We start from the raw sequence: 103,797 nt of genomic DNA, 5'->3' as shown, positions 1-103,797 counted from the left end.
TGATTTTGGGGCAAATTGAACTTTGGAAAATGGTTGAGAAGCCTAATTGACTCTTTGCAATAAGTATATTACTTTTTTTTTTTCCTGAACCCATTCCATTAAATCACTACGTGCTTTTGTGAATCATCTGTGGTTACTTGTTTTCTACTTCTAACAAAATTTGCATTTAGCTTAGTTCTAAAGAATTTTAACTAATTTTATATTCTAGATAATCAGTGAGAAAAAGAATAGTTTCCTATAAAAAGCAAAAAGCAAAAAGCAAATTTTTTATCATGGAGGGCATCATATAAAAATTGCATATGAATGACAACTTTAAGTTAAGCTTTAAATCCATATTATCAAATACAAAAAATATAATGTTGATGACTGATAGAAATAAAAATGGTTAAGTCATTCTCAATCGATATATTTTAACGGTGAATACTAATGGATACTTCTTAATAGTGAAATATATTTTTTGTCATAATTTTTAATTATAATTTCTTTTTATCTAAAAAAATACATATTAAATCGCAAATAGTGAAATGGTATAATATTTTTTTTATTCTTATTCCTAATTATATTCTATAAGCCAAAAAAGTATAAAAAGCTAAGGAGAAGTTGTTTTATTTGTTTTGTTTTTCTCCTTTAGGAAAAAGTAAGGGAAGTTTCTTTTGATTACTCAACTTCTGGAATTTCATGGAGGTAACTTGCAAAAGAGGGTTTGTAAGTGGATATTTTCCAAGAGAAAGTTAAAGAAATGATTCTTAAATACATATAATTAATATATTTAGTAGATTTAAAAATAATTAAATATTAAAAATATTAACTTATTATTTTATGAAGAGTGAATATTTCAAAATAGTATAAAATTAATCTATTTAAAGTAAATTGTATATATAGACTTAAATTTATAAATTATTATATGAAACAGGAAATTTATTATAAAAATATAAATTGGATACATAGTTTTTTATTCAATAAGTAATTGACATAAAAAATTCATATTCTAAAATGATTTCATGATGATTACATTTCTTTCTTAATAGATAATATAAAATTCTCACTTTAGTTTTTTATATTTGACAAGATTTAAAATATCAAATTTACACCAATTATAAGCATTAAAAACAATAAAACACTATGTATAATTAAAATTTATTTTATTTATATATAATTTTTATTTATTTTATGTTTTAAATGATAATTTTAAAATTTATTTGAAATAAAATAAATAGTGTTTAAAATAAATTACAATCTATTTATATATGAAAGTAAGGTGTTTAACTTGTTTTCTCTCTCTTCTTTCCAAATTTTCTATGAATTTTAAGATATCTTCTTGCATTTTGGTGAATTAACCTATTACAAAAGGCATTTAAAATAAGTTAATAGATATCATAAAATATAGTTATTTTTTTAATTACATATTCAATGATTTAAATCATATCATTAAGTTACAAATTCTTCTATAATAATCATTTAATACTTATAACTATCAATTATTAAATATTTTCTATGTCTTAAATAGATATCAAATTGATTTAAAAATTACTATTAAATTCTTCTTGGAAACTTTTTTAATTAGGGCCTATCTTAAAATTAAATTAAGTATTTTATTTATAAATTCAAAATAAAATTGGTAGTAACTAATTTGAACTTCCAGATTTGTTTCCCTTATTTCTTTTTAAGATGAAAAGTATGGTAAGGTTACAAGATATTTTAAGAAGAAGAAAAATGAATTTGAAAATATAACTTCAATTGATTGAGAGAAAATGAAGAAAAACTCTTAAGATTTTGTATATATTTAACTAATATAAAGTATATAAATATCTCAATAAAAGTTAATGGCTTTTTAAATATTGATTTATTTATACAAATTTTATAAAAATTATATTTTGAAAACCTTTTAATTTTTATAAAGTCTTTTAAGGTTATTGTTATTCAATATATTCTAACTTTTTAATTTCATTAGAATTTTTAATTCTTCTAATATAATACATCCTTTTTAGTATTTTTTTAATATTTATATAATATAAAATTATTCATATTTAATTTTAGTAATTTCTCTCTCCTGATTTTTATTAACCTATGATTTTTCTTTTTTACATTTTCTTTAAAATGTTATAGATTAACTTCTTAGAATTAAATTCTCTCTTATTTTTTTCAATATTCTTCTTCTTCTTCTCTTATTCTCCTTCTTCTATTTCTAATTTTTTACTAAACTAAATGCTAATAAGTTTATTTAAACTATTTAACCTTTCAATCTCATCTATTAATTATATTAATAAATAATTTTTATATTATTAAACTAAAAATTCCTAAATTTCATGTATATTTAATTAAAAATAAATTAGTAGCCTCTCTTGATAATTGAATAGTCACTAATTATTATTTATTTTCTTTAATTATATATAATTATTACAATTGTTATACTTGCAGATAGAAATAGAACCAACATGACCAATTTTGTCAAAAAAGTTTATGTTATAGAATCAAGGAAAGAATTAATAAGGGACATGGCCAGAGTCATTTGATATTTCTCTATTAGGACATTTCTCTTGTTTTTTTTTTTATAGTATTATTCAATTTTATTTTTGACCTTATAGCTAATTTTATTAATAATTTAATCAAATATTTTTATTTTTGAAATATGGAATGTATTATTATATGAAACGACATGTTAAAAGAATTAAAGCAAAAAGACATGTTGTCGTTCATTTTCTACTAGTTTTGAACTTCTAAACTCTGTTGTCGGACGTATTATGAACTATATAAATTGTTTTTCCATATTTCATTTTATTTATTAACTTTTAAAGAATTGCAATTGTTTCACTTGATTTTTAATTTTATTAATTACATATATAAGAGCTTTTCATGAATCTTTTTCAAAGATGAGAGTGGACACAATGTATATTATTTCTAACCTTACAATCCTTCCTTGAAACATATATTATTTTTCTCAAATGGATAGAAATAATCTTTTTAATTATAAATTTCGTGATAGAGTTTTTAATAACTTTTATAAATGTCATTTAAAATTGACATTTTAGAAGTATTATTATGCAATTGAGATTTTATATATCTTTATAAGTATGATTATTTTAAAAAATATATATTAAAATATTAATTTTTTCAAATAATAATATATTAATATACTAACCTGTGCTATGTGCTGGCATCAAAACTAGTTACAAATAGAAGACATGGTAGAAAAATGAGAGATAAAATTAGATAAAATGGTAATGTTAAAAGTCATATTTTAATATTACGATACTTATTAGCTTATTAATGTGGAAATTATTTAAAAAATTTATATATTTTTTTAAAAATCTAATTTAGTTATATAATAATTTTCATTAATTTAATGAATTAGAATTTTATACCTTTATTTCAACTAAACATATAAATTTTAACTATGTAAATAAGTTTAAGAAAAATGACATGTCAATTATTATCAATTTTTTTATATATTTTCTCTAATATTTAATAATATATAATTTTTTAAATTTTTTATTAATTATTTAATGAATAAAATTATTAATTATCTAATGAGAGATGAAGTTGGCTTTCTAGGAATTTATTAATTAACTCTTAAAAGAATAAATTAATTAATTAATAATAAATTTATTATTTATCCATATCAAAGAAGTAAATTTTCTTAATTAACTATTCATCTAACCTTTCAACTTCTATTATGGATTAGTAAGATGATGCTTCAATTTAGATCTAATCAGTAAATGTTTCAATTTTCTTAAGAAAATAATTCAAATCCCGTTTTTATGCTACAAAACTTTTCTGGGTGAATTGCCTCATTAATATCAGACATTTAGATTTAAACATTGGTACTAATATTTTAAATTTATGTTTTTATATCCATACTTTCTTTTTTCTATTTCAATTTATGACATTTAATACTTTTTTTAATCTATTTTTACTGACGTGATTATTAAAAATAAAATATTTTTAATTTATTTATTAAATAAATAATATTAATTTACTAATAACTTACTTTACTAAATAGATAATTTTTACTTCAATTTTTTTTTATAATACACACATTTAAAAATAGACCAATTTTGAGTGAAATAAGTTGTCGTTGATATTTATATCAAAAAAATAAATTATGAAAGTTTTAAATATTTTAAATTAAATAAAAATTAAAATACTAATACTAATTAAATAGTAGGTAAAAAATTGGTCCCAATGACACTATTTATCCAAATTGCCTATATATTAAGAAATGGAACAACTATTTCATAAAATCCTGAGATTTTCATTAATTAGAAAAGTGCAAAAATCGAGTTGATTTTTATAATATTCTAACATTTTAGTATATTTTTAATGGAACATTTTTTTTATATTGAAAGAGTAGAATTCTAATAATGTCGGATTTTTCAAATATAACATTAACTAAATAAAAAACAATGAATAAGTTTTTTTAAATATTTTTTAAAACTTCTGAAATACACTTTAGAACACATTAATTTTCTAATATATATATACACATTAATTTTCTAATATATATATATATATATATATATATATATATTAGAAAATTAATCCATAAAATTATGAGAATGCATCACCCTTATTATATTGAGTGTTGAAAAATTAATAAAATGTGCAAATTCAATTTAAATCCAGGAATTTCTTTTGTTTTTCAATTTTCTGTTAAGTCTTTTATTTTAGGCATAAGGTAAAAAAAAAACCCTTGAACTAATTGGGGATGTATAATTAAACCCCTATTTTTTAAAATGACTCAATGTCACCCTTTAATTTATTAAAAGAAATATGCCTAAATCAATAATATAGTTAACTTCTCTGTTAGTAGTAGAGCCCAATAAAATTTAAAGCCAGTACCATACAAATAAAAGATATACCCAATAGTTACTAATACCATTACATTGCTGCCTCCACCACCATCTTGCCTCCATCACCACTTGGTCAAACCTAAAGCCACCTTTACCACCACTGCTGCCTCCACCATCGCCCTTCCACTACCACCTTACCTCCATCGCCTCCTAGTCGAACTTAAAACTCACCTTGACTATTATTGTTGCATTTATCGAATCTATCAAACCTCTAACCTCTATTAAACCAATATTCATCATCACTGCCACCATAACCTCCATCTTCCCTCTTAAAAATAATAGCCTCTACTAAATTAGATTAGACCCACCAAAAGGAAAAAAAAAGGAAGATTAAATAATTATGGCATTCAACACAAATCACTTTTCTTCATTTGTCTGACGTTCGTCGCCTCCAGCCATGGTCAGTAGGTGTATGATGGAGAAGATGATAGAGTGATTGGATAAATATATGTGGTAATTTCAGTTTTAGAAAGAAGAAATGAAAATGAAACATAAATTATTTGGTTTTTTATAGTTAGTTTGAATGAATAACGATGAAAAGAAAAACTATATGTGTTATAGTTGGTGGTTATGTATTTTGACAATAATATTAGTGGAGGAAATGTTAATGGTGGTGATGATTGGTTTTAAACCGGGGCGATGATGATTGGATACAAATTTTTTTCTTAAAGTAGAAAATAAAAGGTTTAGATTTTAATTAATTTAATTTAATATTTATTTTAATTTTATTTAAAAAACTAAAAAGGAGTCTCATTTATAATATGATTGATTTATGTTTTAAGTGGTCCCATCTTTAACAAAAGAGTTAATTCTGTTATGGATTTGGATTTATTTGTACTTTTAAAAAAGTTAAAGGGTGATATTGAATCATTTTGAAAAACAGGGGTTTAATTGTACATCCACAATCAGTTCAAGGGTTTTTTTTACCTTATGCCTTTATTTTATTTTATCATTTTCATAAGAATGGAATTCAGATATACTTAGCTAAGAAGTTTTATGACTTTAACTTTCAATGGAAGTACCCAAAAGAAGTTTTTCCCCCCAAAATCTTATATCTCCTAAAGAAAAACTCAATTTACTTATTTCCCAACATTCCTAATAATTTAGTATAAAGAGCATATTTCCCTCCTCCTCCTCTTCTCTCTCCCAAAGCCAAACACTAATCAGTTCATACAATTAGTGTGTTACTGGAAACTTTAAAAGCTAAAATAAAACGCACATTACCCAGTCATATAGGTACTTTCATCTCTCTCTTTATCTCTTTACTGTCTTTCAATTATCATCCTTTGGTCTTCTTTGGAAGTTTTTAGTGCTAAAGTTTTGAACTTTGCATGTGGGTTCTTCTCAATTCTTGAAATCTCTCTTGGAAAGGTCATTTTGAGATTAGATAGATGTTGTTTTCTTTTGGGTTTTGAAATCTATTCAGTTTCTGTTTTTTGAAATCTCAATTTGTGATCTTTGTCCATTCCATTTTTATTTGCCTCATTGCTTCTCTTTAGCTTGAACAGTTTGCTACTTTCTGTTACGTACCAAGAGAGATATACAGGAATGGTTTGTTATACATTGAAAGGAAAAGGTTCTGGAGATGAAAAGTTGGCTTCTTGTCTTGTTAATTAGTGACCTTGGCATTTTTCTTTTGGTTGTTGAAATTGGTGTTGTTTCTTGTTCTATAGTGTTTGAAATAATTTAATTTAATTTCTTAATCCATTCCTTTTTTATTTCATTTTACATTGATTAGCTAAAATAAGCTTCTTACTTTTGTTTTTTCTTTTCATGGCGATTAAATTTGGTTAATTTTAATTTTTGGATCTCTCACTCTAATAAGTGCTATAGCTCAACGTGTTTGAATTTGGTATTATAATTATGGACACAGGTTTGTTTCAATTTTTTAATATGAAATATATCACTATAACACCCATATGATGAAATTTAAGAACCTAAGGAAGTTTTCAATAGAGAACTAGTATCAGGAGAATAAGTAAAATAAACTAGTAGGACGAATTACAATGGATTTTGTAATTCATCATATTGGAATTATGTTTCATATGTTTTAAGTAATTTCATTGAAGAGTGGCATATTAGTATAGATGAATATTATCAATATTGTGGTCTTGTTCTCATGGTCATAGATTCAGTTTGAACTAGTATAACACGCTCATGTGTTGCTGCCCAAGTTTAGGCACGCATTACAACTTCTAATCTTTAAATGTTTACCTCTGCTATTAAGTAATCTGCATCTATACAAATATAAGGATAGATCATGTTCTATGGAGTGAAGGTTATGTGTTGCACTATCATCATATCATTTTTTAAATTATAATCATCCATTTCCCTTAATGACTTATGAATATAATCGAGTTGGATTTGACTCTCAGTCTATCCAGATGATAGGTTAGCATTTTGCTCAATCTTGAATTTATTTACAAGCACGCAGCGAGGTAGCTGATGGAAGCCAGAGGATGCGCAGTAGCCACTGCGAGAAAGACAAATCTTACGCCTAAAGCTATTATATATAAAAAATTTGGTAACAGAGCATGCTATAAAGTAGAGGAAGTGCAGGAGTCTATTCAAAATGGATGTCCAGGATTGGCAATCCCACAGAAGGGCCCCTCTCTTTATCGCTGCAGCTTAGAACTTCCTGAAATTTTTGTTGTGTCAGGCACCTTTAAAAAGAAGAAAGACGCTGAGCAGTGCGCTGCTGAGATGGCTTTAGAAAAGGTAGGCTTTAGCTTTCTTTCCTTAGATTATTGCCAGCTGCTGCTTGCATCTGCTGCCTTATGTTTGAGATGTTAACATATCTATCAATGTCAATATTAAATATCAGATACAAATTTGACATAATAACATGTCCATCACTGAAGTTTATCATTTTAATATTCTTTCTCTTGTATTCAGTAATGAGGGAAGTCACACACTCACTTCTAGACACCATTTACATGTGTTTGAAATTAATTTTGTTAGAACCATCTAAACTTCTATTGTATTTGCTTTGCTTTTTTTTTTTTAATATAATTTTTTAATTTATTCTGAAATCAAGTTTCAATTCTTAATGTGGCAAGCTCATGTGTATTGGGAGGCCCAATCACAGAATTCCAAATCCTAATTTAGCCATTCAACTTCAGCTTTACTCTTGTAGTTCTTCGGAGTGGTCAATATACACTTTCTTTTTTCCTTCTTCTTTCTGATTCCAGGATATATGAAATATTTATTTATTAATTTGAGTCCTTTTTTTTTTTCCTTTTTTTCTTGGTTGTGCAGAAGTTTAAGTGATTTACCTAAAGAAAGATGTGGATTGTTTTTCCTTCATCTCTATTTTTTTCATTTTATTTATTTGTTTTTGGTGCAGCTAGGCATCAATCCTGCAGCTGATAATCCAACTGAGAAGGAACCATGGGATGCTTTAATTGAACGTATGACATATCTTTTCTCCGATGAGGTAGGTATCTGGTATGGACATGAATTATGAACAACTTGTTTTCTTCCATTCATGAAAGCGATTTTCTTTTTCTTTTTCCTTAAAAAACTTATAACCAAGAAACAAAAATATATACCTTACTTAAAAGATGTACAAGTCTCAATTGCCACTTTCTTCTAGCTATATATTATTTCTTCTAACATAGACTGTTCAAATTATGTACACATATTTTGTAATTTATTTGGATACTTGGGTTTTGCATGGCAGCATTCTCTTTTCTGTTATATGAGTACTTTATGTCAATCTGACCTCGTCCTTTGTTTTCTGCAATTTGTAAAGTTCCTCCAGTCTCTTCACCCCCTGAGTGGCCACCTTAGAGCAGCTTTGCGGAGAGATGATGACCTCTGTGGTTTTATACCAGCATCTGTTGTAGCTGTCTGTGATGCAAAACTAAGTAATCTATGTAAATTACTTAACCCTAAGGCGGAAGCAAATCCTTTCTTGGCTGTGTCATTTGTCATGACGGCAGCTACAAGATTGGCTGGGTCTGTTGTTACCACCAAGGGGCAGCTTTCAATTCAGAAACAACATTCATACTCTCCAGAGATCATAGAGGCATTAGATATCATAAACTCTGACAATCCAGATACCATAAGTGTTGAAGCTGTATATATTCCATCATCTCTAGATAAGCTTGTTCAGCCAGTGAGTCTTACTGTATCATCAGCTGGGTATTACCTGGATGCTATAGCACAAAAACTTGGTGTGGCAGATGCCAATAAGGTGCTGCTTTCCAGGTAGGGGCATGTTGTAATATGGACTGCTGTAAGAAGTATTATTCATTTACAGTAGACTCTTACTGTCTTCTGTTTTTTGAACTATTTTACATATATTCTTTAACAGGACTATTGGTAAAGCTTCTTCTGACACTCGAGTATACTTTGTTGCTCCTGAATCATCTGGTTTAAGTCTGTCAGAAAATCTTGTAAATTTGGAATGTCAATTTGAAGGATCTCTTAACCCAAGGGCAAGTTACATCTGCAGTCAAGTTATATATGGTGATGCAATTATGGCATCGATCGGCTACACATGGAGATCTAAAGATCTTTTCCATGAAGATTTATCCATGCCATCATATTACAGGTCTCTTCTGATGTCATCTATTTTAAGTACCTTGGTTTGCCATCATTTTTTCATTTATATTCTCTCTATGGTGCTGCTTGGACCTTAGGATTGATTCAGGTCTTTAGTGTCTTGCTTTAGGATATTGGTCGGTTCATGTTTTATTGTTGGAGTCGAAGAATAACTATTTGGAAAGAGTAATTCTGTTTAGCTCATGTAAATTCATTGTCATATATTTTGTTATTTTGTTTTGGTAAAAACTGTTTTTCATGCTTTTCCGAAGCCTGCTTAATTTCTCTTGGAAGGTTTAATACATTGATTTGCTATTGAATTTGTTATGATGTGGTCTATTGTTTAAGATTTAGATGATTTGGAGGTCTGTTGATTTTGAGACCTCTTGAGAGGTTTGGAGAGTGTATGTGCATGTGCATGTGCATGTTAAGGGTGTAATCGAGCTGAGTCGAGTCAAAACGATGCCAAGCTTGAGGCTGATTCAGTCCAAAAACTTGAAGCTTGAAACTCGACTAGAACTTGATCGGTCTCATCTTTTGAGCTCGAGCTTCACTTGATGATATACGCTGTAGACTTGAGCTCAACTTGATTACACAAAAAGAAGCTTTTTACAATCTCAAATTTAAGTAACTTAGGATACTAATTACATATGTTAACTATATAAAGGGTAAAATAGTAAAACAATAAAAACTCGATTAAGCTTGTGAGTTTGTTGAGGCAAGTATTATGGAGTTCTAGCTCGACTTGATAAACATCGAGTTAATCTCGAGTATTTTCTTACTCGATACCAAGTAGCTTACAAGTTGGCTCGACTCAGTACTACACGCCCCCCTGCTAGTGCGCTTCCCCTAGTGTGTGTATTTTCACTCTCTCAAAAGATCTTTGGAGACTGCTGTGATGGCATGTAAGTTTGGTGTCTGGAACTATTTTTTTATTAAGCTTGTCAAAGGATCATTTCACCCCAAATATTAAATTGTTAGGTGAAGTCTGAGAATAGTTTTATATCTCTAACCAAATCCCCGCACCCAAATGTCCATTGACCACATTTTGTAGAAATATTTAATTAATAACATGAGGGTACCCAAGGATCAAACTTTAGACCTCTCGATATAGACGTTTTGATACCATGTTAAAGAACCATTTCACCCAAAAGTTTAAGTTGTTAGGTGAGCCTCTTAGAATAGTCTTATATCTCTAACAAAGCTCAATTGCACATGTTCACATCATTAAAGTTCTCTCTTGAGGCTGCATCTCTTGTGTGATGCTGTCGCAAGTTGTATGATGTATTTCATCATAGTGAATCTGTAATCTTCCATAATCATATTTTGCTGGGCTTATATAGGATGTTTATAAGCAAGATGCCAAGTGGTAATTACAAGTTGTCCAGAGAAGCAATACTTACTGCAGAATTGCCTTCAGTATTTACCACAAAATCAAACTGGAGAGGTTCCTTCCCTAGGGAAATATTATGCTCGTTCTGCCGGCAGCACCGACTATCTGAACCTGTTTTCTCCTCTGTAAGTCTACCTTTAAAAGCATCAAGTTCGTCAAGACCACAAAAGCCGGTGAATGTTGCAGAGCCTGTTGAACAGAAGCAAGCGTATTCAAATGGAACAGGCACTGCTACTGATGATTTAGAGTCACTGGAATCTAGAAGTGTTTTTAGATGCAAAGTAAAAATTACTTCCAAATGTCGGGATTTGATCATCGAATGTTCACCTAAGGAAATATATAAGAAGCAGAATGATTCAGTCCATAATGCTTCTTTGAAAATTCTCTCATGGTTGAATGGATATTTTAAGGACCCTGGAATGCCCGTGGAAAAGCTAAACCATTCCGCAAGTGTTTTGGACATCCAATTTTGTCCTGAAAATTTCTTTAAGGAGTTTTCATTATGTCCATCTGTTCATACTCTTCAGCATGAGGGGAAACAAGAAGGCACATTGCCAGAAGCAATAAGTGTGAATGTGCCGTATGCTTCCCTAGGACAAAATGTTTTCTCTTTCAACATAGAGGGCTCAGATTCTGGAGTCTGTCCATCAAATGGATCTTTATTATGCATAAGTTACTTTGTATCTTTGGTGTCAGAAGGCAAACACACGAAAGAACTTCTTGAGAGCAATGCTGAGTTTGAGTTTGAGATGGGGACTGGGGCTGTGATTTCTCCTCTTGAAACAGTTCTGGCACAGATGTCAGTTGGTCAGTCTGCTTTTTTCAGTATGGACTTGCCCCCTCATGAATTTATCTTAGCTGCAGCTAATGACCACGAGAAGATTGTTTCATCATTATCATCAAGTAAGTTGTGCCATCTTTATGTCGATTATTTGTTTATGTTGGAAGATAGATAAACTGTTTTATTGGATGTCTGGAACAATGATTTAAAATAATACTCAGTGTTAGTTAATGGAGATTGATGGGTTGGTTTTGCTAAACATTTTGATAAATTAATAAGAAAGATGCTCACTTAAATATCTATTAGGTATCTCAGATATGGAGAGTCAGAGTGTTGCTTGCTACTTTTTGTGTGGGATTAGAGGCTCTTTTATCTTCTTTTTTTCCCTTTCAATAAGTTGCAGGTATTTTCCTTTGTGTATGATAACGAACATATTACTAGGAATTATAAAATGGATGATTAGCTCTTCATAGTTAAATGACCAGTTACATCCCCAACGACTCACCCTAGTGGATAAAGGCTTATTACCCTTACTTTGTAGTTTGTTTATGATTTGACATTCTGATGACCAAAAAGAAAAGGACCAGTGGCACATGGAGACAAGATTTTATGGATTGCTGCTGTAAAAACTTATATTGGCTGTTATGTAATGTTAGTGGTCATAACAGGCATTCCATTACATTTTACACATTCAGCTAGTAGGTTAAGCATCATTATTTTGTTCTTTTAAGGGTCTTTGAAGTATTTTCATAGCATTTAACTCAAAACCTCATTTTCAATATTTATTATTTGGATTGATGTAGCTTTGCGAACTGAAAAGACCTGATGCTTGAATTAAGCTTTTTAGTACTTTGCTAATCTGGAGTAAAATTCACAATTCTTCCCTACCCTTAATATCATCAAACTCATTAATAGAATAGTTTCTATACCTGTCCTATTTTTTTGGCAAAACGCATATTTTGGTCCTTCTACTTTTAGTATTTATTTCAGTTAGTCCCCATCCATCAATTGCGTCTTAAGAGGTCCCTGTACTTTTATTTTTGTACCTACTCAGTCCTTGTGTTAACAGTTAGACAAAATTGTTAATGGTATTTTCTACATAATATAATCTGAAAACCTAAATTCCTACTTAGCATCCAACTGGACAACAATCCTGCTCTTTCCCTTCTCTTCACTCTCTTTCTAAATATACTTTTTCAGAGAAATTGAAAAGAGCAACGCTGCGCTTTTCCACCATTTATAAACATGACAATTCAAACAAAACCCACCACTCTTATCCCACCATACAACAAGGGCACTGCTTCTATTCTCTGGAATTTTCTGTTGTGGTTCAACTTTAGATGACCTTCTAGAAGATTAAAATGCTTCATTCATTACATCATATATTTATTTAGTCTCTTGGTTCTTAGATCTAACAAACAGATCATTGTATTTTGGCAGAAGCTTGCTGCTTGGAATACTCCACAACCTTGTTGAGTGTAACAGAACCCCCAGAAGAAAGAATGGAGCAGGCTCTTTTTAGCCCCCCTCTTTCCAAGCAACGGGTAGAATATGCCCTGCAGCATATAAAAAAATCTTGTGCTACTACTTTGGTGTGCATCTGACATTTGACATCTTCTACTTACATGTGTTAATATTAGAAATTAAGTTTCTAATTTTGATCTCCTTTCTTCTTCTACTCTTTCTGCTTTGCCATCTTTCTTTCCTCTCTCTCTTCTGTCTGTTTGTTCTTTCTCCAGGTCGACTTTGGGTGTGGCTCTGGAAGTTTATTGGATTCTTTATTAGATTACTCAACTTCTTTGGAAAAAGTTGTCGGTGTAGACATATCACAGAAGAGTTTAAGCCGTGCTGCGAAGGTCTGAATCGTTACCAGGTTTCATACTTGGACAATTTGGTTACTATTAATTAGAATATCATTACTTCTGTTGTAATCACTTCTAAAAGAACCATTTGGTGTACCCAGAACCTGGCATGCTATGTTAGTGTAATAATTTTTAGTTGACTCTATTGGGACACGGTTTCTTGTTATAGAAACCTTTCCTGTATGCTATGCTGGAAGATTTGTGCATCAGATGTCAATAAGTTCATTTCAACATCTTATTGGTTTGATATTGAACTGTGTAGATGTAGTATATGTTGAGGGTGTCTGCCAGAAAGGAAAGTTCTTTCTTCCTTGGCCATGAAAATGATACATAATAGGGATTTCATTTATATGTTTTTCTCTTGTAGCTTTTCATTTTGGAGGGTATAAACTGTTTTTCATGTAAACACATCAAGATATAGATTTACTGTTTTCTCCTCTAAAATGTTTCGGTGCTGTACACTCAAGTTATAAGCCATTGATACACTGTTATTTATGCAGATACTTCATACAAAACTAAGCAGCACGAATTCAGATTCAGGCATCAAATCTGCTGTTCTTTATGGCGGTTCCATCATAGATTTTGACTCTCGATTATGTGGATTTGATATAGGCACTTGCCTAGAGGTATTGTATTTATCTTTCATTTCTGTTATATGATTATAAATTATAATTGGCCAATGCTTTTATCAACTTTCATATTACCGAGCGTTGCCGTTTAATCTCTCTTTTGTAACCATGAAACTTGAATCCATTATCCAAAATCATTTGTATTTCATTGACATTGATGCATATTTTAGAATCATGATTTTGTGCTAGTGAATAATCAAGACAGACAAGTGTGTTGGCATGATAACTCGGTGTAGAATAAGCATGCATGAGTTTGTTTTGCATAAATAGGGCACATGCTTTTGTTTTTCCACAACAGATGTGGATGTGATAGTTGCCAAATAATGTAATACTCGACTAAGAAAGGAAAATTATAAAATGGAAGTGCCTCTGAAGCATGAGTAGAGAAGACCTTGAATCATTAAAGACATGACAATAGAAGGCCAGAATTGATGATCCTCTGCAGGGGCATGCTTCAAACTTGGCAAAGTAATTGTTTAACAGAAAAGAAAAGGTGTCGATGGGTTGCATATGCACTTAGTTCCATGATATGAAGATAATGCAAGGGCTTTTGGTTTATATTTGTTGCTCTTCCAGTTTTGCATTCTTGGTGTGCACTGATTGCTGTCTCTGGAAAATTGACTGACTTCCTGAAGATTTTGAGACTTCCATCTTTAACCAATGGTCAATCCAAATCCAGCGACCTTGCTAAATGTTCTACATAGTGTTTGCTCTAATCATAGTGGCACTATTTTTGAATTATTTGAAGAATTTATAATCAGCCATGACAGTCTTGTATATTGCACTTTAGTATCTATGGATAATAAAAACTGGTTTTCTTTTCCTCTTAGTTGCTCATTTCTGCTTTTGATGCTTTTGAAAATTATAGGTAATTGAGCATATGGAGGAGGAGCAAGCCTGTCTGTTTGGCAATGTTGCACTTGGTTATTTTCATCCCAAGATTCTTATCGTCTCTACTCCGAACTACGAATATAATGTGATTCTCCAAAGATCTAGTCTCACAAACCAAGAAGAAGATCCAGATGAGAAGACGGAGTCGCAATCTTGTAAATTTCGCAACCATGATCACAGATTTGAGTGGACTAGAGAGCAGTTCAATAGCTGGGCAACTGAATTAGCCAGACAACACAATTATAATGTTGAGTTCAGTGGAGTTGGTGGTTCTGCAGATGTGGAACCAGGGTTTGCCTCTCAGATTGCCGTCTTTACGAGGGAGATCCTACCTCAAGAAGATGATCTTTCAGAGAATAATAAGTCTGAAAATAATTGCAAAGTTGTATGGGAGTGGAACAGATTTGATACATCAGATCCTCCTTGATAAATAGTCAACACTTGAGCTTTTTGTGAGGCACAATTGCTACATTTGTACTATAGTTTATTGCAGCAATAGGCTAGACTGATACTTGCACAAAATTTTGAGATAGGAAAACAATTTTGGAGAATGAAAATGGCTAAGTGCCAATTTGCCCCCTGAATTTGGAGTCAATTGGTAATTAGTTTAAATTTTAATTTTCTAGTTAATTTTTGCTAAAAATTAGGTAATTAGTTCAAATTTTAATTTTCTAGTAAATTTTTCAGCAACTCGTCAAAAATAGTCAATTCAGTCTAATCCCACAATATAATCAATAGTCAATTCAGTCTAATCTCACAATATAATCAATACAAGTTTAATTTGATTCTTGAACTTCATATTAAATGTTCTATATCAAACTGATATCAAATGAATTAGAATAAAATTATTTAATTTTAATCTAATTTATTATAATTATTTAATAAAATAATTAATAATTTTAAATTTTAAATTAAATAATATTACTAAATTTTTTCATGTATGATTATGTTTTATTAGAGTGCAGTTTTTTTTAACAATGCAGTCTATCTTTTATATTAAATTATTGATAAATTAATACTTCTATTAATTAATAAAATTTTAAGAAATTAACTCTGTTCAACATGTAATTAATAATAATTTTTCAATAATTAATAAAATTTTATTTTTTTGTAAGTATTAATTATTAGAAAGAAAATTTGAAATAAAAAAACCAATCATTTATATATCTTTTTTTTATTACATTATATTTGGTCAAAGTGATTTCATAAAATTCTATATAATTTATTTACAAATCAAAATTTTATGTGTCTAATTGAAATTGAAAGAAAATTAATTTAGAATTCTAATTCATTAAATCGATAGACATTATTATAATTAAAGTAAATTTTAGTAAAATAGATAAAATTTCTAAATAATTTTTTATTGATAAGCCAATAAAACTCATAAAATTAAAATGTAATTTATAATCTTTCTATAATTTTTTTCTAACTGTAATTTATTTTAAATATAATATTTATTTCATTTGAAGTAATTCTATAGTTATTACTTAACACATAAAATATAGAAAGTTATTTACAAATAAAATAAATTTATTAATAAATTTCAACCAAAAATATTTTTAATCCTTACAATTGATAGTAAATTTGAAATTTTAGAAGCTATCAAAAAAGAAAATAAAAGTAAAAAATATATTATCTATTAAAAATAAAGTATAATCATCTTGAAATTGGTTTACAACATGATTTTTTTATGGCAGCCACTTGTTCTCTTATATTTTTATAATAAATTTTGAATTTTATATAAAACCTATTGATTTTATGCTTATATATGTGATTTAGTTTGAAGGCGTTAGTCTTATACTATATTTTAGTTTTTAGTCTTCATGAACTTAATAAGTAGTTTATGATATTTAATAATATTTTAATCTATCAAATATATTAATTATAAGAGAAATTACTATAAATAATCTGAGTTTGTAATAAAAATAATAATTTAATAATTTCAATTTCATACTCAATCTGAATCTTAATATAATGAGGATACTAGTATAATATGTCAAAACTTATTTCAAATGTTTTTATTATAATATTATTTAATTTTGATCATCTTAATTAATTCTTATAAATATATTACAACAATTAATATTAAATCAAAACATGTTAATATTTTTTAAAACAGAGTTGTATATAACATGAAATTTATAAAATCTTAATTATTTTTATGAGACATTAAAATTAAATTATGTAAAATTGAATAATTATGCTCCAACTCAGTTTTTTAAAACATAATATGAAGTTGAAGAAGCAATTGATTTCTTTTTTATGGATTAAATCTTTCATTAGGTAGAATAGGCCATTAAAATTTATACTAATTACCTATTGAGTCCAAATCTAGGAGAAAAATTGACATTCTAGTCCAATGAATATATTTCTCCTGGTTCATTTTAGGATGTTGACCAGAGGATTCCAGCTTGGCCAATGAGACTGATTCAAAATCTTGATCCATAATTTATGGAATTGTTTTCAAAAAGGCACACCTTTAAAAGAAATGGTCCAAAATTTGGAAAGTTAAGATTATATTTACTATTCAAACTTTTGCTTCGTGTTTCTGAAAATCCCCGTCTGCTCTGATATTATGGTAATAAATTAATTGTATATGTATTTGCTATATTTATTTTTTAATTTGGAAAATATAGGAGAGAGATATTAGGATTTTTTTATTTATTTTTCATTTATTTCACTCTCTCTTACCGAATAATAATTAGGATTTTATTTTTATTTCTCTACAAGAAAACAGATTATTAATTTTTTTTATATATTACTATTTATTATCAATTAATTAGTAAAATAATAAAAATATTAGGTTGAAATTAAAATCATTTAAGATAAATATCTAATCGTTATAATCTCTGCTATTTCATTCGTAAATTATATTTTTTGATTTAGTAATTTAGAGCAATATAAAATATCCTGAGATCTTTTTTTATAAATTACAAAATTATAGTTTTATATTTTTTTATTTGAAAATTTCTTTTTATATAATAATTATAGTAACTAAGTAATGAATGGATCATTTTGAATAATTAATTAATAAACTCACAAAATATTTATACACGAGTTAATCAAAATACTTATAATTTTCGTAAGGAAGAGTATAAACAAAAAAACAAAAATTGGCGGCAACGGCACGTGCGAATAAGAAGATACACGCGCGTGTGTAAAAGGCCCAACGGCTAGTAATTATAAAACGGCTACTTCTTCTTGTTTCACTTTCTTTCTTTCAACCTTTGTATTTGCTCCCTAATCATCACATCTCTGTCTTCTCATTTCACTCTTTCAATTCTTTTATAACTTTCTTGAAAAACCTGAGTTAAAGGGTTTTCTTTAAATATTATCAAAACTAATACTAATACTAATAATATCAATAATGTTGTCGAACCACGATAAGAATAATTTCCCGGCAAGGCTCTTTTCAACGCCACCGGCATCATGGAAGTCGCAGAATTCTCCTGCGGCGGTGGAGATGCCGATGTCGGAGAGGAAGAGTAATTGCAGACGTGATCTTTTCCATGTCGTTCATAAAGTGCCTTCTGGCGATTCTCCTTATGTCAGGGCTAAACATGTTCAGGTTATTGGGTTTCTTTTCTTTTTCTTTGATTGTTTTGGGCTCTTCTTTTTTCTCGATCTTCGTTTCTCTTGGTGTGTTTAGGGGTTGGTTTTATTTTTAAAGTTCTGGTTCTAGATTAGTATTATATTGATTTATGGGTTCTAAGTCTATTGCTTCTCAGTAGTTTAAGATAGTATAATGTGATTTTTCTTACGAAGATTGATGCTGTTTTAGATGGATTACATGCTATAGTTTAATCGGTTGTTCTTGGTTTGTCAATCTGATCCCACACTTTGATGATCGGGCTCCTTAGGACTTTCAGGTTCTTGAATTCTATTAATTAGTATCTGTTTTAATTTCTAGATATTTGATGATATTTGCAAGGGTTTGGTTTCACTATATTTCCTGGTCAGTTAATGTCTCAAATATCCTTCTGGGTTGTTCAAGATAATCTGATCTCTTACAGACTCCATGGCCTATTAGGTTCTTGGCCTTTAAAGCTGATTTTATTTGATTAATTAGGCACTTGACGTGTATTAAACCTTACATGGAGAGGAAAAATTAGTTTATATAAGAATTGCACCCAATCAAGTTAAGGGAGGAATTGAATGAAAACAAAAAGAAAAAGAGAGATGGACTCTAGAGTTTATGATTTGAACATTGGGATTTGGCAAATAACTGAAAACATTGAAGATAAAATGCAACTAACTTAGGTCTCTGATAGCCCCTCATACTAAGTCCACAGTAATTTTCTTGGGAAACAAAAATTCATAGTTAACTTGCTATTCTGGTTTCTAATGGTTAAAGATCTTTTTAGTTAACAGAATTTCTTGAAATTAACTAGGACTATCATTTTTCTGCTTATTTTGGATTGGGACTTTACTGTTTCTGTTATTTAGATGTTTGAATCTTTAATCACAGTTAATAGACAAGGATCCAAGCAAGGCAATTTCCTTGTTCTGGGCTGCTATAAATGCTGGTGATCGGGTTGATAGTGCTTTGAAAGACATGGCGGTGGTGATGAAACAGTTGGATCGATCTGACGAGGCAATTGAAGCAATAAAATCTTTTCGCCATCTCTGCGCTTATGATTCTCAGGAATCTCTAGACAATGTGCTTGTTGAACTCTACAAGGTAAAGTTGCCATTTTCTTTATGTGCTTAAATTTTTAGTAGCTACTAGCATCTTTTAAGGTCTTGACTTCATTGTATTAGTAGTCTCTGAAAAATTGAAACTTTGGTATTTCCTTAAAGAGTCAGCAGATATTTATCATGTTCTACTATGCTACTGGTAAGGACTTCAGGTTTTTTAATAGGATTAGAACTTTGAGAATGGAACTCAATATGTTAGCCAATTCATGAGTCTCCAGCAGTTAGGTTAAGGATTTATTTGGCGTTGTACGCATCAGTTTATTATATGCAGAAGGAGATGTAAAAGAAGCATTCTTGGGGTTCAGTTGATTTGTAATGTTTATTTTTTCTGCCAATATTTTCTGTTTTCCCAGAGGTCTGGAAGGGTTGAAGAAGAAATTGATATGCTGCATCGCAAACTAAAGAACATAGATGATGGTTTAGCTTTTGGTGGAAAGAGGACAAAGACTGCAAGATCGCAAGGGAAAAAGGTTCAAATAACAGTCGAACAAGAAAGATCAAGGTGAACATTCTTCTTATGTCTTCTTTATACAATAGGTTTCTGGACGCTGTTCTAGTGTTGTACCTTAATTGATGCAGGATACTGGGGAACTTGGCCTGGGCTTACTTGCAGCATCATGATTATGGTTTGGCAGAACAGCATTACAGGTAAGCATTGGTCTGCATTCAGAAATAGACGCACTTCTGAAGGTAAAGATGTTCATTATCTCAATAAAAATCATTATTTTGCAGGAAAGCTCTGTCTGTGGAGCCAGATTATAACAAGCAGTGCAACTTGGCACTTTGCTTGATGCATATGAACAAAATTCCTGAAGCAAAATCTCTGCTTCAGGCTGTAAGTGATTCATGTGGAAGCACAGAGATGGATGAATCTTATGCTAAATCCTTCGAGCGTGCTGTTGAAATGCTGAATGATTTAGAGTCAGTGTCATTGTTAAAACCAGTTGAAGAGGACAGAGAAAACCAAAGATCTTTGGCATCACCTGCCATCACTGGATCCATGGACTCCAGAAGGTGGGAAAATGGAGAGAATACCACAGGATCTCATTGTGAAACCGGTTCTGAGAGCCAGAGAAATTTCTTTGAAAGCAATGAAAGTGGTCCAAAATGCATATCATCTGGACTAACAGGCAGTTCACGGTCTTCTCAACGTTCTGGAGTTGATAATGGCTGGAGGAGGAGAGATCGTTATTTTGAAAGCCCAGGTGAAAGGTCTGATTATTCTAGCAAAATGAAGGAAAATTGGACAGGTTCTGCTGGGAAAGAACTAGGTCCTGCATGCAAGAAAATGCTTACTTCTCCTGCAGCCGTGCTATACACACAACCAAGAAGAGGTTCTTGGCGATTCAGTGAAGGAGGTCAGAGAAAGGTTAGATGGGAAGAGGATACAGTTCAGAGACCGTCTGAAAATGTGTTAGCTCATACTATCCGGAATCTAGATGGAGAACTACAAGAATCAACTGATTATAAATCAGAAGCTGCATTATTAAAATCCCGATCCAGTTTGGTTTCTCCTGCTGAGAGAAATTGGAGAAGAAGGCCAGAGACTGAAGTTGCTCAAGTGAAGAGCACAGGAGTAGCAGCACTAAATCAGATTCCTCAACCTAAGATAGAAGGGCACAGGTTAAGGTGTTGTAGTGAATATGATGGTTATGCCCATAACGTGTTAAAACATGACTTGCAGCAAGCAAGCTGGAGAAGGCATGCCAAGGGAATCAGTGACCCGATAATATCTGAAACAGAAGATCAAATAATGTTGGTTGATGAGCCAAGAGAATTTGAAACTTCCATTTGCAGAGCGGAACAAGCTTCTGCGGTGAATGTTTCTGGGAAGGTGAAATCAACAGATTCTGTTGCACATAGTTGTCTTGAAAAGAACAGCTCAGTAAAATCTGCTAGTAAGAGCTGGGCAGATATGGCTGAAGAAGAAGACGACCTGAGCCCTTATTTTGATAGTTGGAATTATGAAGAATGTACTGATGAAAATCTGAATTCAAACATAGTTCATCAAAGTCTTTGTCCAAAGAGTCCTACAGTAACTATAAGCCAAAAGCTGGAAGCATTTGATCTCAGAGATGGCTCAGTTGTTTCTCCAAGGAATCCAACAGTGCGGCGTTCTTTATGTTTCGATGCCAAGAAGGGTCCTCTAATGAGGAAAAATAACAGATTGCAAGTTTTCCGGGACATAACTCCAACTCCAGATAGCCCATAGAGCTTGAATCTTGAACTCGTTCAGAAACTATATCCTTAGAGCATGAAGCACCACTTTGATCTTAAAGATTGCTAAACAGATTCAGGATGTTGTTACTCCAAGCAAATATGCCAAGAAGGATTTTCATACCAGGAAAACAAGGGTCTGCTGGTTTTTAAAACAACAATTCACTCCAGATAGCCCATAAACTTGAATCTTCAAGAAATACTGTGTATAGAAGTAATGTATTTGTGAATACGAGTGCTTGAACTGCAGTGGTCCTTTTTTTGAGCCTGTTTAATAGAAGGTCTTATTTTCTTCTACCTTATTTTGCTACATGGAGAGAGTTCCTGTAGAACCAACCCTTTTATATATATTACCTCCATCATTCATCATTTTACTACACTGTAAAGTAAAAGGTCGTTATTGAGACATGATTGTGTTCCATTAAGACATGATTGTGTTCCATTATTTAGTGGTGGTTGCTTTTCAACCCATTTATGCTATCTATTGATACACAGGTAGGAAACAAAACAAATTATGTAATAGATTGCAGAAGGTTCACTATTAAAACTTTTTTCTTCATATCATAAAATCCATCTACACTCTGGAGGAAATACAAGTAAAAACAAGATTATCAGGTAGTTGCTCAAGGTTTTCAGAGCACCAACTAATCACCCAAAAGTCACAACTATGCATGATATATCATCCATGCTTCCCCTGACTAACGCCTCTGCTATCAGCTTCTCTGCTGCTTCTTGGGCATCTTCCAAGTCTCTAATGCAATCATAAGCCTCTTGATTCGACATCACCTGCATATATAGATCTGTCAGCACTGTCCAAGCATTCGGAAAACCATCCACAGAGTTCCAAGAATGACTTAAAACATCTCTAGCAACTTTGCCAAAGTAAAACTTGTCTACCTTCCACAAGCCATCACTTGCCAGAATAAGGAACTCAACACCCTTGTCGATGATTTTAGCTATCAAATTAGGTTCAGATGTAATATGGTCTTTAAGCCTCCCATCTCCAAATGCCCTTGTCATGGCCAACTGTCCATCCACACGAGGCACACTTCCTAAAAAGTCATGTAATTAGTACTCCATAATTTCTATAACCTCCGAGAAGGAGGAAATCATTAAGGTAGATACCTGGCTTTTTGGACACAAATCCTCCTCTGCTCTCGACAAGTTCTCTCTCCTTTTGGGGCTCATGATCAACCGATAACTGCTTTGCCACTCCATTTCTACACAACACTGCCCGGGAATCGCCAACATTGGCAATAATTAGCTTTTCCTGGTCTATCAGTATTGCAGTAACTGCTGTTGAGCCGCCTCTTGAGCCAACTATTCCATCCAAAATCTCATCATCTGTGTTCTTATATGCTTTCCTGATTGCACCTTTTGGGTTCTTCCAGAAATTAGGCTGCAGTAAGATTAGCAAGAAAACATAAACTTCCAGTTAGAAAGATTCCTGAATATACGAAAGACCAGTAATATCACTGGAACTTATAGTTTTGTTCCCACCTCGTTCAAAATGTTATCAAACAGATGTGATTGCAAGTACTTAGCAACATCACGACCAGAGTGACCATCAAAAATCGCGTAGAGGCCCAAGTTATGGCCATTGATTTTTCTCTTTTCTGCTACTACGTAATCTTCCATTCCATGATCCATTTTCCCTCTAACCATATGATAACCGTGCCTAGTATGTTTACTTGAAGGCTCTTCTTCTTCTTCTTCTTCTTCTTCTTCTACTGCATCATTTTCTTCTTCAATGGAAGAGTCATCTCCAGTTTCCTCAAAAGAAATTATGCAACATAAACTATCAGGAATGGTCTAGAACTGTAAATTTCAGGTCCATCTGTAAAAGTCGATTCTAGTTGCCCGATAAAAACAACCATTAACATTGCAAAGAGAGATGAAATACTTTGAAATCTTCCGGAACTTCTCTAGATAATTCTTCTAGTGGCGTGTACCTTGTTTTCTGCAGCGGGATAATGCTCTCACACATACGATATTTGGTAAAATCATAGTTAAAAGCTTACTTCTCGTGGTGGCCATGAACATATATATATAAACAGATAACAATAACATGAACATGTACATATACCTTTGGTAAAATGGAAATCCCATCATCACTCAAGATTGATGTTTCTCTCTGCAGGTACATATATATAGATATGACACATATAGAATGGAAGACTAATTGTTGTCTGATACATGCAGATTTCAGCAAGTCATATTGATTTGAGGATTAGATCTAATATGTATATAATGGACCATTAACATGAACATATAATATTGTTACCTTCATGCTGAGAAAATTGGCCTTTTGGGTAAATATTAATACACTGTAGCTGAGAAAATTCAAGCGTATATCAATGGCTAAAGACTGGTTGCTACTTTTATATATGGTGCAGGAACTTGAAGGACACAGAAGAAGGGCAGTATACAGGTGTCTTAGATACAACAATGGAAGAGGTTGAAGACACACGTGGTGAAGGGGTGATATTTAGTAATAGAATGGCATATACATATACGTGCATGTCACCGCTTTTCTGAACTTTGCCGAGTGTCCAGAAAGCCGTCTTCTCCAACCTCTAAACTCTTCCTTTCTTCTTCTATTTTTTTTCTTTTCTTTTTCATAAAGCATTATCGTATGAAAGCTCGAAAAATACTACAAATTTCACGATTATTTATCCTAACTCTTATTCGCAATAATATATAATAATTTTATTAAATTGATTTTTAGTGTTAAAAATATTATAAATACATAAGGAATGGTCAGATAATTAATAGTAAAATATTTTTTTCAAGTTTTTGTAATGGATTGTAGAAATCTTTTTGCAAATTGAATATAAAAAAAGTTGAAAATAAAAGAATTATTTTATTGCCTAAGAGTATTGTTAATTTTCCATTCCAATGGATAGAAGATTCATCTTTTGCTTTTTCTGTCCTAATAAGTACTTCACACACACAAATTAAAGTTAAGGATAACCCTCTCCTTGAATAAATGAATCATATACTCCACCCTTATGAGGATTTTCCCTTTGTTCATGTAATTAAAAATTTAAATTTTTGATCCTATTGGTTAATGAATAAAATAAGTAACAGGAAAAAAATGGTTAATCCAGTTGGAACAATTAAGATAAATAGTAAGATAAATTAGAGCAAGGCTGTAAAATGAAAAGGGTAATTTGGTAGCTTACATCAAATATAAAGAAATGCATTACATTTACTTAGGTATAAAAGAATCATTACATCAATTCACTCAAACATATTCAAGAAGAAACAAAAACAAAAAAAAAAAGAAAGAAAGAAGGGAAATTTCAAACAATACAATTGAATTTTTTTAACTGCTCAGACATACACATGAAACACAGAAGAAGTCACACCATCATAAATTTTATGTTGTTGCCCTAGAATTTTGCTTGCAGGTAATTAACCACTTTAGTATCCAACTGAAAGGCCTTTGCAAGAATGTCATTAGAGATAGCAGGTGTAGAACCAAAAACCGCATTGGCAATGGTAATGACACCAGGATTTTGGCTGCTCAGAGCTGCGAGAGCAACAGCGTTACCACGGCCCACATTTCTCTGAAAGTGAATGAGATTGACAGGGAACACGAACACATCTCCCTTGTTTAAAACCTTTGTGATGAGTTTGTTTTCAGGGTTAGATGTTATGAATCCGACTTCAAGACTGCCTTCGACAACCGTCAGGATTTCGGAGGCACGAGGGTGCGTATGTGGTGGGTTCATGCCCCATGGTGCGTAGTCAATACGAGCTAGAGAGATGCCGAGAGTGTTAAGCCCTGGTATTTGAACAACGTTAACTGGTGTTACCCTAGACCCAACTGGATTTGATGTATTGCCTGCCAAGTGCAGTCCACTGAAGAAGAAATCATTGGCTTGGGCCATCTTGGCATCCTTGCAAGCTAAACCATTAACCAATACTGCCATAAAAAACATTACAGCAATCTACCATTTTTAGTATTTCAATCACAATAGACATGCTATATCTAGATAGAACTCTTAGAATCCAATAGACATTGGCAATATTGGTAAAATAAGCTATCAGTTAGCACTTAACAAGCTATATCAAATAATTCTTAATAAGTTTCTCTAAGTATATAAAAGATACCTGCGGCATTAGCATCCGCCACGCAGAAATCTTGAAGTGGCTTCGGATCAGAAGCAAGAACAAAGGAGACCGACACTGCCAGAAAGCCAAATAAGAAAATAACGCGAGCAGCCATTTTGATATCTGTATATATATATATATATCTCAATGAATAAGTAAAAATAAATAGCCAAAGCTCTGAAAAAGAAGTTCTTTCTTTAGGTTGAGCTGTGAAGAAATCATGCACATAATGCTTCCTATATATATATGTGTGTAGGATATGCATATATGGATGCCGACTTGCCCCTGGAAATAATTAATTACAGTATCATGTTGCTCAAAGCCGTGTTAGGACTAAGTAGCAGTGATGCAAATAATTGCTTACACTAACATATGATCAGAATATATGTCAGGCCGGCAGCGATTTGTGAAGGAATTAAGGTGGAAGGACGGACAGCAATCTTATCAAATAATTGAATGCTTAAGGATCAATTATGATCATGCATACATTAATTCCGAATAATTTTTATGTGGCAATTATATACTCAAGAATCAATTTAATTAGGGAGAGCCAGCAGCGACCCCTCCTCCTCCCCATAATTATATACATATGTGAGTTAATTTAAGAGAATTAAAATTGTGAGTAAAGTATATGAAAAGTTTTAAAATACTTTTTATTATACAAATCATATTCCTTTAGAATAAAAAGAATTGAGCGGAAATCTAGTAAAAAATACGACTACTATATTTATCAAAGATTTATATTTTATATTTTATTTTTAATTTTTTTAAAATACTTTTTATTATACAAATTATATTCTTTAGAATAAAAAGAATCGTTACATATACATTTGATAAATTCTTTTGACAATTAAAATCCAGTAAAGGAGAAATAATATATACTTCCTTCATCCTAAAAGGATGATATTCTTTTTCTTTTTTTTGTCAATCCCAGATATAGTTAATATAGTAAGCAATTGTTAAAAAAAAAAATTAATTAATATATATGTGATAGCATACAATTTAATTTTACATTTTTTTCTTATTTTGAGATTATAGTTTTTATGAAAAATTTAAAGTCTGTTTGGTACAGCCGAGCAATATAATAACCAATAACTAGTAACGAGTAACTAGTTGCTAGCTTATTTATAAATATTTTGATAAATATTTATAAGTTATTATTATTAGTATATTAAATATCTAAACCCTGTATAATTTATATAACTTTTCATTATCCGATAAATGAAAAACTTCATGTATTTCACTAAAAATACAATGCCATAAATAATTTCTTAAACTCTTAAATTAGAACATTATAAAAGATGGCAATATGTAATAAGTTGTCACTTTTACTAATTTTTAAAAATTTAAATAGAAGTACAGTTACAAATATGAAATTGCACAATTTTTTTTTAAATCTCTAATGTTATTTTGAGATAAAAATAACAAAATTATCAAACAAAATGTGATTATTAGTTAGCCAAAAGCTCTAAAGAGGAACTGATCTTATCAGCGTACCTCAACAATTAATTGGCCATGCTTTTTTAAAAGTGTTGCTAATATTGCCGAAATACTGATGCTTTTTTACCTAAGTGACGTTGTCGTAGCAAAATTAATGATGCAGTTAGCAAAGTAGCAATCTGAGTGGTAGTATCAATTGGTTTGTTTGTGGTTCATTCATGGTATTAGATATTTTCTAAGACCAAGCTCTTATTTTACCGTTAATTAAATTAAGAAATAAAATGAAAGGATATTTTTATCTAGATTTGGTGTATACATTCTAACTAATAGGAGAGTGACACGTATGGATGAGTATTTTTATATTTTGATATTGGATGATTGACACATGTTCTATTATTTAAAACTAATAAATATGTGACAATTATCTATCGGTTTGGTATATAAGTAGGGACATACACGCCAAGGCTACACAAAAATTTTTCCAAGGGTCTTTTATAATTTAAAATTTTAAAAGAGTATTTACTATGTGTAAGGATCATGTCCGACACGCTCTAAATTACTTAATCAAATTAGAAAAAATGAATATCATTTATCTCCTAAACTAGCAACACCAAATAAAGTGTAGTATTACATGACAGAGAAAATCACATAACCTAAAATTGAAAATGTCAACTTCTGCAGGGGTCCAGGTTTATGGTCATAATTAAACATTTTATATAAAATTCAGTCGTGTGACAAGATTGCTACCAATCCTTTCATTTTAATTAGTGTTCTTGATTTCATTAGCCAAATCTTAGGATAACATCAAGAATGAGTATACAAATTCCCTGCCGGCCTGACATATATTTCATAAGACATAACATCTAATATATATAGAGAGAGAGGAGAATTACTTAGTCCTAACACGGCTTTGAGCAACATGAGAATGTAATTAATTATTTCAAGAGGCAAGTCGGCATCCATATATGCATATCCTACACACACATATATATAGGAAGCATTATGTGCATGATTTCTTCACAGCTCAAGCTCAGGAAATAACTTCTTCTTTTTCCAGAGCTTCGGCTACTTAATTTTACTTATTCATTGAGATATTTAGATATCCAAATGGCTGCTCGCATTCTTTTCTTATTCGCCTCTCTAGCAGCGTCTGTCTCCTTTGCCCTTGCTTCTGATTCGAAGGCACTTCAAGATTTCTGCGTGGCGGATGCTAATGCCGCAGGTACTTTTTATATACTTAGAGAAACTTATTAAGAATTATTTGATATAGCTTGTCAAGATACGAATATTACCAATGTATATTGGATTCTAAAAGCTCTATCTAGATATAGTATGTCTATTGTGATTGAAATACTAAAAATGGTAGATTGCTGTAATGTTTTTTATGGCAGTACTGGTTAATGGTTTAGCTTGCAAGGATGCCAAGATGGCCCAAGCCAATGATTTCTCCTTCAGTGGACTGCACTTGGCAGGCAATACATCAAATCCAGTTGGGTCTAGGGTAACACCAGTTAACGTTGCTCAAATACCAGGGCTTAACACTCTCGGCATCTCCCTAGCTCGTATTGACTACGCACCATGGGGCATCAATCCACCACATACGCACCCTCGTGCCTCCGAAATCCTGACGGTTGTCGAAGGCCGTCTTGAAGTCGGATTCATAACATCTAACCCTGAAAACAAACTCATCACAAAGGTTTTAAACAAGGGAGATGTGTTTGTGTTCCCTGTCAATCTCATTCACTTTCAGAGAAATGTGGGCCGTGGTAACGCTGTTGCTCTCGCAGCTCTGAGCAGCCAAAATCCTGGTGTCATTACCATTGCCAATGCGGTTTTTGGTTCTACACCTGCTATCTCTAATGACATTCTTGCAAAGGCCTTTCAGTTGGATACTAAAGTGGTTAATTACCTGCAAGCAAAATTCTAGGGCAACAACATAAAATTTATGATGGTGCGACTTCTTTTGTGTTTCATGTGTATGTCTGAGCAGTTAAAAATTTCAATTGTATTGTTTGAAATTTCCCTTCTTCTTTTTTTTTTTCTTTGTTTCTTCTTGAATATGTTTGAGAGTGAATTGATGTAATGATTCTTTTACACCTAAGTAAATGTAATGCATTTCTTTATATTTTATATAAGCTACAAAATTACCCTTCTCAATAGCAGCCTTGATAGTCATTTGTTTAATTATTCCAGCTATATTACAAAATATTTTCCTGTTACTTCTATTAATTATATCGGACGTGCTAAAAATTTATAATTTCATTGATTACAATATTAAGAGTGATTTTTTTCTAATTTAAAGTTTTTAATATATATATATAACTCTAATAGATAAGATTTTAAGTCTATCTTTATCTCCATCAAATACTATCTCATAAATAACTTTTAATATAAATCATAATAATTATACAAAATAACTAAATTGTCCACTTGGGCTATATAATCTTTGGTCAGGCCTTACAAATAGCAGTCTATATATTTTAATCTTGGGTCTTAACACGAACATGTCCAATTAAGCTTCTTTTCGAGTATTTAGCTCCATATTTTTCTCTTTTGGCTATTACTATCTGAAATAGACAATTAAGGTTAAGTGAGGTAAAAACATATAATTTTACCATATTATATATAAAAATATATGATTAAAACTCTAAAATACCCTTACATATTTATATATAATTTGGACAAGTCATTTATACAAAAACAAAAAAAAAAACAAAAAAAAGAGAGCGGTGCTAATACTAGAATAGTAACTTTTGGAAGCCATAACTGAAAACTATCTACTACTTTAGGAAAAGATTGTATCATTGGATTAATAAAAATAGACTGAATTGGTAGTTTTTACCATATATCATGTACCTTAAATAATTCTGGTCCTCGTTATGGTGAATTGCTTACTATTCAAGATGAGCTTATTCTTGCTAATTAAAGAATGTGGGATTAGAGGTTTGATAGTGGAAAATAATTGGGTTGATGATGTTAATTTGATTCATAATCATGATTCATTATTGGAGGATGCATTGTTCGTTGAGAATATTAGAAGGTTGGAGTTTTGAGCTTTAATGTTGTTGGTAGAAAAGCTAATTTAGTGGCTTATGATGAATTAACTCAACTTATCACTACAATTTCCATTGCTAGAGAATTCATTGAGAATAATTGTCTTTTTTGGCCCCCTAAATTTTTTTTGGTTTAGATTTGAGAACTCATTAAACTTATTTTTTGTTTGTACATTGTTTTTGCTTTATGATATTTTATCCCATTAAAGTAAGCTTGAATAAAGAATTGTATTTGATCTTTTATGATAAAATTCTCTGTTTTTTTTTTAAAGGGTTTAAGCCGACCATACCATCTTTACTGTGGAGGAACCTACATATGAAAGAAGAACCGATCATATGTGGAAAGCCTTCCCAAGGCTTGCTGCCTATGCTCATCACTCCGAAGGCTAGGTTCAAGGACTGGTCGAGTGGCTACACTCCTCTGGCACGCCCTAACCGAGCGGTCCTCGCCTGCACAAGCAGGTTTGGAATCCTTATTCTCTTCAAAGCTTTAATGCATCCTTATTCTCTTCAAAGCTTTAATGCTTATTAAACTGTCAAGAATCTTAACATAATTCTAATAGAGCCATTCCTATATAGCATAACTAAATTATATTCACTCCCATTCACCAATATAAAAAAAAAAAAGCATATAATTAATGTATTTTATTCTAAAAATACAAAACTACTCATGTATAATTGTAACATGAATGTCATGTCGAACTATTAGTTTGAACATTTGATTTGTCTTGCCTTGTGGAAGTGAGATATACCATGTCTCTCTCATTAACTTGTTTGTTAGCTTTCTTTTTTATTTATTATTTAAATAAATAATAATTAGTTAAATTACTAAAATTCTTATGCAACACATCCGGACAAAATACTAATATATTTGTGTATATCTATTAATGAAAATAAAATAAACTACATAATAGTTAGTGGACACCTATAAATGCGTAAATGGATCAATTATTTTCTAGTTTTGATCATTGAAACAAGAATAAAAAAATATATGTTTATTGTATTTACTTATAAATTTTCTAATTTTTAATATGGATAATCTTATTCATATCAGAAAGGTATATTCAAGAGAATGAGAATTCGTAGTTAGCTTTACACTACAAATGTACCCAAATCTTCCAGCTCGAGGAACAATGATATATAGAAATTGTGAAAATTTGTGAGGTCGCAGTTTATATACACAGTTTTCATGCCAGAATTAGAAATAATTAATAATAGACAAATTCATTCGTTGCAAAAATGAGCAACTCAGCCACTGATTCTCAAGGGAATACATAACGGAAACAACCCAAACTTTTACACTCTGAGAAACACATAAAAAGGAAAAAAAGTTTTGAAGATCAATTGATCCTTACATAGGTGCAAACACATAATTAAATTAATGATTGTCTAAAAGAATCAGAACTTGGCTTGCATTTGATAAATTACATTCCTGTCCACTTGGAAAGCCTTTCCAAGAATATCACTAGAAATGTCAGGATCTGATCCAAACACTGCATTGGCAATAGTAATCACACCAGGGTTTTGGCTACTGAGAGCAGCAACGGCTACAGCATTACCATTTCCAACATTTCTCTGGAAGTGGACAAGACCGACAGGGAATACAAACAAATCACCTTTGTTAAGCACTTTTGTAATAAGCCTGTTTTCTGGGTTAGAAGTCACAAACCCTACTTCAAGACAACCTTCCATAACAGTCAAGATTTCAGTAGCCCTTGGATGTGTGTGTGGTGGGTTAATACCCCATGGTGCAAAATCTATACGAGCCATAGATATCCCAAGTGTGTTTAGTCCTGGCAATTGGGCTGCTGTAACTGGAGTCACCTTTGAACCTACAGGGTTCGTTGTGTTGCCTGTTATGTGAAGACCACTGAAGGAGAAATCACTTGCTTGAACCTGCTTTGGGTCCTTGCATGCCAAGCCATTCACTACTACTGCCAAGTAAGAAACATAACTATGATTAGATTTAAAGCTTTGATGTATCATATAATAAGCTGATAAGAGTCGTGCATTCAGTACGTACCTGGCTTGCTGGGGTCAGCCACACAGAAATCTTGAAGAGGACTGTGATCGGCCAATGCAAGAGAGCAAGTTAAGGCAGCAACAAGCCCTAACAGGATAAATTTAGAAGCCATTTAAAAAGTACCCAACTGAAAGCTTTAACTTGTCAAGTATAATAGCAGTGGATAATTTGAATGTTTCTGCAAAATGTGATGATTTGCTTTTATAGAGAGAGTGAGAGAGAGAGAAAGGCGAGACAGCCGTCCACCGCGTTGAAGGATTCATAATCTTCTTGTCGTGTCCTAAAGTGTGTATGACAACTTGACAAGTGCAAGTGCCGATTCTCTTACAAATTTGTTTAATGAAATATTGCTTTCAAAGATTGAAGATTACGTACATTTAAGAGTGTGATTATTTAATTAAAGTACTGCAAAAATATATATGATTGAATTGGTCTATTTGATAATTATTTATGATATTTTCTTGACGGACACTAATTAAACAGGAATCATTGTTGTCACCATCTAATCTTTAGGGATATTCTAGGAAAGAAATCAAAGAAAGCAAAACTTTGCAGTCTTATGTAGCTAATGGATTTTATGGAGAAGAGTAATGATACCCTTTTTGCTTTGAAAAAGACTGATGGATTTTAGATTTCGATTCAGAAGGATTTGGACCTTCTCAATTCAGTCCTAATTTTAATTTTTAATCCTTCATCTCACAAAAATTGGTATTAGTGGATGAATTTTGAAGAACAGACTCCAGCTTCCTGTAAGTAAATGTTGCACTAGATTGTGCAGGGCCACTATGGCACTAATCAGGTTGATACTGCGTTTGGGAACTGATTTTGATTTTTAACTTTTTCAGCTAAAATATAGTATGTTATTTTATTTTATTTTTTTACTAGTGAAACGGAAGTTTGACAATCAATAATAGCGACTCTTACTAATATAATTATATGAATTTTTTTTATGTGGAATGTTCAAATGGTCATAACTAGTTTAAAATGAAATTTAAACTCGTCACTGCAGCACCAATCTTAAAACTAAATTAAAAAAAAAGAAAATCAACCATGATTTGTGGGTCTTATAATAGGCATAATGCTTCAATAAATTGTTCTTCTAGAATTCTAACTAGATACTTATAGTTTAATGAAAGCACTTCAATTAATAAGCTTCCATTTTAAATGGTAAAAAAATAAAATATCTTTAAATATTTTTTTTTCAAAACAATTATTTAATAAATTACATATTTTAATTGTATTATTTTTAAAATAATTATTTAATAAATGACATATTTTAAATGTTTTATATTTATATCTTTTAAGAAAATGAAATTCTAAATAAACATTTTAGCTTAATATATATATTTAAATTATTTTATTGATATACTTAGGTCTAGTTCAAGTGTCAAGACCGTAAGAGGTAATACTCTTATATTGTATAGTTCACAGTCTATTGGCTCTTTTTTTAGAGTATCATTTCTTGGTATTAAAAGAAAACATATTTGTTATATATGATAATTTTAATGGTTATATCATAAAATTAACCTAATCCACTAATAAAATAATTTTATTTCATACTATTAGTAAATACAGAAATATATTAGATTAATAGATTTTCTCTATTAATGTAAACTTAATTATAAAATATATTTTTTAAAAACTTTTTAATCTAAATAAGGAAGTAGTTTTTTTTCTGCTCTAATCCAAGAGGATGGGAAGAAATTTAAGAGCGTGTAGATGAGATGGTAATGGTTTCTTCTATCTTAACTAAGGTCTCGAATTCAAACTTTGAGTATATAGCTGTATTAAAATTTTTAAAGAAGTATTTTGTCACCCGTAAAAATCTTGTCCAGTATGCTTTGGATTAAATCTAGATATTCAGAGATGAAAGAAGAGAATGGGAAGGAAACAAAGATTGTTTAAATTTCAAAGTTAGTTATGAGCCCAAGACATTCCAGCTTGAGAAACAATGATCTGCATACACATTTGTTATGTCCAAAATGAGAGATAGATAAGAAATAATAATAGACAAATTCATTACAAATCATCAACTGATTCTCAAGTGAATACACATGAAACAAACCAGACTATTACACTCTGAAAAGCACATTGAAAAATTCTGAAGATCAATGATCCTTTGACATAGGTGCGCCAACCCGATTAATGATTGACTAAAAGGATTAGAACTTAGCTTGGATCTTATAGATCACGTTCTTGTCAACTTGGAAAGCCTTTCCAAGAATATCACTAGCAATCTGAGGATTGGATCCAAAAACTGCATTGGCAATAGTAATAACACCAGGGTTTTGGCTACTGAGAGCAGCAATGGCTACAGCATTACCGTTTTCAACATTTCTCTGGTAGTGGACAAGACCGACAGGGAACACAAACGCATCACCTTTTTTAAGCACTTTCGTAATAAGCCTGTTTTCTGGGTTAGAAGTCACAAACCCTACTTCGAGACTACCTTCCACAACAGTCAATATTTCAGTAGCCCTTGGATGTGTGTGTGGAGGGTTAATACCCCATGGTGCAAAATCTACACGAGCCATGGATATCCCAAGTGTGTTTAGTCCTGGCAATTGGACTGCTGTAACTGGAGTCACCTTTGAACCTACAGGGTTCGTTGTGTTGCCTGTTATGTGAAGACCGCTAAAGGAAAAATCACTTGCTTGAACCTGCTTTGGGTCCTTGCACGCCAAAGCATTCACTAGAACTGCCAGTGAGAAATTAACATATCCACAACAATCATTATTAGATTAAACCTTTCAGGTATTATATAATAAATTGTAACATTCATGCATTTCACTACGTACCTGACTTGCTGGGGTCAGCCACACAGAAATCTTGAAGAGGACTGAGATCAGCCAGGGCAAGAGAGCAAGTTAAGGCAGCAATAAGCCCTGACAGGATAGTTTCAAGAGCCATTTCAAAGTGTACCCAAGTGAAAGCTTCAACTTGTCAAGAAAAGGGTTTAACAGTAGTGGACAATTAGAATCTTTCTGGAAAATGTGATGATCTGCCTTTTATAGAGAGTGTGAGAGAGAGGCAGCCGTCCACTGCGTTGCAGGATTCATAACCTTTTTCTTGTCTTGTGCAGATGAGAAGAAAGTGTATTGCCTGTATATTCTTTTACAAATTTGTCTAATTAATTGCTTTCAAGACTGAAGATTACGTTTACAAGTGAAGTTTCTTCATCAGAAAAACTATGAAATATGATTGACTCGGTCTAGTTTGATGATTCTTTAATTTGTTGGTGGACACTAGTTAATAAGGAATCTTTGTTGTCACCTTGCAATCTTGAAGGAAAAAAGAAAAAGAAAACACAAATGGAAAAGAACAGAGAAAGCTTGTGGATTTAATGGTACCTTGATGGTGACTTGGGCATAATTGGGGTATTAGTGATTCAGAAGTATTTTCCAGATCCCTTAATTGAGTTCTATTTTCAAAATTTCATGCATTGAATTTTATGGATGGAAATTTGCAGAAATTTTTTTCTGGAAAAAGAGCATGTGATGTTAAGTAAATGTTGCATTCGTTTGCGCAGGGCCACTAACCCGTTTGGCATTGCATTTCCTAAAGTAAAGCATCTCCACATATGCTTTTCTCCAAACCAAGCCTCCTGAAAAAAATTTCTGATTGGGTTGCAACTAGAGGCAAATGTCATCAAGGCTAAGAATATATCTCATCATCAGTGGTGGAGTTGGATTAAATTTAAGAAGCAAAATCGAATTTTAAAATATATAAATACATATTAATAACCTTCTTATAAAATTTATTCCACTTAGTGGAAACCATGGCCACCTTCGGTCCTTCTAACTTCGCCGGTGGATAAATGGCATCAATTACTTTGATCTTGGCATCAATATCATTATAGTGAAAGTGAAACAGGAAGCAGTATTTTAACCAAGAAACAAAATGCCAACATTATTTAGCCAGATTGTTACCTTTAAGATATTGAAAAAAGCTACAAAGAAAATTCTGGACAAAATTAACATTTCAATTCGTTTTTATTTACTAGATACAAACATACATCACTGCAATTAAAAACAAAAACAGTCACAAAAAGACCCATCTTTGGTACACCCCATACACATCAACATGTCAATCTCCTTTGACCCTTGAGACATCAATCAATATACATATATAATCACTCACAACAAAGAGCCAACAAGATACAGACTTCAGAAGAACTGAAAAAACGAAAAGGAAAAAAAAAGACAGATGTCATATTTCCTCCCCTTCTTCCTCCTCGTACTCCTCATCATCAGCGGTTGCATCCTGATACTGCTGGTACTCGGCCACCAGATCATTCATGTTGCTCTCAGCCTCAGTAAATTCCATTTCATCCATACCCTCACCAGTGTACCAGTGCAAGAAAGCCTTGCGCCTGAACATTGCTGTGAATTGCTCGCTGACACGCCTGAACATTTCCTGGATGGATGTCGAATTCCCAATAAAAGTAGATGCCATCTTGAGACCCTTTGGTGGGATGTCACAGACGCTAGACTTGACGTTGTTGGGGATCCACTCAACAAAGTATGAAGAGTTCTTGTTCTGGACATTTATCATTTGCTCATCAACTTCTTTAGTGCTCATTTTACCGCGGAACATTGCTGAAGCAGTTAGATAGCGGCCATGTCGTGGGTCAGCGGCACACATCATGTTCTTGGCATCCCACATCTGCTGGGTCAGTTCTGGCACAGTCAGAGCCCTGTACTGTTGTGATCCTCTGGAAGTCAAGGGTGCAAACCCAACCATGAAGAAGTGGAGGCGAGGGAATGGGATAAGGTTAACTGCAAGCTTGCGAAGATCAGAGTTTAGCTGTCCAGGGAACCGGAGGCAGCAGGTAACACCACTCATGGTAGCAGATATAAGGTGGTTAAGATCACCAACTGGGACATGGAAAAACCAAAATAACGAAATGATCAGATCATGTTTCTTCTGAAACTCTGCGTCATATATACTTCCATGGGCATTAGTTAACACGTCTTGTCATATGCAAATAGATAATATGAATGTATATGCCAGGTGTGCATCTGATTTAAAATTGGACGAGATATTTACTAAAAGCAGCTGCAGAATACAATCAATGCTGTATCTATTTGTGGGACATAAAGGAGTCTAGATATATAAGTGTAGGAGTGTGTATGTCTGTGCTATAGAGACAGAGAAAGAGCAAACCATATGAAAGTTAATCACCAATAAGGAACAAGACTACAGACAACACATCCACTTTTAACCATCACTGAAAAAACTCAGAACCTACAGTAGCCACAACCACACATCTTAGCTATCTATGCATACAGGATACCAAACAGGTAGGTACACCATCTTATCCTGCTTTGATTAATTTTCAATTTCAACCTTCAAGAGGAAGACAAATTTGTAAATAACTAAATCCACAAACCAAGTAGATCATAACTCAAAGATATTCTGAATGAGTAAGGTTTATGATTTAACTTACAAGTTGGAGTAGCGAGCTTGAGAGTGCGGAAGCAGATGTCATATAATGCCTCATTGTCCAAGACCATACATTCATCAGCATTTTCCACAAGCTGATGAACAGAAAGAGTGGCATTGTACGGCTCAACAACTGTGTCAGACACCTTTGGAGAAGGAAAGACAGAAAATGTCAACATCATGCGATCAGGATACTCCTCCCTGATCTTAGAAATAAGAAGAGTTCCCATGCCAGAACCAGTGCCTCCACCCAGTGAGTGACAAACCTGAAATCCTGTTTTAAAATATAATCAATAATACTTGAAACAGAGAGGAAAAAATAAAACTACAGCAATGATTGGCTGAAAAGTAAATCTAGAGAAATAAAACTGTCAAAATCTACTGCTACATGATTGTTTGAGATGACACTTTTGGATTACCATGCAACAATGATGGTCAAATTGAATGGCTTAGAATATTGCACCAAATGAATTCAATTATAATAGCAACATAAGAACCAGAATTATGAAAAGATAAAGAATACCAATTTCACCACAAAACATTAGATTATAGTTTAAGACTCAGTGTTATTCCAGATAACTTAAGCCCCAGCTTCCTCCACATTTATCATCAATGCAAAATCCAAGAGTCAAACATAGCATCACAAGAACTTTAAACCTTGCATCACAGCTAAATGTGTGGAATCTCACGTAGAATCTACATTTAAGACTTGTGTATATATTTAACTTTCATGCGCTGAAGAGTGAATTTGTACTTCAGAACAGCTAGCGAATATTTGTAAACACCATATACAAATTATTAAACAATAAAAATTAAGATTACCTGCTTTTGGGAACTCCTGAAATAGCCATTAGAAATTGAAACAAAGAGAAAATACAGCAAAAACTCCAAACCAATCTAGAGGTAAAAGTTATTATGCATAAAGAACCATTTTCCAAAAGGATAGTTACCAGACAATGAATCAAATGAGAAGCAAAATTCAAAAAGGAAAAACAGAGCAAATAACGTGAATCCTAATCATATTGATATATAAGAGTATCATAACACCAGTTCAATACCCATTTATCTACATAAACATTTCTTTTCCCTAAGTAAAAAAATGAAGAAATTCTAACATTTCATTAAAACCTCAAAATCAAATCAAATCAAACAAAAGAAACGAATATCTAACACCACAATAAATCCAGGCAGGAACAAAATCCATAAATTGTATCAAAAGGGTATCATTTAAGATTTATTAAAAAATTAATCCCAAATATGAACAAAATTCAGAAAAGAGGAAGCCATATAAGAAAACACAAACCCAACGCGAGAACAAATCAATAATAACAGTCCGAAAGAAACAACTCACATCAAGAACACTAAAAACCCATAAATAAAAAGCTAAAGTTTATTCAATTACCCTGCAAGCAATCACAATTCTCAGCTTCTTTCCTGACAACATCGAGAACAGAATCAATCAATTCAGCTCCTTCAGTGTAATGTCCTTTAGCCCAATTATTACCAGCACCAGATTGACCAAAAACAAAATTATCAGGTCTAAAGATCTGACCAAAAGGACCAGATCTAACTGAGTCCATAGTGCCAGGTTCCAAATCCATAAGAACGGCACGGGGCACATATCTACCACCACTTGCCTCATTATAATACACATTAATTCTTTCAAGTTGGAGATCTGAATCTCCACTGTACTTTCCCGTATGGTCAATTCCATGCTCGTCGCATATCACTTCCCAGAATTTAGCTCCGATTTGGTTCCCGCATTGCCCACCTTGGATGTGAAGAATTTCTCTCATATTGTATTTTTCTTTTCTTGGGAAGTCTGTTCTTTTTTCTTTCTTTCTCCTAGAAAAGCGAGGGGAATGTTTCTATTGGAGGGATCTAAAGGAAATTGAAGGGAAAATGGAAATGGGCGAAGTAGGGAAAGAGATGATTTGTGGGTCTGTGAATATTAAAATAAAAACGTAGGTTTTTTTGTTGGTTTCTAATTTTGATGGGTGTGTTTGTGATTCTTAATATTTTCTATGGATTGAATTGTAAATTGAAGGATTCCTAAAGGACGCAGAAGTAAAGTGGACCAAATTGTTTAAAGTTAGTTTTGATGGTTTTGTGGATAGGGATTTGTAATAATAGGGATCTCAAAAGGACAATAATGTTTGGATTAATTTTTGTAGTTCTATGATGAGTTTTTTATTTTTTATTTTATTAATAAATTTTTATTCGTTATTTGGTTAAATTTAATAAATTTAATAACTCAAAATATTCAGTATCATATAATCCTTAATCAACGGTCAATTATTTATGTGTTATTTTTTTTAATAAAAATATTTTATTACTAAAAATGCTAAAATATTTTAAAAATATTTATTTAAGTTTAGTATATATATTAAAATTAATAAGAATAATACATATATACGAGTGTTTTATATTTTAATATCAAATAATTCACACATATTTTATTACTTATTAATATCTATTAGTTTGGCAACAAGCAAATTGGCAAGAGGATATGAATCAATGGAGAGACTTTCAATCAAGGGACTGGCCCAGAACAATACAATCAAGAATCAATCAAAACATCTGTAGGTGCACCAAGCAACGAGTGAATATTACCATATTTGACTCTAAAAGCAACTCATGCATAATGCATTTAGTAGATGCTTTGTCCCTACTAAATTTTTAAATTTAATATTCAATAACATACTTAACAATCTTTTTATTTATTTTCTTGGATATCTTGAAAATGGATTTCTTTAGTTGATTCGTTATATTAGCAATTGTCAACTTACAAATAACTTATCCTACTAAATAAATAAGAGGAATTTATTTTTAAATTTTTTTTCAAATTATATACTTAAAAATAAAAACCCATATGCTTAAAATTAAAAATTTTTATTATTAATTTGACGAACCAATTAAAAATATCTTATTTTTAATGTCACATTAACAATAATAAAATTAAAAAGTACTAAACATTTCAAATTGAAATAGAAAATAAAAATACTGGTATCAAAAATAATAATTAAGATATTAGTACAAATTGAATACTAAGTTCAAAGATGTGATACCAATATCCGCATTATTAAGACAGTTGTAGGGTCCACCAAAGAAACAAGCCCTGGAACTCCCTTACTGAGCTTTCCTTCATGATCACAGACCAGTATAATTGTAGCACCTCGGCTTTCTTGCTTATCAAAAGCACCGTCAAAAGTCACATTTATGGAGGCTGCCATTGCTTGCTAGGATGTCGGCCTTGGTGTTAATTAAGTTGATCACGTTTTGGTTCATGGGACTGCTAAAGTAACATTGAAATCTTTATGGTATGGGGCTGCCTACCCGTTCAACTATATGCTCACAAGACCAGCTATCGTGCTATAAAAGATGAAGCATTTGGGTCCCCATCAAATTTTTATTTATTTTTTATTTGAAATATTAAGTTTTAATTGTATTTCTTTAGTATCTAAATTTCGATTATAATATTATTGAGATATAAATTTAGAAAATTTATTATCTATATGAAAATATGAAAACTATACGACACCCGTTTAATAATATCTTACTCAACTAAATCATAAATGTCACTAATTCTATTCGTTTCGTACTTAAAATATTGATCACCTTTTGGACAATTAACTACATTTCGAGTTTTTCAGATAGCCCGAACTCTTGAAGAAGGTGCTGCCAGCAATGGAGAAAGGAATTCCCTTGCAAGGTATGCATGGACAAATTTAAATTCGACAAGAACCATAAACATACCAGTTGACAGGGCAAGAACAAGTGGGGAAGTAGTTTCGACACCACCGCATCTTTTACAAACGCCATCTCCATGGATAGTCCTCCAAACAAAGCTTCACCCACCGCCGGCAACCCTTCCCGGAGAAGTCTCCAAAAGAAAATTATTAATTTTGGGTGGTACTCCTCTAGTATTCCAGGCCATTTTTTGCCAAGAGAATCGAGTGTCCGAGAAAGAATTTTCTTCAACCTCCAATTGACCGTCACTTGAATATTTTTTAGCAATAAAGTAGCTGGTCTTGACCCAGTTTCGAGAAATGCCCCACAGTGCTCTCAGGCTCCAGTGTGCCAATAATTCTCACATCTGTAGGAGTAAAAATAAAAATAGTATACACCGAGTCTCTTTTCCAAGTGACTGCTAGCTTGGTTTCAGTCTAACACAGATTGTTTACACCAAAACTCTTCTCTAATTCCGGTGCAATTCTTATAATATGCACCTCGGATCACTTTAGCAGGTTATACGTGCGGGGACATCAGTCTCCGCTTTTTTTTTCTTATAATTACGATAAAATAAATTACAGCACTAATATTATATTAAAAACTTTATATTTATAAAAATTAGACTTTTACTCGGACGTTTATACGATTGTCATAAATTATTTTTATTTTAAATAATAATTTAAATTGAATTTATAAATAAAATCAAATATATTTTTTTATTATTTATAATATTTTTAAAAATAATAATAAATTAAATATTATTTGATGTCATTTGTAAATATATATTCTTATATTATATTTTTTTTGAGACAAATATCTGATGTGTATTTATTTTAATACATGAAATTTTTATTTTTTAAATTATGATAAATTAAATTTTAAAATTAAATTTTAAAATTAAATATTATATTAAAAATAATATATCGAATGAATTTTTATTTGTTAACGAGAATCAGTTATTTATCTGTCATTATCGACCGTAATTATTTTGATTATAAATAATAATATAAATTAAATTTATATATAAAATTAAATATAATTTTTATATTTTATAATTATTTAAAATATTTCAAAATAATAATAAATTAAATATTTCTAATGTCTTTGTTATTTGTTTTGTATTTTGAGATTATATCAATACAATAATATAAAAATTATCAATAGATTAATAAAAATATTACAAAATTATACATAAACTACAATTTTATGTGTGAATAATAAGTATACTTGTCAAAATAAAAATTATATATATCATCATATAGTAACACATGTCAAAAAGTTTCTATTAGACCAAATACAGATTAATTTCTTTTGTTCATTTACATGCAGTAAAAATGTTCATTTTCAATATGTATAATATTCATTAGATGTAATATTCTATAATAATTAATTTTATTTATATTTAAATATTTATTATTTGTGAACTTAATATTTATTACTGTTAATGTTCATGTTTGTTTTGTTTCATATACTATTCATTACTGTTAATATTAATATTTATTATCTAATACTACAATTTCTATTGTCTGTATATATAATGTTTATCAATATTTTCAAATAAGAATACTGATTATTTATAAAAGAAATTTATTATTTTTGTGATGCATATTGAAAAAATTTATTATTGATATGAACATTCATCATTTATAAGGATAATATTCATTAGTTTATTAATGAATATTTGTCATTAATAAAAATTATATTCAAAGCAATAGATAATTGATATATATTCATTAATATTAAACAATGGAGTATGTATTAATCATTTAATATTAAAATATAAAACATTCATATATCTATATTAATTTTATATATTGTAATGTAAATGGGAATCAAGCATCTTCAGTATAATTCTGCATATCAAATTACAGGATTTTTATAAAGTAATTCGAGCCAAATTGGAACAACATTAGATCCTAACTTCAATTCTGCACCAAGTTCTAAAATTTAGAACTTAAATGATGATAATCCAGCTTTAATTTTATAATTTAAATTAAAACTTAATAAATTACTTGAAACATCTCAATTTGGCTTAATCACTTTTATAAATATTGAACTTGAATAATAAAAACATTAAATATAACATAAATTTACTAGCCATATGTATTACACTAGTCATTTGCCCCTGTTACTGCATGGCTGTTATTAATTTTATAACATAAATTTTTTAGCTTAGTATTTAATATTTTTTATAATTAAATCACATGAAGATAATTTTTTGTTCCTTAATTTTATAAATTATCTAGTTTATCTAATATTAATCTTTTATTGAAAATAAATTTTACAATATGTGTCGATAGTTAATACTTGCAAAATTTATCATATATCTTTTCTGGATTAATTTTCTATCATATGCTTATATAAATAATATGAAATATGAAATTATCTATTAATATTTTTTATTTATTCTATTAGACGGTTAAGTTTTTTATATCTCTTGAATTTATTTTAAGTAAAAATGTTCTAAATTTGTAGATTTTTAGTTCTACTTAATATCTTTTTAACTTTCATATGTGGATTTTTCTTTTTAGTTAATATCTTTTTAATTTTTAGTTAATTCTTCATTAATCAAGAATTTAATAATACATCAAACAAGAGTATATCCAAGCCACCTTACCCAAAGAATGAGCGACTCCATTATTGACTTTCACTTTCACATATGGATTTAATTACTTTTTTACTACTTACTTCATCAATCTAATAAGTCTTTCTACATGTCATGGATTTCTTTTATATAATTGTATTCATATGTAAATTATTAGAGTTTCTGCTATTTTATCTTATTTTTTCACATGTATATATGTTTAAAATATATATTTTTTAGAAGCGAGCAAAGCCGAAATTGACCGGTTCAATTATATTTATATTTTATTCGAATCATTTTAATAAAGAATAAATAGAATAATATTTTAGTTCAACTCGATTTTTGCTAGAAAAGATTTAGCTATAATGATTGTAACTGAACCGATCTAAATTTCTATAAACATCTAAATTTACAATTTATTTATTTATATAAGTTATTATTTAGCTTTCAAATATATTTATTTGTATATTTAAATATTTTATTATCATTGTTGGTTTTGAATAAATATTTTTATATAAATATTTTATAGTTCAAATTATTAAAAAAGTTTAGAAGTCCAAAACGGTAAATTGAATCAAATTGAATTTTCAATTTGATAATAAATATTGGCTTGGTTTAGTTAATAAAATTAAATTTTGATTATTTGGGTTTTAGTCAAAACCAAAAAACTGAAGGAATTGTAATTCATCCCTTTTTTCTTGAGGAGAAACTATAATAATTTTATGATTACATAATAACTAAAATAAGTATTAATTCTTATCATAATAATTTTTATATAAATATTATTTAAAATAAATCATTTATTTTCATCATATCTGCTAATAATTTATTATTGCATAAAATATTAAAAATATAATTTAAGATGTTATGTTTTAGATTAAAATTATTGTCTAATTATAAAAATAATTTATTAGTTAATATAATATTAAAATATAATTAATATAATATTTTTAAAATATAATTAAAAGTAAGGTAAACAAATAAATATATGTATTAAAATAAAAAATTTATGCGTCAAAAATTAAATATATATATTAAAAAATCTAAGTTTTAAAAGAAAATATATATATAAAGAGATATATATATATATATATATTTTTTATTTTACAATTTATAGTGTGATTAGCGCGTGGATATTAAATCTAATTATTTGTTCTATTTTTATTTTTAAAATAAGATCAAATTATTCATAGTTTTGAAACTAAATTTAAAAATGTTAGAAAAAAGGAAACTGAGACAATATATTTGATTGTCGGTAATACATAGACAGCCTCAAAATAAGGTAAAAAAAAATTGGTTAAAAGTTAAAACTTAAAAAAAAAAAAAAAAGAAAATTAACTGCAGTTAAAAGTTCACTTGATGGGTTAAAATTTCACAGGGATTCAAACATAAAAGTTGTTCAAAAGAATTGGACACGGGAGTGTATTTGGTTGATTGCAGATTGCACGCATCATGTGAGTGGTAATGATTTGGACATGTGACTTTCTATTGTCAAGACTGTACGAGGTATTTATCCTTTGACTAATGCCCTTTCGTTTTAGTAGCCTAATCATTTTCTAAACTATTATTTTGTTCTTTTTTTTTATATATATATTTTTTGTTTATATCAAATTAAAGAAGGAATAATACTTTAAGAATTTCTTTTTCATTTTTTTTTATATTTTTCAGTGTTATTTTGATTTTTGAAAGGGTCGATGGATCGCAGATTATATAATAAAAAATAAATATTTTTGATACTCCAGCTATGAATTAAATATTTTTTAATAAATTTTATAATAGTATTGTCAATTAATTCTAATTTAAATAATAAAAATAATATATTAATAGATGAAGAGACTATAATAAAATTCTTAAATATATAAAATGATTTAATTATTTTTAATATATTGCATCAAATTTTACACCTACTTAATAAATATATTAAATTTTATAACTATTTTATATATTACACAAATTAGTTAGAAAATTTTATGGACTGAATATTCATATTTATAATCATCTAAGTTCATCAATTTTTATAATTAATGAATAATAAAAATCAAGACACTAAAAGTTACCAAAAGGGGGAATCATTTGAAAAAGAAAAAGAAAGAATAAACTTTAGACAAGTATGAGAAAGAGTAGCATTTTTACTGTGGGATGCTTTCATCTCAAAAGGTAAAAAAAGATAAAAAAAAAAAAAAAAAAAAGAAATATGCAACATAAATTGGGTCAAGCATCATGAGTGCCACGTGCTTCTCAATTTCAATGTTTAATTCATTTTAACTTCAACTTCACATTACCTCTATTCTTTTTTTATTAATTTTTTTTTTCTCTTCAAAACAGTAATTTATAGCAAAAAAAAAAAAAGCAAATATTTTTTGTTCAGAAATTAGCTGTTAAATAGTGGAATTATCACTAAAGAAAGTATAATACAGAGGTGAATTTATAGTCCAAAATTAGTAAAAAAAGCTAAAATAAATAAATATTAAGACATATTTATCCAGTCTTGAAGTCAGTTCTTCTCCAGCTGTGTATTCTATTTTCATTCCTTTTTAACCATATTTTACCCATTTCTTATTTAAAAACAACAGAAAAAGAAAAAAAAAAGAAAAAGCTATAAATAAATAAGTAAAAAAGAAAATAACAATGAGATAACTAATACTATTTAATTAATTACTATTAATAAATATTAGATTATTCGGCTATTTATTTAATTATAAAAAAGGGACATACTTATAAATTAAAATATTTTTTAAAACATCTTCATTAAACTAATAACCAAAAAAAACAAATCATAAGAAAGAAAAAAGGGAAAAAAAGAAAAGAAGAAGAAGAGAAGATCTCTTTCTTGCAATTTCCAAATTGTTTCCTGCTTTCAAGTTTCAACAACCTCCTACCAGCTCAACACGCGCCTTGCAGTTATAATCATTATTATTTTTTCGTGTTCTTTTTATTAGGGTTCTTTAATTGGATCACACATCTCCTCTCCTTTTCTTTTAACTTCGCTAGCGATTTTAAAACTTTTTTGCCTCAATTGAGTTCTTGATTGTACAGTGGATTCTTGGTTTTTTTTCTTTTTTCTTTTTTGTTCAAATTCTTGAATCCAAGAATCAAGAATGCCATTACCATGGAAAAAATCCAGAGTTTCAAGAATTTCTCGTATTGTTGCGGATCTTCAGCCACCAAAACCAGGGAACTCCTCGCTTGTTGTTGAAACAGGTTTCCCTACTTCTCTTGTTGATCTCTTTGTCAAGAATCGTGAACGTTTAAAGAATCCCATCAAGAAAAGAAAGAAGCACCAGCAGCAGCAGCAGCAGCGGTTTGTTGATGAACTTGTCATCTCTGATCCAATACCATTGTCTAGTTCCAGAGATTTGCTAGTTCAGCATGATGTTTATATGGAGAACAAGCCTCACAGCCCAGAGAATTTGGAGGGTACGACTGAAACTTCAAATAATAATAATAATAATAATAATAATAATAATAATAATAATAATAGTGATAGTAACAATAATAATATTACAAGTGAAGATCGAAATCCTGATTGTAATAATCAGAAGGTTATGAAAGGATGTGATGGCGTTGAGGGTAATGCTGGTAATAAGAAGGGGACATGTGTGTTAATTGCAGTTCTGAAGATGTTTGTTGTGGTTGTTTTGGCTTTCAGTACGAAAAGACTTGCTCTTGGGATAACACTGTCTGCTTCTCTGCTTATTTTTCTTGAGTACATTGGGAAGCATCTTTTCTGTTTCCTGAAGCCATCATGTTTAAGTGCAAGAATGGCATTTCAATCTTTAATCCAGAGGGTCCTTCTGTTCTTTCAAAGAAGATGGTCTTCTTTGAAAGGAGAAGGAAAGAAAGGACCTAATTATGATGATGATAGTTGCGGTGGCTTGATTCAGGATACTGGGTCAATCTCTTTTATTGAGGAAATTCAAGTTGAAGAAGCCAGACTTGATATAGTTTCTCGGCTTGAAGATAATAAGGGAGTGCAACATGAAACAATGAGGGACCTATTGAGGTGGGATAAGAGATGGGGGAATTTCGATGAAGATGAAGAAGAAGATGATGGTGGACCTATGATTTGTGAAAAGCAACATAGCCAAAGTTGTAAAATCAGAAGGAAAATCATCAAGAAACTAATGCCTAAGAAGTTGCGCAACATGAAGAAAGGGAGAAAGGGGAAGGAGAAGGGATTGAAGGAAGCTGATTCGGTGAGTGAAGCATCTAGTTGTTGCGGAGAGGACCAACTATGTAGAAATGAAGACACAGAAGAGCAAGATAATTTTGAGACACGAGGCAAAGTAAAACTGCAGCAATTGATGGAAGAAGAAGGAGGAAATTTTACAAGTGATGGAAAAGAAGCAGAAAGGGGAAAATATGGGAATGAAGAATTTGAGCAAAGAGTTCCTACTTCTAATACTGGGCTGCATTCTAAGTCAGAAAAGATAGTTGTTGAGGGAAATGTTGATATTGTAAAAGGGGGCAGCTCAGGTTATCTGATTCTGTTTCTTATTGTTCTTGCGGGACTTGTAGGGGGTCGAGCTCTAGCCCTTCTGATTACTGTAACGTCCTGCTCCATGTTAAAATTGGTGCGGAGACGAAGTAAATTGTGTAAATGAGTGCAAACTGGTCTTCTGCTGCATCAGGCTAAGATCTTTATTGGTGTCTTGTCCAGGAAGGATATTTATTTGTTCTTTTGGAGTGATGTTGTAGCGTTTGCTTTTCGTGGGGTGTTCTTCAATGTCACAATTGTAATCTAGAGGTTCAGTCTTGACTGGCAATTCCAACCTTTTTGTTGGCATTCCAACTTGAGGTGTTGTACGTGAAATGTAAATTTTACAAACACAGATTCAGAAATTATAAATACTTCATTGCTCGAGTTAGCAAATCAATTGCTGCATTTTGGTATGTGTATGGTATTCTACAAATATCAGTTAGTTTCTGTTTTAAATAGAGATGCGTAACTACTGAGCTCAGATGAAATGCATGACGATTTGTTCAATGTTTCTCTTGGTCAGAGCTAATTTTAGCCAAATCTGGTGCAAGGGTTTTTGAGGGGTCTCGGCAATTTCCATGTTTGACTGCAGATATATAAAATTTTGAACGCTTCTAAACTGAAAAGATATTCTACTCAGCTGCCACTAGAACGAAAATCAATATGCCAACCTGAATACCAGAGCTTTGAAGTAAAATCCTTTCTATAAAATTGACAGGAGAAATTTGATGCTCGTTTAGTTGTGGCTTCAATACAAAAGTTCTACAGAAGTATTGTGCCTATCCTAGAATAGTGGATTTGATGCCCATTCCTCCTCTGTTTGCTTCTCATGATAGGTCAAATTTTTCCTACCATCTAATATTGGCTGTTCTGTTTTACCCATTAGTCACAGAATATGCAATAATGCAAGTACTATTCGGTTCATAATTTTGGCTCCCCAGAACTAATTCCAGGCTCCTTTCTTGTATTTAACCTTTTCATAGTTCTCCTTGTCTTTGCAACTCTTTCCCATTGACCTGCCAGAGCATAGAAGTTGGATAAAAGAATATGCATTTCACAGCTTTGAGGACTCAACTCTGCCATTTCTAATGCAGCCTTTTCTCCAACATCAAATTCTAAGTACTTGATGCAAGCACTTAGTACAATCTTATACGCTGCGAGTCTTTCCTCAGGCCTCAACAGCTTAACAAACTCGTATGCCTGAGCTAGGAGTCCTGCTCTACTTAACACATCAATTAGGCAGCCAAAGTGTTCAAACCTTGGTTGGAGTTTGTAGACCTCTACCATCTTTCTGAACATTTGGCAGCCTTCCTTAACTAACCCTGAATGTCTGCAGCTTGTTAACGCAGAAACAAACGTTGCTTCGTTTGGCTGAATTCCTTGTTCTTCCATTTGCTTAAACAAATTCAAAGCCACATTCCCATATCCATTGTTTGCAAGCCCTTCAATTACTGCTGTCCAAGTAAAAACATCTTTATATTCCATCTTATAGAAAGTAACTAGTGCCTCCTCAGGACTCCCACACTTGAAGTACATATCAATTAGAGCTGTTTTGACAAAAATATCTTGTTTTATATCGTTTCTGTTAATAAACATATGAACTACCCTACCATATTGCAAATCCGATAAACTAGCACAAGCAGCAAGAATGCCAACCATTGTATTTTCATCAGGAATCAGGCCCTCATTGTCCATCTTCTTGAAAAGTTCCAAGGCATCTATTGGACGCTTTGCCTTGATATAACCGTGCAACATCACATTCCACAAGACAAGATCCTTGTCAAAAATCTGATAAAAGATATCGCTAGCCAAATCTATTAAGCCTTTCTCAACATAGCCATTGATCAAAATCGCATGCGAAACTACATCTTTCTTAGAACCCATTTCATCAAACACTCTTGATGCTGCATCCATCTGTCTGTACTTAGTATACATATTCAATAGTGCATTGCTCACATTCAACATAGAAACTAATCCCATTTTTATAGCACAAGAATGAACTGCAGTTCCATATTCTAATGACTCGTCACATTGAGCTTGTGCAAAAGCTGAGAATAGAATCACCAAAGTAATCTTATCAGCTCCAACACCTTCAGAAATCAACCTTTTAAACAAATCCATAAGGTCAATAACCGAATTAGAACTTGCATAAGAAGCACCCATGAAAGTATTCCAGCTTGTGATGTCTCTCTCATACATTTTATCAAACAGTAAGCGTGCATAATTCAATTGTTTAATAGAGCCATAAAAATGAAGAAGAGCATTTTGCACATAAATGTCACAATCTAAGCCAATCTTTATCAAATGGGTGTGCACTAATTGCCCCATAGAAGCAAAAGATAAACGGGAACAAGCATTGAGTAGAAGTGGGTAGGTGTAGCGATCAGGATAGAATGAGCCAAGTTCAATGAAGTAGTTGGAGACAAGAATGGACTTAATGGGAGTGTGGGTTTTAGAGTAAGCTCTTATAAGACAGTTCCATGTGGAGGTGGGATGGGTAACAAGACAAGTAGTGATAATGGTTTGGGTTAGGATTTGATCAAGAAATTGGAGATAATAATGGGCTCCAACTCTTACTCTGCCTTGGTTAAGGAAAAGAAGAATTTTATGCAAGTAGTGCCTATCAGGCATCATTAACTTTTTTGGTTGTTGTTGTTGCTGTTGGACATTTGCTTGAAAATTGCAATGTTGAAATGCAATGCAGAATTATCCCATCAGCCAACATAATTTGGGGAAAGTGCCTCCCATTCTGAATGTCACTGTGCATGCATTATTTCTCATCTACCCTCAATTTCCTTTTTTTTTTTTTTTTTTTTAATTAAATCATATTATTCTGTAAATATATTTTTTTTACTTTTGAGATCCCGAATTCGAGTCGTTTTTTCTATCTTAAATGAACTTTTACTTTTACAATGAACGTAAATAGATGATTATTTTATTGTATAATGTATGATTCGTTAGGCCTCCTATGAGAAGATCATTAAATGTTTTTCTTTTCATACCATATCCTTGAAAACAAATTCTACTACTGTTTTTCCTTTTTTTAGGTAGTGGGTTGTCAATTTAAAGTCTGTTATGGGTAAATAGTTCATAGTTAGAGAATTGGCTGCTATTAGTTGGAGGTCTAAATGCTAGAATTAATAAATTTAATGGCCGTATCAATTGGAATTTTTTAAAGACGGTATCTATTAATTTATGAAAAGGAAACATTATAAGAACTAGTTTTCGCGCCCTCTCATGGAACTGATTATTATATAACGACTTATATAAAAATTAATTATTATATTTTATATTTAATTAAATTTATTATTGTAATTAAAAATGATTGTCAATTAAGAAAATATGAAAATATAGTAGAATAGAGAATTGAAAAATGGTAAGGTTACAAAACATACAAATGGCAGCAATTTTATCTTGCTTTGGTGCATATGAACTATTATTAATTTTAATTGTAAATAATATATATAAAAAATTAAATTTAAAATAACATAAAAAAAATAAGAAATCAGTCTTAAAATAACTAAATATTTAATAATGAGATTATTTAACTATATAACTAATTAATTTCTATGATACATAAAAGATATTCATATTGATAGATGAATTTATAAATTAAAATTTTAATATAATCAAGCAAAAAAATAAAAAATACTAACCTGAATAGTAATCATGACACTTCTTGACGAATTAAAATAATTTTTTTAAGCATATCTTTTGAGAGTTTTTAAAAATAAAGTTACAGATTATTGTAATGCTATTCCAAAAGTTATATTTCTTGTATTCTCGTTAATCTTATTTGAAGATGAAGATAAAGATAAAATATAAAATATATGAATGACAAAATAGTAATTTATATTAGAATGGTTGTGGTGATAAATAATGACTTTTCAATTATTAAAAAGGGGATTATGAGACACAAAATTAGCACAATATGAAAATTAAGAGTTGTTAATAACATATATAATTAATAGAGAAGATAAATATAGTTGTATTAATGTTAATTGGCAATTAATATAGTTTTAAAGATGAAAGAAAAAAATAAAAATAGTTCTTTCATAAAAATTAAAATAAAAAACTCATTGCAATCCAAAGAAATGCCTTAAAAATTATAAAATATCTCAAGTAAGGAAAGAGAAAGCCTTGCTTTTATATATATAGATATAGATTTTTTGTATTCTCTTTTATCACTTACTCTTTGATTTTATTTGAAAGATAGAGATAAAAATAAAATTGGAAATAAAGATGGAGATGGAAACTAAAAAAATTATATCATAATAGTTGTGATGATAAATGATGACTTTTCAATTATCAAAGTAGAGATTATCAGACACAAAATTAGCCCAAGGAAGATCATAAGAAACAAAATTAGCATAATATAAAAATTATGGATTGTTAATAACATTATATAATTAATAGAGGAGATAAGAACAGTTATATTAATATTAATTAGCAATTAATATAGTTTTAAAGATAAAAAAAAAAAGATAAAAATTTGTTCTTTCACAAAAGTTAAAACTAATAACTTACTACAATCCAAAGAAATGTCTTAAAATTCATAAAACTTTAAAGTGAGAAGACAAAAGGCAAAAGATAAAATATTACTTTTATATATACATATATATATATATAAATAAGAAATGATTGAGAATGAAATAAAACAAATTACTTTTCCAGCAGGAAAAAAAGTTTAGGACTCGTATATTATCTTCACGCAGCATTGCTCCGGTTAGAAAATAAAAGGTTGCACTATTGTCATTTACCAATAATTAAAAAATAAAAGATTGAAACTGAGTATAAAAAAGACAAATTTTTGAACTAATCTTTACATCTACTTACTACACTAGTAATTGAATTTGTTTAAATTGTTATCCAATGACTTAATTTTCAAAGTGAAAATAAATAGTTCTTTACTAATAACTTAAACAAATATAAAAGAAAAGAAAACAATTAAGACAAAGTGAGAAAAAGCAGTACAAAATATATAAAAATTTAAGAGGAGAGAGCAATCACATAATTTTTTTTGAAAGGAATAAAAACTTCCACTCACATAAAGAAATTTTATCTATTTAAAAAGCAGCACTTGAGTTGACGAGTTGTTCTTTTTTTGCCAAAAATTATGGCACGTTAAGATATTAATAAAAAGTCATTAGAATTATAATTGATTGTTTGTATAATGAAGGATCTTGTAACTGACTCCTAGGGAAGAGTTAAGGTCTATATTAATACTTTATGTCAACCAATATATATGTGCCAAATATGACATTTATAAATACTCTCTTAAAAATAGATAGATGTATTATTTAAGAATTAAAAACATATATTTAAAAATTATATAACTTGCCCTATCGAATATGGAAAGTAATGTTAGAGAATGTTTCTTACGAGAATTAATGGTAAATATTAACTTGATTTTAATAGCTTAAATTTATTATATTAATGGTAAACATTAACTTGATTTTAATAGCTTAAATTTATTATAATAAATAAGAGGTTATACTTTAAATGTAATTTAATTATTTAATAAACTTATTAGTGCATGTAATGCTCTTTAATACTCCAAAAGGATCAATTATTATGTTTTGCACTTAATTAAATGTATTATTGTAATTAGAGATGGTTGTCAATTAAGGAAATAAAAAAAAATTAAAAGTATAGTAAAATAGAGAATTGGAAAATGGTAGGGTTACAATACATATAAAATGGCAACAATTTTTATCTTACTCCAGTGCATATGAACTATTATTAATTTATTATTAATTTTAATTATAGACATTACATATGTAAAGAATTAAATTTAAAATAATATAGAAATAATAGATCGGTTCTAAAATAGTATAAAAAATAAGAGATCAGTCCTAAAATAATTAAATATTTTAAACTGAGATTGTTTAACCATACAACTATTTAATTTCTATAATACACAAAAGATATTCATATTGATATATGAATTTATAAATTAAATTTTTAATATAATCAAGCAAAAAAAATATTAATCTGAATAACACGTAATCATGAAACTTCTTAACGAATTAAAATAATTTTCTTAAATATATCTTTTGAGAGTTTTTAAAAATAAGGTTACAAATTATGTAATGCTATTTTAAAAGTTATTTTTTGTTGCATTCTCGTTAATCTTATTTGAAGATAAAAATAAAGATAAAATTAAAAATGAAAATAGAGATGTAAAATATAGAATATATAAATGAAAATATGGTGATTTATATTAGAATGGTTGTGATGATAAATAATGACTTTTCAATTATAAAAAAAAAAGATCATAAGACATAAAATTAACATAGTATGAAAACTAAGAGTTGTTAATAGCATATATAATTAATAGAGGAGATGAGTATAGTCATATTAATGTTAATTGATAATTAATATAGTTTTAGAGATGAAAGAAAATAAATAAAAATAGTTCTTTCATAAAAGCTAAAACTAAAAAACTCACTGCAATCTAAAGAAATGCCTTAAAAATCATAAAAGATCTCAAATGAGGAAAGAGAAAGCCTTACTTTCATATAAATAGATATAGATTTCTTGCATTCTCCTCTATCAATTACTCTTCAATTTTATTTGAAGATAGAGGTAAAAATAAATTTGGAAATGAAGATGAAGATGAAAACTATAAAATTTATATTAGAATGGTTGTGGTGATAAATGATGACTTTTCAATTATCTTAAGAGAGATTATCAGACACAAAATTAGCCCAAAAAAGATCATGCGACACAAAATTAGCCCAAAGAAGATCATACGACACAAAATTAGCATAATATGAAAATTAAGGGTTGTTAATAATATATATAATTAATAAAAAAAATGAAAATAGTTATATTAATATTAATTGGAAATTAATATGGTTTTAAAGATAAAAATAAAAATAAAAATTGTTCTTTCATAAAAGTTAAAACTAAGAATTTACTACAATCCAAAGAAATACCTTAAAATTCATAAAAGAATTTAAGTAAGGAGAAAAAAATATGTAAAAGATACAATATTGCTTTCATATATACATAGATATAAAAAATAAATAAACGAAATGATTGAGAATGAAAGAAAAAAATTGCTTCTTCTCCAGAAAAAAAGCTCAAGACCCATATACTATCTTTACGCAGCATTATTCCGGTTAGAAAATAAAAAGTTGCACTATTGTCATATATCAATAATTGAAGAAGATTGAACTGAGTATAGAAAAGTCAAATTTTTGAACTAACCTTCACATCCGCATATTACACTAGTAATTGAATTTGTTTATAAGTTATTATTCAATGACTTCATTTTCAAAGTGAGAATAAATAGTTCTTTACTAATAACTTAGTAAAAGGAAAAAGAAAAGAAAACAATCAATACGAAGTGAGAACAAGTGGCATAAAATGTATAGAAATTTAAGAGAAGAGAGCAGTCACATGAAAATTTTTTAAAAGAAAAAAATTAGCACTCATAAAAAATTCTATTTAAAAAATTCTATTTAAAAAATGACGAGTTATTGTTTTTTAGCAAAAAATATGGCATGTTATGGTATTATCAAAAAGTCATTAAAATCATAATTGGTTGTTTGTATAATGAAAGATTTTGTATTTGACTCATAAGGAAGAGCTAAGATTTATACCAATAGTTTATGTCAAGTGACATATATGTGCGAAATTGGACATCTACAACAATGGATGTCTAATACAATACTCTCTGAAAAATATATAAATATACTATTTAAGAATTAAAAATATATATTTGGAAATTATATAACTTGCGCTGTAGAATATGAAAAGTAATATGAGAGAATGTTTCTTATGAGAATTAATGGTAAATATTAACTTGATTTTAATAGCTTAAATTTTTTATAATAAATAAGAGGTTATACTTTAAATGTAATTTAATAATTTAATCAATATATATATATATATATATATATATGTCCAATAACAGACTTGTCAACCAAGAAAGCCTTGGCAAGGATATCACTAGCAGAAAAAATCTGCATTAGCAATGGTAACCCGGCCAGATGAGGATCGGCCAAAACTCATCGATTCAGTCACAATTCTTTTAAAAAAATTAATTAACACAATGTATTTTTGTTAACTAAGTAGTATCATTTTGGAAAAACATATAAACACTAAAAAAATCTTATCATATCTTGTATTAGGTTTTTCTTTGCTCAATTTCCAGATTTTACATTTCAAAAAAAATTCATTATGTTCTCTTCAATCAATTTATGCATTGAGAAATATTGGCCAAAATTTTAAGTCGAAAAAAATAAATTTTAAAAATTTAGTCAAAGCTAGAACTATTGATATACAATTCATGCAAAGACTAAAGAAGTTTGTGATCATTTTGAGTATTTTTAGGGATAAGAACAAAAAAAGTATCATGTGTTTTCATTATTGACAACTTTCATTACGTAATTTCTTTTTTAGATAAAAATAGATATGTGGTTATAATAGTGACAAAAAGAAGTATTTCACAGTTAAGAAGTATCAATTGGCAAAAAGTTAGCTATCTTCACTTCGATCAGCTATCGTCGTCATATTTCTCATGTTTAATAATATAGATTTTGAGCTTAACAATTTAAAATATTATTAGTAAACCGTTACATTGATTTCATAAGATCGATATCTTTTTAAATCGAGATTTTTAATAATAAAATTAAGTTTCAAACTCATGTTATCAAATATGGGCAATAAGATAATGATGGTCGGTTGGAGTGAAGATGGTTGAATCTTACAAATTGAGACTTTTTAATAGTAAGATTGTTTCCTAATCCCCTAACAATACCCTTCCATTCAACAATACTTGAACCTAAATGAGGACAATGTCATGCGACTCTCGTTTTTCTTCTTCATCAAATCAATTATATCGTCCACAAGGAAGTCGCTCCGCATGAAAAATGAATCATAGTCATACAAATTGCGTTGCTTTGTAGGTAAACCCGAATATGATAATGAGAGGCCATAGAAGATATGTGATTGTGAATTAAAGGCAGTTAGATGGGACACACAATTTCGTCCAGTTTCAAATTGATTCAAGTCAACAACATTTTCACCAAAAAACTTCATGCACCTATATTTATAGCAACATCAAAGCAACAATTCCTTGAAAGGCTTGTCATGGTGATCCATTGTAGATATCCGTGATGGTTGGCATAGCAGCAAGACCACCATAACTCAAATTTCTTCCTTGTCTTGCCATGGTGACCCATTGTATCCTTAATGGTTGGACTAAAACCAATATTACTAACAGCGCCAAGGCAGAAAGAAAATGGCTTTCCCTTTGCAAATCCCAATATATTTTTATCGTAGCCAGCCTTGTAGGAACTGGAGCCACACTGAAAATACCAGAATATGCAGTCTTCCAGGGTCAGAAAACATGCAGAAATGCCTGAAAGGGAAATGCACATTTCCATTTTCCTCTGCATATGATTGTTAATTGTGAATAAGAGGAAGAAAATAACAAAGAAGCAGAAGAAAAGATCGGAAAGAGTCGTGCTTAATTAGCTCATGCAAAGAAGCAATAATAGTTGGGTTTATGAGCCTGTTTGCAGGGTTAGATATTACAAAACCAACAAAGAGGCTGCCTTCCGTCACTGTAAAACAGTGAGATTCCAAGTGGGTTTCTGACTTTAGAAAAAGAATCAAAATGGGTTGGATTGAAATGGTAAAACCATGTGAAATGCTTCTGGATATATTTCCATCAGAAAAATCTTTTTCTTCCATAATGTATGTTAGGACTTGGAAATTCTTTTTCTTTTGTTTTCTATTAATTGGGATTAGGTTAGAGTTAGAATACATAATAGTGATTTTTAACTATAAATCCTGCATTCTAGGTTGCAAGAAACTCCTGCTTTTTCCCTTTTATTTATTGTTTTTATATTTTTATTCTAATTAAATGTATAACTTTTATATTGTAATTAAATTTTATATAAATACTAAATATTTTATTTTATTTTTATTTATTATATTTAAATTATGTATTTATTTATTTATTCTAATTGAGTTGTATTTTAACTAATTAAATATTGAAATCTGAAAATCAATTCTTTTACAATTAAAAAGTCGTAATAAAGTTATAAAAAGTGTTAAAATTGATGATTTCTCTTATAATTCTTTTACAATTAGGTAAATGGTTGAGTTCTTAACCTTTACGTCCATATAAAATAACTCGACTATTTCGGTGTCACGAATGTGTTTTGAATTATAAAGATTATGTTTAATATTATCAAAATTAAAAAATAATATCATTCTTTTTCTTCTTACGATTAACCCTTTAAATTACAAGAAGTTGGGCAGCATATTAGTTTTACAATCTTAATAGCTTCCCCAAAACAAATGTAAACCAAAATCTAATTCTGAAAAGTTAAAACTTAAAAGGCATTATCTTTGCATATGAGCTATAACTAGAAAATTTTAATTATCTATCACTTTTATATATCCTCCCGATGGAGTTTTCTATCACTCGACTCAAATAGGTTGCAATGTTCAACCCAAGTAGTTTGCAGATATGAGTTCTCCTCAACAACTAACAACTTGTGTGGCAGGATTCCACGATGTTTGGGAAACTTTAGTTCTTTGTCAATGTAGAACTTAGAAAACAATTCTTTCTGTGGCACCTTCCTGGAAGATGGGCAAGCCTAAGCAAATTAAGGGTGATCAGATTGGGTGAAAACAAGCTCTATGGAAGAATTCCTAGATCATTGGCCAAATGAACGATGATTGAGAGTCTTGATCTGGAAACAATCAGCTCAATAATATCTAATTCCACATTTGCTAATATGGACTATTTACCATACATGCAAGCACACATCACCATGGAAATAGGTAGCCGGAAGTTACCCGTGCTCAATGGAAACAGACAAAGGTGTGCTGACGCAATATCAAAGGATCACTGAAATATTGACGGTTATCGACCTGTTAAGCAACAGATTTGGAGGAGAGATTCTGGAGGTTATTGTAAAACTAAAAGGGGCTCCAAATGATTTACCTTTCCAACAACATTCTTTTTGGTCACATCTTCTCGTCCATCAGCAACCCAACACAGCTTAAGTCATTGGACCTTTCTCAAAAACGAGCAGTCAGGAGTGATCCCAGAAGAACTAGCACAACTTACTTTCCTTGAGAAGTTTAGTTCATATGATGGTAATTCAGGTCTATGTGGAGATCCATTAATGAAGATTCAGGGGTTCCCTGTTGGATTTGGGTGGAAGATAGTTGTGATGAAGTATGGCTGTAGGTTACTTGTTGGAGTTGTTGTGGGACATTTCATGACCAGGAGAGAAGACTATTGGTTCATGAAAACTTTTCAAAGACTGCGAAATAGACGCAGATGAATGTCAGTTTACCACAATTTAGTTTGCAAGTACTTTTTAGATTTGAACTTTTCAAAATCTGATTTCAGGTGGAACCATGAGAAAATATCAGATATCTTTAATTTTTTCCAGCTTTGTATTTTCATTCTACAACCATGTCAGAGCAGATTCTAGATGTATTTGCATATCTATAAAGAATTGATATGTTCTCTACGTTACTTTAGATTAATCTTAGTCTTCCATAAACATTATGTATGCTTATTGGTGCTTTTGTGTTTCTGAAACTCTGATTAAAGGGTTTTTATCTTTAGCAAGCTTTCAAGTGAACGTGAACCACCCTTGAACCCTATATTTTAAATGGATGCTAGTACAATTCTGGAACATTTACAGAGTAGAGAGAGTACTGATTCTTGATTCAAGCCAACAAAATTTTCACCAAAAAATTTCATGCACCTAGATTTATAGCAACATCAAAACAAAAATTCCTTGAAAGGCCTGTCATGGTGATCCATTGCAGATATCCTTGATGGTTGGCATAGCAGCAAGACCACCATAACTCAAGTTTCTTGCCTGTCTTGCCATGGTGACCCATTAATGGTTGGACTAAAAACAACATTACTAACAGTGCCAAGGCAGAAAGAAAATGGCTTTCCCTTTGAAAATCCCAATATATGTTTGTCGTAGCCAGCCTTGTGGGAACTGGAGCCACACTGAAAATACCAGAATCTGCAGTCTTCCAGGGTCAGAAAACATGCAGAAATGCCTGAAAGGGAAATGCACATTTCCATTTTCCTCTGCACCTTGTTGCATTCTGTGACTGTTAATTGTGAATGAAAAGGAAGAAAATAACAAAGAAGCAGAAGAAAATGTCTGAAAGAGCCATGCTTAATTAGCTCGTGCAAAGAAGCAATAATAGTTGGGAATTGGGTAACAGATTTTGCTCTGAATTTGTGGCTATGGGTTGCAGGATTAATCAGGTAGGTACTTATATATGCCCAAGCCTTTAATAAGTTCTTAGCCGGCCATGATAAAGCAGATTACATGAGAAATAGCCGGCTGTATATATATATATAAATATATATAACATTGAACTCCACGTTATCCATCTACACTATCTGCTCCTCTATTTATATGTTCTTGGCCTGCTTTTAGTTGGATACTTAGAGTGTTTATCACTAAATTCAATTCTTTTAAGCTTATGGATCCATTTCCTGTCTTTTAAAGAATCGTATTTGGGTTTTTATTTTTGAGAGAGACATTTTTGGGCATTTGATTTGCTTCTAAAATGGAATAAAAATAATACATATTCATAATTACAGAATTTAAAATTATAAATCTCCTTAGAATAATTTTTATAAATATTTTCAATAATTAAAGATATAATTGAATTACATAAAATTAATTATAGTAATTATTACTTTTTATTATAAAATAGATTTTCAATAATTATTTGACATTAATAAAATTTTATTATATACTTACAAAAGTATTTTTATTTTAATATATATATATATATATATATATCAGGCACCTCTGTTTGGGTGACATACTCTTAGAAAGAAGAGATCAACTAGCTTGATTTTTGTCACTGGTAAGGCTTCTTCATCTCTTAAAATTTGGTCAGTTACGGACATTACATGCTTCATTTTGTGTTTTTGTTTAGATTAATTTTGCATTCTCTGTCTTTCATTTTTCCGTTTGGTTCTCAAGAAAATTAATGATAGAAAATTGTTACGCGTGAGTTTTGGAGCATCCCGGTCAGTTTCTCTTATCATTATCATCATCAAAAAGATTGATGGATATGTTACTGGTGCGACAGCTCTTGCTGCCCTGACAACTCTTCACGTGCATGGAAACCCGTGCCATTTCGATATGGCGTTTTTTCTCCTCTGCATTCCGCCTATGCTCTTCGGATTTCTCTATATATATATATTATATAACTTCCATATAAATTATTATTAAAATTATAATATAATTTTATTTAATAAATTATATATAATATAATATTAAATAGTAAATAGTTTTATTAATAAAATATTATTATTAATAATAACAAATATATAAATTAATGTATCAATAAAATAAAAATTAAAAGTACTATATATTTTTTTATGATCTATCGCTTTTAATTTTTATAAAAATTTATATTAAATTATTTAAATTTCATCGTAAGTATATACATATAATTATTTTAATTTCTTACAGATTTAAGAATGTACAGAAAAATATTATAAAATTAAAAAAATATATACGTAAATAAATAAATTAATAAAATTAAATTAAAAATATCATACTTTTCTTTATTTATTATTTTTAATTTTTATAAAAATTTGTAGCGAGTTATTTAAATTGCACCATATGTATAAATATAGCATGATATATTCACCAATTTTTTATAGAATTAGAAATGTATATAAGATTATGATAAAATTAAAATTTAATTAGATTAATCATTAATTATTTCTATTCAAAAAATAAATCATTAATTAATTTTATTAAAATTAAAAGATTAAATCATAAATATAATTAGAATATGAAATATATATAGTAGAAGCGTTTGATAATTATATATTATATAAAAATAATTTTTATATAGTTATAAAAAATAATAGTCTCAATATTTACAAATAAAAATAAATTTCATCTTATAATAATTAATTATTGTTAAATTCCATCTTGAGAAATTTATTTCCAAATAATAATTATTTGTAAATTTCAAAAAAAGTGTTATGTTACATTAAAGTCTAAGATAAAATAAGTTATTCATATAAAGTGATTCGGTATAATAATTTATCAAGGTTGTCAGCACATGTATGCAATAACTTATTAGTGGTATATTATCATTAAATTTGCAATATCTTAGATTGTATATGTTTTTTTCTTAAATCAAAGTAATAGTTTTTTTTTAAATAAAGTGTATACTTTATTGTTTAATTATATTAAAGAAATATATTTTAGTTTTATATTAAAATAATTAAATTAAAATAAAAAATAATTTATCATACTTCTATTAGATTATAAAAATCTTACAATAATAAAATCATTATAATCCTAAAGCCATGTTTGGTTTGTTGTAATGGCTCATATAATGGAATGGTTATTTCAGTGCCATTCATTTGTTTGGTAAAGTAATATAATGACAATTACTTGACTAATTATCTTTACTTATCTCGTATTAGCTAATGCATGAACTAGTAAATGATATCTCATTACATTATTTTTTTTTTATTTTCTTTTCTATTTTTCCATTTTTATTTTCAATTCTACTTTTATCACGACCTGATCTGTGGGCACGTGACCGGTATTAGTGAATGGATAGGCTTAAGACCATCAAATCTCGTAATAAACCTTACTAATCGATAATCCAATAAAATACTTAAAACAATGTAATATTAATTATGTCTAACATGATATACACAAATCTAACTGGTTTTTGATAATATTTCACGTTCATCATAGATCAGAATAATCATAACAAATCAAAATATATTGCTACGAAAGTTCTAGAATATAAAATAACTAAAAATATGAAAGTATAGATTATTTATAATAAGCCTGATGAAGGAGGAAGTTGTGTTGTCAAAATGCACACGGCGAGAACTCTAACAATCACCTTAAAGACTTATGGGACGAGTGACTCAGTAGAACCCTAATCCAAAACGCTATGAGCCTTTCAGCTCTCGTATTACAATTATGTCTGACGCCCAAAAAGCGAAGCTCAACCAGATTCCTTACATCTAGCCTAGACCTTATTCCCTAATTAAACCAACGGCCAGAGAACATTGTTCGACCAAGAACCTTTCTCCGGTAGTCAAACTTTCACAGCCCAGAGAGTTATACTCGACCGGGACAAAATCTAAAAATAACCTTTGATACATTTCTCTAATTATTATCAGTGTGCCCGCGGTCCTGATGCAACTTATCAAGTGGCATGCTCTACAGTCACCTTATCCCAAAGTCACAATCATAATATATATAAAAAGAAATCATAAATAGGCTATTCATAGCCAACATAATTTATTCGATTACATCAGATAAAGAAAATATGTAAAATATCTGTAGAGATAATAATAATAGTATTAAAATAACATTATTTAAAATATCGTAAATAACGAGATAAATTAACTAATAATAATATTAATATTATTTATGATGATTATTAATTAAATAAAGTTTACTTATAATAATAATAATGATAATCATACATAAAAATTAATCATTTAAATATTGCATGAAATCTAGACATACCAATGTACATCGATTATATAACTTTAACTCACAGTTTTGTCACGCTTCGTAGTCTGCTCTTATGCCTCGGGTGGAGCTGGCGGGATGTACAGATTATCTATTCACGAAAACACTCAGTTAATAGACATTCTTAAATTTCTCTAGGCCTAGACCCCTAGATTATACTGTCTAAAATTATTTTAGACTCGAGAATTCTGTCAAAAATTCAGAATCTCCCATAAAGACATTTACCTCCCGTACAACGAGTCTAGAACCTGCTAGAAACACTTCAAATGTTCTTTGATTAAATAACGGGAGTCGGGCCACTAAAATTGTATTATTTTTTTCGACTTCACAACACACCACAATCACAATTAATTAAATCTAATTAATTTTAAATTATCTATAATTGATAATTAATAGCAACAATATTTTTCTAAAATTACAACATAATTTTTAGGGTCTAAATAAAATTATACCGAGTTGAAATTTTAATATTTCGCGTGTTTAGAAAACACTTGGATCCGAAAGCCGATCCTGCCAACGGTGTCGGAATTCAAATCCGGAAGCGCCTATGTGAAGCTCGACTTGCAGGGAGTCCGTAAACACAATAGTTTTGGCCGGAAACTCGCCTGAAGACACCAGATCGGGGCCAGAAAGGGGCTGCTCCGGTAAAGCTTGACCGAGGCTGCCGGCGAGGATTTCACGACAGGGGAGCTCAGCCTAGAGGTTTCCGGTGGTGGAGAGCAAGAATGTGGCGTCGGATGGCCAAAAGGAGGGCGACAGGCGGTTGAAACAGCAACGGCAACCCCTTTCTCCATGCGGACGTCGGCAGCGAGGGAGGGAGGAAGATGAAGGTGGCGCGATGGCGAGGAGGGGAAGGAGGAAGAGCTGGGCGGCGGCATTGGCTGCATTGTGGCCGGAGAAATCATAAATCGGGGAGGGAGAGGGAGCTAGGATCGGGGAGAAAGAGGAAGGAAGGAAAAGGAAAAGGAGAGGGGGAAAAAGGAAAGAAAAATGAGGAAATAGATTTTTTTTATATATTATTATTATTTTATTATTATTTATTATTATTATGTTTTTTTGGGTATTACAACCTCTTTCTAAAAAACTTTTAAATTAAAAATCAAATTCTCTTTTATAGAACGATTTCTTCCCAAATCTCTCTTTGTCACTCTATTTTTTTCCTTTATTCTGATTCCTAGGCTAAATTCTCAAAAGTCTTGATTTTTCTTCATTTCATCATTATCTCGACCATTGTGGTAACAAATGGCATCAACAACAAGTTAGAGTCCACTAGATCGTCCCCTCAAGCATAGACTCTTTTTAGTGCTTCTTTTGATTCTCATGCTCCTAGCGAGGTAAATAATACTTGCTTCTTTTGTTGCTTCCTTTTCATACTTGCTCTTTTTCTTTTTCTTTTTTTACTGTAAGAATGTTATGGCTTATGATAGATTTGTAAGTGATTAAATGAATTGATTGAACTAAAAATACATTTGATTCTATTATAAGGAGTTCTATTATAGGCATGGATTGAGGAGGAATTTGGGTTCAAGACTGGCTAAGCTAGTTAGTTTTTGTATAAATTTAAGGTGAGCTAGTATATGAGAAAGTAAAATATTGAAGCACTTGCTAATATTTTGGAAGAGTCAGAGAATGAAACACCAATAGTAAATGATATTAATGAGAATGTAAAACCAATCAAAGTGAAAGTTCTAACTTTTTCTTTTAGGCAAATGAAAAGAGCACTAAGTCCAAGAAGAGTAAAAGTGAAAATATTGCAAATTTGTCTAAAGTGACTAAGGAGTCTATAACTATCTTGGTGTGGAAATTGGAAAGGCAACTAGCTTAGTCAAGCATTAGAAGATAGTGATGCTAAGAAGAAAAAGTTGATGATTAATAATGAATTAATAAAATTATATGGTCTTATTGTGTTTGAGCGATAGAAAATAACTAAAAAAATTAATTTTAACTGTGAAATTATTGATATATTCTTCACTATTTCTGATGATAATAATAAGAATATTTGAATTTTATAGGATATTTATATGGGATAGACGTTTAGTTTCTATGATTTGCTTATTCCACATTTGTGTCTAGAGAATTTTTTTTTTTTTTTTCCTGTTTATTATAATAGTAAGAATTAAAGTTGAAACTTAGTATTGAAAAGTTTGATTATGAAGAACAAAGAATTTGTAAGGCTAAGTTGTATCTTTCAAGTGATAATTTTTTTTTTTTACTATTATAGAATTTATATATTACTAGTATTTATGTTATGTTCAACTCAAGACATGTTAAATGCTTATATTTCTCATAAATTGTTTATAATATTGATTAAATATATATTTTATTATATAAATAAAATTTGCCACGTGAATGTGAGAAAAAAAAAAGGAAAAAGAAAAAAAAAAAAAGGATAAAGCTAAAGATGTGGTGCTTTATCAGGAAACGGATCTCGGCTAACCTACAGCCTCCAACTGTTAGCTTTGATTGCATCTGGCATCGGAAAGGTGCTTGTGGGTCCCTTCTTGAGCGGTGAGTGCGGCAGCTAACAGTGACCCCTATGTTAAATATTGTGGAAGATAATAATAATAAAAAAAATATTAATATTCGGATTGTAGATATCAATAAAAATAATAAAATATTAAAGATAAAAGGTGTGAATAATTTTTTAAATTTTTTGCTAAATTATAATTAAATTATTAAGTTTTAAGTTAAAACAGTTAACAGCGCTCTTAAAATATCAAACTTTTCTTATACCATTTCATAATATGGTTAACTAGTTTAGCAAAAGGTACATAGATCCTCTAAATTTCAGTCAAATTCCAATTAAATTTTTAAAATTTAAGTTAAAATGGTTAACATCTTTAAACTAAATAATATTCAATAACTAAACTCCTTTATTCATATACTTTTTGTCAAAATAGGTATCGATAATAACTTAATTATATTGTGTTATTTAATTTAAATGCTTAATTATTTTAATATAAAATTTAAAGACTTAATTGAAATTTGACCAAAAGTATAAAGAGTTACCAAGATTAAAATAGTAAACCATTTAATGAATTATTATGCTGCAATTTAAATATTTAGTATTCACAAATTATTGGTAATTTCTAAAATTTAATAATTTTATTTTAATTTTATCTTTTCAAATGAAATACAAATGAAATCAATATAAATATAAAAGTTCAAAATTTATATCATTAAAAGAAAAGAAGAAAATTAAATAAAAAAAACTTATAAATTTTAGTTATTTAGTCAGTTTAACATTTAAATTTTCAACGTAGCTTAATAAATATATAAATCTATTCTTTTGTGATATTTTAACAGTTTTTAACATATTTATATTTAATATGTCTACATGTATCATAGGAATATGTGTTATTACTATTAAAAAATAAAATTTAAATATATATTAAATTAAATTAAAAGTTAAAATTTAAATAATTAAAATAAAAAAATTTAAGTGTTTATAATATTAAATTAAAAATTAAAATATTAATCTGACTACCTAATATAAATTAAAAAATATTATTAATATTTATGAAAAAAGAATAATAGTGCAATTGAAAGAGAGCGAGTGAGAGGACATTCTTGTGCAATAATAATGATAATGAGAATAGTGGAACTATGAGAATGTCGAGAGAAAGATAAGTGAATTATTAAAAAAAAGAAAGGAAATTGAAAGGAGAAATGAAATGCACAGAAAGAGAAGAAATTAAAAAGTTTGGATGACCGATGACTTTTGTAATTAAATCATTAATAAAAGAAAAGTAATATATTAAACCTCCTCAATAGAAAAATAGCGTTACAAAAATAGAAATAATATCATGTAATGAAAATACATGATGATAAATTTTAAGATAAATATTAAAATAAATAATAATATTTTAGGAAATAAAAAAATTTCATATAAAAAGATATATTTAAAACACTGAATAAAAATATGACAGATATAAAAATGACGAAGGAATTGAGTTGAAAAAGATGATAACCACTTGTAAATAAATAAAATAAATAGTAAAAAGATAAAAATAAATAATTAAAATATAAGAATTAGATTTTTTTAGAATAGGAATTTAAAAGTTAAGAAAATGAAATAATTATATGTGTAAAAAGAAAAACAATGAAATAAAGAAGGATAGGAAGTATGGATAAAAAATTAATAGAAATAAAAAAATAAAATTTTTGAATAAAATAACTAAATTTTATAATCACTTGATTTTAATAAAATTGTAAATTTTATAGAAAGATAAATAATCTATTAGAATAATATATCTAAATTAAGAGAAATAATTGAAAAATATATAATAGTTATATAAGAAAAAAATTAATTAGGACATTAATTGTTATCTATCTTAATAGTTTTATTTATACATGAAACTAAATTGATTATTAACTTTAGAAATTAAATAAGTAACAATCATTGAAGCCAATCTAAAGTACTTATATATATATATATATAGCTTATTTGTTTCTTTTTTTTATCCTTTGTTTTAAAAGAAAAATTAAGACTAAATGTGTTTAATTTTTATTTATTTAATTAGTTCGAAGTTATAATTTAATTGAGTTACGAATTTAAATTCAACATTATTTTTATGATTATAAAATTTTAAAAAATTAAATCAAATATATATCTACATACATGATATAATATTAACTAAATGAAAAGGATAAATTAAGGCTACAACAAAATAAAAGCACAAATCTAATAAAGAAAGAATTTAGCCTCCTATATTTTGTTCACAAACGTTAATTGTTTCAATTTTTCACAATACCTGTTTAAACATCTAAATTTTAATAATTTATTAATTTTATTATTTTAAATTTATCTAGTAAATTTTTATTTTTATAATTTTTTAATATCTTTATTTTTTACTTTAACTTAACAAATATTTAAACTCTATCAAATAATAATATTAAAATACTTATATATATTTTACACACATAATATAGAGTGAGCCCACATGTAAAAGAATAAAAAAAATATAATTGAAGTGTTTATTAAATTAAATTAAAAATTAAATATTTAAATAATTAAATGATCAAAATTGAAGTGTTTAAATATATATTCAGTCTTTCAGTTTTAACTTTTTTCAAACAAATTATTTATCTCTTTTATTGTTACTTTTTATTTTATTTCTAATTTAAATATAAACCAGATTTATTTTAGTATTCTCGCACTCAATTGATGATTTTTATTAATATATTTTATAAATAATATGTAGAGAGTGATTTATTAATATTTTTATTTTTATATTCTGACAAAGTCTTGAGTATTTTATCTTCATTAATATTAATATTATATAATCTCATGAATAAATATAAAATTAAATTATTCTTTTTATAATTATAGTAAATTCAATAATTTTTTTAATTTATAGAAAATTGAATAGGTCATCAGCTACATTATTAAAAGCTTTTTATATTTATTATAAAAATAAAAAAATTATATATAATATCTCTAGAATAAATATTTTTACCATTTAAGTTTGTATCCAATATAAATTAAATTATTATTTTTCCTATAATTTATCACAACTTCTTTTTTTACAATTTTTTTTATTACTTATTTAAGCCCATTATTTAATTAGACACCAAAACAAGACATGGCCAATCTTTGCCAATTTGAAAGTTGCAAAGCTGGATGCATAAAGTGCCAGGGTGGCAGCCGTTAGAATCCAACGAGAGAATAATATGTGATCCTTTTTCTAAAATTAAATTAACGGTTGAGATTTCAGTATCCCCATCCCAGCTATTTATACCCAAAAAAATCCACCATCCCCGACCATATATAAAAAAAGTCTGATAATTTTCGCTTTCCACCTTCTTCATCGGCAAAAACCAGCAGCAAAAACAACAAAAACACCGCAACGCAGCTGTGGTTGTGGTCGTTTTTGTGTTTTCTTTTGATAAATAAAATTAAAATAAAAAGAATCTTCTCGCAGTTGGATCCTTCTCGCATTTTCTCTGGGTTAGTCATTTTTGGTTTTGTTTTAGATTTTCAAGATCTGGGTTTTTCTTTTTGTTGGGAACTGTATATGGGTTTTGATTTTTGCATTCTGGGTTCGTTTCTTTGTTTTAAATCTTGTGGATTTGTTGTTCTGAGCTGGTTCTGTTTGCTACATTGCATCGTTTGATTGCTTTTTGTGTTGAGAATTTCGTGTTTGTTTTGCTTTGATAATATGGGAGATGGAAATGTGGTGTTGTATTTAGATTTGATTCAATTTTGTATTGGCTTAAATATAATTGATTTTTTTCATTGAAAAAGGAAAAGAAATTCTCAAGCACATTGAATTGTTATAAAGTGTCTCAATTTGCATTGAGAGATTTTGATGGCCCCACGTAAAGTTTTGGTAATGTTTTCATATATGGATTTGAAATTTAAAAGCTTTTCTTGAGAAGGTATTCTTTTACTTATTTTAATTAACGTATTTATGTTTTGATATCTTGAGAACCTGAATTCTTGAATGTAAGGCTTCTTGTTGTGTTGGGTCGAATAATATTTTCTTTGAATATTTTCTCTTCCTTTAGACTGGAATTCATTGTCATGTGGGACCGGTGATTTAATTATATGATTATTCCTCCTAGTGGCGATGCTAATCACAAGTCCACACGCATAGTGATTGGATGCTTAACCTATAAGCATTACTACATTATATCCATTATCTTCCAATGCTGAAAGAATAATTTCCTCTGCATTATAAAGAGATTTTAATTAGAAAAGAAAGATTAACATTGTGAGTTTCTGGTTGAAATTGACAAGTATAGAGTAAACTACCTAAAATCTCTTTTATGACTTATAGCACAAGGATACCAAATTAAGTTGAATCTTCATGCATGTAGAATAAAAGAGATGGTATTTTTACTTCATTGATCACTTCAAACTCTGGGATATTGTCATATTTTAATCTTTTCTTTTTGGTTCCGTCTGAGAAAAGATAGTTATGATTAAGTTTAAAGTAAAATACTTTAACTTTTTTTTAGCCAAAAGCTGAACTATTGCTTACATTTAATTTGCTTGCTAAAATACTGTTGATTTGATTATGTATTCTATTCTCATATTTGGCTTTGTGTACCTGCAGCTACATAGTAAAGTGCCAGCATGGTTGCGCAGGGCTTCACTGTTGATCTCAACAAGCCTCTTGTCTTCCAGGTAAAATTGCACTGCCTCTTTATTTTTATTTGTTTGATTAAATTTGTAAGCAATTCATATAATTAAAATTTGCAGGAATGAATGTTTGAGTTATTCTGTTTTCAATTTCTTTCCTTTGATCACCTCTTTTATCATATTCACTTCTGGTGTTTAAGATAATCATTTACATTGGATATGCCATTAAATTTAACTTGTTTTTCAGGATTCTTATTATGACTTTGGATGGGGAATTAATTAAAATTTTAAAGGTCTATTAGTTGATTCTACTTGCTAGCTTATTTTCATGGATTTCTTGTTATTTCAGTTTGTTCTGCTTATATCAATTTGGCTCCCTCCATTTTCTGACCTTTCATTCTTTTGAACTTTAAAACTGCTCCCTCTTAGTTAATTATTTATATTTGGCATCTTTTGTTTGGACTTCAAAATTCTTGTTGCAATTCATTTTCTCATCTTTCTATTAAATTGACATGTTATTTTTCTAGTAACCTTTTTTTTCAGGAAGTATTGTGAAATTTGCTCATTTATCAAATAGTTACTTTGAATCCCATTGGTGATTCTAATTTCTTGAGATTTGTTCACAGGTTGGCCATCTTGGAGAGGCTTATGAGGAATGGGTTCACCAGCCAATTGTAAGCAGGGAAGGCCCTCGATTTTTTGAGAGTGATTTTTGGGAGGTATAACCTTTAAACTTTATGTACATACATGGAAATTTCTACCAGCCTTGCAATCACAGATCACCTACGCATGCATGTACATCTAGAAATTTCTCATAATTTGATACTTTGACTGAGGTTTCTAAATATATCACTGAGAATTTTTTCTCTGTTCTTTGAACAGTTCTTGACTCTCACAGTTTGGTGGGCAGTACCAGTTATTTGGCTGCCAGTTGTATGTTGGTTGGTCTCTCTATCTGTACGAATGGGGCATACACCTTCCGAGAATGCGACAATGGTGGTCTCTGGCGTTTTCATCTGGACATTGGTGGAATACACAATGCATCGATTCCTTTTCCACATCAAAACAAGTAGTTATTGGTTAGTAGTATCTCCGCATGAATGCTTACATACACCTGCACACTTGCACAAATTCTATTGGACTGCTTTTATCATGTGTTTTAGGATGATAACATAACATGATATATTTGGACTTGCTGTAGGGGGAACACCATACACTACCTTCTTCATGGATGCCATCATAAGCACCCTATGGATGGTTTGCGTCTTGTCTTTCCTCCAGCTGCAACAGCTGTCCTATGTGTGCCGGTTTGTACATTCTATCCATGCATTTACTTTGTCATTATAAAAGAATTACTTCTGTGAAGTGTAATGTTCCTTATGCAACTGCATATGTGCTATTGGGAAGCATACAGGTTTCTTAGGCTTTATTTACTTAGATCATCTGGCCATTGAATTGTATTCTCTGTGCATATGAATAACTCAACTCAACTAAGCCTTATGGTTCAGAATCTTTGCTGGTGTACCATCAAAATTTTTATGATAAGAAAAGGGGAGAAGGATTTAGTACAGCCTTTGTGGTTAAAGTTATCTATTTACTTTTCATCTACAAGATTGTATATATATGAGAAAAGTTTGAGGTAAAGTCAGTCACAGATGTAGTATCAGGTACTTGATTGCTGACTTAATTTGAGTACTGCAGGCGGGGTTTGTCGGAAAATTATGAAATACACTTCATATAAGCAGAATGATAGATGATTCATTTGTGAAACTCCATTTAAGATATTGTGGACATTTCAGTAAAAAAAAGATCATGTGCTCATGCTGTGGCTAGTTATTAATTTATTTGAGTAGGTGTAAGCTAACACTAGTAGAGCAGTGAGCCATTCTTTAACTATAACGAAGGACATTTCTCATTGAATGTACATATCGCAGGTTTGGAGTCTCTAGCAATTGATATTAGCAAGAGTCAGTTGACTGTCTTAAAACCTTGTTATTTTGTCCAATAAAATGCTTCATGATCTTCTCTTTTGTACTTTTTCTATCACTCTTAAATGCAAACTTTTTGTTCTTGCAGTTCTGGAACTTAATTAAGCTTTTTGCCACCCCCTCAACTGCTCCTGCTTTGTTTGGAGGTGGTTTATTAGGTTATGTGATGTATGATTGCACTCATTACTACTTGCATCATGGTCAGCCCTCTCTTGGAGTACCTAAAGATCTCAAGGTAAGCGGATACCTCATTTGCTCTGGTTTCCTGATGTGATAATATCGTCTGCATTTTTCTTGTGTGGTGAGCTTATCTATCCACTTAGGCAATTTTGAACCTGACGTTTCTGCATTGTGGACACTGTATTTTTTTTAACCATAGCTATCTGTTATGTTTTGTTTGTGCCAAATAAAAAGATGTGTTTGCTTATTGTTACTTGTGTTCTGCAGAAATATCACATGAATCATCACTTCAGGCTCCAAACAATGGGCTTTGGAATTACATCGTCGTTATGGGACAGGGTTTTCGGAACGCTTCCACCACCAAAAGTGGTTGCAAAGAGCAGATAAATTTTAAATGGAGGTGCCACAGTACAACTAGTGAGGATCAGGGTTGGTTTGAAGTTTTAATGTCTTTTATTCCTTTCTTCTTCTCCCAATCAATTGATTTATAGTATTGTTAAATCTAAATGATCTCTACCAGGTTGGGGTTTTAGCACATCAGTGGATATTCTGAATTTTGTGGTGTCCATTTCTATGAGATAATTCTGTGTAAATTAGCTTAAAATTTACTGTTTGCTTGTGAAGAGAAAACTCCATGCCTCTGTCTATCTTGCCTTCAGGCTTTAGTCGATTTCCATGGATCCCCCAATATCAGGGCAATGCGTTGAACAAAAACAACATATTCAAAAGTGCTACCTGGAATGGCATTTAAGTTCATGTCAGGAGAGGAAATAGCAGTAAGAGGGAAAAACAGGGTTAACTCATAAGGTTTAAGAAAGATTCATCTGCCAAGTCCTTTAAACACGTTTTTTGTGTTTGATGCGTCTCAAAAAGTTTCCGAGATACGAAGATCGCTAGTGAGCAAATAATAATTAAAAAGAAAAGGTTTCTGCAAGCATAAAAATGTAAAATAATTTCTTCCCGTTGATGGAATGCCTAAATGATAAGATACAATTTTGTGATTGTCAATGTATAAATCAGCTCACTAAATCAATATACACTTACTTCTTCCTGTCCATAATTAAGCTCCCCATTTCAGTTTGGCACTCCAATCTTGTATCTATTAACGCCTGTGGAAAGCAGCTACAGAAATCAAGGTTTATCCTTAATTTCTGTAGTTGCTTTCAAAATTTAAGGGTAAAAAGGACAGTGAAGGAAAACTTTAAAATATACTACAACCTCTATAAATTAATATTCGATAAGTTAATAATCTCGACTAAATAATAATTTTTTCCGATCCCAACTCGGGTCAATGAGATAAAATAATAATTTTGCTAAATTTATAAAATAATAATTTTTAACCCATTGAAAATATTAAAATAATAATTTATTAAATATATATAAAAATTACATATATTATGTAAATTTATAAAATAAAGCACTTTCTAGATAACTTTTATTTTTAAATTTTATTCTTTCCTAAAATATGTATTTATAGTCAATTGTTTCTTCTCTGCAAGTGAATTAAATTCAATTTCATCTTAACCTTTTGCAAAGCATAGACCATATTTGGTATATTTTTCTCATATTGAAGCAAGTAATTTTTCAAGGTCTCCATCGCAAGAAAAGTCTCTTTTGGAGAAATATGTGGTAAAATATTACTATCATCTGGATCTTGATCGTCATTAGCTGACACACCCATTACTCATTCAATAATTTCTTCGTCTATTAGTGATTCCATTAAAGCTTCATTTTCACTAGGATAATTCAAAATCTGCTCAATATTCATGGCATTTCTATAATGCAGATTAGAAATAACTTCTTCAAGTCTATGAATCCCTTCAATGTCACCAATTTATTGTTCTAGAGGCATAGCTTCCTCGGATCGAATTTTGCAATGTTTGAAATAATTTGCAATAGTTGTCTTCACATTAATACTTCAAGCAGCATTAATAAAATTAATAGCATCTAGCACATTAATTTTTTTAGGATTTATTGCTCCCATCTTATAGCCTTCCAAAATGTTAGAATAAAAACAACGCCGATAATAAATCTTAAGTGTTCGAATAATTTCAGCATCACATGGTTGAAATTTTTGACATTGTATTTGGAGGAAAAAGAATAATTCAACATTTCTCAAGCCTTCGATAAACCTTGAGATGAGCTGGGCAATTGTCTACGATAAACAACATCTTTCTACTGATCATTCTATCGTCAAATAAAAGAACAAATTCTTGAAAAAGTAATCCAGTAATCCATGCTTTCTTGTTGGCTCGATAATAATAATTAAAATTACTAATATTCATATTTTTAAAGCATCTGGGATTAGCAAACTTACCAATAATCCATAGAGGTATTTTATTTGAACTATCTCTATTGCAATAAACAGCAACAGTAAGTCTTTCCTTGTCTTTTTTTCATCCTTCTAATTGCTTTGTAGCTAGTGAATGATCAGCTTGCAAACGATAAAATAATTCTGTTTCATCCATATTATAAATATTCTTCCAATAAAACTTGTCCAATTTAGCTTGAATTTCAGGTAAAACATTTTTAATATTCTCCATGACAACTGAACCACTTTCACCGAACTTTCTATAAGACTTAATCTCATATCTCGCTTTGAACCGCTCTAGCCAACCACTTGAGAAGTTAAAATCTGAATCTGCATCACCATATATTTTCTGTAGAAACTCTTTTGCTTTAGTTTGAATCATTTCTCCGGTCATATTCACTTTCTCTTGATATTGGAGAAACCACTCATATAATACTTTTTCTAATTCGGAATATTTGGCTGATTTGTGTCTTTTAACATTGCTATTTGTTATCTTTTTTGACAAATATTCTGCTGACCTTTTGAGAGTATTTGATATTGTTCCTTGGCTGATGGAGAAACCAAACTTTTGTTGAACCCATTGTTGTAAATCTTTTTGACTTGAAGAGGGATACTCATTTTTGTACTCACATAATGATTTTAGCATCTCATATGTTAGTGTAGATTTTTTTACACCTTTCAATGAGAAGCCATGAAGGAGAAGATATATATAAAATTTTATATTTTGATATATGAAATTAAAGTACATATTTCTATTTATAAATATTTTATTGTGCACTTGAAACACTTTATATTCTAATGCACGTAAATGCATGCATTGCATTTTAAACCACATCATTCATAAAATTAGCTATGATACAATGCACTATCGTCCATCATGCATCTGGAATATCAAAGATCATTTATAAATTCTTTAATTCCTTCATTAATTGTATATGAATTTATTAAAAAAATGATATATAAAATATTAACTATTTTTTAAAATAATAAATATTAATTTATCAATAAAATAATAACCTCTATAAGATAATAATTTTTCTTGGTCCCAAGGTTACTATTTTATAGAGATTCTACTATATTCGCCTAGTGTATGTATATATTTATATATATATTTTTAAAGTCTCACGATATTTTGCTATTTTGATGAAATTGAGTTAAAGATACGAATGTCACTTAAGAAATGAGAAATCTAAATTGATATATTTCTATTCCATAGTGTCTAAAATAAAAATAGAAAACAGGTTTTTTATATTTTCAAAATTATAATTAAAATTTTAAAAACTTGTTAGGCTAATAATAATTATGACTATACATTAGATATAACCATCTTTTTATATTTATCATAAATGCAATAAACTTTTATCAAGATTAATGGGTAGTAAGGTATATTATTACTTTTGACATGCTAGTAATTAAAAAAAATGACTGAAAAATTAATTTCTTTTTTTCTTTTTTGATTTTTTGCTGAAAAGTTAAACCTGATTATACAAATCAACATGATGAATTGGAAAAAGAAAAAAATCTATAAATGCAACGTAATATTAGAAAAAGAAAATAATGTGGACTGAACAAAAAGGCTTGTCCATATTTGAAAATGGGCCGTACAAATGCGGCCCTATTAATTTATAGGGTTTTAACCGACTATTGAGGCGGTTCGATTCAAATTTTTCCAAAAAAAAAAAAAGAAAATATAAATTATAAAAAAGGGGTTTTTCCACCTTACAGCAGGCAAAGGGGTTTAAACTAGGGCTTTGTTTGTGTGTGTGTGTGTTGAATTCTCTCTACTGTTTAACCAAACAGTCCTCAAATGTTGCATTTCAACATTACTCCGATTCCCTCACCATGAATGTAGTACCGTTATTCCATTTCAGAGACAAGTTCGTCATTCTACCCTCTCTCAAAATCACACCATTTTGTACACTTGAAGCTTTGAAATCCCTAATTTATTTGTTTTCTTGTTGGTGCTTTTAGAAATGGCAGCAGATGTTCCGGTAAAGCAGTTGTCTCTTCCTGTGAATCCATGCTGTGCATTGGTATGTATGTTCTGTTTATAATAATCACTGAATCTTGTGTTTTTATTTTTTTATTTTTTTTACAATGTTGCGTTTTTATGAAATTAAATGTTTAACAGTGGAAAGAGAAGTGTTCGAAGTTAGAAGGTGGACGGAAACATTTGAGACAAGCAGTGCAGATTCTTAATGAACAAGTTGATAAGATTCAAGCCGAGAATCTCGCACTCAAGAAAGGTAATCTTTATATCTATCTTCAGTTTGATTTGTAAAATTGGATGAAGGGGAGAGTAAATATTACTAATAATTTATCAATGTTTTAAGAGGAGAGGAATTAGTAAAAATATGCTCTATTCAGTTTTCTTATAGGATACATGGTAGGATCAGAAACTTATGCACAAGCGCCAGTGGCATGATTGAAATTCATATTCAGGCATTACCCAGGAATCATGTTTAAAATTTTACTAATTATGGTTTTTGTGCCTTCTTTTTGGTGTATAATTTCATGTCTTTTTACCTTTTGCAGCATATGAAGAAGAGAAGGCTCGAGCAGGAACTGAGAAAGTGGAGAGGGAGCAAGAGTTGGCTGCGAGAGTTGCTTTTGAGAAAGAGATTTCTGCCTTGAAGTCCGAACTATGTTCCTTGAAGCAAAAAGGAATTGCAGATGTTGAAGATAAAACCGGGGAATTGAAGATTTTACAGGATCATGTTTCTAAAGCGGACAAGGAGATTGCTCGGCTTAAAGCACTTCTTGAGAAGGAGAAGAAGAGGGCAGATTCTGAGAAGAAGAATGCCGAGGCACAAAAGAAAAGTGCTTCAGAGGCATGGAAACTTATGAAAGCTGAAAAGGCTAAGGCTGAGGAAGAGAGGAAGCTTGCTAACAGTGAAGGGAAGAATGCTGAAGAATATCGTCTTCAGTTGGAGGGATTGAGGAACGAAGTTGAGGAAGCCAAGTCAAAGTTGGTATCTGAGACATTGAAGTATGAAGAGGCAAGCAAAATGGTAGAAGCAGAAAAGAACAAAGTGACTGAAGAGAGGAAACGTGCTGATTCAGAGATGGATAAAGCAGAGCAGCAAAGGAAGCTTGCAGAAGCAAATGAGAAGAAGTTCATGGATGAAAAATCTCTTGCTAACAGTCTTTCTCAGCAATTGGAGGATGCTAGACAAGAAGTTGAGGAGCTACAGAAAGAGATAAATAACCTTACATCCTCCAAAAATTTGGGTGATGCTTCTAGAAATCAATACGATCAAATTAACATTCCTCCCGTGAATTCTGAAATGTCTTCCTTACAGCAAAAAAGCAGTTCAGATATTGAAGATAAAACAAGGGAGTTAAAGCTTTTTCAAGACTGTGTTTCTGAAGGGGAAAAGCAAATCAATCGGCTCAAGGTACTCCTTGAGAAAGAGAAAGAAGAGGCAGATTATGTAAAGAAGAATGCTGAGGCAGAGAAGAAGAGAGCTGCTGAAGCATGGGAACATGTGAAAGCAGAAAAGGCTAAGGCTGATGAAGAGAAGAAGCATGCTGATATTGAACGGAAGAAGGCTGACGGTTATCGGATTCAGTTGGAGGCATTAAGGAAAGAAGCCAATGAAACAAAAGCAAAGTTTATGTCTGAGATTTCACAGCTTGAAAAGGCAATTAAAGAGTTGGAAAGAGAAAAGCATCAGAAATTTGAGGAGGCAACCAAAAGGATTGGGGGCAAAAAAAAGAAGGCCATGACAGAGAGAAAACATACAGATATAGAATTGATGGAAGCAGAAGAGCAAAGAAAGCTTGTGGAAGTGAATAGGAAGATGGCACTGGAAGAAAAATCCCGTGCTGATAAGCTTTCTTGTCAGCTTGAGGAAAGTAGACATAAAACTAAGGAACTGCAGAAGCAAATAAAGGAATTTTGGTCCTCTAGAAAAGCAGTCGAGGCTCCTACTACTTCACCTAGCAAAGACGTGAATGCTGAAACCAGAAACTTGAAGCTTCTAGAGAAACAATTGAAGCTTGAAAAGATGCGTCTGAAGTATGCGAAACAAGTGTCAAAGTTGGAAAAGAACCGCAATATTAATCTACAAAATGAACTAAGTCTCATAAAGATGGATTCTGTTCAAATTTCGCGACGCCTGGGTGCACTGGATAAATGGTTCTCATCTGGACTTGAATGTAGAGAGGACTTGGAAAACGTTAGTTTCCTCATTTATACTATTTATAACAGTCTTTATTTACTTGGTTTGGAATGACATTGTTTGCTCTGATAGTGGTGGCTAAGGAATTTATTGCAAATAGCATACAGGTTTTTGGCATTTGTTTCTAAACTTTGCTGCCGGTTGATTTTTCTCAGATGCGTGGTTACCTGGTGGCTCTTTTTGAACTGATCTGGTGCGTAGAGCATAATTGCTCTCAATAATTCTTTTCTGTGTGAACAGTTCTAGAACTGTCTGTGTGGCCAAAAAATCTGTATTGCAAATGTTAGTTTGAAGAAACACTTTTTTCCCTATGTGGATGAGAAATACAAGCTCTCCTCTCTCTCTCTCTCTCTCCTTTCGTGTTCATTTACCTTGTTTTGTAGCTAAAAAATGCCTTCTAGACTACGATTAGATACCTTTCCCTCTTTCATGTTAAAGCATCTGTACAATCATCTAAGGTTTGGTGTAGTGATGTCTCAGATTTAAATAAATAGATTTAGGGGATTTAATTTGTTTCATATTTATCTTAGTTATGCATTACTTGTAAGGATGTCATTCCTCCCACAGGCTTTAAATGTTCTATTTAGCTTCTGCTATTCCCACAGTGGAATAGCTGCTTCCATGCTTTGTGATCCAACCTAAATATGATAATAGTCATATGGGCTCTACTGTCTGTGAATGCGAACTTTTATCGTTAGATTGTTTTTTTATTGCTTTGCTTGGAAGTGCATTGTTTTCATAATTGTTCCTTCTATACAATCAAAATCTGTGTGTCTGCTGTTCTATGTTGGCTAACTGGTCCTTAGATGCATTTCGCAGGCAGCACACATGAGAAGGCCAAAGTTGAAGAGGAAACTCTGTGATTTGGAACCATTTCCAATGTATGCTGAAACTGAAAGTGAACTTCTCAAGTCTAGCCGCATGACTTCAGCTGCCTCTAATCCTGTCAGAAAAACCCTTTACTGTAATGCTCCATTGTTCCCTGTGTCTGGAGGGTATTGTACTGCATCTATTTCAGGTATTGATTCTAAATTGAAGTCTCTGGATGGAGGCTCTTCCCAAAAATTGTTACAGAGTTCTGCAATGAATTCCAGTTCAGCATCTTTTTCTGATGGTCAGTTGGTCGGGTCACAGGAAAGGGGTGCTTTTGTTCCCACCTCATCGGAGAAAAAGGTAGAAGAAAATGATGGAAAAACAACTTCATGCATGTTTGGTGAAGTGACAAAAACACAATGTAATGAAAATGTTGCTGTGGTGGCTGAAAATAGTATTAGAAGTCCAAATAGTGCTGATACTTCTGGAGGAGTTAATGGACGTGCACGAAAGTTTAATAGGGTGTTCAATGCAATTGAATCTGTTGAGGTTTTATATTCTGAGGGTAGGAAGTTGCATCTGCAGATGGAAGAGAAACTCTCTGTCTTGCATGGTATGCTAAATAGGGAAATAGACAAACCAGTTGAAGCAAGTTTGCAAGATGGCTCATATGCTAAGCATGAGGGGGGTCGCAAGAAGAGAAAGGTATCTTGTGATGAGAGAATAATTTTGCAGCATTTGTGCAGCAGAGATGAGCAGGAGAGGACTATAAAAATTAGAAGTAATGTCCAAAATGATGGAAATGCTTATGGACCTGCTTCGTCTTCTGCCATGGATCTGTTGGGAGTGCCACAGGAATGCATCAAGGGATTAAGTGATTCTTTCGGATTTGATCTTGAAAAAAGTGAAAGGTTTGAGGAAATAGAAAATGGAGATTATATGAAATTGCTGGACCTGGATAATACTGCAGATGAGGAATGTTACAGAAGAGCAATGGAAATGCCATTATCCCCTACTCTTCCTGAGATTGAGATTTCTAGGATTGAAACATTTGATGTGGATAACTTCAGAGCATTTAACTTCAATGGAGGATTATCAAATGAGAAGGAAGTTTTGGTGCCTTCTCACAGACTTGATGTCGCTGGTGTGGAAGTTAGTTCCAACAACCTGAGATGTATTGTTTCAGGAACTCCCTGTAATGAAATCTTGCGTGAGAATAAAGGTCTTGTGGATTCTGTTGATATGTTAGGGAATGAGAAGGGTTATTGTAATACTGTGGGAATTAAAGGAACTTCTGATAGACAGACCAGGGACTCTGAAGTGGTTGAAATGTTGAATATGCCCAGTTCCAGTCTTAACTCTTCAGACATTTCATCTGAAAGCAAACTTGGCTTACCACACGGCAATATTCCTGCATACTGTGTAGTGTTTTCTAATATCAATGACCCTAGAAGTGTTTCTAGGATTTTTTGTGCTATAAGAACTTGCATGGCTCGCTGCTCTTTAGATACTGAACGAGAATGCCTGGTGCAAAAGATCTTCCATGCTCTTAAAACTGAAGCTAAAATCTCACCCAAGTAAGTAACTCAGAGATATTTAAGATGGTGTATATGGTGTCTCTGCTGTTACAGAGTTCAAGCTGAATTGTGTTATTTTTATTTTAACTTTCAATTTTGTTTAAAAGTACTTATCTTAGTTCACAATATAAGCTGTTAAATAGGGTGTTTGTGTTTCTGGGAATGAAATTCACCATTTTCTTTACTTGTTTTAGGGAGAAGGCTTGTGCACTTTTCACATTGTTGCTACTGAATTTTTCTTGGTGTACTTTGGATAAATGTGGAAATTTTGCGGATAAGAATTTTTTCCTTTGCCTCGATTCTTTTGCTTGCCGGATTAATGCAGGTATGTTTATCTGATACATGCGTGCGTATTGTGTTCTATCGTATGAGTTGCGTTTTGTCCTTACTGTTTTTGTGGTCTAATTTATCTTCTTTTGGTTGTTTGTTTAATCTTAGATATTTATCTTTTCATATGCAGTGGTGTGTGCCGTTGAGGCAAGAAGCTTGTTTGCAGAGTTATGTTGTTGTGAGGAACTGGTTGGTCTCATTGAGGATTTTCTCATAAATGGGCGATTGATGGTGCACAGTGATGCATCGATTGAGAGACTTGAAGGATGTGATTCAAGGATAAATATCTTTCTGGACGGTATATATCTTAATTTCTCCTCCAATCCAGCTTCAGCTGACCAGCTGGTGGCAGGGAGCATCATATTAGCATCAGTATGTGCAGCAATAGACCACATTGAGTTTATTTGTGAGGCTTCTTACAACCTTTTACAGATCCGAAAGTATGAAAATGATACTATATTAATAATCCTTCATGTTTTTGCTTACCTGGGTGGCAAGAAATTTCTCTCTCTGGAGGAGTACAGTTTGACAATGACTGTGTTAAGATCCATAGTAGTTTTTCTTGAGGGGGACAATTCATTGGTTTCTTCAGCTTCTTCTCTTTCACCTTCTCACGCGGTTAGAAGTAAGTTCCACCCATGTGCTAAATGCCCGTTTGGTGCAGTTTCTGTGGATGTCGTTATATCATTGCTCTTGGAAAAGCTTCATGGTTGTGCTCTTTCAGTAACCACGCATCAGCATATGATGGAATCGGCTAATTTATCTAATTCCCATGTCCTCTGCACTAAGGAATATGCTCAACAGAGCTCAAGTCACGAACAAATTTTTGGTGCCCTTGATATGAACTGTGGTGCATCCTATGATAAGTCCTCTACTCATTCAAACTCTGTTGGCATTGGGTCTTTATTTGATCTCAGTGACGTCCTATCATTGGTGGAACTGATTGCTTGCTACATGGTATGTGACTCACTTCTGTTGATTTAATTTTGTTGTTTTCACTTGTTAGAAGTTTCTTACTGTAGTTCTCTCAGAGTTCCTGATTTTAGCTATTTCTCTTTGATGAACCCTCATGATATGATCCTTGACTTCCAGAAATCATTTTTAATTTTCTATCTCAAGTAAATATGTCTAACAACAGTAAGTTGTAAAAGAAAAATGGGGACTTGTGCAATGCTTTACCGTGTTTATGATATAAACTGAGCACTTATAGCTCTGGAAACATGCTCTGGGTTTAATCAGGGTTAAAATTCAATGTGGTAAGGAAATATCAAGAACCTTAATCGTTGGTTAGGTTTGGGAGATGTTAGAAGAAATCGCTCCATTTTCCTACTACTGTAGTATATACAGTATGTACTCTAAAAAATGGCAGGATGAAGGTAGAAATATTTTATCGAACTTTGAACTTTGAACTTTGAAGTAAGTTGGTATGCTTGATATATAATCATGTCATATAGAAGCTGCGCCAGTATTTGATCAACTTCTATGCATGCCTTTCCTTTTTTTCTTGAAGATCTTACAGAATTTCTATTCATTTGTTTTTGTTAAATGTGCAAGGTGACAGAATTAGGAAGTGGTTTCATTTATTTTGCAGTTAAAGTAGAAAATAGAAACCCAGGAAATGCGTTTCTTCTATAATACTCCTTTCGTACCTGTAGCTTCCTTATTCATACTGGGTTATGCTGACAATTCTAAAATTTTTTCGATCCATATCCAGAGCTGGGAGTGGACATGTGGTAGGATTATTCCAGTGTTACTGGAGATTTTAGAAAGACCTATGGTAGACGACTTTGCTGTTGCTGTTGTTCTTCTCCTTGGTCAGCTCGGAAGGTATGTTTTCCATGATCAGTTGTATGTGATGCTTGGTGTGATTGTCTTTAATTAGTTTTTTGTCTTGCCACTTGACTCTGCTTTTGGAGCCTATTTCTGATATTGTTATTTCTGCACTGATAATATATTTATTTATCTATCCTTTTCATTTGCCCTGCAATTTATATGATATTCACTTATCAAAAACATCATCACCAAACAAAGTGGTGCATGCATGGCCCATTGGTCTTCTATATTTGTATTGAGAAATCAACTATTTATTTGATTTCTAAATGTAATTTTGTTACTTGTAACTTAGGAAAAACTCATAACGTTGGCTAAATTTATACAAGTATACTAAGCATCTCCAGGTTCTGTAACAAAGACATGTTCATCAGGGACGTTTTCTTGATTTCCGAGATCACGATGATATAAACTTAATTTACTGAATTGTCTTGATGAGATTACTTGTCTGGCATGTATATAGCCTATGGAAGGACTTGGTGAAATTTTGGACATAGCCTTGCAATGTTCAGAATTGCTTTGTGCTTAGCCATGTCCCTGTTTTGGCACTGGACTGGCGATTTCGGTGGAAGCGAACCATAGATAGATGGTTCAATTTCAGTTACTCTGGTTCTGGACCAGATCTTACAGAAAAAATGGCTTTGATGGAGGTCTTTTATCTTCGAGTTCCACGCTACAAATGGGTTCAAAAGCCAAAATAACTTATTTTTATATAGGCTGAATGGTATCATAAAGTTATGAACTGGCCCATGGCCATGGCTATTTGCGCATTAGAAATCATTCTTTTACTGCGCTCAACTGGCCCATGTCTGCTTGATGTTGGCCAAGGCATCGACTTGTTGGTGCTTATGTAATGTGGAAGTTATATATCTAAATCTCTGTAATATAAATTTTGAAAAAGAGGAAAATTAAAAAGAAAAGCTATGAGCTTGATGGATCTAGTGTAGATACTCAGGATTGAGTAAGCTTGAGAGAATGATCGTTCATTTATAAATTTAATGGAGTTGATGATTGTGAAGTTAGCAATAGGCCATTAGATTTATGATTGCTTGTAGAGCAGACAGAAAGGGCTGCTGCTACCTTGAGTTTTTATTAGCAATTCCATTTAAATAGGTAAATTTGGTAGTGTCCTGGCTCAGAACTCTTTAGTAAAGAATCCTTTTAAATTTAAGAAGCTAAAAAGAAGGTATGGAGTTAGAAAAAGTAGAGTTTGGAAAAGAAAAGAAAAATGAGTTGTTTCCAATCCTCTTATAACATATTGGAAAATCCCATTATGAAACAGGCGATAAGAGATGTATTGCTGATTATTAAAACCCTATTGTACGGGCAGGAAAAATTTCCTTATCTGACGCTGAAGTTTGATCATTATTGAACCATCTATTTTGCTTTTGTTTCTCCAAATGCTTAATGTTGTGCCTATTCTCAGTATCTTTGCATGCCTGTTGTTGGCCTGTAGGCCTCCTTCCATGCCTGTGGTGATTAATCATAATTTGCCCACTGACCCCATATAAAACAGGCCCATCATTCTGCTGGCACCTTTAGATGGCAGCTAATACTTGTTTCCTTGAAATATATGCATGAAACTAATTTTATTAGCAATTTGTTAAGAAGAGAGATTGTGCTCACAAAGTCTTGGTGTTTGCATTTAGATGCTGTTGATTTGTGATAATTATTGTTTATACCTGCAGCAGGAATTTCTACACCTGTAGTATTGCAAGTTACAATTTCACAAAAACATGCAGTTATTTTCTGTGCTAATTATTGATTAGACTGTGATTGTGAATACAGTTCACAGATAGTTGGCTGTAGTGCTCTTAAGTGAGTGAACTCTACTGATTTAAAGTTATTGGTCTCTTGTAGAACGGTCTAGGTATGTGCAAATCTGTAATTCTATTCATGTGGTAATAAGTAGCTTTTTGTTTTTCTCTCTAGTCTACTTTATCAACTATATCATCTCTATTTTACTACTGAAATTTGGCAAATTCATTTTTTTGATTGTCTGTCATAACATTTAGGTTTGGAGTTGCTACTTGTGGTCGCGAGGATAAGGAAGTTGAGAGCTTGAAGTCTAAATTATTTGGTTTTCTCTGGCAGAACACTACTAGCAGATCATCTCTTCCTGTACAAATTGCCACTGTTACTTCTATACTGGGGCTTCTGCGTCTTGATTTTAAGGATGTTGTCCAGAGTGATTTAAAGCTTCCAAAAGTTGCAAGTCAATCTGTATATATCGATCTTCTACGGAAGTGGGTTTCCATACTAAGCAAGGAGCAACAGAACTTGTCCTATAGTCTCTTACAGTCGGCTGCTATAGTTACAAGCTGATTTTCTTTTTTTACTTTTCTGACTGTATTTTTCCTGTCTGTAGCTCGAGAGTCATGTCAAATCAGAAAACAACTGTTTTGAGGTTTTCCATTTGATGGGTTTTCTTCTATCAGAGTAGCGATGTTAGGAGCAACTAGAAATTTCTTAAACCTGTTGAAAATTGAGGAAAAGATGAGGGCGATTTTGAGATAGCTGGTATGGAAGCCCCCAAGTTCTTGTACAAACTTGTAAAATTTTTTGCACCATCTTTTGTAGTTATATATATCTCTTTAATTCAATATACGCAGCAGTGATTTTAGTAGGATTGTTGAGTTCCTTGTTTTCGGTTATAAGACCATGGCATTGGTTTACCTTTGGTGATCCTGTGCTTTCCTGTTTTTGAGTGCCATTGCCATGTTTAGACTCCTATTAGTGTTGCATATCTTTTGCAGAACTTTTTTAAAACTGTCTAGGGCCTTGGCAAGAATTTAGCTATCCACTGTTATCTATTCTGTTTTACTAATGCTCATTGGGGCTATAAACTTTTGATTGGGTTCATTTTGATTCAAAGTATCTAAAATGAAATCAAATGAAGTGGTTCAATCCAGCCAAAACAAGTTAATGATCTTGCTTTTAAATTGTCATGAAGGGGCAAAATGGGGATCCAGGTGTCACCATTGCCTCTTTGTGTAGGTGGTAGCTATGAATTTGTTTTGCCTTTCAGCTATGCATATGAGGGGATGCTCTGTTCGTTCCTGAAGAAATTGCCAGGATCAACCTTGCTTTTGACTAGGGCCAAGTTCTTGAAGTTGCCCTTGAAGTACTTTAAACCCCAGACACTTGCTTCCGAGTAGCTTGTATTAGCATCTTTGTTGGTCCCCAAGTCAAGGTCCCTGTAGTTAAAATAGGCATCCCTTGGAGACTTGGAAACATAGGGCTTCATATACCTATGGAGGGACCTGATCCAGTGCAGATGCCGGTTAGTTGCCCTTACTCCATTATCTACCCACTTCACCATGTATTGTATGTTGTATAAATTACCTTTCCTATGTGGGAAAGCAATTCCTGATTCTGATATTTTATTCATCTTTCCACCGTAAGGATCCATTATCACGAGTCCTATATCTTCTTCTAACAATCTCTTTCGCATTCCTTCAAGTCCGTCTTCAGGTATAGGTTCTGTCACAAAGTCAGATTTTGCCTTAAAATTAGCTTTGTATAGTTGAGTCTTGTCAAGTAAGACCTCTGGAGGGCTTCCTTTGGGGTATGCAGCAAAAGAGACAGCCGATTCAATCCAACTCATTTCTGTGCAGTCTTCAGCTTTCAATCCCAATTCCGGAAAGCTCTCATTCATTAATGGTATAAGTGCGTCAATTCTGCCAAGAAACAGCGACTCGAAGATAACTCGGAATGTGTTTGAGTTTGTGCTGTTAACACCAGCAATATTTTGAATGATGAGTCTGATAAAGAGGTTTTCATCTAGTTTATCTGCAACGTATTGCCATCTGTGAATAAGCTTGATAGCACCTTGTTCTGTTGTTTTTGGAACAGTGAAAACAGTCACTATTGGTGAAACTCTAACTAGCTTGATTTTCCAGGATAGAATGACTCCGAAACTTGCTCCACCACCTCCTCTTATAGCCCAAAACAAGTCTTCTCCCATTGCTTCTCTATCAAGAATTCTTCCGTTAACATCGATCAAGTAAGCATCGATGACGTTATCCGCTGCAAGCCCATATTTCCTTACCAGGGTGCCAAACCCTCCTCCGCTGATGTGCCCCCCAACTCCAACAGTAGGACATAACCCTGCTGGGAATATGAACTCCACTTTTCTTGCCGATAGCATAGTATAGATCACCAAGTGTTGCACCCGACTGAACCCAAGCCGTTTCCTCTTCAATATCAACCTCTATTGCTCGAAGATGGAAGAGATCAATAATGATGAACGGGGTCTGACACAGATAAGATAACCCTTCATAGTCATGGCCGCCGCTTCTGACTCTAACTTGCAGGCCAAGTCTTCTGCTGCAAAGTATGGATGCTTGGATTTCAGACTCATGGAATGGTGTGACGATAAGAAGAGGATTTGAAGATGTGGAGTTGACCCATCTCAGATTTTGTTGAGCTGACTTCAACAGACTTGGATAAAGACAGGATTCAGGAGTGAAGATGATATCAAAAGATTTAGTATATGCGCTGAACTGGGTTGACATGCACTTGATAAATTTCTCATGGACTGTACTAGAATCTGCACATGAAATTAGAAGCAAAGCAACACATACTATAATAGTCTGGTTCATTTTATCTCTTTCAAATACTTGTTCTCATTCTGGGTTAGCAAATTGCAATGAAGATTGTGTGAGTTCCTGTCTTGGTGTGAAGGAATGTATCAACTGGAAATGTTGTGATTAATTTGCGAAGACGGCTTGCCAAGTAAAAGGCTGCATGCAGACGAAAGAAAAGCGATAATTACAATAGACGAGTAAGGCAAAATTGAACCTTCTATCAATTGAGGTGCGTATTGTCGTTTTATTTCGTTCGGCATTCCACCTTGGAAGCTGCCATTTTTCCATCACTACATGCATTCTGTGATAACATTTGTGCCTTTCCAATATAACCTGACAGGCCTTATATATATATATATATATATATATATATACAAGGGATTTATTCAAACTCTGTCTTGAGCAATGAAATTAACAACTCTTCGGATGCATACAAGATGAATATGTGAAATAAACAAATGAATTTTAAAACTAAAAGAATTAAATTGTCTTAAATAAGGTCTTATAGTAAGTCCATTATATTTGTGAAGCTAAAGCACTGTCACTCTCATCTGTCTTTCCATCTCTTTTTGTACCAAACTGATGTTTATATCTTCTTATCCTCTTTGGAGATTTAACAATCATGAAATCTGCTGTTGTATCATTAATTCTTCTGGGATAATAACGGTGAGGAGTATATGGTTCACTCTACTACGTTTTTTCTTTTTTGAAACAAATTGGAAATTGCATTAATACATATCTGCAGCAAGACAATGAGCAATAATTCTGGAGGGGAAGAATGTGGTTTTTACAAACATGGTATTCAAATCATTAAGAACACAAGCTGGATGTTTACAATCATCAATTAGAACACCAAAATAAGAACTGGCAGTGGGATGTCTTAAGCTTCGAACAGCAACTTGAGAATCAGTTTTCAAAATCTAGTGATCAATGTGCTTCTCTCTGAGCCAGCTGAGAACCTCCCTTGTACTCGAAGATTAAACTGACCTTGAAACTGCTTTGAGTCGCCAACAATAAAGTTGCTTCAGAGTTTCGAACAATCCAGCCAATGCTAGCCGCACCTGGATCTGGCGACACAGAGACACCCACATTCAGTTCATCCCACATGCTTACACCCTCGTACATCACCTGCTTTTGGAGGTAATTTCAGTCGCCACAACTGTCTCCAGAACCGCTCATGCTCAGAACTGCTCTCTCCATGAACCAACCTGTAGCAACGCTTAACAGAACAGTGCCCTCGAGGTTCGTGAATCCAGACCCACTCATCTTTCAACCTTCGAATCGACAATGGGATTTGGCGAATGAGCTCACAATCCCTTTGATTATACAAATTGCACAACACTTCCTCATCCCACCTCTCGCAATCCACATCAATCAATGAAGACACATTTGAAGCAGCGATAGATGGGTCAAGGGTTGAAGAAATCAAACCGGCAGCCAAGGGTCATGACCAATTCGAATATCATCACCACTTCCCACTCTAAGCCTGCTCCCCTTCTTCACCCATTCCCTCGTAGCTCAAATGCTTCGCCATACGAAGCTAGGATTATGACCCAGCTCTGAATGCAGATAGTCACTGTTCTTGAAATACTTAGCTTTGTAACATCTTTGTTACCAGTGCGTTTGGATAAGTCAGAAACCGCCAACCCTGTTTATCAAGAATGGCTAGATTGAAATGTCTCAACTTCTTGAATCCCAACCCACCAACCACCTTCGGCAAACACATACGATCCCATTGCATCCATTTTGATTCCCTTCCCATTGCTATTCCACCAAAACGAATTGAATAACCTCTCCAAATCACCACATAAATCAGTAGGGAGGAGGAATACATTGATAGCAAAGTTAGGGAGGGATTGAACTACGGTTTTCAGTAAACCTTCTTTTCCGGACCTCGAGAGAAGCTTTGTATTCCAGTTTTGAATTCTCTTCCAGGCACGATCTCTACTAAATCCAAAAAATGGGCCTCTTGTCTCGGGGTTAAAGTGCCAATTTGTCCCATAAGCTTGAAACCAATGGGTACTAGCTCATATTTTAATTTTTTAATCAATTTGTCTAGCAATTTAGTAAAAATAGTCAATTTATTTCAATCAAATCATTTAGTCAATATAAAAATTTAATTTGATCCTTAAATACTAAATGTCAAATTTTACAAAAATAAAATTTTATGAAATTAGAGTAAAATTAATTAATTCTAATGTAATGTACTCTAATTATCTATTAAAAATAGATAAACAATATTTTAATTAAAAATTTATATTACCAGATTCTTGTAAAATTATACTTTTATAATTTAGAATACAATCTTACATTTTAGCAATATTTAATTTTAGTTTTTAATAAAAAAATAATAACTTAATAATTTTTCAGTTTCAAATTCGGTCTAGATCTTAATTTGAATGAAGTGGATATTTATAAAATTATTTAATTAATATTATCAAAACTTATTTCAAATATTTTTTAAATTTCTAAATTATTTATATAATTATAGAGTGAATATCTAAGATACTACTTACAGTATTACTTTATTAAAAATTAAAACTAAAGATTGTTAAAATATAAGAGTCTATTCTATTATTATAATTCGATAATATTATTTAATTTAGAACTTCTAATTAAAAATATTATCCAATTATTTTTATTAAATAATATAAATAAATTACGTTAAGATTAAAAAATTTCACTTAATAAAATCCATTGTTATATAATTTAATATTTAGTATGAAGTTCAAAGATCAAATTAAACTTTTTGTATTGAGTAGTCCTTTGATTGGATTGAATTGATAATTTTTGCCAAGTTGCTAGGTATATTAGCCAGAAAATTAAAATCCGAGTCGATTTCCCATTGATTCCAAATTGAAAGGGTAAATTGGTATTTTAGCCCTTGTCTCGGCCTATTAAGGATGAAAGTTTCCTTGGGTTGCAACCGCTCTCAAAGCAGCACGGATCTCTTGTCAAACTTGGTCATTCAGGTTCTTGCTAAACATCACTGCAGATTTCTGATAATTCATAATTTGTCCAGACACTTCCTTATAAGCCTTGACAACACTCTTTTACAATCTCAAAAATGGGCATCCTCCTCCATATGGAATTGATTGGCCCAAAATCAATACCTTCAACCGCAATGTGATACTGAACTGTAGACGCACATGCTGTGATTAGGTCAATCCATTTTCTGTAGAAGCCCAGTCTCTCCAAAATTCTAACAATGGCAACAATGGTTTGAGAATCAGACAATGGCAACGATTGTTTTAATCTTTTTATAAGGAATTATTTCAATAATAAACTTTTTAAAATTTACAATTCTATGTATGAAATATACGTGGACATCGGAGTTGTGACTTATTCGACCAGGATGCCATATTGTACGGTATCAAAACACATCCTTTTGCCTTTGCAAATTTAAAAATCCATCTTAATTAGCAAAACGTTGCGTTTTGCTTCAGAATGAAACATGTTTGGACCACGTCTCATGTGACTTACCCAACACCTTCTCCCTCCCCTCTTCCTTCAGTTTTCTTTCCATGTTGTAATATCGTAATATTTGGCCCCAAATCATCTTAATTTTGCACCTTAAATTAAACAATGTGTGATTGTAATGGAACACAATCTCATCAAAATCTAGGACTCAAAATAAATTGATAAATTATGTACTCAAGAACAATCAGCTGTATAGCTATATATATTTAGTATCATACTTTCTATTGTATAAATGGAATTGGTTTCCTCCAATTGCTTAAATTTTTTACCATATTTGTGCTGTTGGATTTAGTTTTAAATGGATAGAACATTGAATCCAACCCAAGTAAAACAAAAAATAAACTCATATGTGACATGAAAAAAACTTTGTTGTTTATTTTTAAGTATTGATAAGTCATTATCAAAAACATGTAGAGAGATCATTCTCATGAATGTCATGCCCTGAATATTGCATTTGTTAGTCTTATAACTTATTCGTGCCACCACAATAACCATACAAAATTCAACATATACATGTTTATGTTTATATTCACAAACTTTTTTTTTTTTTTCTTCTTTTGTACCATTACATATTCTTTTAGAGAGTCCTTATATAGTGCGCCTAAGTGTAATATACACATAGAGAATTTTAATCGATAGATTAGAATCTTTTAGTTCTAGCCATTAGATTAAGTAATTTATTTACCTGTTTAGTATGGAATATTTTATATTCTATAAAATTTGTAATCTATTGAAATGATTTTTCACCGTAATTTATTAATTGTGTATGAATGTGCTATTTTTTCATCTTCACACTTCTTCATTTGAAATTATTTAACCTATTGAAATTTAAAAAATCAATTAAGAAATTCTAGTTTTCTCTTTTTAAATTTTTAGCAACTTCTATCAAATCTGTTGACGTGGTTACTCTATTTATTTATTAAATTACTCACACATTATAATACAAATGAGACGACTATAATTTAAGCAACATGTTGTACTAAGTTAAAGTTTACTTGATGTTTATGTTTAATAGTAAATCAAATTTTAAGTGCATACTACACCCAAGTGCACTACATAAAATTTATTTTTTTTAAAAAAAAGAGAAGAAATGGGTTTCGAACTCGAGATTGATCCCGAAACATAAATAGTCTTGGCGACTAGATTATAAATCATTTTTTAGGTTAGAGATTAAAAGATATATATATATATTATAGCAATCGAGTGAAGTGAACGGATTCTAAAAATACTTGGCACTCACTTCACTTCACACTTGTGTCAATGCGTTGAAGATATCCAACTCTTTTACTTAATACTCACTTTTCTTGAAATTGGTTTTCAAGTATAATTCTCTAACTGGCAACCCCAGTAATCTTTCTTTCTTTTCTTCCCCTGTAATCTGAAGATTTAGTGAATAAAGGCATTTATTCTTGGCTTTTCTGATTTTCTTTTAGACTTTAGATCCAAAACTAAGCAACTTAAATTGATCAAATTAGATTGGATTTAATGAAGGCAAAGTGTAAAATAAAATGAAAAACATTTCTTTCTATAAAAATTATTAATTTATATATAATGATTTAGAATTTATTATATGATGATCTTAATTATAACTTTTCAAAATAATTTATTGATTTAATTTTTAAATACCAAGATGAATTATATCTATATTATAATCTTTTTTTTCTTCTTTCTATGAATTGCTTATAGTTGAGGGAAATCAAAGTCATATCCATATTTCTTGGCACTGTCCTTTATCACATCTTTTACTTATTATGCTGTACCCTCTTTTTGACACTTATGGTTAGAATATGTTCAAGTATACCTAACATGTGATTGTAATTATTTTTTTAATAATATAAAAAATTAAGAAAAAAACAATGAAGCACATTTCAACTTTCAACTTTTTGAACATGAATAATCTTGAAATTCTTAAAGAATAATTTTTATTTTTCAAGGATTATATATATATATATATATATATATATATATATATATATATATATATAACACAACTAATAAAAGGGTGATACGTATGTATGAGTATTTTACATTTTAATAGTAAATAATTGACATATATTTTATCATTTAAAACTAATAAATACGGGCCAATCATCTACAAGTTTAGTATATGGATGAGAATATATACTAAATTTAGACAAGAATTAACTCCTTACAGAACATGACTCGTGCATTCTTAAAGTTAAAAAGAGTTTGACAAATTTTATTTGTAATATTAAATAATTAATATATATATATATATATATTTATTTATTATTTAATGTTAATAAATATATAATAATAAATATAATGTATAAGTGGGCATTGCTAGAATAGACAAGAATTTCTTAAGAATATATGATACGAGTGATTTTTAAGGATAATGACAGGCTCAGATAATCTTACTTCAAGATTTGTGCACAGAAAAGGAAAGAAATACTGCAGAGATAATCATTACATTAGCATTTAATCAACAAAATAGTTCATGAAATATGCAAATATTTCTTCTTCTTTTTCCCAACAAAACAAAACCCTTATATGCCAACACTGCAACAATTCTTAAGACCATACCCATTAATTTAACTTCATCTTGTTAAAATCATTATTCCTCTTTTACTCAGCCAGCTAAATTGAGTAAACTGGTAATAAAGAGAAGCCAAATCAGGCAACAAACAGCTATCTCTATACTTTAACTCCTCCTCTTCCTCCCCTTCTTTTTCTTCTCAGAGAAGCAGGGAGAGGTGGGATGCTCTGTTCATGCCTGAAGAAGTTATCAGGATCAACTTTAGTTTTCACTTGCACCAATCTGTTAAAGTTGTCTTTGAAGTACTTGCTTCCCCAAGCACTAGCTTGTATGAAGCTAGTGCTGCTGTTTTTGTTCATACCCAGATCAAGATCCCTGTAATTCACATATGCAGTTCTTGGAAACATTGAAACATATGGTGCCATGTAGTTATAAAGCTTCCTAATCCAATCCATATGTTTTGCTGCATTCTTTTCTCCATCTTGCCAACCAGTCAAATACTGAATCTTGCACAGGACACCCTTTCTATGGGGGAATGGAATTGCAGACTCTGAAATCTTGCCCATCATTCCACCATATGGATTCCATATCATCAATGGACTTTCTTCTTGCAATAACCTTTTCCAAAGTCCTTGGAGTGCTGTTTCGGGTATTGGTTCTTTGACAAAATCTGATTTGGCTTTGAAGTAATTCTTGAATAGAGATTTGCCCTGAAGTAAAACTTCGGGAGGTGTAGTACTTGGGTACCCAGCAATGTATAGCACAGATTTGATCCAACTTGTTTCGATGCAATCTTTCCTTGTCAGACCCAATTCAGGAAAACTCGTTTCCATTACATGTAGTAGTCTGTTAGCATCGCCAAGAAACTGACCCTGGTAAGAATTTGACACAGTCCTTGCGGTACTATTAGCGATAGTAGCAGTTGATATGATGACTCTGATGAAGAGATCTTCATCGAGTTTATCTGCAACTTGCTGCCACCGGTAAAGGATCTTAGTGGCATCTTGTTCTAAAGTTTTAGTAACTGTAAAAACTGTAACAATTGCTGGTACAGGAACCAATTTTAGTTTCCAAGCAAGAATGATTCCAAAACTAGCACCACCGCCGCCTCTAATTGCCCAAAATAGATCTTCTCCCATGGCTTGCCGATCAAGAACTCTACCATTAGCATCAATTATACGAGCATCAATAACATTGTCAGCACCAAGACCATACTTTCTCATCATTGAACCATAAGCCCCACCAGTAATATGACCTCCAATGCCTAGACTGGTACAGAGACCAGCAGGAAAGCCATGAGTTCTGCTTTTCTCAGAAATTCTGTAATAAGCTTCACCAACAGTAGCACCAGCCTGAACCCAAGCGCTGTTATCATCAATATCAACAGAGACATAACGAAGCTTTGAGAGGTCTACAACGATGAAGGGCGATTCAATTTCAGAAGCATAAGAAAGACCCTCATAGTCATGGCCACCGCTGCGAACTCTAAGGTGAATTCCAAGCTGTTTCGAGCAGATCACGGCAGCCTGGACATGGGTTTCATGCAAGGGTGTGAAGATGAATTCAGGCTTTGGCACTGAAGGTAACAAGTAGCGAAGATTCTGAGCTGAAGACTGTAAAACTGAAGAGAACGAAGAATTGTCATGAGTGTAGAAGGAAGTGGAGAAAGGGATTAAAATCTCAGAATTGACTTTCAGACATTGGATAAAACTATCAAAAATTGGAAGTGAATATGCGAAAGAAGGTGACAGAAGAAGAAGGAAAAGTAATGGAAGAATACTGGAAGAAGAAGTTGAAGGAAGCATTTTCTGTTCTTTTCTTTCTTCCCAATGAAACTAATGCTTGTGTTGAAGATAATATGGAGCAACAAAGTTTATTTATAGAGGGCAACAGGGGTTATGGTAAGGTAATGAGCCTATAATTGAGCTAATCCTAACGTCACATTAAGGCAGCTTTTTTAGAAGATTATTATTATTATTTCTGAACAACTCTTTGCAGATAATTTCAGTCAAAGGTTCTTTTTATAGTATTAAGATTTTGAGAAATATAACCTTTAATCCACAACTATGTCCACCACTGACATTATCCTACCAAAAGGTTGGCTTGAAGGCACATTAACCCATTACTTTTATACTCTTATAATGACTAGGACCTAGCTAAAGCTATAGAAGTGTGAATGTTGATTAGTTTGAGCTTGGAACAGTATTTGGAATAAGAAAAATTATTATTTTTGATTTATAAAATGGAAATAGGACACCCAAATTGCAGTCTTTGGCCGAGTTGATATATTAATTTTATTAAGGCTGTGAGTACTTAACTATTGGTATTACTTTTGATGAGTTTAGTGTGCTATATTTTAGATGCATCCGGATGAATTTTTTGGACCGATTTAAATCTGGCTTTCTACCAGCATTTCTAGCCTATCATTAGTAACAACATTTCGATTGCTTGTACTTCTTGGTTGGCTATGGAGTCTTTCCTTCATAATTTTAATCATACTTGTATTAGTTTGATCCCTAAAAAGTAGAATCCCATCTTTATGAAGGATTTTAGACCTATTTTACTTTGTAATGTCTCGTATAAGATTATTGCCAAGCTACATGCAAACATACTAAAAGTTATATTGCCTAAGCTTATTTTGAGGAGCAGTCTTGTAATAGCTTGAGCCTGCATGAAATACTGATTCAACAACTCGAGGCGGGGTTGGGCCTGTCTACATGGACAAAAAGTCAACTCCTAGGTGTTAGTAGTAACTCATTTAGTCTCTTATAAACACATCAAACCTACAATGACTTTTCGATATGGGACAGAGTGTTACAATCTCCCCCACTCAAAGCTCTAACATCTTCATCCTCGTCAAACCATAGCCCAGAATCGTAGCCCACCATGCAAGTCATGGATTCTAGCGGTGGCTCGTACGGTTTTAGAGGTAGCTCCCACCGAATTCCAACAATGTAGCACTTAGCTCCACACAACACTTAGTTCTATTCTCAGACTGATAGGTTGCTCTGAAACCATTTGTAACAGCCCGAGCCTGCATGAATCACTGACCCAACAACTAGAGACAGTATTTTATTTAGTCTCTTATAAATACATCAAACCCACAATCACTTTTCGATATGGGATGGGGTATTATAAGTCTGCTTTTGTATCAGGGAGATCTATTATTGATCATGTTGTTACTGCCTTTGAGATTATTCATCATATGAAAAGGAAACGAAAGGGTAAAAAAGTGGTTACAGCTTTTAAAATAGACATTAGTAAAGCTGATGATCTCATTAAATGGTCATACTTGAGGGCTATTCTTGTTCGATTCGGTTTTAGTGATCAATGGGATGTTGGATTATGATGAGTGTCACTACTATCACATATGTTGTGTTTGTTAATGGGCAAGAGTTGGGGCCTATTTCTACTAGCTGTGGGTTTAGACATGGTGATCTCCTATCTCCTTACTTGTTTATTCTATATGTTGAGGGTTTGTTTGCTCTTATTAAGGATGTTGAGAGGAGGGGTTACCGCATGGGTGTCGGGTTTGTCAAGGTGCTCCTATTATTTCTCACCTTTTATTTGCAGATGATAGCCTTTTCTTTTTTAAGGCTAGCATGGAGGAGTGTAATATGATGAAGGATATCCTTATAGTAGATTTGAATGTGATTCGGGTCAAGTTGTTAATTTTCAAAAGTCGAGTATTTTTTTTATTGCTAATGTGGACCCTATCATGTAGGAGAATATTAAAGCTACTTTGAATATGTTTTATCCACCTTAATACTGGTCGCTATCTTGGTTTGCCCTCTTTGATTGGGAGGAATAAAAGAGTTGTTTCCTTTTATTTAAAGGACAAATTATGGATTAGACTTTTTGGGTGGCATGATAAGTTTTTGTCATAAGCACATAAAGAGATTGCTCAGGCTATTCCATCCTACTGCATAAGTGCCTTTCTACTTCCTTTATCTTTTTATAATAAGTTGCAGAGAATGATGAACTCTTTTTGGTGGGGTTTGAAGCCAAATGTAAATAAAAAGATTCATTGGGCTAACTGGAATAAGTTATGTGCTAGAAAGGAGGCGGGTGGTCTTATATTTCGACATCTCTGTTCTTTTAATATTGCTATGTTGGATAAGCAGGCATGGAATTTCATCTCTAACTTGGATGATCGTATTCTCAAAGCTAAATATTTTCTGTTGGGGAATTTCTTTTTTGCTCAGATTAATTTGGTCTAATATGAGCTTTGTTTGGAAGAGCATTAGGAGTGATAAGCCTATTCTTATTGTTGGGTGTAGGCGACGTGTTGGTGATAGATGAATGTCAATGTATGGAAGGATGCTTGGATTAGGAAGCTGCTTGGTTTTAAACCCATAACTCTTGTAATTGATTTGTTAGCTAATCTTCAAGTTTGTGAGCTTTGGGTTCCTGGTCTTTGTATATGGGATGTAGTGCTTCTTTCCGAAGTCTTCTGGCAAGAGGATTTTAATGATGTTCTTGCTGTTTTGGTGGCCATGTTGGCAGATCAACATATTTGGAATTATGAAAGAAAAGAGTTGTACTCGATTAAATTTACTTACAGTTTAGCTGTTTCGGCGCTTGATAATGATCTCATGCCTAAGGTTCCAGCTCATTAGTCAAAGTTGTGGTCTCTATCACTACCAACTAAGGTGAAAAATTTCATTTAAAGGGATTGATGTAATCTCTTGCCAACAAATGAGATTTTGTTTTTGAAAGGTATGTATGCCTTTACTCTTCTGATGTTTGTGGTGCCGTGGGAGAACATCTTCTTCATTTGTTTTCAAATTGTACTCTGGTGGTGGAGTATTGGAATGAAGCATCTATTTTTGTGCCTAGTTTATGTAGTGCTTCATTTGCTGATTGGTTCTTTGAAATGCTGGGTTTCTTTGATAAAGTTTCTCGAGCGTGTTTGTATGTTGCTATAGATAATATAGGGCCAGCGTAATAATTATATGTGGAACGAGAATTTTATTTGAGCTGACTTACTCATTTCTCCTAGTTTTGATTTACTTTTGAGTTGTCAGCAAGTTCATGAGGATGGTAAGAGAGTGAGTCAGGAAAGCCTCTCGCTAAGTGGGTTAAGTGTGATATTGATGCCTTTATGTTGTTGGACAAGGCTGCAATGGGACATAGTATGATTATTCAGAATGAGCATGGTGCGCCTATGGTGATTCCTGACTTTTTAAGCCGAAGTTTGTTGAAGCTCTTTGTCTTAAAGAAGCATTATGCTTGATTAAGCATCTTTAACTATCGTTCGTCCTCATCAAAATAGATGCTAAGTTGGTGGTGGATGCTTTTATGCATGCTGGTCTTAATCATTCTGAATTTGGTTGTCTTATTTTCTCTTATAGATTGTTAGCTTCTTTTTTCTCTAAATGCAATGTTAGATTTATTAGGAGGTAAGACAATGAGTCTGCTTATGTTTTGGCACGACTAGCTTATTCTTTTACTAGCCCCTCTTTGTGGTTTGAGGTCCCTGATTTTCTTTATTCTTTGTTGCTAAATGGTGTATGAGTTTGCTTGAGTTTAATGCAATTTGTTTGATTTAAAAAAAGAGTAAAATGTCTTAAATTTAAGTTGGTTTTTTATTTTATACTGAATGAAACTTTTACCTCTATAAAGAATATGAAGAGATAGTTGCTTTATGGTATATAATTTATAGTACTAAAAGCTTCCAATCAACTAGAAAAATTATAAAGATAATGGGTAGTAACTAGAATTAAATGTTGAATTTGAATGAACCTACTTAGGGTCTCTTTTAGTTGAGATGCAGCAGTAGCACATGGAGGAGAACATAAGTAACTAATTTTATGCCTTTATTGAAGAAATTAAGTAAATGCTTTACACTATAATATAGACTTACCGTAGCCAATCAGTTGTAATGGATTTTTTTTATTGTGAAGAAAACTTTTTCTTCTTGTGGAAGTTAAAAATTCCAGCACTGAATCTTAGAGTAGCCCGTGTTTATCACTAAATAAAAAATACTATTTAGTTTTTCAAAAACTTTATAGTATGTGAATATTTGTTAGTAGATTAGAAAGGCTAAATATTATAATGCAATCAATGCAATTGAGAAATTTTATTTCAAAATTCTGTTTTATAAAAATATTGAATTCATATATGTTTTTGTGTGTTTAGGCTTGGTACTTCTATTAAACAAATTCATAATGTAGAATATTAAGGATTGACTAATTTAAGAATTTGATAAAAAAATTATGGGTTTTGTCATATATTGATAATGATATGAGATTTATGTTTTCTTTATATAAAGGATCCTTTTCTATTATTAGAGCAACCAAAATGGTGACCAAATACCTTAGTAATCTCCACATCTTGCTTGCTCCTAAATATTCTTCACTTCCTTCTTAGTAACTATTTAATTAAAACGTATTATAATATTCCTTCCTCATAACATGCCTAAGAAATTTGATAATATTGAGCTAAGGCTTTTTATGTTTCTATGATAGTTATTTTGTATCATCGTAATATTCTTATTCCTTATAGCATAAGAAGATGTCTTTGTCATGATAATTTTTGAAGCACCATACCAAAATTGAACTAAAATCTGAGAGGATACTGCTAGGCCAAACCGAATCCTGACAGAATTCATGTTTTATTTTTCTTATTATGTTTATGTTGTCATCACTTCGAGTCTTCATTTCTTTCTATTTCTCTTTAACTGTCTGCGACGTGTGTTTAATAACTTATTTACTATTTAGTTTTTTTATATAAACAATGAACAATTTTCAATAATTTAAACAAAACAGATCTAAACAGTATTTTGTAAAAGGTTTCTTCTCATTTTATAAATTAGATTAGCTATAACTGGGACTTATATATATAAGTACTATTAATTTCCTTATCTACCATGAACAAATGATCATATGATAACTCAGCTAATTAGTAAACTAAGCATAACAATTTGTTGACTTATAATAAACTCATAACAACTTACATGAGCTATTCTAAAATAACTTACTGTTATTTAACATTCCTCACATCCCTCTTTTATATTGGAGCATGCAAATCAGTCATGCCCAACTGGAAAACTAAATGATGAAACTGAGGACCACTTAAAGCCTTTGTAAACAGGTCAGCATCCTAATTGCTGATATGAATATGGTGAGGAACAATGCACCCTGCCTTATATTGATCTTGAACAAGATGACAATCTATGTCCAAATGATTTGTTCGCTCATGAAAAATAAGGTTCTTGATAATGTGTAAAGCTGCGTGATTATCACACCACAAAGGAATAGGGTGATGACACTTGATGTGAAAATCAGACAAGATGTAGGAACACCATTGTAACTCACAGGCTGTTGATGACAAACTTCGATATTCTACCTGTGAAAAAGAATGAGAAGCAATCTTTTGTTTCTTAGTTTTCCAAGAAGTCAAAACTGTACCAAGTTTTAAATAATATCTAGTAACTGAACATCTAGTATCAACATAAGAAGCCTGGTCAACATTGCAAAAAGAAATGAGAACCAAGTCATTCTAGAATGGATAATATAATCCTTTAGATGGAGTGCCCTTCAAGTGTCAAACTAAGTAAAATCCAATATTCGAGTGATCATGGCAAGGAGCATTAACGAATTTACTTAATTGCTGAACTCCATATGTGATACATCAATGACTGAAATTAAAATAGAGAAGTCTCCCAATAAGTATACCTTTAAGGATTTAGAAGTAAGTCACCAGGACTACTGGTAAACTTAGTATCCTTAAAAAAAGGTGTAGTTATTGATTTTGCAACCGTCAATCTAACATCTTGCATCAAATTTAAAGCGTATTTTCATTAATTAAGATATGTGCCCTCTGAACTTCTAGCAACCTCAATCCTAAGAAAGTAATTAACATATGCTAAGTCTTTAATTATGAAAGCTGCATCAAGATAATGCTTAACCGACAAGATAATTGAGTGATCAACATATTATCGACATAGACAATTAATGCAAGAAACATAACTAAAGTATGCTTGACAAATAACAATGATTTTGAGGAGATTAAAACAAAACTATAAAGCTATAGTTTAGAACATAATTTTGAGTTCCATTGGCGAGAGGCTTATTTCAATCCATAAAGAAATATTTTCAATTTACAAACTTTGCAGCCTTCAAATACCTTTCAGGAGGGAGCATGTATACATCCTCATCAAGAAAACCATGTAAAAAAAGCGTTATTGATGTCCAATTGGTAAATTTACCAAAATCTTATAGTTGCAATTGCAAATAGTAGCATGACAGTAACCACTTTAGCAACAAGAGAAAAACTCTCAGAATAATCCACTCCTTTCTAGTAATACTCCCTTACATTTTTTTGGTTTCTTGTCAACAAGTAAAGAAACTATATCCTAAGTATCATTTTTGATGTGAGACAAGGCACCAAGCTTTAAGACCCTAGTTAAACTCCAGGTTCAAGCCTAGGCCCAAATTGTTCATCAAGCTCAAAGGACTCTTTATCATTCAAGATGGGCCAATCACAAGGTCCAAAGCCAAATGTATGAAGGAGGCCCTAAATGAACTAGTACAAGACATATGGGCCAAGACCATGTTATCGCATGAAGAGTTGGATTTAATTAAGACTCTTAGTCTAATTAATATAATTCAATACATTGGGCCTTAAT

At 31.2% G+C, this 103,797-nt stretch overlaps 14 protein-coding genes and 1 long non-coding RNA gene across 27 annotated transcripts; 6 read left to right on the top strand and 9 right to left on the bottom strand.

Moving 5' to 3' along the window:
- The first annotated feature begins 5,852 nt into the window (after positions 1-5,852).
- On the top strand, positions 5,853-15,538 carry LOC8265514 (small RNA 2'-O-methyltransferase). 5 transcript variants are annotated; one of them, XM_048373253.1, is made up of 10 exons: positions 5,854-6,086; positions 7,285-7,568; positions 8,197-8,286; positions 8,605-9,062; positions 9,169-9,408; positions 10,742-11,694; positions 13,013-13,164; positions 13,312-13,428; positions 13,935-14,060; positions 14,932-15,538. In XM_048373253.1, exons 2-10 carry the CDS (start codon positions 7,296-7,298, stop codon positions 15,379-15,381), a joined length of 2,859 nt encoding a protein of 952 aa, XP_048229210.1. In that variant the 5' UTR covers positions 5,854-6,086; positions 7,285-7,295; the 3' UTR covers positions 15,382-15,538. The 5 variants fall into 5 exon arrangements, with proteins under 5 accessions (XP_048229212.1, XP_048229210.1, XP_048229209.1 ...); XM_048373252.1 differs by having other exon boundaries at positions 7,235-7,568; XM_048373251.1 differs by having other exon boundaries at positions 7,226-7,568.
- A 2,660-nt stretch (positions 15,539-18,198) lies between these two features.
- On the top strand, positions 18,199-22,510 carry LOC8265513. The gene is made up of 5 exons (XM_048373070.1): positions 18,199-18,522; positions 19,423-19,635; positions 20,006-20,154; positions 20,232-20,300; positions 20,385-22,510. The coding sequence occupies exons 1-5, from the start codon at positions 18,322-18,324 to the stop codon at positions 21,862-21,864; spliced, it is 2,112 nt and encodes a 703-aa protein (XP_048229027.1). The 5' UTR covers positions 18,199-18,321; the 3' UTR covers positions 21,865-22,510.
- LOC8265512 (probable protein phosphatase 2C 28) lies at positions 22,404-24,289 on the bottom strand. 6 transcript variants are annotated; one of them, XM_015721778.2, is made up of 7 exons: positions 24,154-24,289; positions 23,956-24,003; positions 23,773-23,829; positions 23,370-23,642; positions 22,995-23,268; positions 22,767-22,921; positions 22,404-22,655 (listed from the first exon to the last, which is right to left on the bottom strand). In XM_015721778.2, the coding sequence occupies exons 1-7, from the start codon at positions 24,157-24,159 to the stop codon at positions 22,518-22,520; spliced, it is 951 nt and encodes a 316-aa protein (XP_015577264.2). In that variant the 5' UTR covers positions 24,160-24,289; the 3' UTR covers positions 22,404-22,517. The 6 variants fall into 6 exon arrangements, with proteins under 6 accessions (XP_015577264.2, XP_048229030.1, XP_015577266.2 ...); XM_048373073.1 differs by lacking the exon at positions 23,773-23,829; XM_015721780.2 differs by lacking the exon at positions 23,956-24,003 and having other exon boundaries at positions 24,154-24,286.
- On the bottom strand, positions 23,956-26,209 carry LOC8265511 (putative germin-like protein 2-1). Of its 2 annotated transcripts, XR_007215559.1 has the most exons (3): positions 25,989-26,209; positions 24,154-25,800; positions 23,956-24,003 (listed from the first exon to the last, which is right to left on the bottom strand). XR_007215559.1 is itself a non-coding variant. In XM_002523132.2 (2 exons), exons 1-2 carry the CDS (start codon positions 26,101-26,103, stop codon positions 25,265-25,267), a joined length of 651 nt encoding a protein of 216 aa, XP_002523178.1. In that variant the 5' UTR covers positions 26,104-26,209; the 3' UTR covers positions 23,956-25,264. The 2 variants fall into 2 exon arrangements, 1 of the variants encoding a protein (XP_002523178.1); XM_002523132.2 differs by having other exon boundaries at positions 23,956-25,800.
- A 2,247-nt stretch (positions 26,210-28,456) lies between these two features.
- On the top strand, positions 28,457-30,445 carry LOC8265510 (putative germin-like protein 2-1). The gene is made up of 2 exons (XM_002523131.2): positions 28,457-28,650; positions 28,820-30,445. Exons 1-2 carry the CDS (start codon positions 28,536-28,538, stop codon positions 29,353-29,355), a joined length of 651 nt encoding a protein of 216 aa, XP_002523177.1. The 5' UTR covers positions 28,457-28,535; the 3' UTR covers positions 29,356-30,445.
- A 1,276-nt stretch (positions 30,446-31,721) lies between these two features.
- Positions 31,722-32,644, bottom strand: LOC8265509 (putative germin-like protein 2-1). Its single transcript, XM_002523130.3, has 2 exons — positions 32,505-32,644; positions 31,722-32,415 (listed from the first exon to the last, which is right to left on the bottom strand). Exons 1-2 carry the CDS (start codon positions 32,614-32,616, stop codon positions 31,880-31,882), a joined length of 648 nt encoding a protein of 215 aa, XP_002523176.1. The 5' UTR covers positions 32,617-32,644; the 3' UTR covers positions 31,722-31,879.
- Positions 32,645-34,500: 1,856 nt separating this feature from the next.
- On the bottom strand, positions 34,501-35,990 carry LOC8265508 (putative germin-like protein 2-3). The gene is made up of 2 exons (XM_002523129.3): positions 35,303-35,990; positions 34,501-35,202 (listed from the first exon to the last, which is right to left on the bottom strand). Exons 1-2 carry the CDS (start codon positions 35,412-35,414, stop codon positions 34,667-34,669), a joined length of 648 nt encoding a protein of 215 aa, XP_002523175.1. The 5' UTR covers positions 35,415-35,990; the 3' UTR covers positions 34,501-34,666.
- Positions 35,991-36,477: 487 nt separating this feature from the next.
- Positions 36,478-39,898, bottom strand: LOC8265507 (tubulin beta chain). Its single transcript, XM_002523128.4, has 3 exons — positions 39,352-39,898; positions 37,954-38,223; positions 36,478-37,381 (listed from the first exon to the last, which is right to left on the bottom strand). The coding sequence occupies exons 1-3, from the start codon at positions 39,743-39,745 to the stop codon at positions 36,714-36,716; spliced, it is 1,332 nt and encodes a 443-aa protein (XP_002523174.2). The 5' UTR covers positions 39,746-39,898; the 3' UTR covers positions 36,478-36,713.
- Positions 39,899-46,971: 7,073 nt separating this feature from the next.
- Positions 46,972-49,150, top strand: LOC8265506 (GATA zinc finger domain-containing protein 21). Its single transcript, XM_015721763.3, has one exon. It carries the CDS (start codon positions 47,364-47,366, stop codon positions 48,867-48,869), a length of 1,506 nt encoding a protein of 501 aa, XP_015577249.2. The 5' UTR covers positions 46,972-47,363; the 3' UTR covers positions 48,870-49,150.
- Positions 49,151-49,430: 280 nt separating this feature from the next.
- On the bottom strand, positions 49,431-51,861 carry LOC8265505 (putative pentatricopeptide repeat-containing protein At3g15930). The gene has a single exon (XM_002523126.4). It carries the CDS (start codon positions 51,377-51,379, stop codon positions 49,667-49,669), a length of 1,713 nt encoding a protein of 570 aa, XP_002523172.3. The 5' UTR covers positions 51,380-51,861; the 3' UTR covers positions 49,431-49,666.
- An 11,697-nt stretch (positions 51,862-63,558) lies between these two features.
- LOC125369715 lies at positions 63,559-65,312 on the bottom strand. The gene is made up of 2 exons (XR_007215392.1): positions 64,749-65,312; positions 63,559-64,387 (listed from the first exon to the last, which is right to left on the bottom strand). It is a non-coding gene; the product is annotated as an uncharacterized LOC125369715 (long non-coding RNA).
- Positions 65,313-70,044: 4,732 nt separating this feature from the next.
- On the top strand, positions 70,045-74,196 carry LOC8265502 (dihydroceramide fatty acyl 2-hydroxylase FAH1). The gene is made up of 7 exons (XM_002523123.4): positions 70,045-70,246; positions 71,358-71,428; positions 72,010-72,102; positions 72,266-72,462; positions 72,585-72,690; positions 73,460-73,606; positions 73,819-74,196. Exons 2-7 carry the CDS (start codon positions 71,378-71,380, stop codon positions 73,936-73,938), a joined length of 714 nt encoding a protein of 237 aa, XP_002523169.2. The 5' UTR covers positions 70,045-70,246; positions 71,358-71,377; the 3' UTR covers positions 73,939-74,196.
- Positions 74,197-77,534: 3,338 nt separating this feature from the next.
- On the top strand, positions 77,535-87,222 carry LOC8265501 (myosin-2 heavy chain). 3 transcript variants are annotated; one of them, XM_048373447.1, is made up of 10 exons: positions 77,535-77,739; positions 77,834-77,895; positions 77,994-78,108; positions 78,398-80,043; positions 80,866-82,436; positions 82,631-82,761; positions 82,897-83,723; positions 84,481-84,593; positions 86,385-86,466; positions 86,612-86,752. In XM_048373447.1, the coding sequence occupies exons 2-9, from the start codon at positions 77,836-77,838 to the stop codon at positions 86,416-86,418; spliced, it is 4,497 nt and encodes a 1,498-aa protein (XP_048229404.1). In that variant the 5' UTR covers positions 77,535-77,739; positions 77,834-77,835; the 3' UTR covers positions 86,419-86,466; positions 86,612-86,752. The 3 variants fall into 3 exon arrangements, with proteins under 3 accessions (XP_048229404.1, XP_048229403.1, XP_015577254.3); XM_048373446.1 differs by lacking the exon at positions 86,385-86,466 and having other exon boundaries at positions 86,691-87,222; XM_015721768.3 differs by lacking the exon at positions 86,385-86,466 and having other exon boundaries at positions 77,541-77,739; positions 86,612-87,222.
- A 305-nt stretch (positions 87,223-87,527) lies between these two features.
- On the bottom strand, positions 87,528-89,116 carry LOC8265500 (berberine bridge enzyme-like 22). The gene is given in 2 exon segments (XM_002523121.2): positions 87,528-88,726; positions 88,728-89,116. Coding segments are annotated over 2 exon segments (1,488 nt in total). The 5' UTR covers positions 89,114-89,116; the 3' UTR covers positions 87,528-87,624.
- A 5,938-nt stretch (positions 89,117-95,054) lies between these two features.
- LOC8265497 (berberine bridge enzyme-like 13) lies at positions 95,055-97,019 on the bottom strand. The gene has a single exon (XM_002523118.4). It carries the CDS (start codon positions 96,968-96,970, stop codon positions 95,324-95,326), a length of 1,647 nt encoding a protein of 548 aa, XP_002523164.1. The 5' UTR covers positions 96,971-97,019; the 3' UTR covers positions 95,055-95,323.
- Between the last annotated feature and the right edge of the window lie 6,778 nt (positions 97,020-103,797).

The sequence above is a fragment of the Ricinus communis genome, chromosome 4, assembly GCF_019578655.1.
Source record: "Ricinus communis isolate WT05 ecotype wild-type chromosome 4, ASM1957865v1, whole genome shotgun sequence".
Lineage (NCBI taxonomy): Eukaryota > Viridiplantae > Streptophyta > Magnoliopsida > Malpighiales > Euphorbiaceae > Ricinus > Ricinus communis.
This window is presented reverse-complemented; position numbering and strand designations above follow the sequence as displayed.

Excerpts from the sequence above, each read along its gene's own strand:
- LOC8265514 (XM_048373253.1), top strand. The coding sequence starts at position 7,296 with ATGGAAGCCAGAGGATGCGCAGTAGCCACTGCGAGAAAGACAAATCTT. Across the intron at positions 8,287-8,604 it reads CATATCTTTTCTCCGATGAG|TTCCTCCAGTCTCTTCACCC; the intron begins GTAGGTATCTGG and ends CAATTTGTAAAG. Across the intron at positions 11,695-13,012 it reads TGTTTCATCATTATCATCAA|AAGCTTGCTGCTTGGAATAC; the intron begins GTAAGTTGTGCC and ends GTATTTTGGCAG.
- LOC8265513 (XM_048373070.1), top strand. The coding sequence starts at position 18,322 with ATGTTGTCGAACCACGATAAGAATAATTTCCCGGCAAGGCTCTTTTCA. Across the intron at positions 18,523-19,422 it reads TCAGGGCTAAACATGTTCAG|TTAATAGACAAGGATCCAAG; the intron begins GTTATTGGGTTT and ends CTTTAATCACAG. Across the intron at positions 19,636-20,005 it reads TGCTTGTTGAACTCTACAAG|AGGTCTGGAAGGGTTGAAGA; the intron begins GTAAAGTTGCCA and ends CTGTTTTCCCAG.
- LOC8265512 (XM_048373071.1), bottom strand. The coding sequence starts at position 24,015 with ATGTACCTGCAGAGAGAAACATCAATCTTGAGTGATGATGGGATTTCC. Across the intron at positions 23,643-23,772 it reads AAGTTCCGGAAGATTTCAAA|GAAACTGGAGATGACTCTTC; the intron begins GTATTTCATCTC and ends ATTTCTTTTGAG. Across the intron at positions 23,269-23,369 it reads TTGATAACATTTTGAACGAG|CCTAATTTCTGGAAGAACCC; the intron begins GTGGGAACAAAA and ends ATCTTACTGCAG.
- LOC8265511 (XM_002523132.2), bottom strand. The coding sequence starts at position 26,103 with ATGGCTGCTCGCGTTATTTTCTTATTTGGCTTTCTGGCAGTGTCGGTC. Across the intron at positions 25,801-25,988 it reads GGCGGATGCTAATGCCGCAG|TATTGGTTAATGGTTTAGCT; the intron begins GTATCTTTTATA and ends TTTTTATGGCAG.
- LOC8265510 (XM_002523131.2), top strand. The coding sequence starts at position 28,536 with ATGGCTGCTCGCATTCTTTTCTTATTCGCCTCTCTAGCAGCGTCTGTC. Across the intron at positions 28,651-28,819 it reads GGCGGATGCTAATGCCGCAG|TACTGGTTAATGGTTTAGCT; the intron begins GTACTTTTTATA and ends TTTTTATGGCAG.
- LOC8265509 (XM_002523130.3), bottom strand. The coding sequence starts at position 32,616 with ATGGCTTCTAAATTTATCCTGTTAGGGCTTGTTGCTGCCTTAACTTGC. Across the intron at positions 32,416-32,504 it reads GGCTGACCCCAGCAAGCCAG|TAGTAGTGAATGGCTTGGCA; the intron begins GTACGTACTGAA and ends CTTACTTGGCAG.
- LOC8265508 (XM_002523129.3), bottom strand. The coding sequence starts at position 35,414 with ATGGCTCTTGAAACTATCCTGTCAGGGCTTATTGCTGCCTTAACTTGC. Across the intron at positions 35,203-35,302 it reads GGCTGACCCCAGCAAGTCAG|TTCTAGTGAATGCTTTGGCG; the intron begins GTACGTAGTGAA and ends TCTCACTGGCAG.
- LOC8265507 (XM_002523128.4), bottom strand. The coding sequence starts at position 39,745 with ATGAGAGAAATTCTTCACATCCAAGGTGGGCAATGCGGGAACCAAATC. Across the intron at positions 38,224-39,351 it reads GAATTGTGATTGCTTGCAGG|GATTTCAGGTTTGTCACTCA; the intron begins GTAATTGAATAA and ends ATTTTAAAACAG. Across the intron at positions 37,382-37,953 it reads CAAGCTCGCTACTCCAACTT|TTGGTGATCTTAACCACCTT; the intron begins GTAAGTTAAATC and ends TCCATGTCCCAG.
- LOC8265506 (XM_015721763.3), top strand. The coding sequence starts at position 47,364 with ATGCCATTACCATGGAAAAAATCCAGAGTTTCAAGAATTTCTCGTATT.
- LOC8265505 (XM_002523126.4), bottom strand. The coding sequence starts at position 51,379 with ATGATGCCTGATAGGCACTACTTGCATAAAATTCTTCTTTTCCTTAAC.
- LOC8265502 (XM_002523123.4), top strand. The coding sequence starts at position 71,378 with ATGGTTGCGCAGGGCTTCACTGTTGATCTCAACAAGCCTCTTGTCTTC. Across the intron at positions 72,103-72,265 it reads TTGAGAGTGATTTTTGGGAG|TTCTTGACTCTCACAGTTTG; the intron begins GTATAACCTTTA and ends TTCTTTGAACAG. Across the intron at positions 72,463-72,584 it reads ATCAAAACAAGTAGTTATTG|GGGGAACACCATACACTACC; the intron begins GTTAGTAGTATC and ends GACTTGCTGTAG.
- LOC8265501 (XM_015721768.3), top strand. The coding sequence starts at position 77,836 with ATGGCAGCAGATGTTCCGGTAAAGCAGTTGTCTCTTCCTGTGAATCCA. Across the intron at positions 82,437-82,630 it reads GAAGCTAAAATCTCACCCAA|GGAGAAGGCTTGTGCACTTT; the intron begins GTAAGTAACTCA and ends TACTTGTTTTAG. Across the intron at positions 82,762-82,896 it reads TGCTTGCCGGATTAATGCAG|TGGTGTGTGCCGTTGAGGCA; the intron begins GTATGTTTATCT and ends TTTCATATGCAG.
- LOC8265497 (XM_002523118.4), bottom strand. The coding sequence starts at position 96,970 with ATGCTTCCTTCAACTTCTTCTTCCAGTATTCTTCCATTACTTTTCCTT.